Source organism: Ceratotherium simum, chromosome 5 (genome assembly GCF_057802395.1).
Source record: "Ceratotherium simum simum isolate JZ-2026a chromosome 5, ASM5780239v1, whole genome shotgun sequence".
In the NCBI taxonomy this organism is placed as follows: Eukaryota; Metazoa; Chordata; class Mammalia; order Perissodactyla; family Rhinocerotidae; genus Ceratotherium; species Ceratotherium simum.
Genome location: NC_141904.1, coordinates 18,490,888 through 18,602,293, shown reverse-complemented (window position 1 = coordinate 18,602,293; position 111,406 = coordinate 18,490,888). Strand labels below are relative to the sequence as shown.

At 49.4% G+C, this 111,406-nt stretch overlaps 1 protein-coding gene across 1 annotated transcript; it reads right to left on the bottom strand.

Annotated features, from left to right (window-relative positions):
• Nucleotides 1–21,205: 21,205 nt before the first annotated feature.
• SLCO2A1 (solute carrier organic anion transporter family member 2A1) lies at nucleotides 21,206–103,415 on the bottom strand. Its single transcript, XM_014789481.2, has 14 exons — nucleotides 103,320–103,415; nucleotides 67,104–67,241; nucleotides 60,090–60,252; nucleotides 41,650–41,877; nucleotides 40,669–40,767; nucleotides 38,960–39,090; nucleotides 37,086–37,164; nucleotides 36,378–36,542; nucleotides 35,103–35,292; nucleotides 33,124–33,277; nucleotides 30,594–30,763; nucleotides 27,043–27,107; nucleotides 24,396–24,519; nucleotides 21,206–23,224 (listed from the first exon to the last, which is right to left on the bottom strand). Exons 1-14 carry the CDS (start codon nucleotides 103,413–103,415, stop codon nucleotides 23,104–23,106), a joined length of 1,923 nt encoding a protein of 640 aa, XP_014644967.1. The 3' UTR covers nucleotides 21,206–23,103.
• Nucleotides 103,416–111,406: the final 7,991 nt, after the last annotated feature.

The following is a 111,406-nucleotide window of genomic DNA, read 5'->3' as shown; positions in this document are numbered from 1 at the left end:
GTCAGGGGACGTTTGTTTCTGGTCTTTGAAAACCTAGATGCCATCCCTTCCTCCACCTCCCGCGACACCGATGAGCCTAGCCGTCTGAGAAGACGGAAAGGAAGAGAAGTGGGGGAGAGCCAGGGTGTGGTGGACCATGTGGGCACAGACGGGTTCGACTGTCACTCCGTGTGGCCTCTAGCCTGCCCTCCCCTCTCTAGGCCCAGATCCCTCTTCTGGGCACCTCTGTAGGTTCGTAGGTGTCCCTGCAGACCTGGCCCAGCAAGACAGGAGGACCAGTATAGGGCGCGCCTAGCTGAAGCCAACCGCTCCTACGGGTTATTTTATGCTAAATCAGCTGCCCCATGGGAGGGAAGGAGCAATGAAGCCCCGAATATCAGCGCCGCCAGCTCCTGGACAGTGCCCTGGGTTCTTTGACCCTGGGGCTGCCAGGCTGACATCGGCACTGCTTGCCCTGGCAATTAGGTGTATCCAGATAATGAGCTCGCAGAGGACAGGACGGCGACCTCCCTTTCGCCTCCATATTCACCTGACCGATTGCGGCCCACAGAATAAATGGGTGAGTGGGTGAGAGCAAGGAGCAGATGCCAAGTGTTAGAAGCGCTCCCAGGACAGCCCCATCTAAGACATTCTGGTTAATCGAGGTTTTACAGAGCTGCCTCTTACTGTCCTACCACAACATAATCTCCTTCTTTTAGGGCTGTTCAATGAATATTTATTTGGGATTATAACCCAAATGTTTGGGAACAAGCCATGTGTGTGTGTGTGTGTGTTTATACAGAGAGAGACAGGAAACTTCACTACCACAGTTTTTCCAGGGGACATTTGTTCCCCTCTTTCTCACTTCCAGGACTTGCTTGCACTGTCTCCTTATCTGTCTCCCTGGGTTGTTTACCTAGAGTCTCTCTTTCTCTCATTGCTTGTTAAAAGCCAGAGAGTGAGTTCCATGAAAGCAGCAATTGAGGCTCCACTATGGGATCCCAAGGACCTGGCTGAGAGCTTAGTCAATAGTTGTTGAATGTTTCAATGAATGTCTAGAACCCAAATCAGAGCAACCGTTCTATTTCTCAGAGTCACTTTTGGTTTGGAGCCCCAGGGACTGTAGGTCATCCCTCTGGAATGTCTACCGCACCATGCCTGGCAGCAGGCTCAGGGTCACCCTCCAAACTCCCACTCTGGTCTCGCAGGAGACCGCATTCAGCACGGGGCTGAAGGAAGCCCTGGGAGAGGAGACTCCTAAGCTGCAGCCCTTCCCACCTCTGTGAGTGGTCCCTTTTCAGAAGGGCCAGGGGAGTTACAGTGAAGGCACCCAACCAGGCGACACTCCTCCAACCTGCACGTTCTCTAATACCTGGGGCTGTCTTCCTGCACCCTCTCATCCTGTCCTGAGGACATCATCGGTGACAAGACAAAGCAGTTGAGGCGTGACAGAAAGAGTACCATCTTTTAGGTAAGCCTGGGCAAGTCCTGAACCTTCCCTGATCGTCTGGTCCTCCACACATAAGGTGGTCTGGCAGTAGAGGAGGGAGCGATGGGACATGGGCCCCTCTGGGCACCACCTAGCCTCTAAGTCATCCTGTATGCTTAGCACAGCCGGTGGGCTGACTCTGGGCCAGGATACCTTGTGGGACTCTGCCAGGATTCTTCCAGTTCAAATGACAAAAACCCAATGCCACCTACTTTAATCCCAGCAACATGGACTGGCTCATGCAGCTGGAGCAGATACTGGCGTTGCTCGCAGAATGTGGTCATCGTGCTGTGGAAATCAGGGTCTGCTCTGCTCCGTGTCCCTCTCCTTCTCCACCTTCTGTCATTGCTTGTCTCCCCTTAGTTTGGGTCTTGTCCTTGACCCGTCCTGGAGCAGACAGGCTTTCTCCAGGTGGCAAAAAATGTGAAACGTGGCCACTGTGACACTAATTATGGCAACCCCACTGGAACGAGTTTCTTCCACATGGCATCTCTGTGTCCAATTCTTTAAAATTGTGTAAAGCTTCCTGTTGAGTATGTACGATGTATATGTAAGTTGTAAAGAAACCTATCGTAATGAATGCCCTTTTACCCTCCACCCAGCTGGAGAAATCAACCTTACAATATAAGGCCTCCAGTTATTTGCCTCCCACTCCCCTCCCTTCTTCCCTCCCCAATACAGAAATCCAGAACCCTGGCTTCTCTTTGAATTTTATCACATTTGGACGTGTCCTTCAACAATACTTTGTTTTGTTTGCGTTTGTTAAACTTTACATAAGGTATCAAACTGTATATTCTCCCCTATGACTTGCATTTTTCTTAACCTTGTGTTCCTAATATTCCTCTGTTGATGCATATAGCAGCAGTTCTTCATTTTCACTGCTGTTTAGTATTCCACTGTATGCTCCAATTTTTAAATCATTTTCAGTAAAATGTATCTAGTTAAAAAATTTTTTAACTTGAAATAATTGTGAATTCACAGCAATAACATCTTACATAGCCAGAGTACGTTAATAAAACCAGGAAATTAATATTGGAAAATGCACCCAGTTTTCTTTCTGCTATTACAAACAATCTTGCTATAAACATTCTTTATGTTCCTCCTGATGCACCTGAAGAAGTTTTTCCAAGATATGTATGGAGCAGATTAATTGTGGTATAGAACAAAATAAATGTTTGATTTTATGCGAAACTGTTTTCCAAAGATAGTCCTCAAGTCGTATAGTTCTATACCTTCACCTATGTTTTTTGTTTTCTTCAAGAAAGTCTTGGCTATTCTCAGCCCTTTGCTATGATATACGCTTTTCTAAATCAAACTTTTTGTTTTGAGATCATTGCAGATTCACAAGCAGTTATAAGGAATAAGACAGATCCTGTGTCATCTAAGATTTTCCCAATGGTAACATCTTGCAAAACTGTAGTGCAGTATCACAACTAGGATATTGTCATTGATACAGTCAAGGTACAGAACAGTTCCATCACCAGGAGGATCCCTCATGTTGTCCTTTTATAGCCACACCAACTTTCCTCCTGCCCCAGCCCCTTCCTAACCTCAGGGAACTGCTACACTGTTCTTTGTTTTAATAATCTTGTCATTTCAAGAATGTTGTATAAGTGGAATTATACAGTATGTAACCTTTTGGGATTGACTTTTTCCACGCAGCATAATTCTATGGAGATTCCCCCCGGGGTCCGTGTATCAGTAGGGGTCCGTGTATCAGTAGTTGGCTCCCTTTTCAGGGCTGAGTGCTATTCCATGGCTTGGATTAGCACAGTTTGTTTAACCATTCACCCATTGAAGGGCATCTGGGTTATCTCTGGTTTTTGACCATTACAAACAGAGCTTCTATGAACAATTATGAACAGGTTTTTGTGAACATGAGTTTTTGTTTCTCTGGGATACATGCCCAGGAGTGCAATTGCTAGGTCATATGGTAGTTGCATGTTTAGTTTTTTTAAGGGAACTGCCAAACTATTTTCCAGAGTGGCCATATCAGTTTGCATTCCTACCAGCAATGGATGAGGGATTCCATCTCTCCACACCCTCACCAGCATTTGGTTTTGTCACTATTTATTTTTTAAGCCATTCTGAGAGATATGTAGTGATATCTCATGGTGTTTTTAATCTGCATTTCCCTAATGGCTATGATGCTGAACATCTTTTCATGCATTTATTTGCCATCTGTATATCCTCTTTGGTGAAGTATCTGTTCATGTCTTTTGCCAATTTTTAAATTGGATTGTTTGTTTTTTACTGTTGAGTTTTGAGAGTTCTCTATATATTCTAGATACTAGTCCTTTTTCAGGTATGCAGTGTGCAAATATTTTCTCCCTCTCTGCAACTTGTCTTTTTGTCCTCTTAACAGGGTTTTTTGCAGAGTAAAAGTTTTTAGTTTTGATGAAGCCCACTTTATTGATTTTTCCTTTTTCAAATTGTGCTTTTAGTATCATGTCTAAGAACTCTTCACTAAGCCCTAAGTCCCAAAGATTTTCTCCTATGTTTTTTCTAAAAGTTTTAAAATAGGTTTAGGTTTTACATTTCAGTCCATGATCCCGTTTGAGTTAAATTATCGTGAGGTATAAGACTTAGGTTGGAGGGTTTTTTTTCCTGTTTTTTTTTTTTTTGCCTGTGGATGTCCAGTTGCTCCAGCACCGTTTTTTGGAAAGGCAGTCTTTTCTCTATTGAATTGCTTTTGCATCTTTGTCAAAGATCAGTTTGGCCTTGTCACTGTGGGGGAGGGGGTGGGTGTCCAGACCCCCGACCTGGTCCCCACTGACACTATATATGGGGGGCCTCGGGACTGCCCAGCGGGGATGGAAGACCTGGCTCCCATCTTGGTGTTCTCTGACACTCCCATCCCAGCTGGAGCTTTGGGGCACCCTGATATAGCTTGGCAATGGTGGAAGTCTACACCCACCGCTTATACTTTGCTGGGGTAGGTGGGGGGTGGGGGACCTCACAGTTTTCTCTGTGGTGTTTGGCTGGAGTAGAGCAGTTATTGTCTAAAAGTTTTCTGTCTTGCTAGGCTGCCCCTTTCCCAGTCCTTTGACAAGAGAAAGCAAGCTTTAGCTGGGGCCTTTTGTTGAGTGCTCAGTGGCATTTCTGAGTTGCCATCTTCTTCAGCTCCAAGTCCTGGATACATGAGGTAAAAAGAAAATCCCAGGGAACGCATTGCTGTGTCATTTCCTTGGGCCCCAAGGTCCAAAGCAGGTCTGCCGTCTTCTCTCCACCTTTCAGAGTTTTCTAATGTTCGTTTCATACCTAATATCTAGAATGTTCAGTTGTATTTAGCAAGAGGAACAGGGAAAAGTGTGTCCACCCCACCTTTCTACCTACACATTTTAATATAAACTTTTATGGAAACATAGCATACTTGCATAAAAGGCAACAAATCACAAGTGGATAGCCTAATGAATTTTTGCAGCGTGAACATGTCCGTGCAACCACCACTAAGATCAAGAAAAGGACTGTTACCAGTACCCCAGAAGTCTCCATCATGCCGCCTCCTGGTCATTACACTGCTCCCACAGGGAAATAACTATTTAGATATGTCAGCATACATTGGTTTTGCCCATCTTTGAGCTTTATATAACTCGGGTCAAACAACATGTACTCTTTTGCCTCTAGCTTCTTTCTTTAAATATTGGGTCTTTGAGAGCCACCCATGGTGTTGCATGTAGTAGTAGCTGACTCATTTTCACTGCTGTGTTGTGTTCCATTGTGTGACTATATCAGTTTATTTATCCACCTATTGTAGAGGGACATTTTGGTTGTGTCCAGTGTTTGGTTATTACAAATATTACTGTTATGATATTCTCGTACATGTTTTTTTGTGTGTGTGAATATATATACCAAATACATTTGTATACTTCTGCTGGGTATATACCTAAGTGTGGAAATGCTAAATCATAGAGTATGTATATTTTCAGATTTAGCAAATATTTTCAGCTTTCCAAGCACCAGTGGTATAAGGGAGTTCCAGTGTTTCACCTCCTTGACCACACTTAATATTGTCAGTCTTTTAACTTGAGATATTCTGGTGGATTTGTAGTGATTTCTCACAGTAGTTTTAATTTGCATTTCCCTGATGCCTAGGAAGGTGTTATCTTTCCCAGGCCTAGGAAGATGTGATCTTTCTCTAAGGAGGATTTGCATTTGTTTATGCCAGGCACCAGGGAATCCTAGCAAACTGATGTTTCCTTAATCCTGTTTCAGAGCCTGAGATGCTGGCCTGGAATTTCTGAGAGAGCAGGTCTACTTGCAGGCCAGGTTTATAACCAGGCTGAAGTTCTTCAAGTTCTCATCCCAACATGAGGCTGTCTCCTTGGGTGAGTCCTAGACTCCAACTGTTTACCGCATTCCTTTGAGACTGACTAAAACACCACTCAGGCTCTCAGCTGACTTGTCCAGAATTAATGAATGCTCCCAGGGCAGAAGTGGTCCAAATGTTGGGCACATCTTTCTGGATTCCCGTTTTCTCCAAGGTCTAGGTCCACTACTTCTTTACTATTTTGTTCTCTCTCCAACATCTTCAAGTATATTTTTTAAAACTGTGCGTAGTTTTTCTTGGTGTCTTGAATGAGTTACCTATTCTTCTGTCAGAAGAGCACAGGGTTCTTTTTTATTGCTTCTTCATTTTACCAATATTCTCCCTTATATCTTTGAATATAGTTGCTACGGTAATTATACTCCTCTTACACTGTTGGCCTGTCTGTGGTGTGCATTGTGTTCAGTTTGTTGTGCACCTTTTATGGTGGTTGCACTCCTCAGCTCTCTACTGATTTTGGCTTGTGAGCTCCCATTTCCCTTGTGGCTACCAGCTGCCCCATCTGATAATGGGTCAGGGATCTGGTGAAGGTCTGTTTCTGCCCCTCTGGTGAGTATGAGAGGAGGAGTGGGGTGAGCCCTAACAGGGGGACCCCCTGGGACTCCAGAATTGCCACTCAACATCCCTTTTGCTTTTGTTTCACAGAGAAATTTCTATAGTCAAGGATTCCTCTTTAAATTCTTTGAAAAAAGCAGCACTGAAGGAAGACAAAATCTTTAGAATGGTCAGCCACCATCCACCCACTGTCCTTGCAATGGTCATCTGCATCCACGAGGGTTTGGAGGAGAGTGGGATGGAAGAGTAAATGCCTGGGCATCTGGTCAGCCTGCATTTGTGTTTATCAGAATCTCAGCTCAGCATGGCTCTGATGTTACCTTGGCGGTTCTGAACAGCCAAGCTATTGTCACTGATTTCTTTCTTCCAGTGGCAGAGGCCACCAGTCATCTTCCCTGGGAATATGGGAGAGGGGAAAGAACAGAACTTAGAATCTCTCCTCCACTCTTTCTTCCCACTTCTGTACCTGCCACCCCCACCTCACACTGCCACTAACTGTTAACATCAGCTCACTCCAGCTTTAGTCTCCCAGGGGTTAGTCACAATTTTTATATTAGTTCCTCCAACTCATTTCTGTAATTTCCCTATCATTGATTTTTTTTTAGAGGCAACCAGAAGACAGGGCTAGTTCATTATCTTGTCGGGCACTAGTATCTCTCTCTCTCCTCCTCCTGGAACTTATCATTATTATTAATGTCCTCTTCTTCCTCCTCTTTCTCTTTCTCTTTTTCAACTCTAGGTTTGATTATAGTTGCCTTATCTTTACTTTGCAAATTACTCTACAAGAGAGTTTTTAAAATTTATTTTTATTTCTATACTCTTTCCTCTTGATTTGTTTTGACTTGTATTTTTCTTGAATAGCCTTGATCCAATCATTCTAGCTGTGAATCACTCATCTGAGTGAGAAACTGAGCTTCTCTCATGTCAAGTTCTTACTGAGGTCCATTCAAGTGGTGCTTCCAGGCTGCTTAACCTACAAGGGGGTGGGAAAAGTAGATGTTAAACTATGTGTAAATTGGCAAGTCGTGTTCGGTGCTGGCTAGATGGCCAGAGAGCTAAGCAGTGGGTGGACTGATGGAAATAAAATGTTAGGCCAATGATGGAGAAGGTCTGAATGAGTCCAAATATGGGCAAAATTTCTCCCCCATGGTCTGAGGTTGTAATCTTTGCTGATGACTCTTTAATAAAGAGGAGATTGGTTACTGTAAGAAGATTAGAAGCTTCAATTATTGGGGAGATTTTTAACAGAGAGCTCCATGTTTGATAGGATACCATAAGACCCACAGCCTCTGTTGCAAGAATTTTCCTTTGGGTGAGAGACAATTAGGGTGTGAGCTCACAGACCTCCTTATTGTGTTCATGGAATGCTGTGGTCTTCTCTTGATGGCTGGGAAATGGAATGAGATCAGAAGAGAATCTTAGAAGGAGACCACTCCCTATTCTGTGGAAGGTCTGGGTTTGAGTTATCAGTGACTGGATAAATTGATAAACTGGTTGGATAAGTAGATGAATCAAAGAAGGGATAAAAGGATCCATGGGAGATATAATGGACTGACTTGTGAATGGGTGGCTTTGTGGGTGAGTAGATGGTTAGATGAATGTCTAGATGAGTGGATGTATCTATGTATGTATCCATGTGTGGGTAGATGGATGAATGTTGGAGCGAATAAATGCAGATAAATGGATGGATGGGTGAATGGAAGGATGATGGTGGATTGATAGCTGGAATAGGTGGAATGTCTAGATAGATGAATGGCTACATATATATGTATGTAAGTTGGCATTACGTGTGTGTGAATGGAGTAATGAAGATGTAGTTAGATGGATGTTTAATAGATGGATGGTTGTAACAGATGCATAGATATAAAGCTGCATAGGTGAGGAGTAATGGATAATGAGCAAGTATATAAGTGAACAAGGGCAGTGGATAACAGATAGATAACAACAGGGTGAGCTTTGAAATTAGGCCTGTATTTGTATCCTGACTTTGCGTGCCAGCTGGGTGACATTGGGTAAAATCTTTTAATTTCTCTCTAAGCCTTGGGAAAAATTTAAATATTCAAGAAAAAATAAGCCACAAGTTAGAATTAAAAATTGAAGGAGAAATATTGTTGAAAATAAGTTCTTTTGAGAACAAAAACATTCAAGAAATAAATATCATTAGCTGAGAGAGGTAAAAGTCTTATCTGAGGTTAAATTTCTATGAATCAAAATGAAGATTTCAGGAGTGGAAAAGCTTTGGTAAAATTTGGAAACATTTAACTGTGAAATGATATTCATAGAAAACATTTAACAAATTATGGTTAGAAACTAAAATATAAATACTATTTATGTAAAACTATTACTATCACGATATGTGAAGATGTGAGGCAGGGGAAAGGAAGGCTCTCAACTTAATGTCCTCATCTTTCATATCAGGGCGTCAAATGATAATGCCTAAATTGAAGTATGGAATGTAAAAATGGTTAATCTCAATGTATTTTTTTCCTCCAAACTCTCTTTTTATAATTATAGAAGGATCTTTAAAAAAAAAAATCTCTTGAGGTGAATAAACATTTATTTGAAATTTTATAATTCTTTCAGATTCCTTTTGATTTATTTTTCAAGTTTTAAATACAAATGAAATTAAATGCAATAACATTACAAATAGCATATATAAAATAATCACATATTTGTCAAGATATTTCTATGTATCTATTTAGCCTTTTTGGAACACATGCATGAAAAGATATCTAGAATGATACCCTCCTAATGTAAATGCTAATTATTTATGAGCAGTGGCGTTTGAATTTTTTAACCCCTATGAAATGCTTGAATAATTTATAATAAGTATGCATTCTTTTTACAAAACTCATACTGGTTTTCCTTCCTATAAAAGAGAAAAATATTTAAAAGTTAATTCTCTGCTTGTTCTAATCTTGTCATCATTACCGTAAGTCGTTTATTTGCAGGAGTGCTCTGGAACCTTCTACAGTTTAACTCTAGGCTTACTGTTAATTCTCTTTGGAATGTAACCCTTAATCTCGAGGCCATGAAAACTGCAATGCTTGTTTTATTTTGTACGTTTGTTAGAGAAAAGCGTAGTTATTAAGATGCTTGTTATAAAAATTATGAATGTTCACCTGAGTTGCAAACTATATTTGTGGTAGGAAATTGAATTTGCTCACAACCACTTGACAAGTAATCCTTGACTATGCCCCCTCTGACCTTGTTGTAATTAATCTCTGAGTATATAAACTAAGTAGAGTCTCTGAGGAATAAGAAATTTAATGGCAAGCTTTCTTCCTTAAAATATTTATGCAAGATTTTTTAGCATAGTCATTTTAAAATAACAAGTAGAATCTCTTTTGTGACAATTATGGAGTCGTGGGGAGTGGAGGGACAGGATGCCCAGCTCCCCCAGCATGGAGCTTTATTTGGTGGGATGCTGGGAGCACAGCAAACTCCCTGCCAGCTCACAGCTAAGAGGGGGCTGGTTTTTCTTTATAATCACTAAATTATATATAGAAAGGAAATGCCTACTGGCTGGCCAACTGGGTTGAGAACCAAAATTTTAGAAACCCTGTCTTGAAGAAGTTTTCTTTAAGAATTTAGGGTTCTGGCTGAAAGGTGGTGTACTAGCTTTCTACGGCTGCTGTCACAAATGACCACAAATTTGGTCAGAATTTGTTCTGACCAACAGAGAATAACAGAAATGTATGCTTATAGTTGTGGAGGCCAGAAGTCCGAAATGAGGATCACTGGGCTGAAATTAAGACTTCAGGAGGGCTGCACTCCCTCTGGAGGCTCTCGGGGAGAAGCCATTCCGTGCCTCTTGCAGCTTCTGGTGGCTGTGGGCATTCCTTGTCTTGTGGCCACTTCAGTCCAGCCTCTGCCTCTGTGGTCCCATTGCCTTCTCCTCTTCCGTGTGTGGTCTTCCTTTGCCTCCATCTCAGAAGGACTCTTGTGATGGTATTTAGGGTCCACCTAGATAATCCAGGACCATCTCCCCATTTTAAGATCCTTAACTTAATTATACCTGCAAAGTCTTTGCCATATAACATAACATTCACAGGTTCCAGGGATTAGAGTGTGGACATATCATTGTAGGCCATCGTTTAGCCTATCACAGGTTGTAAAATAAATGAAGAGCTAGAAAAGTTTCTCTCTCCTCACACTGTATACATGAAGGTTTCTATCTGAAAGCTGTGAGTTGTGAGTCTACTCTGATCTGAATTGTGAAGCCCTCACCTGGGAGGTTCCCATTACTGCCCCAGACCAACGCAGAGGCCCCCACTTTCCTCAGGGCTCCCCTGGCACCCATGGCCTCCTGTCCTGAGGCCTCTCTGCAGCTAGAGGAGAAAGCCTCAGTAGAGAAGACGCCTACACTGGCTGGTCTGAGTGTTTGCTCTTTTGGATCTGGGCAAGGACGGGAAGGCAGAAGAGGGGGTGTATTGATCCGTGAGTGGCCGGTCTAGGGCCACTACTTGTTTCAACAGGAGTCAGTTCTGACCACAAGTGTTTCTTTCCTTTTCCTACCTGTACACGGGGCATTGGTATGGAGCATCATTCACATTTAAACAATGGGGCCCACGATTTATGAGCCAGAACAAAAAGGGGGCACTTGCTGTGTGTGTGTCGGGATGTGTAGGCCCTTCTCTGGATGTGTGCCTTCTGCTTTGCACCCCAGAAAACCCCCATAGTTGACTCCACTGAGGCCTGGCAGCATGGTGTGGGTTGAGAGGGCCTCCTGGCGCTCTCCAGCTGCACCGCAGCTGAGTAACTCTGTCCCACTGTGGAAGTGTGAACGATGTTCCCCACGAACAACGCCCCAGCACAGTGAGGTGGGAGGAGAGCGGAGCTGTGTCTCCAGGGATCCTCACTCAGCACATATGAATCATGGCCATGTGAGCTTGTCTATCCAAAGATGTGGAGTAATATTCTGGGGTATTCAGATAGACAGCACAGTGGTTTGTAGATTCCTGACTCATTGCCCTAACAACCAGAGGCTTGGTGAGCATTGTGTCCCTTTCCCCTGCCCTCCAGGTGCCCTACAGCCTGAGGGGGGCCATTTTTGCAATCTTGTAGAAAGCCGAGTGAAAGAGTGTGATGTTTAAACTGTAAGATGTGTGTAAGCATATTAAACTAGTTTAAAAAATTCATGGATAAAGGACTGGGCTTTAAAAAAACAAAAACTTTGCCCTTGAAATAGGTAGCTTGTGAGTATGAAATTAAACTATATATTAATGATTAAGCTTCCATTTAACAAGTAAATATTGTGCTCTGACAAGAAAGAACAAATATATGCAGATATTTTGGGGTAAAAAGCTATTAATTATAACATTTTAAGTTCCAGATGAATTTTGAACAATAAAGATTAAAATGTTATTATAATTTATACTGAATGTTAAAACTGATAATCCTATTTTTTCCTCACATAATTTGTTTCTCCCGTATCAGACAGTGCAGACTGAGGAAGTGGGGAATAAAAAACTCACTTGTTTTCTTCATTTTATTAAGTTTAAAAATAAAAAATCAGACTTTTGGCTTGAAGCCATCTCTGTCTAAAATAAGTTACAGGGCAGGTGGTGCCTTGCAACATGGTAATATTGGCCCTCACTTAAAAAAATCATAAATATAAAGGTAAATTGGGGCCGGCCCCATGGCCTAGTGGCTGAGTTCAGTGCGCTTCACTTCAGCAGCCCGGTTTGGTTCCCAGGCGCGGACCTACACCACTTGGCAGTGGCCATGTTGGGGCCATGACCCTCATACAAAATAGAGGAAGATTGGCACAAATGTTGGCTCAGGGTGAATCTTCCTCAAGCAAAGAGAAAAGGGGTAAGATCGGCAACAGGTGTTAGCTCAGGGTGAATATTCCTCAACAACAACCACAAAAAATGTAAAGATAAATTGGTAAAGTTTTACAGTCGGAAATGCTTTCCATTTGAGGGCATTTCGGTACAAAGACCATTTATTTAAAAAGATAACAACATGTTTTTGTATAATAAAACCATGAATGTTGATTTTAATCTAAAATTTACTCAAAACCCCTAATTAAATAAACCTTTGGAAAATCAAATCTCAGGTGTGAGTTTTACTCTAAGGACAATTCTGTGTTTTATCCCTGGGGTGATGGTGCAGTTATAACAGTGCCCAACTGAGATATGTGCGTGACATTTTGATGCTTTATACTGTGAACTATAATACTCAGAAGTCCATAAAGCCTAACTATACAGTTCAATGAATTATCACAAAACAATGTACCCACCATGAGTTCGAGAAGTAGAACATTGCTACAGTCACAGAAGTCTCCCTCATGCCCCTCTGAGCTACTAAGCCTTCCTTCCTTCCCAAATGTAACGACTTTTCTGACTTCTAACAGGGCAGTTTAGTTTGCCTGGTTTGGAATCCCTGGGTGTGTATTTTTTGGTGTTTCAGTTTTTTACTCAACAGAATGTTTGTAAGATTCATCCATGAAGCTGTGGTTACTGTAGTTCATTTATATTCATTGCTGTATGTATGGTATATGTATGTGTGTGCTTGTGTATGTGTGTGGTGCTGTTTCCAGGTTGCGGCTATCACGAATTACATTGTTGTGAAACATCTTGTACATGTCTCTTCACATGCTCAACGTATTTATGTCTGTTGGGTATATACCTAGGAGTGGAATTTCTGGGTCAGATGATATGTACGTGTTCAGCTTTAGTAGAAAATGCCAAAATGTTTTCAGAATGATCACTGCAATTTATTCTCCCACCAGCAGTGTAGGAGAGTTCCTATTGCTCCATAGTCTTGCTAATACGTAGTATCATCAGTTTTTTTAACTTTGCCATTCTGGTGGAGATGGAAAAGAATCATGTTGTAGTTTTAATTTACATTTCATTAAATGTAATTGTAAATTTACAATTTAATTTACATTAAATTACATTGATGACTAATGATAAGTACATTTTAATATATTTGTTGGCCATTTGAATATACTCTTTTGTGAAGTATCTGTTCAAGTCTTTTACCCATTTCTCTATTGGGTGTATCTTTTTCCTGTTTATGGGTAAAGGAGTTTTATGTAGAGATTCTGGATGCAAGTTGGATATAAGTTGGAAATCTCTTTTTCTTCTCTGTGACTTGCTGTTTCACTCTTTTAATGGTGTTTTTGATGAAAAGAAGTAGTTACTTTTAATATAGTTCAATTTACCAATCTTTCTTATGGTTAGTGTACATAAAAGATCATTACTGGGGTCATCCGTTTCCCCAAGAGAAATGAAAACACGGATCCACAAAAAGACTTGTGCACAAATGTTCACAGCAATTTTGTTCATAATAGTAAACAAATTGTAAACAACCTAAATGCCCACATGAATGGATAAACAAATTATAGTATATTCATTCAATGGAATACTAACCAGCAAAAAAAGGAATGAACTATTACTTATACATACTACTACCAGAATGAATCTCAAAAACATTATGCTAAGCAAAAGAAGCCTGACACATAAGAGTACGTATTGTGGGATCTCATTTATGTGAAATTCTAGAACAAGTAAAGTTGTTTGTAGTGAAATAAAGCATATCAGTGATTGTTTGCATGGAGAGGGAGTATTGACTGAGAAGGGGTATTAAATTTTCTAGGGGTCATGGAAAGGTTCTATATCTGGATTAAAATGGTGGTTGCATGGTTGTATACATTTGTCAAAACTCACTGAGCAGTAAGTAGGCTTAAAATTAGTGCTTTTTGTTGTATGCAAATTATGTGTCAAGAAAGCTAATTTTTTAAAAAGCTTATTTTCTATTGTTTCCAAGTTTTGGGTCTAATCAACTAGAAGGCTGGAGTGCCATTAAGTGAGACAGAGAATTCAGTGAAAGGACGTTTGGGGAGAAAGATGCGGGTTCAGTTTGGGCTTCATTCTCTTGTAGGCCCAGATCAGTCACTGGGCAGTCACTGCTGATTCCTCACATCTTCTACCCGGCAGTCATCTACAAGGGTGTTATTTCTCAAACACAGCCTTTCTCTCCTTCTCCAGACCCCAGTCCTGGACTGGTCCTTTCCAACATTCACTTGGATTTCCAGTGGCTTAGCTTGACTCTTAAAGGGTTTGTGTATGTGTGAAAATTTAAATACCCACAGGGGCTAAGCAGGTGATATGGGGACCACAGCATCCCTAAGAGGACAGGGACCACCCGAAGGGGTGCTCTCCACTCAGCTTGCGTCCCTTGTCATTGAGCTGGAGTCCTGGCCTAGGGTTTTTTTTCAAGAAAAAATCTGAGATTCAAACTCGCCCAATGTTTGCAACTATTTTAAAAACATAAATGTCATGTGGGCCAATTAGAACCCATGTGCTGGGCCCAGAGACAGCCAGTTCCCAGCAAATGCTTTATAACCGGGCGCATTCTGGCCCAGAGAGCAGCTCTAGCACCGTCTCATGCTAACCCCAGCACTCGGCAGCACGCAGCCTGGCTGCTGGGAGCCTGTGGGCACCGGGGATGCTCTTGTTGTCACTGGTCCTGCCCTCAGCTCTGGACCCCCTGGAGCACCCCAGCTCTGATTTTCTCCAGTGCCAGTGTCCCCAGTAGCCATAATGACAAGATGGAATCCTCCTTGCTAGGAATCTACCTTTGCCGGCCAGGCTCCTTTTCCCAAGTACACATGTAGCCCCTAAGGCCTTTTAAACTGAGAAATCTGGTTGCATCTTGCCTCTGTTAAAAACCTGTCAGCAACTGCCCATTGCCCACTGACAGCACCCAGTTACTAAAGGAGGTGTACTCAGTACACCCTCCCTCCAGAGCCCACCTCCCACTACACTCTGCCTTGCAACTTGTAACCCTGCGCTACCTACCCCCGCCCTCCAAGCAGACATACCTCAAGCTTTCCCACCTCAGAGTCTTCACTCCTGCAGTCTCCTCTGCTCAGAACCCCTACATTCTAAGGCCTCTGCTCAACAAACTTGCCCTATCTTTCCATGTTTAACTGGGGTTTGCCTCCTCTACTCCTGATCCCCAATCTTTTAGGGATCATTTCTGTGAGGCCACCACATACCCCCTGTCTGCACTTCTCCTTCACAGCACCATTGCACCTGTAATTGATTATTAGCCAATTGCAGCCACACAATTTGTGTGTCTTCTTGGTTGTGTCTGTCTTTCTTCCCAAATTGTAAATTCCAAGGGGGAAGGGGTTCTGTTTGTCTTGTTCACTCCCACAGGCCCAGTGCCCAGCACTTGCTTGCTGCCCGAGTCTGCACAGGAAGGGAATTGGACACTCCCCCAGGTGGACAGTGCCCGGGGTAGGGACACGGGTTTCTCTCTGACGCCTGCTCCTATCTCAGGGCCAGGCCTCAGGAGGTGCTCTGGGAACTGGAGGAAGGAGAGACTGAGGCTATCTGAGCCCCCTGCAGCCCGGAATGGTGGTTCTAAGACCGCAGAGGGCGACGCTGTGGGGAGGCTGTGACTGCATAGGTGTGAGAATGACCCCACCCTGCGGGCTGGGTGACCCCCCCTGCCCACGACAGGTCGGAGAGCGTGGGGGAAGCCTTGTGTGCCCGAGGGCCCTCTTGGTACTTCCTGGCATCTTTTTCTCTCCTTTCCTTGTTCTTTAATGTGTTTATTACACTTTCGTACTGAAAATGGTGATAGACTAGACGGTGCTTTGTCGTGGGGGCAGGAGAGAGGAAAATCTTCTAAAAGCAATGTCCGGTGGGCTCAGACCCCGGCCCCTCTGGGGCGGCCAGACTAGGCGGATGCATGAGTGGGGTGGGGGTGGGAGACCCGCAGGACCGAGGGCACCGGGGGCCGGGAGCCCGCAGCAGAGCGCCTGATCCGGACGCAGAGACTCTTCCTCCGCGTGCCTTTGGCTCGCGGGGCGTGGCGGCTCCGCTGTCTCACCGCGGGGCCTGGCGGAGGGGGGCGGCGCCCCCTGGTGGCCCACTGCCACTCCGCCTGGCTCACGCCCGGCGACGCGCCGCTCTCTGCAGACCCCAGCACCCGGCTTCCCGGCGTGCGCCGCCTCTGTGGAAATGAGAGGAAAGCAGACGGATCCACAGTCCGCTGTGCCGCAGGTTCCTCGTCTGTGAAATGGCATGATAATTGCATCTCATAGGGCTGTGGTGACGATTAAAGGTGCAAACTTATGTAAAGAACTTAGGGCAGTGTCTGAGCGCTCAGCACACCTGAGCTATGGAAACTCGGCTTCAGGAGCCCTTCTGGAGTCTCGGTGTCTCTGCAAAGGCGCCCGGGTCAAGGAGCCAGACAGGAACAGTGTGAAACCTGCCTCTGTCCCTTCCCAGTGTGGACCCAAGGGAGAGCTGCTGCCTCAGCCGATCCCCCGGTTCCTCTTCTGTAAGCTGGTGGTCGTGAGGTGTAAGGAGAACCAATGTTTAAATAGATGTTGGTCCCCACATGGGACCTCTGCGGTCACTTTTATGGATTTGGTGTCCATAGAAGGGGACGCCTGGTATATATGGTATATGATGGACCACAGAGCAAAGAGAAGAGGGTTAGCAACACATTGGGGGTCTCAATGGGCGCCCCTTTAAATTAGTTGTCCCGTTCTGCCCTGAGACTGTGCCTTTCTGACTCCTAGCTCCAAGCCTCCAGCTCCCAGTACCCAGGTGGGGAGAGAGAGGAGGTGAGAGAGGAAAGGAGGGGATAGGGCAGCTCCCACCCCACCCTGGGCTGGGGCTGCCCTGGAGCACTGGCCAAGATGAAGGCTGGACATGGGTGGTCCTCCAAGCGTGCGAGGCAGGGGCTCCCTATGAGTATGCTGGGCAGGGCTGGTGTGTGCTCCGAGGGTATGGTATGGCCCACTCAGGGGCCCCTTCCCAGTGTGGACTCCAGGAGGGACCCTGAGCTAGGAGTACCTTCCTGGGACTGCTTGGCTGGGGCTCTGAGGCCCTTCCCCCAGGCCCTCAGTGGGAAGAGGTGGGCATGGGCATTGACCCAAGGGCCTGGACTAGGCTGGCCCCACTACTCATGGCCTGGTGTAAGCCAGTCCTCCAGACCCTCCAGGAACCTCAGCCTGGACCTGACTGGCTCTGCAGACCTTCCCTCTGCTCTCCTTCACCGGCCCTGTGTCCAGTGAGGTCTCACAACTTGCACAGGTGTTCCTGCTTCCCTACCTTTCCCTGGAACTTCTGCACCTTGGAGTCTCTTGAAAGGCAGTCCACCCCGCAAGACCAGGATCCAGCCCCTTCTCTGATCCCTCAAGGAAATGAGCTTGTAGCACTTGTACTTTGCCCTCTGATAAGGTCTTATTCTTGCTCCTAATTATATGCCCTTGAAGGGCAGGGACCATGTGTTTGTCATCTTTTGTCCTCATCTACATCAGGTACTAAAGGAATAAAAGAAGGCAGGAGTGACAGCTGGAAGGGGCCTCATTTTCTCCATTCTTAGGGTAGGACTAGTTGTGCTGGCCTTCCGGGGCTGGCTTCCACTGCGGATCATCTCGTCCCCTCCTCCTCGGGGAGCTCGCTTGGCAGCTGTCCTTCTCTCTACCTCCTCAGCCTCCCTGATCCTTTGGCCCTCTGCCCCAGCAAATCTCTCTCATCTCAAGAGAACTTTCCCTGACCCTGCATCTCTCTTAGCTGCCACCCCATCTCTGCATCCTCTGAGCCACCCTTCTTTTCCACCTCCTCATCCCTCTGCAAACTGCCTACAGGCTCAGCCTTGCCTGGAAAGCATCTGCTCACCTTTTGGGACCCAGCATTGATGCTTCCTCCTTTGGAAAACTTTTCCTGACTGTACCCCTCCTCCCCCAACAGCCACCCAGGTTGCCCCCAGTGGTAGAGGATTCTAGTGCTTGTCCATATCTGCTTCTTGTCTCTTCCGAGCTCACAGGAGGACTGTCCTTCCCCGCCCCCATGGCAGTCAGGCAGGGACTTGCGACGAGTTCTGGCCAGTGGGCTGGGAGCAGAGGTGAAGCATGTTACTTCTGGGCCAAAACGTTTACTTACCAGTGCAAGACCTTCAAGGACTTTCTACCCCTGCCTCATGGATCTGGCAGCATGTTATCAAATGGAGGCACCTCAGGGTCCAAGCAGACTGGATACTGAGCCGCCATTTGGAGGCCACTGTCCTGGAGAGTCACCCAGACCGGCAGTGGACTTTAGGTGAGCTGGACTTTAGGTGAGCAAGATATGCACTCCTGCTGTGTCATGTGACAGATTGGTGAGGTTTGTTACCACATCATAGCCAAGCCTATCCTGACCGAGGTAGCAAATAAAGGAATTCGTTAAATGAATGGAGGGCTTTGTAAACTCTCAAGTGCACATTTTAGGTACTGTTATTGTCATCAAGGTGTAGCAGGCGCCTGGAGACCAGGGACTTCAGCAAGCTGGGGTGACCCCTGTGTAGGGTGGCAACAATGCAGGGGTGGGGATGGGGGATGGAGGGTGGGTGAACGGGCAGGGTGTGTCTTGGGAGAAAAACTTTCCCTCCCTTATGATTTGCCAAGGGCTTGTCCAGGCCCTGTTTCCATATTTAATCTCTGATGAAAGGTTATAATGAATTGGGTGCTATTGGCAGGAAATGGACATTTCTCCCAGGGGTTTAGTTCTTGTGGTTGTAAAAGAGAGGATTTTGCTCTTGGATTTGTAGTTTCTCTCTGTCTCTGTCTCTGTCTCTTTCTCACACACACACACAGCCCCTGCTAATCTTTCTGGGAATCTGTAATATATTTTAATATCAATTTGATACTGTCTAGATTCAGCCCCAGCTTAACTGCCTCTCTCCATCTTTGAGAGTAGATGGAGAAAATCACCATGTGGCTTTGTTTCCTAGGCAGGAATCTGCCAACCCGTCACCAGGTGGGGGTGTTGCCTTGAAGGTCTGTCTGTGTGCAGATCTCTCGGCCTTTTCTCCTGAAACCTTTTCCTCTTTGTCCCTTTTCTCTGCGACACTCCTTTAGCTCATGGTGCTATAGGGCTAAATCGGCCGCAGTTAATGAACTGCACTGACCTTGCTGCTTGACCAGAAGGTGGGAAATGGAATATCCCCTGGGTCTCCCACCTCCATTACCCACCTTACCGGCCTCCATAGATTTCCCCACCACCCTCCCATGGGCCAGTGAACTTCAGTGGGAACAGAGGGGCCTCCCCCCATTTCCAGAATGACTCAGGAGGGGAGCTGGAGCTGGAGCAGACAGAGGCTGCACAGCCTGGTTCGAGTCCAGGTCTGTCCAGGTATTATTTGCATGAAGTTGGCCACAATGGTTACTTCCTTGATTTCAGATTCCTTATCTTCAAATGGGACCTTAATACCAGTCTGGCCTCCAACAAGGGGCCAATGGGAGGATCACTCCAGAGGGCTCTGGGCCAAAGGATAACTTATGGAGACATGGTGTTTGATTCTCACTGCATTCTCCCTCTCCTATGCCAAAAATGTTCAAAGAAGGATGGAGTAAAAAGGTTCCTGCAGACCTTTCCTTTCGTGGCTTTTTCATTCAGCCCTTGAGGGACTGGGAGGGGGAGTGGAGCAGAAGGGTGGGCTTCTTAGGACTGAAAAGGTGAGGAGGGCATAGTTGGGGATGCACAGGGAGGTGGCCCTTACCCTGGGATCTGGCCTCTGCAGGGTTTCCAGGCTCAGGGGGGAAGCAGGACACTAGGGGCCCTCAAACTGGGAAGGGACAAAGACCCGCAGTGGCAGGACCCAAGGACCTGTGGATGGCTCCAGGAGCCTGACCCAAGGATGGTTGATGTTGAATTTTCAGCCAGCCAGCCAGCCGGATGAGGGCTTGAAGTCAGACATGACTGATTTAAAGAAATACCTGTGACACATTTTGCACTCTCAGGCTTGTAGAGTGAGAATTCCACTCTTAGCACTGGTAAGAACCTAGTATAAATGTGAGCTCTTGGATGGTTTTCCATGCCCACTATCTCCTGATTGAAGCTGCCCAGGAAATCAGATTTGTAGGCACCCTTCCCCTTGTCACCCTTCACTCACATTGAAGCTTACCCAAGGCCTGTCGAGTCTGTACATTTCTCACTGGCCTAAGCCCAGGTGGGCATCCCTGGGGCTCTGCTGCACGGATGACCCACCACACAGGGTTGGACGACCACCTGCATTGGTCTCACACGAGAGGCCAGTTAAAAGTGCCACTCCTGGGCCCCTCAAACCCACAGAAATAGACTCTGGGGCTGGTGGAGGGGGCTGGGAATCTGCATTTTAACACCATCCTCTATAGGAGTCTAACAATCAAGGCAGTTTGTTAAGCTTTGCTCTAGAAGTAGAATGAAGGTGACATTATATTCCCTGCCTGCAGCTGGGAGGAAAGATTTACTGTGGGAGTGGTTGTATTGGCTGTGGCCAAGGGAACAATGATGATTATGGTTTTGTTTTTTTTTTATGAGGAAGATCAGCCCTGAGCTAACATCTGCCAATCCTCCTCTTTTTGCTGAGGAAGACTGGCCCTGGGCTAACATCTGTGCCCATCTTCCTCACCTTTATATGGGACACCGCCACAGCATGGCTTGACAAGCGGTGTGTCGGTGTGCGCCCGGGATCCAAAGCGGCGAACCCCAGGCCACTGCAGTGGAGCACGCGCACTTAACCGTTTGTGCCACCGGGCCGGCCCGATGATTATGGTCTTAATTCTGTTTTGTATCATGGACTTAGCTGTTTGTGTCCAACCCCACTTCTGGATATAAACTCAAGGGCGGGGATCAGGCCTCCTGAGGACCTGGCATCATGGGCCTTTGACAGTTACCTGCACAACTTCACTGAAGGAACAAGAAGCACCTGCTGCCTGCTCCATACCAGGCTGACGGGTTGAGAGTGGCATGACCTCCCATCCCCATGGCCCCTGAGGGCTGTGGCATGGCTAGAAGGTGCAGGTTCTGCCTGCTTTCTGACAGATATACATGACAGTACAAATTCATGACCAAGTTACATCAGTAGCAAAATTATAATATATTAATAGCAATATTACAATAGAATAAAGGCTTAGGAGGGCAACCAATCTTCCAGAATCTGAAGGTTGGCATTCACTGTTTGTGAGCTCCGCTGAAGGCAGTGCCTTCAGAATTTGGTTAAATTGCAGCAAGAAGGACCAGGGTTAGTTGCGGAGAATCATCTTCCAAGCAGAACCACTTTAAATGCTGAAACTGGTCCTGAGGTTGCATGGAGCCTCGCTTCCTGAGTGAGATCTTTGGAAATAAGGCTGTCTGTAACAGTGGCTTTCACAAAGACTTCAGTCTCATGGCAGTTCGGCCGTTGACATAAATTTTTTGGCTTACCACCATGAGAGGCCTTTCCAGAGGTGGCTTCTGGTATGCTTCTGGAGGGGTCTTCCATGGGAGTGGTATTCAAGAGATCCACATGTGGCAATGACCAATGCCCAGCTGCCCCAGAGGACCTGGTGAGTCAACTCCCTGTCTGGCAAAGGGCCAGGTGTGGGGTCAGTCTGCTGGGGCATGGATGGTCAAGATCCTGTTGACAATCTTCTTACTATGCCTCCCCCCCCCACTGCCCACCGAGCATACTCTGGGAGGAGGCCCTAGTGTCGATCGAGGGAGGGGAGGGGAGATCTCAGGGAAGCTCGGTGGAGAACCATGTACTAGCACTGCCTTGTAAAAAGATGGTCTCCAATAAATATAATATTTGTTAATGAAAGGCCTCCTTTGTTGGCTTCTAACTCTGAACCTCTACCACACAGCAGCAGTGTCCCTCAACCCACTCCCACGGAGAGTGCCCACCTCTCTGGAGGCAGTGAGCGGAGGTTGAGAAAATGTTGATGAATACAAGCAGGTTTGAAGTCAGTCTCGCCGGCCTCTCCTTTGCAGGCTGCAGCTTGCCGTCCAGCACGGCATTGACAGTCCCTTCGCTTTGTCACTGGTTTTGCTGTCATCCTCGACTGCCTCTCTCTGCTCCGCGGCTTACAGGCTGACGGCCAGGCAGGGAAGTCCCGGTGAAGCCGCCGCATCTGCTCCCGGGGAAACTCAGGGAGGGTCTTCCCGTCACTCTGAGGAGTCTTGTCCCTCATTGTGGGTGTGGGAGGTTGGGCATCATGACCGTTTCATAGCTTTCCTCAGGTCTTCATCATGCTGTGGCTTTCTCAGTTTGAAACGTACCCCCGGAAAGACAGATAAACGTGCGCAGACCCATGTACAGAAGGGTCTAGAGTTAATGTGAACAGCATTTGGATGACCCACCCTCGGGGTGTCTTAGTCCTTGCTCTGGTGCCTGAGTGTGGGTAACTGAGAGGGGACCAGCTGGTCATACTCCCCAACATGGCAGCTTCCGAAATGGCCTCTCGGGCAGGAAGTGAGGATCTGAGGGAGAGGGAGCCAGCTCCTCTTCGGTTCTGTGCTGATGCTGAACCCAGATGCAAAGGGGGCTACAGTCAGGCTCCCCTTCCCCTAGCCTGGCTCTGGCCACTAATAACCCAGCTCACTCCCTTCTTCCTCTGGGCAGATGCCCCCTTTTCTCTCTCCACTGAGGAAACCACCCCCCACAGGACTGGTGAGGGGCAGGCGCTGCCTCAGTGGGCATCCTTGCTGGAAGACCCAGCACTGAGGAGAGCCTGTGCATGTGGGGCCCTCTCAAGGAGCCAGGTAAGCCCCGGCCCTCCGGCTCTGTGCCCACCCAGCCCAGGTGCACAGTGGCCCTAAGGATCTTGGGGGGGCCTTTGGGAGGAGGAGGCAGGGAAGGCAAATGGTGGCTGAGGTTTTCTTTCTTATTTAAAAAAACAAAAAGGAAATGACGAGTTAACATTAGTAAATACAGGCAGGAGTGGAGGGACAGGGTCCACTCTCTGGAGCAGGCCTGCAGTCTGGCCGAGGGTCAAGGGTCAGATGAGGCTTGCAGCCTTCTCCTGCACATTGTACTCCTTGTTCTTCTTCACCCGCCAGCTGATGAAGAAGAGCAGCAGCGTGCCCAGCGCCTTGTAGCCCACCTGCAGGCCCAGGTACCTGTGGGGCAGGAGGAGACAGGACCAGTGAGGGGGTGTGGAGGCTCTCTGTGGCCTGCAGCCCAGGGCTAGGGCCACCAGGAAGAGCACATTGTTCCCAGAGTGGCCCAGGGAATGTCTTGACACCACTCAGGTAAGGATGCGTTGCCACCCAGGGGGGGACCACTTTCCTCATGCTTTGGACCCAAAAGGGTACAAGCTTCACAGGGAGTAGGTATGGGCTCCTAATCCAGTGGTCCTCATTCCTGCACAGGCGCCCCCTAGAGGGCCAGAGGCAACACTGCAGTGCCAGCCTGCCTGGAGGGTCCAGTCCTCCCAGCACAGCCAGGAGGGGGCACCTTCTCACTGCCCTCTTGGTTGGCTCCTCTCCCGGCCTTCTGTGCCACTCCCACACCATTTCCAGACCCCTTCCAGGCCCCCTCAAGCCCACTCTCCTCACTCTTTCTGATCTGTGTGATGATGGCAGCAGGTGACGTGGCTGGAAGGGATGCAGAACTCAGTGGGGCTGCAGCTGGGCTCAGACATGCTGGGGCAGGTGGGGTCCCCTTGCCCTTGACCTCTGCCAGGAGCAGTGATCAGCCACCTCTTTCTGAGCAGTGGGAGGCTGGCCTGGCATCAGCATTCCACGGCCACGGCCTCTCCCTCAAACTCCAGCCATCCCCTTCCCTTTTTTTTTTTTTTTTTTAAAGATTTTATTTATTTATTTTTCCCCCAAAGCCCCAGTACATAGTTGTCTGTCATAGCTGCACATCCTTCTAGTTGCTGTATGTGGGACGCGGCCTCAGCATGGCTGGAGGAGTGGTGCCTCGGTGCGCACCCGGGATCCGAACCCGGGCCGCCGGCAGCGGAGAGCACGCACCTAACCGCTAAGCCACGGGGCCGGCCCCTATCCCCTTCCCTTTGACTAACTTCTTTCTACTGCCGTCCCTCCAGAGGGCCTGTGGGGACCGCAGATTGGGGGCCACCCCAGAGCAGCCCCAGGGTCTTGTTACTTGGACAGCTCTCTGTGAGCCCTGAAATGCCATCACTGGTGACTCCCTGTCCATGGTAGCACCCTCCGTCCTCTCCCTTGGAAGCCTGACAGCCCCTACCATAGCCACCTGAGCAGATGACTGCCCTTTGCTCAGGCTTGGGGTCTGGCCTCCTTGACACAGGCCATGCAAGGCCCTCACCTGTCTCTGAGAGCATCGTTGTCGTAGTAGGCGCAGGCCCCTCGCCTGCCTGAGCACTGCAGGCTCCACCGGATGCACGAGGAGTCGATGGCGAGGCCGTAGAGGGCTGGAGACGGCAGCCAGGCTGGCATCAGTGGGAAGAGAGTTCAGAGAGCCCAGGTCACGCGGAGCTGCTGGCAGAGACGCCCGGCAGCGCGGGGAGCGCGCCCCCCAGCGCCCCCGCACGGTTCACATGTTTGAGAACAGCTCTGCCACGCCCCTCGGAACCACAGCGACTTGGGAAAGCAGCATAGCTTTCCGTGAAGCCTGAATTACTCTTTCTGTAGAGGCTTAGAAGAGAAAAGGGACCTGAGCCATCCTTTCAGGGCAGAGTGAGTCACAGAGGTCACCTTGGTGCTGGCTCAGACAGACAACATAGTTCCCACACTTGGGATTGGCCCCAAGTGGAGATGTGCTAACCTCCACTATGTGGCAGGAGGCTGTCGAGGGCATCGACTCCTCAAGTCCTCACAGCAGCCTGGAGGTGGGTGGGTGCCCTCATTTTAACAAGGCTTGGCTAGCTCACCGTCGCATAGCCAAGAGGGGTCAGGGCTGGACTTTGAACCCTAGTTTACGGAGGTTGGAATCTCATGTTCTTCCTCTAGGCCAAGCTGCCCTGCTGACTTAGATGGCACCCCCAGAATCCCCCAACACCCTGGCTGCCCAGAGCCTCTGCCCCAGGCCCCCTGAACTCCCCGCAGCTGAGTGGTAAGATCTGGTCCAGCAGGGGCTATACCTTACTGCTGTTAAACATTCAGAACAGCCCCTCTGTCGTTAGCTACAGTTCTAGGCAGTCACTGGACTGGGGAGGGGTTTGTCTAGGATCCACACCCAGGCCAGGCCATCCCATTCTCAGAACCACTGTGCTGAGAACAGCCTCCCAGACTGTTTAGGGCCCTGTGAGAAGCTGCCTCCAGAGGAAAGAAAGAGGCAATCTTCTTCTTGTGGCTCCGCCCATAAGTGGGAACCTTTGAGAACCAGCCTCTACTCAGACCCTGCTCACCCCCAAGTCTCCAGGTGACAGGGGATGAAAACTGGCCACAAGGATTGACCTCCAATGATGCTTCCCTAAATAGAAACGAAGTCCAGAAAAAATTTCAACCAAGTCCCAGCAGGTAATTTTAAATTTGCTGGGATTATAGATACAAAGCCATTTTTTCTGTCCCAGAGTGGAATTGCATTTTTGGGTGATGAACAGAATCCCTCCAGGCTTGAGTTTTCTGACTGTGGTCCTACACGGAGTTATCTGAACTCAAATGAAAAAACAAAGGCAGCAGGTGCTTTGAGCAGTGGGCGAGTTGTTCTCCTGGTGGCTGGAGGAAGCAGGGCAGGGCCCCTCAGAGCCCATCCTAACTGCTGGTCGGACCGGGCAGAGTGCAAGGTTTGCTTCCCAGTGGAGGTTCCAGAGCAAGTTATAAATGAAAACAAGGAGCTGTGATGATGACTGTGCCTCTGCCACCAGGACAGGGTAGATCCCTCTGCCCTACGTCCTCTGTGCTTGTAATACAGGCCAGGGGAGCAGGGTCTGAAGGGGCTCTACCGGGACGAGAGGAGCAAGTGGCCCAAGACCAAGAAATCTCATTGAAAAGGTTCATTCCTCATCATCCAAACACTTCACCCAACCTGGGTCGGAGATGCCCTGCAAAGGCTCCCACTCAGCAGGCCCCAGGAGGGACATCGCCAACACACCCCAGAATAATGGAAGCCACTGCAGGGCGAAGTGCAGACCTGGCACTTATATAATAATAATGCACAGTGGCTCTGTAGGACTTCAGTGTTGAAGGTCAGAACGTACACCTTGATAGTAACTCAAGTCCTTCTGCTTCAATCGCCATATTCCCCACAGCAGTATGCGCCCGCTAGGTCCTAATAATACGTCCTCAGTTGAATTCAGTCCCTTTACTTCATTTACTTGTCACTGCAAGGGTCTCCATCTTAGTGCCTCATGTCTAATCTAGTGCCTGGATGTGTCAAGAGGGGACAGTCCAGCACACGCAGTCTGGGAAAGGGCCCGCAGTGTGCCCCTCCCCACAGTCCACCCAGGGAGGGCTGGGGGTTTCCTGCTCCCTGCAGGCAGTTCGCCCTCCCCGGGGCGCACTGCTGATCACTTGTGCACAGTTCTGTTCCTCTTGGGCTCTGGGCTGCTTGAGGGCAGGTAGGGTTTGCCGCAGAGGGCCCCGCATTGAGAGACATTTGCCGAATAGAGGCAGGAGGAGTGAGTCTTGTAAAATGGGAGGGACGCCAGGGCTGGGCTCAGCGGCTGTCTGGCTGGGACAGGAATGCAAGGTTTTGTTCCTACAGTGAGTTCTTGGAGAGCAATTAAAACACACCTGCCTTCAATTCTCTTAGGTATTCTCAGCTGTGTCCACTTTTCATTTGTCTTAGATAATTTAATTTGGAATTGATGCTATAGATGGAATCTTTTCCTAACCTAAAGCAACTGGGAAACTGCCCATATAGGGTTTTGGTATTTGCTGATGTGTTGACTATGCACAGCTTCTCTTTACAACACAGATGAGAGAGGGCTTTCCCCATCCCCGCCCTGCAGGCCATAGCCCTCAGATGCCCTGGGCCCACTCCTCAGGAAAGGGGCGTCTCATACGCTTACCCAACAGGCGCATCAGCAAGAACTGTACCCCGATGGCAAACGACTTTTCATCCTGGTTCACCACACTGAAAAGGAAGACAGGGAATCAGCAGCGAAGGACTCAGGGCTGTGCCTTCCCTCAGGCAGGGGCAGCCAGCCTCAGAGCACGTCAGAACCTGCCCTCACGCGGCCTGATGAGCCACCTGGCTGACTGGATTCTCCTCTGCCAAGTGATCCTGTTGTTTATGTCAGTGGTTCTCAAAGCACGATTGCTGGACCAACAACATCAGCATCTCATGGGAAGTTGTTAGAAATGCAGATTCTCAGGCCCCACCTCAGCCCTAAGAATCAGATACTCCAGGGGTGGGGCCTAGCGAGCTTTTTTGAGAAGCCCTCCAGGGAATTCCGTAACACACTCAAGTTTGAGAACCACTGTGGTCTCTGTGATTTTTCAAGGCTGCCCAGAGCCCCCTTCAAGAGGAGAGGGCAGAAGAGGCTGGAAGTGGAGAGAAGGGTGCTGGAGGGTGTGCTTACAGCAGCAGGTCTGAACAACTCCCAGTGTTTTATAGCAATGAGAGACAGCCCTGATGCCAAGGGTAGTTAGGGCCCCTGGGCTGTAGGCTCCTGTGTGCAGCTGAAAGAATCCTCTACCTGGGGCCAGCTTTGTGGGCATGGGACCTGTGCAGCCTCACAGGGCCCTTCCCTCAGAAAGGCCCTGCGTTTGTTTTAATTCTTAATTAAAATTCTTGAAATTCTTCATAATTTTGGAACCAGGAGCCTCACATTTTCATTTTGCACTGAGTCCTGCAAATTCCACAGCCAGTCCTGCCCCTCCGCTTCTTCCCTCAAGATGGGAAATGTTTTTGGCTGAGCAGGGAGATTCAGAAACAGGGGAGGGAGGCTATCTGGGGGAGGTACTGCCAGGCCTTGCCACCCCAGCTGGGCGGGGAGCAGAGAGGGAGGACACCTCCCTCACACAAGGTGGGGAGCCAGGATGTGGCCAGCAGAGACCAGGCTGCTCTGTGCTCTGAGCACACACACTGCTGGGCGGATGCTTGTTGCGGAAAAGCATTTGGCTTGAGGGGACAGCAAGGGGGGAACTCAGAAGTGATCCCCAGATCTCTGCACACATTTTGTTTTACCCCCATAGTTCTCCTAGTAAACTGGAAAGGGACCTTCCTCCAGCTCCTCTGAGGGATGGCCCCATGAGGGCAGTACTCACTGGGGTGTAGCAGGGTAAAGAGGCACCCACTGGGATCCCCCCAGTGGAAAGTGCCTCAAATCTTAATCTAATGGATGCTCCCTTTATGTCTACAGATCCTCCAGTGGCCCAATCCATAATAGATACCCCCTTGTCCTGGTCCTTATCCCCAGGCAGACTCCCCTAGACTCTCAACTAAATGGGACTTGGGCACCCCATTCTGGCTTCTGATGGAGGTCTTCAGCCCCTTCTGGTCTCTGCCCCCTTTGGCCCTGAATTAATGCTAGCTTTCTGACCACTCTCTCTCCTTCCACATTTTTGGTGAACCTTCATCCCCAGCCTGCTTTCCCATACTTAGTGGAGGGCCAGGACTGATGCAAATGATGCTTGGGTCACCTACAAAGTCATCTTTAAGCCTCACTTCTTCACACTAAATAGCATCCATTCTCTTATCCTGCCCAGTGGGATTTATCCTTAAATCATTTGGAGATCCTGGGCCTCTTCTCCAGTTCCACTCCAGCCCCTGACTAGACTTGTAAGGGAGAGATTTCCTAGAAAAGCCCATCCTGTGGTCGAAATGCTGCTCCTCCTCCACTACTTCCCATCCCCGGGGCTGGCAGAAGTCCTCTGGGAGGTGATCTGGCAGGGATGGGCTGCCCCCCTGCTCAGGGACTTCCCTAGGAAATGTCCTTGTCCTATTCCCTCTTCTCGTCATGGCTGCGCACAGATCTTTCTCAGAGTAGAGAGTCTACCATGGTCCATCTGAACTGAGGTGCAAGAAGGGAACCCCACTCAAGGGCCTTAGGTGAAAGCGTCGGTCCTTGGAATGCACAGGACCGGGAGTGATAGAGAAGAGGGTGACGATGTTGTTGGAAGAGGCAATATGCGGTGGGCTCTCAGCATCCCTATCCCTTCTTGTGGAGTATGCTAGGAATCCAAGGTCCTGACTGCTCTGTTCCTGGGCCATTTCTTGGGACTGTGGTTGCAACAAGCAACTTGAGGCGTGAGGTAAAATCTTCCCCTAGACCGAGAGCAGGTTTGGTCTATATAAGCATGGCTCTCTCAAGCTCAGTGCTCCTCAGCTGTGACATAAATCCACTGCGTGTGAAACATACACCTGGGCCCCTCGGGGTCACCCCATAGGACTTGGGGGACAAAGATAAACGAAGCAACATAAGGTTCATGCTGCTTGCTGTGCTGTGAGCAACAGAGTCATTTGTTTTGACCCAGGAGTCTCCTGTCTTCTGCCAGCATCCTTGAGACAGTAACAGAAACAGGAGCTTGGTAGTTTGCAAGCTAACTTGTAAATACGGTAAAACCCAGAGCCTGACGAGTGGCTGCTTCTACTCCTTCCTCATCTCCTAGCCTTCCAGGGAAAAGAGGTCATTGGCACCTAGCTGGCTGGTAACAATAATAATTATTGTAATTTGGTTAACAGTGATAATTAACTGATATGTAGAGCACCTTGTATTTACAAAGCAATTGACCGTATAATCCAGACACCAATCCTCTGAGGTCAACCTCATCAACCCCCTTTCGTAAATAATGAAACTGAGACTCAGTGAGGCTGGCAACACCCAAGGACACTCAGGCAGTGGACCGCAGGGCTGGGCCTTTGGCCCTGGCATTGGGCATCCAAATCCTGTGTTCTTCCCTCTCTGCTTGCGAGGTAGGCGAGGACAGGAGAGAGGCGGGCAGTGGGTGGGTTAGGGGAACTTGGCTGAAACGCTGTTTTCTCCCTTGCAGAGGTGAGGTGAAGGGAGGGTCATTCCCTGTCAAGACCTCAGAGGCCCTTCATGTCACCGTAATGGGACACTGCTGCCCTCCCGCCCTCCTTGGCCAGCCTCTCCCTCTGACCTGAGAGTGCAGTCCTGGCTCCTAACACACTGGGCTTTTCTCGTTTTCATTCTTTCCCTTCATTCTGTTTCTGGAACTTTCCTCATTTTCCTTCCTCGATTTTGTGCATCCAACTGAATTCTCCTCCCTCCTCTCAGTTCTTTTGCGATATAAAGATAAGTGAATCTACAGGCATTTCCACAACGTGGAGCCAGGCAGCCTGGCTTCACTAGGCTGCTCAGCCATTGGCTGGCTCTGCCCTCCTGGGCTGGTGGTCGCCCATGTGAGGAATGGAGACGCCAAGGGGGCTGCGGCACACGGATGATGCTGGGAATTGCTGAGGCGATGCACAGAGCCCAGCGCAGGTGGGCCCCGGCACTGTTGCATTGGTGTTATCTCCCTGACCACCCAAGGAATGCTGTACATTCACGTTCAAAGAGGGTGAGCCCCCTCTGCGGGCCAGCAAAGAGAGGAGAGACGAGAAGTGGGCAGCAGGGCCAAAGGAGAGGGAAACGGGGAAGGAGGGCGCCCTCACCGCAGGACCATCATGTAGAGGGGATTGTGGGAGATGCAGGCTATGAGGGCCACGAAGGAGATGAGGAAGATGGCTGGGAGCAGGTAGTGGGCACAGGGGATGGGGCACGATCCCGTCTTTGCTGAAGCGGATCTCCCGGTCACGATTACGCAGCTGCAGTTGAAATAGGTCTGGAAAAGGAGAGGGAGGAGAAGGGGGAATCTGCCATTATTACTTCGCCTCCACACACTTCAAACGCCTGCCCCAGCTCTTGCCAGAGAGTCCCTCAGGTTTCAACCCCTCTGCCCGCTGAGTCCCCTGGGTGAGGCTGGATGAGGAGGCTGGAGAGGAGACCAGGTGAGGTTTTCAAGGTGCCCCATGGAGTCCAACTCTGACCACTGGGCGATAGAAATCGTCTTCACCACAACCAGCTGTCCAGCATGGGCTGGGTTCCTTCAGCATTACACCTGCATCAGGGTATGCAGCATGCCACTGCCAGGCAAGGCTCACCCGGCTTGGGACCGGGGGCTGGGAGGGCTTTCGTCTGGGCCACCAGCAGCAGTGGTTTTGTGGGTGGTTGGTTGTGCTCTTCATGTGTTTATTGCCGGGAGGGTAAGGGAGGTATAAATAGGAGGAGACAGCAGTGGGAATAATGGAAACCACCGAGCTCTTCATCTGTCAGGACTTTCTTTGCCAGAGCTTCCTGCCTGGGAGGAATTCCCTCTGTCTGTAAAGGACTCGAGAGAAGGGGTCTGTCTCAAGTCTGCAAGTCCATATGGCTCAACACTTGTACAGCTTGCCTTGGTGGCCACTCCTGTGTCAGATGGTCTTCACCTTCCCTCTCTCAGTGTCTGGGGGACCAGCCTATGACCACTTAAGTGTCAAGCAATTATAAGGCCAGGCTTGGAACTAATGAGCTAGTATGCTTCCTTCTGCCAGATAGCAGGAACTATGCACGCTCTTTATTTGGCTGCTAGGAAGCTCAGACATAAGTCATATACAATACAGTTGCTACTTCCTTTAGTCTGGATTTTTTCAACGTAGATATTTTCCTTATGATTTACTACTTTTTTCTTGATATTACACTAATGGATATGTTTGTGCTGTTGTTGGAAACTTGTCAAGATTATTTCTGGAAGTAGATGAGTCAGAGGTAAGTAAACAAAGATAAGAAAACCACAGAAGCCACCACAGACTCCTCCGACTAGAAGGCAATCGAGAGAGCATCTTGTCCAAGCTCCTTGTCCTCCCTCTGCCTGAGAACCACGCTCCTCTGCCCACAGAGGGGGCTGTGGAAGCAGCCTTGCCCTGTCGTCTCAGAGGAGGATGGTAAGTGGGGGCTGGCCTCGCCCAGGCCCTCCACACAGGCTTAAGGGATTATGGTGCATTCCTCTCCTTAGGGCATCCTTAGGGGAACTGCACAGACTTCCCGTTGCACTTAGGAGAAAGAACACCCAACTCCTAGGCCTGGCCTGCCTGGCTCTGGTCCCTGCCTGCTCCCTGGTTTGACTGGGTGAGACAGTCCTCCTCTCTCAGCGCCAACCCTGGCCTTCTCTTTTTCCTCCTACGTCCAGCTCACTCGTGCCCCGGAGCCTTGCACTTGCTGTTCCTTTACACAAAGTGCTTCACTCCCACGTCTTCATATGGTTTTCTTCTTCTGGTTGTTCAGTTCTAATGTCACCTCCTCAGGGAGGCCCCCCAGGCACTCTCTGTCCGTTAAGTCTCTTTATGGCACGAGTTACTTTCTAAAACTATCTTGTGCATTTATTTGATAGAATGCAAACTCCATGAGAGCAGGGACTTTGTCTGATGAGGTCACCACTGAATCCTTGGCACCCATGGCTGTGCCGGGTGTTCACTAAGTATTTGTTGAAAAACTGGTCAAACGACTCGAGTTGGTTTACTGCTGGCTGATCCCAGAAGGCCAGGAGCAATAGCACTCAGAGGGCTGTTAGGACCTCACCGAGTGGGCATAGTGAATGTGGGCTGCACGAGTGACAGGCTGGTGGCCAGGAGATATGTGACCTTGAGCAGATGAGACCCCAGACTGAGGCAGGGCCCTGGTTCTAGTCCCAGGTCTGCCCCTAAAGAGCTGCATGACTTCAGGCCAGTTGTGTGGCCACTCCTGGGAGCTGAGGGGTTGAACCAAATGAACTAATCGACCATCTGCCCTCGATTTATCTGGGCCTGTCCATGCGGCTTTCCCATACTGCCGGGACGCAGGACCCAGAGATGCCCATCAGGATCCATCAAGATGAGACTCGAAGGCCTCAGCTGAAGCAGTGCTTTGGCTCATTTCTGCTCTGAGCATTGTTGGGCCTCAGGAATGTGAGTTTGTTGAACACCGGCCAATCTTTAATTGACTTTGGGCTGTAGGCATCTGGTCATAATCTTAGGGAAGGGGAGGTGGAGAGAGGGTGGGTGTGGCCCAGAGGCCAGGATGCTGGGAAGGAGGGTGGTGTGGGTGGCCCGCTGCCCGTCCTGGAGCCTCAGTGCCGTCTGCGAGGGCACCCATGGCGCGGAGACCTCTGGGGGCTCCAACTGCCCTTACCAGTTGCTTGGAGCTGGTGTTGATGTTGCTGCAGCCGGCATGGCACGGGGAGAGGTACTCCACTCCATTGTCCCCACAGACTGGGTTGAAGATGGAGTCTGGGCACAAGCAGTCCCTGCGGCAGGGGGGCTGCGGATGTATAGAACTTGATGTGCTGCCAGCAAAACAGGAAACGGGGAATCAGACAGAGCAAGACCAAAGACTAATCCCTGCCCTCCAGCACGGTGTGTGCTCCTGCCTGGTTGGTGTGCCTGTGCTCCTCTGTTTGTCTTGGGCCAGCGCCACCCTGGGATCGGAATGACGCCATCAGAGCCAACGGGGGATTGGCTGCTGTCTGGTGCTCACGGCACCTCTCTGTTTCTTCTGCCACTAGGAAACCAAACCAAGCACTGCTGGTTGCAAAGGCTTGGTGGGCAAACCCCCCACTGCAGAAGGGGTCAAGACAACCAACCACCCGGACTCTGATGAGATGGCAGATGCTATGTAAAGTCACAGGCAATATTCCCCTTCCCTCTCCTCCCCTGGCTTCAGGCTGAGGGACACGCTGAGAACAAGCCGGGGTTGAGATGGCTCCTGCCTCTGGGCCTGTGTAGACATTGCCCTGGTCACTCCATCCCCCAAGCTTCAACCCCCCCGTATCTGATATTCATGATCTTCTTTGGGGAGAGTTGGGGTAGGGCTGACAAACCACAGTCCAGAGCTTTGCTAAAATCAATATACTAATGATAGTTAACATAATGGGGTGTCTCTTATGTGCCAGGCACTGTGCCCACGGGCTTTCCGGGCACAGTGATCACAATAAGCCTACAATTAATTATGCTCCTTTTGTGGATGAGAGAACTGCAGATTAGATAAGTAACTTATTTTTTTTAATAATTTTCTTTATTTTTTTCCCCCAAAGCCCCAGTAGATAGTTGTATGTCATAGCTGCACATCCTTCTAGCTGCTGTATGTGGGACGCGACCTCAGCATGGCCGGAGAAGCGGTGCGTCGGTGCGCGCCCGGGATCCAAACCCAGGCCGCCAGCAGCCGAACGCGTGCACCTAACCGCTAAGCCACGGGGCTGGCTCTAGATAAGTGACTTTTCCCAGCTAATCAAGAGCAGTGCCAGAACTAGAGCCCAGTCTGATGACAAAGCCCTGTACTAAACTCCCAGTAAAGGCCACCAAAAGCCCGAAGCCTTCTCAGCTTCTCTCAGCCCACAGTCAGCCTGCAGAGACCAATACAAACTGGGCGGGTAGGGGGAATACCATCCTGAGCACCAAAGACAGAAGAGGTTATTTCAAAGAGAAAGACAGAGAAAACACCAAGGCTGAAAGGTACAGCATCTCCAGATGTTGCAACCTCATTAGGCAAAATCTAAAAGAAGAGCTGCTTGAAAGTGGCACCTAGAAAAAAATCAAATGCCCCTCACTCAGTACCCCCCCTCACAGGCCTCTAAAGCTCTTCCTGCATACGAAGCCAGACTTAAAACTTAGGGCCATGTTGCTTTATGCAAACCGACAGGTATACTTTACCTGCCCCATTCCTCACCCGCCCTGCTTTTTCAAGTCTGCCATCACTTTCATTGTTCTTTTCCAGATCTTTTCAAGTCTCCTTCTCTCATCTTTCTTCAGCAGCTCAATGAGACTCTGTAATTCTAGCTGGTACAGAGCTGATGCTAAACATAGCTTATTTCCTGGTTCCTGAGGTTCACAGCCCTACAGATTCATCCTGAAACAAAACTAATTTGTTTTGGGGGCTTCTTAAAAAACACAACCCTAACCCTGATTAATGGTGGCCCACAGGGACCCTCTGATTTCTTCTCATAATTGAGCATACTATTCAAGACCTAATTTTCTAAGTTACCACATAAGAGACTAGATCAAAAAGTGAAAAGGAGAGAAGAGAGTTGAGGAAGCAGACAGGAAGACGTATGGCGGGCAGATCCAGGCTCTGACCTTAGCAAAGGGTATATTCTCATCCCTAATTCCCATTACCTGGTGGGGTAGACCTCTGCTACATCCGGGGTGGAGCATCCCATGAAGAAGAGAGGGGCACAGAGGATCATGGAGATGGTGATGATGGTGGCAGCCACACGGGGAATGGTTTGCAGAGAGAAAACGAAACGCTTCATGAGGATTCCTCCAAACAGCATCCCCAGGGCTGCAGCTGGAAGATTCACGGCACCTATAGAGAGAGAAGCTGGTCTGGGTACAGAGGCCTTGGGAGTGCGTGTGGGCCCAGATGCCGAGCTGGACCATGGAGAAGGGGCCATGGCTTCCTCAGGGAACATTTGATGTGTTCAATTGCAATAGCAGTAACTGACATTAATTGAGCATTTACTGTTTGCCAGGCATATCTACAGAGTTATCTCTACATAAGGGATTGCCCTGCCTGTGCAAAGAATAAAGAAAGAAGTGGGGCCCTTGCAGCCACAGGGATGTGGGTTGAATGTGGATTTATTAAGCGCCTTTCATTACCTGGCCCCTCATTGCACCCTCGCTGTGACCACATGGGTTAGCAAGGCACTGGTGGTGCCCTCTGCCTGATGTGCTAGTCAGAGGCTGAAGGCTAGAGGGGTGAGGTCCCAGCCAAAGGCCACAAAGGACATTGGGAGTCATGCCCTGACCACCTTGCCACATCCATATGGTCAAGCTCACCTGTGGATTGGGCCCAATAATTCACCTGAGTCCTTGGTGGGACCACATCAGTGCTTCTCAACCTCAGCTGCAAAAATCACCGATGCTGGGTCCCACCCAGAGATTCTTCTTTCATTGATTGAGGGTGGGGCCTGGGCATCTGTATTCTTTTAAAGCTCTCCAGGGGAGCCTAAGGTGTAGCCAGGGTTAAGAGTCACTGGGCCACATACTCCTTACCCAAGCAAATGTATTCAAGTCCTTGGAGAAGAAGGGAAAAAACCAGAAGGCATTTACCCAACCCCAAACTTGATCCTCTCTTTTTCCTCTGGTGCCCCTGATGATGTCAGGGCCTTTGGGAGGCTGTATGGCTTCTAGCCCCTCTGACGGGGAGGAAGGCAGCCCCCAGCCTCTACCCACTCCTGCCTGGAATGATAGCATTCCCAGAAATCTGCCAAGAATATTCTAGATTGCCAACCAGGAAAAATGTCCTTAAAATTCTTTCTCTTGGGCAAGTCCTCCTCTGGCTCCTGTCTGTGTCTGGTCTGGCCTTGCACGTCCTGGATGGGTGGCAGGACGGCCCAGCCCCTCCCTCAGGCAGAGCCGCCCAGCCCCTGCAGCACCCTCGGGACTCACCGATGAGGAAGTTGGCATAGGCCGCGGAGGCGCCATACTGCTTCTCCAGGAACTTGTTGAGGAAGGTGGAGAGGCCGGCGATGACGGAGGAGAAGGTGCACTGGGCCAGGACCGTGAGCATGAAGAGTGGGTTCATCAGGAGCTTCAGGAAGATGCGGGGAAACCCTGCAAACAGATGGCTGTCAGGGGCCAGGCCTGCACGCACTGGTCACAAGGGCACTGTGAGACTGGCCGCTGCCCTTCCTCCTCCTTCCAGGCAGCTCTCCTCTCTTCCTCAGGGCAAAATCCAAGGCACCAAGATGTTCAGGGGCCAGTCCAGGGCACACAGCCACTCAGACTTCCACTCAACATGCCATGGGCTAAATAAAATGAGGACGTGCTTGGAAGACATCAGGGGGAGGGTGGATAGAAATAGGACCAACACTGGGAACTTCTCCTCACATGACAGCCACATCCACAGGAGGGGAGGAGAGAGAAGAACATGGGGGCGGACTATGGGGGGAGCTGACTCGGCTTGAATGTGGGTCTCCTGGAACCCACAAAGAAGCAGTCACAGGAACCCCTGACAAAACCCCCCTGGGAGATGGGTCAATTATAGACCACCTGCTCTTATGGCCCCTTACCACACACAAGACCACATGGGCTGGGGTATCCCCAACCCCACCCTCAAGCCAGCCCACCCAGGGCTTTGCCGGGTCAGTCAGTTACGTTTAATGAAATCCATCAGGGAGGCTCTTGGCTGGACCTCTTCCATCTTCCTTGCCCCATCCACTACAGCAGGAGACCTCTGAAGGCAGCAAAGGGGGTGAATGTTAATGGCCCAGCCTCCCTGCAGCCACCCTTCCCTGGGCCCTTGACCCTTCTGGTCTCGGTGGCTCCGGGCTGGGCAGCAGTGGGCTGCCCCAGGTATGTGTTGGGGAGAGGGCGTCCAGAGAATGCTCTTTTGAAGCAAATACCACCTGCATGTCAGTAAGCCTGGTGCTTTGGCTGCCGACCAGAAAGCTTCCACGCCAATGCCTCCCAAGCTACCTCCGGGCACATGAGATCATATCTAACCTTCCCATGACTGATGCCAAAAGGTGTCCGACTGGATCTTACCCCTTGTCTGTCTGTCATAGCTACACTTCTTCCCTGTCCTCAGACGCCAGGGGCCGCTGGCTTCTGGGACACTCTAGAATGACCTCTGTTTCCAGCTTTCTCTTTCTATCTCCACTGTGGGGTCCCTGCTTCCTTCTGGGCCCATAGTTGAGTCCTGTTCGAGGCTCTCCTGGCCCTCCACCTGCACTTTCTGTGCATCCCACGTCAATGAACTCGCCTCCCTCTCTGCACCCGTCAGCAGCAGCTCTGGACCACCACACATATGCCAGGCCCCTGGGCTCTGACACTGTTAGGATCCTCAGGGGAACTCATCACCAGGCATAGGAGCTCCATTCACCGTGCTTACTCCGTGTTGGGCACTGTGTCTAGCGTTCCACAGGCATTGTTCCATTCCTCACAACCTCCTTCTGAGAGAGGTACTCTGTCTTAAAGGAGAGGAAGGAAACTTGCCCAAGATCACTCAGCTAGTTTATAGGTAGCAGAGCTGGATTCAAACTCAGATCCACCATGATGTGCTGCCAACTTCTGAAATTCTCCCTCAAGACAAGCTGAGGCTCTCCTCGCCTGGCCCCTCTTCCCATGGCCGGGCCTGGACCTCACACACCTCACTGCTGGACGTCGAGCTCAGGCTCTGCCTCAAAACCTTGATGTGAACTTCAGTCCCGCTCCTCCTCCAACCCAGCTCACTGCTGGGTCCTTCTCCCACCCCTCTAAGAACATCCACCCCCGCCCTTGCCTCAGATGCCCAGCAGCCATTGCCCTGGGCCTCAGCTGCATCCCCCACCTCCACACTGGCCTCTTCAGATCTCCAGCCTTCATTTCTTCCTGACTCCCCAACCTCAACCTTGCTGCTATGTTGCTGCCTGAGTGGTCCCCCAGTCACTGCAGTGCCCCAGAACTTCATGAGATCAGACCAAGTTTTAGAGCCTTCAGCCTAACATCAAAGCCCCTACCCAGACTTCTTTGCCCCATCTTCCATGCTCATCTTTCCTCGATTTCTTTCCCCAACAGATACAACTGGAAAATGCATGGAAGGTCAGTGCTCAAAACATGCTTCTCTCAGCCCACCCTTACACTCTTCAGCCCTAGGAATCTCCTTCTTACTCTGTCCTTCTGGTTCAGACATGATGGGCCCTATTCAGTGCAAAAGTCGAGGGCGCCAGGTCACGTATTCAGCCTCCATTGGCTCTTAACTCTTTATCCCAATTTAGATGAACTCTGTGTTTCCCAAACTACATTCCCTGGAGCCTCCTGATCCTTGAGATGCTCACATGGTAAGGGAACACGGATAAGATACCATTGTTTGGAAATTCACCAGCACTCTCACCTCTCAAAGCCTCTGAGAAGTCCTGCATCATGAGACATGTTTAGATTTCACCCAGAATTTGCTGAACTTGCTGCAGCTTCTCAGTTCTGTTTACTTTCTCCCCCACCTCCCTTTCTTAGACTCCTAGGGGTAGAGTTACAGGCTCTTAGAACCTTACCTTCACTCCTCTGGGCATTGATCGAGGAAAGAAAAAAAAAGGGAAAGACATGAGAACCAAGAAGCCTGAGGAAATGAGCAGGCCCAGCCACCAGGCTCCAATCCATCGGGGGTCTCCGGGGCTCAAGTTAACTGCAGTGAGGAGAAAGCAAGGACACAAGTGTTTGTTGGATGAATGCATGATCTCACCTTACTGGAAAGAGACCCACTGATCAGGGGACTTTCTTCCCATGATGCAGAAGAGGTAAGCCATGAGCTAGAACCTTGATCAAGACAACATTCCCTCTCTAGGCCATTCCAGTCTTCTCAGAGAACAGAAGCCACTGCACATGAAGCAGAGCATCAAGAGCCCGCAGGCTGAAGGCATCAGAACCTTTGCCTCACCTTATTTTATTCCCAACCTTTGGCAGGAATAATGATGAAGGCAGCTGACTCTCTCAAGGCTTACCACGAACCAGACACTAGACCACGTGTTTATATCTATTATCCCGCTGGGTTCTCCAAGCAACCCAAGCAAGTCTACAAGGTAGGAACTTCCACAGCACTTCGCCTGTCCCTCTGTTACAGGGCTGGCCCTCCCCGCCTGGTGGGAGGCTGGGTGGTGTAGGACAAACTTACAGAGGCCATAGCCCTTGCAGGATTCGTCCTGGGGCTGGCTCCCTGAATGGTCACCGCAATACTGTGCCCTCGTCAATGGACTGTATTTTCTCATTCTAAGATACACAGTGATTTTAGTCCATACCATTCTTTGAAGAATAAGAGCTAGGCCTGTTAACCTCTTAATATACATCAGGCATGTTCTAATCTTTGCAACAACTCTTTTTTACTATCATTAGACCCATTTTACAGATGAGGAAACTGAGGCACAGAAAGGTGAAGATACTTGCCCAAGATCACTCAGCTAGTAGAGGTGGAGCCAGGATTAGACACAGGTTGTCCACTACCAGTGCCCACACAGTTAAACCCCATGTTATACTCCTTCAGATGTGAGTCATAATCCATGTGTCTATTTTATATAATGCTTCTCTTTTTCCTCAAAAGGGCCCTTATTAAATCTTTTTTTTTTAAACAATCAAAACCATTGTAGAAGCAAAGAACCATAGAACTATTTTATTCTATTTTTTTGGTGAGGAAGAGTTGCCCTGAGCTAACACCTGTTGCCAATCTTCCTCTTTTTGCTTGAGGAACAGTGGCCTTGAGCTAACATCTGTGCCCATCTTCCTCTATTTTGTATGTGGGACGCCTCAACAGCATGGCTTGATGAGTGGTGTAGGTCTGTGCCTGGGATCTGAACCTGTGAACCCAGGCTGCCAAAGCGAAGTGCACTGAACTTGCCACCAGTGCACTACGCCACCGGGCTGGCCCCACCATAGAACTATTTTTAATATCACCACCAAGATGGACAGCTGTGGTGGCAACACCTGAGGCCCTTCCCTAGAACTCAAGGTTTCCTGCTACAAACTTTTTAAGGGCAGAAAGTGTGTTTTCTTCAGCAAGACATCCCCCACAGCACCCAGCACAGGCCCTGGTAGGAGGAGGCGCAGGCTGTCTGCTCCTGGCTATCTGAGGGACCGCAGAAGTGAGTGAGTGAGCGAGTGAATGAGGTGGCAGTGAGCGGTTGAAGCTTCATTCTCTGCCGTGATTGGCTGGGTGTGGGGGAAGCTGCTTTGTAGAACTAGCGATGGGATGGGCGTCCTCACACATGCTCACCTGTGTCCACCCTGCCATAGTCCACAAAGATCCGCAGCATGACAGAGCCCAGCAGGTACCCGAAAGCCGGTCCAAACACAGAGATGGCAAATAAGATGGCTGGAAAGGGGAGCAGAGAAAGGAGGCTGAGGGGCATTGAGAGGGTGCAGCAGCCCCGGGCTCTTTCCCTAGCTGAGGGGTTCCTGAGATGTCACCCCACCTGCCCCCTGGCCCTGACAAGTCCACACCTATGGCATTTCCCACAGACGAGGCCAGAACCACTCAAGATCCTGAGACGTGCAGAACCAAAGCTGTTTCTCCTCCAGCCAGCTGCCAGAGAGGTCCACTTGCCAGGAGGGAAATGGCCTCCCCAGCAGTTAAAGATGCCGGCCCAGGAGCGTGCTGGAGGGCGAAGCTCCCTGCAGGTATCATGCTGGTGGCCCTGGCAAGAGCCTGTGGGACACAGAGCGAGTGGGTGTGGTCTGTGTGGTCTGGGGCGTGGGCCCTGAGGCTGCTCACTGTGGCTTGTTCTAAGGGGAGGATTTGGGCAGTCAGACGGTCATCTGCTTCTGCTTTGCATGTGCTTCTTTGAGGCCAACCTGTCCCTAAGTGGATGGCTCGGGAAGACGTGTGTGCCCCGGCCTGTGCCTGGAGGACTGGACAGCAGCAGTGGCTGGTTAAGGAGCTGCCCCGTGCTCGGCTCGGGGCTAAGATACATACGTTACCTCAGGTAATCCCACTGCGCCCAGCACACAGATATTATCAGCCCCATTCTGCAGATGATCCTGGGGCCCTGGGCCTCAGCCACTTGCCCAGGATCACACAGCTGATAGGTAACAGACCTGGCATTCCAACCAGGTCCGTCTGATCCCCAAACCTCTGCACTCATTTGCTGTGTCGTGGGGCAGAGGGGGTTAGACCTTGATCCAGCCCCTCGGGGCCTGAGCAAGTGCCACGCCAGGACCTGCCCCCTCCCTGCAGCCCTCTTCAGCCGTGACTCACAGATGTACAGGGGCGAGTTGTTGGGCTCTGAGAAGTCATCCACATAGGAGATCCCGAACGGCTGAATGGGCACTGTCCCGATGCCTGCCAGCAGCTGGGCGACCACCATGAGCCCCCACATGCTGCTGGTCTCCTTCCGGGGGTCCTGGGTGGTGCTGAGGCACTTACTGGTGGACAGGTCCTGCCGGTGCTTCTGACAGAGCTCAGCTTGGAAGTGGCTGCTGTTCCCTGCAATGAGAGTGCATGCCAGTCACATCACCTGGTCTCCTGGGTCCACCGGCTGGCCTCCAAACCCGGCCTTTCTCCCAGGCCTTTTGGGAGGGACTCTAGAGAGAAAAGTGAGAGAAGTGAGAGTGTGGGCTCTCTGCTCCAGGGGCTGCCTTTCTCGGGTGGGAGAGGAATCTTTTTCTCCTAGTTCTCCCTTCTTTCTCCTCTGTGGGTACAGGCAGAGAGCTGAGCATGGAGGGAACAATACCTTCAACTCTGGAGGAAAGGGTCACTCAGCTGCAGAAAGGGATCCAGGATCAAAACCCAGGCTTGTGGGCCTTCAGCACCCCTGTGCTCAGCCTCAGGCTTGGGCCCCAGGGTGTGGTTCTCTTTAGCAGGACAGAGGTCATTCTGTCCCACAGGAGACGGTGTCACCCTTGGCTTGGGATGCGTCCCTCCTGGGTCAAGACTCCCAAAGCACTCACTCTTAGATGAGCCCAGCCTTGCATCACACTGGAGAGCCTGATGCCAAAGGCATTTAGTGTCCTTACCAAGTCTGAACAGCTCCCAAGAATCATAGAACTCGGGAAGCTGGAAATGACTTTGAGAACCTCTAGTTCACCCCCTCCTATTACAGATGTCGGGAGCTGAGGCTGCACATTGATACCTTTCTGTGAGGGTCCCAGACACCCCCAGGGTGGCTGGTGGGCACCATGCTGCCTGTGGATGTGGTGACCTGGCCAGGCCGGACTGTCACTTCCACGCCGCTGTTTTTAATTTGGCCCACACTACACGATCAGCATTGTCAACCTTCCAAGGCCTGAGGGCTTATGAGGGCTCCATTCCGTGAGATCTCTTCTTTCCTGCCTAGCCCTGGCCAATGGAAACCACTGACATCACTGATCTTGTTCTGTGGGTTTGTTCACTTCACCTAATAGGATTTGGTTAAATTCTCATTTGTGATGCTCCCAGAGAGGGAAGAGCCCTGAGCTAGCCGGGCCTCAAAGTCCTACGGAGAGGAAAAGTAAGGGCTGTGGACTAGATCCACCGCTCACCTTGGACTCTGCCCACAGCTGTGGAGCTCAGGGTTGCCCTGGACAGTGGGGCTGGGGGGGTCTACCTCCTCATCGTCCTCTCCCCTCCCCCAGACACACATGCTGCGTCCAGCCTGGCCCCCCATCGCCTGTCCTCTACACTGGTGTTTGTATAGGACACGTTGGAAAACTGCTGGCCTAGGGGGCTCTCCCATCAACTGGGGAGTCCTGTCCAGGGAAATCAAAGGGGCCAACACGTCTGTCTGGTCCAGGTCAGCCAGACGTGACACCAGCTTTGTGCAGGGTACAGAGCACCCAGGCAAGCAGCCAGCCCCTGGACTTTGGCTAGTGTCCCTCTGTCCCTTCCTTCTCCCCTCTCACACCCATTATCCCACCTATCAATGCAGAATTTGAATAGAGAGTGGTCCAACCTCACCATGAGACAGGAGGCAGCCTCTTAGAATGGGGATGTGGCCTTATGACATGGAAAGACAACTATAGCATCCTGTAGATTCAAAAAATAACTAGTAGTTTGGAGAAGAGTATGATCCCTAATTTATAAAACTTACGTGGACTAATTGAATATGCAGAGAGAACCTCTGGAAACTACGGCTCTCTCCCTGGGTGATGGGATTGGCTGAGCTTTGTGCATGTGTTTGCTGTTATTTTGCAATAAAGCAATAGTAAAAGCTTTTAAATTAAAAATTTTTTTCATAAATAAATATAGCCATAATTTAACCATGTCTTTCCTATTTCTTGTGTCTTTGTTCCATAACCATTGCCCTTCTTTCTGGCCTAGTCCCTCGGCCTGCAAAGGTCTGCATGACACTAGCACTGCGTTTCTCTGCTCCCCCCCACCTCCTTTCCCCTGTGGGGTGTTGAGCCTTTCTCCAACTTACAGGCTTTACTGTAGAGACCCAAGTTCCAGTGCCAGAAATTTTAATCTCCCGTTTATTGCACAGGCAGACACTGCCGAGGCTGTGACGCACGTTGCCTCCTGCTCACAGAGGTTACTGGCCTACCTAAGTGGCTGGTTTGGGACAGAGCTGGCATTCGAACCTGTGTGTGTCTGACTCAAAGTCCATACTGAAGTCAAGTCTGAAATGGCAGCTTTGAAAAGACATAAGACACATTTTGCAGGGCTGGAGGAGCCAGGTCCCTAGCCACAGTCAAACACACGAGCTCTCTGACCTCTGTGTGTGGCTGGGACCTTATACCGATTTCCTCCCTGGTAGAGGTGTCCTGGCAAGGGGCTGGCTGCTGGGAGTTTTGCTGAAATCTGAGACAATGAGATGAAACAAACATATAGTATAGGGAGTCAAGAAATTGGTTTTTGTGAAATAAGCCAGACACAGAAAGACAAATACAGTATGATCTCATACGTGAAATATAAAACAGTCAAACACATAGAGGCAGAGAGTAGAATGGTAGTTGAGCCACGGGCTATGGGGAGGGGTAATAGGGGGGTGATGGTCAAAGGATACACAGTTTCAGGTATGCAAGATAAGTAATAAGTAGGTCTGGAGACCTACTCTACAGCATAGTGCCTACAGCTAACAATACTGCATTGCATACTCACAATTTGCTAAGAGGGTAGATCTTATGTTAAGTGATCTTAACACACACACACACACACACACACACACACACAGAGTAATAAAGCGGGCAGGAGGAAATGTTGGGAGGTGATGGATAAGTCTATGGCCTCGATGGTGGTGATGGTTTCAAGGGTGTATATTTATCCCCAAACTCATTGAACTGTATGAATTAAATATGTACAGCTGTTTACATGTCAATCATACCTCAGTAAAGTGGTTTAAAAAGGAAAAGAAAGAAGGAAACTGGTTTTAGTCCCAGGTAGCTGTGTGAACTTGAGCAAGTTTCTAAATCTTTCTGAGCCCTGGTTTCCCTTGAGGTAGAGACCACAAGGTAGCTGGATAGGGAGATTCCTATGAGCCTTTAAAGAGCCAGAAGGCTGTGGATCCAGAAAGGGGTGCAGGCAAGAAAAGCTGGACCCCGCCAGTCAGCCAGCAGGTCTGACGGCCGTGCCTGCCCTCTAGAAGGAAGGCTGGTGGGGCTCAGTAATGCTGTGAGGATCTGGTTCTCAGGACAGTCACTGTAGCCTGGAAGCACAGAACCATAAAAGGTTCCTACTGAGAAAGAGACCGTGGGGACTGTGTAGCCCACTCCCCACCCCACTAAGGAATCCTTCCACCAACACTGTCTCGTGTCCAACACCCAGAAACAGGAGTGTAGTGCTGGCAGACTCACACAGATCCCCACGGGGAGGCCCAGGCAGCCGTGGGTAGGCAAGGCCAACAGATGTTGGAAGGGCTGGACTTCGAGCCTGGGACCCGAGTTCTAGTCCTGAATCCGTGACTCCTTATGTCAGTGACCTTGACTTTGAAAGACCTTAGAGGATTCTAGGGAGAGGCCAAGCACTGCAGAGGGTGGAGGCGGCTGGAGGGCCAGGCGGGCAGACGCTTGGGCTCATGCTCACTCCATGCCCTCGGTGCGGCAGCCACGCAGGACACCCCAGGATGAGCGTTCACTCACGTGGGCTGTGCTGGTCTTCAGAAAAAGTGATAGACAAGTACCAAGATTCCTATGCCCTTCTCAAGACCAAATGGGCATGCTCAGGAATGAGGGCAGAGCAGGCTGCCCGGCCTGGGAAACCCTCCTGGCCTGCACTGCCGACTGACCAAACGCAGCTGTGTAGTCACTCAAATAGCCACGCACCCTTCTCTGTTCACTGCCCTGTGCCAACTTGGACTGAGTTGATGCATTTCTAAAGGCCCATAAATAAAAGGGCTGCTGACAAGTTTTCAAATAGGCTTCTCTTTTCAGAGGATTCAAACAAATTTCGAGTGTATTTTGTACAAGGAAATAAGCAAAGTTTGAAGTTCTCTAAAACCACTTGTTGTCACTTGCAAATATGCTTGGTTAAGCTACCTATGTCATCTGTCCAGGTGTGATAGAGCTCCCTGTCCCATGCTGTCTTGTAGGCTATTGGGGGGGAGGGCAAGGCCAGGTCTACACTGTGTGCAGCAGTAGTTTAAAGATCACGTGAAGGCACATGCTCATACTGGGAAAGAGGTGCAAAGAATAGGCCCCACTCCCAGTTCAGCCAATGAAGGACCACACCCAAGCCCATGTTCTGCAGTGTGGACGATGCCTGCTTTACAGGGGGAAAGCTTGGATGCTGAGTCCTGAAAAGACAGCAGAACCAAATTTCATTCATTCTCAGTTGTTTAGGTATTTGGCCAATAGCGACTATGGTACACAGATCATCGAAGAAGCAACCACAATATTGCGTGGTCAAATAAAAACCACAGTGAGATATCACTTCACATCCATCAGGATGGTTACATTATCAAAAAACAGAAAACAACAAGTGTTGGGTAAGATGCAGAGAAATTAGAACCCTGTGCATTGCTGGTAGGAAGGTAAAATAGTGCAGCCACTGTGGAAAACAGTATGGCAGTTCCTCAAAAAATTAAAAAATAGACTTACCATATGATCCAGCATTTACACTTCTGGGTATATATCCCAAAGAATTGAAAGCAGTGACTTAAATAGTTATTTGTACCCCAGTGTTCATAGCAGGATTATCCACAATAGCCAAAAGGTGGAAACAACCCAAATGTCCATCAACGGATGAATGGATAAACAAAATGTGATATATACATACAATGGAATATTACTGAGCCTTAAAAAGGAAGGGAATTCTGACACTCGCTACATACAGAATGGATGAACCTTGAAGACTATGCTAACTGAAAAAGCCAGCCACAAAAGGACAAACGTTGCATGCTTCCACTTACATAAGGAACCTAGAATGGACAAACGCATAGAGACAGAAAGTAGAATGGTGGTTGGGGGCTGGTGGAAGGAGGAATGGGGAGTTAATGTTTAATGGGAACAGTTTTAGTTGGAAAAGATGAAAAATTTTTGGAGATGGATGGTGATGATGGTTGTCCAATAGCAAGAATGTACTCAATGCCACTGAACTGTACACTTAAAAATGGTTAACACGCAGGGGCCAGCCCAGTGGCATAGTGGTTAAGTTCGTGTGCTCCACTTTGGCAGCCTGGGGTTTGCGGGTTTGGATCCTGGGTGCAGACCTATGCATTGCTCATCAAGCCATGCTGTGGCAGGTATCCCACATATAAAGTAGAGGAAGATGCGTACGGATGTTAGCCCAGGGCCAATCTTCCTCAGCAAAAAGAGGAAGATTGGCAACAGACGTTAGCTCAGGGCTAATCTTCCTCACCAAAAAAAAAAAAAAGTTAAAATGCTTAACTTTTATATTATACATATTTTACCACAATAAAAAAAAAAACAGCTTGATACATACTGAGTTGGGAGAGTACAGGGTGCCAGGGAGCACATGGGAAAGGCACCAAACCCAGAGTTGTTGGAGAGAGGATTTGGAAAAGATTCCTGGAGAAAGTGGCCTCTGAGCTGAGAAGAATCAACAGGAGTAGACAGAAGATCAGGGGGAGGAGGAGAGACAAACAGCATGTGGAGGGGCACAGAGGTGTGGGTGGCACACCCATAACAGGAAATGAAGTTTAGTGTGGTTGGCATGCACATACAACCAGGGTGAGGCATGGCTGCTCCTGGAGGACTTGTGTGTCCTGGGAAGGGCCTGGATTGTATCCTAAGGAAAATCCCAGAAGGGTGAAGATCATGAGGGGAGCAGTACAATGAACACACTGGAGGGCTTAAGACCAGTTTTCAAGGCCCGTGTGTAAGAAGTGGAATTAACCCAGACATTTGGGTGGTAAAACAGGTGACGCTGAGCATTGCCTGACGGGCAGAGAGTGCTGGCCGGGTCCTCAGCTTTGCAGGTGGTGCTGCAGAGCCCAGAGGGCGGGTGTGTAAGACACACAAGGCCAGGCTTGTTGCAGGAGAGCAGGCGCTTGAGAAACAAAGGACCAGAGAATAAGTGTTTCTTTTAAGAGTTCTAGTTCTTGATTTTGCTGATTCTTATAATTTTACTAAATTCACAAGTATTAGAACATTGTTGCTGGCTTGGCTGGCAAAATTATTTTTTGTGGGACATTTAATGGTCATCGAAGATCATAAAAATGTTGACTGCTTATAAGTCTTTATGTGGCATGTTGCATGGTATGGCAACGCCACAAAAATCCTCACGAAATTTCACCTAATGAAGAGTCCAGGAGGCAAAACTCTTTGGGGATCATTGAACTGTTATCATTAACTTATAAAATGTGAGATTACATGTCATAAACTGCCTTTATTAATTTAAAATGCATATTTTCAAAAATAATCAATTGGCCCCAATTAAATCCAAGTCTACTGAGTTGCTCTTTGGCTATCCTGCATTTCAAAATGATTCAAGATCTCCCAACCAACTCTCTTTTTCTTAGGCCAGCCTGAATGGAGCCAAATTCATCCTGGACCAGGTCTGACACAAGAGAAGGGGAAAGAGCAGTTAAATCCACCCGAAGAGGACAAGGCTTCCTGCAAGAGCTTCCCTGGGAGCTCTGCCCTCAGGGAAGCAACAGCTGGCTGTCCTGGACGCAGGGAGCCCGGAGCCAGGAAGAGCAGGGCACGGCAGTGGGTAGGACCCACTGTTCCCCAGCTTGACGTCAGAACAGGTGTTTGTGTTGAACGACGGAGACAGACATAGTTGGCTTCCTAAGAACTCATGCCTGGGACTCCTTGCAGTGGGTGGCTGTGGCCAGTTCACTCTGGTGAACGCAGAGTGTTCCAGAATTTAGACCATTAGGCTCTTCTCTTAAAAATAAGAGGAGAGGGATAGGTGAGTCCAAGGGCTGAAAGAAGGGGGAGGAAAAGACCTTGCATCAGGAGCCTTGGGCAGAATTGGGGGCCTCAGCTTTCTTCGCCCTACTCCACCCCTCTTCTCCCTGGAGCAGATTCCCCAGCTTTCTTCAGGAGCTCAGGTCCACGTGAAGGAAGAAAGAGCAACCGCTCCCCATTTCTCAGGCATTTGAACAAAGGCCCCGTACCCAATTACTCTCCACTGACTTATGGAAGCACATCGCCCTCCTCCTCAGAGGTTGCTAGCTGCGACCTCCCCACTGCGTCAAGTCCTGTGGTAAGGTCAGAGAAATGCCTGCCTATTCCAGCCACCACAGACTCCGCAGGCTGCCTGCCTCCATCTTGGAGGGGCCTGAGAAAGGGAGGGAGGGGAATCTATTCATTAGCTGGATGTCAGTCTGTTTCTCATCTTCCCCATGGCAGACTTCTGGAAGGCTCAAGTTCATCAGAGCACATTCTTTTTCCCACAAGACACCAGAGGTCCAGCTGTGCCAGTTTTCACAGGGCTGTGAAATGCTAACTGGAAACAGGCTGGGACCTCTCCCCTCCTCTAGCTATCCCAGTACCACCCGATCTGCACGTGAGTCAACCCTCTGACTCATCCCACAATTTAAATATGCAGAATTTCAGCTCTAATTTCTGGACCCCTCAGTGGATTTGGAAAGATAGGGGATTCTGTGGCAGGAAGGTCTACTTCCCTAGAATGACACCCATGGAGACGGGGTAGATCTGGGCAGACCAAGGTCTGGCCATTCCACTGTTCAAGGACACATCTTTCAGGTATGGCCAGGCTGAGGCTGGCTGGAAAGCTGTCAAGGGAATAATAAGAGGTCTCTGTACAAAGATCCGGAACTTGGGCCGAGAGAGGACCCTAGAAGGGTCAACCAACATAGGAAGGCCAAGGAGAGTGGGGCTTTCCTTTGACTAGTCATTCTTGTCATTGTGTTAGAGGAAAGAGAATTCTGCCAGGAGACAGGGGGGCGGCAGCAAGTTCTCTTTCAAGTCATAGTTCTTGAGAGCCACCCATTACCTCCTCAATCAGAAGGGGGCATGGCTTGTGGGTGAGTAGGGTTAAATGAGGAGGAAGTTAGCAAGACCCCAACCTCAGAAGCAATTAATAAGAGAACAATAGGAAAAGGCAGGGGTGCTTCCGGAGAGTTTTCTGGAAGCATGGCCAAGGTGCCAAGCTCTTGGGCTATCAGCAAACTCCTGGAACCTCATTCAGAATGCTGCACTCTGAAGGACCTATTTCCTCATCCTCCTAAATTCAGCTACTCAACATTTCTTCCCGAAACTCTGGCAACACCCACCGGCAGGCCTGGAACAGGCTGTCCCGAACTCACTTATGGTTTGAGATCTCAAAGTCATTTGTAAAGTGGGTTGTTTGCACATCAGAAGTGATTGGGTTCCAAGTGGAGTTCGCAAAGCCTTGTTAATGCATAATGTCCCTGTAAAAATATGTATTTTAATAATATGTAGACTAAGCCTCCACTTATAAAATGATTTTTATGGGCATATGCATTCTGAGTTTCATTTTGGGAAACTAGGAGAACATATTCTTCCGCACCAGCAGAAACCAACAGAGTGGAGGTTGACAGCCTGGGTCACATCATGAGACAATGGAAGGAATTCACATCTTGAAGCCAGACAGACCAGGTTCAAATCTTGGTTCTACTGCTCACTGGTCCGGGGCCTCTCAGAACCTCAGTGTCTTCATCTCCAAAACAGATATAATAATGCCTACCTTGCAATATTCTTATTGGGATTAAAAATAATGAATATATTATAGCCTGAGACATAGTGATCATATAATAAGATCAATTTTCATCCAAAGAGGCCAGAAACTTTGAAAAATTTGAATGGATGAGGGAGATGGCAGAACCCTGGAGACAGGGAAGATTGCCCAGGTTTTTAAGAACCTGGGGACTGGGTCCAGAAACTAGAGACAAGTAAGATCAATGCTGGTCACCAGCAATAGACGGATTGTAGTAAAGGGGTCGTGGGGCTAGTGGGCTGCTTGGAAGGGTTTACGTCTGTGCAGGAAAAGAGTGAACCTCGGGGGAGTGGAAGGAGAGAATCGCTCTGCTGTGCTTTCAAGACTGAGTTTCCAAGACTGGCTCTGTGGCTGAGGCTGGACCTCCCTTCTCACACCCGCACCCTGGCCCTAGAGGGGGGCCATGGGGAAAATACCTACTTGTATTGAGGAGGCCATGTGACCCACGAGCCGGGCGTGAAAGGGCAAGTCCACTGTTCATGGCACAACGAGGCCGGGCATTACACTGCTGCCAGGGGGCTTTCCCCATCCACAGCCTCACTCTTGCACACGTGTCTACACCCTGAGGAATCGCCAGCAGGCCAAGGACGGAGGCATCGCCTGCTCAACTCATCATCAAAACTGTTTCTTAGTGGAGAGGAGGGAAGGAAGACAAACCTGAGCGAGCAGGATGGAGGCTCAGAGCCATTTATTTTTCTTTCTTTCTTTCTGTCTTTTTTTGCTGAGGAAGATTCAGTCTGAGCTAACATCCTCTGCCAATCTTCCTCTATTTTGTATGTGAGCCACCACCACAGCATGGCCACTGATAGACAAGCGGTGTAGGTCTACGCCTGGGAACCAAACCTGAGCTGCCGAAGTGGAAAATGCCAAACTTAACCACGAGGCCACTGGGGCTGGCCCACAGCCATTTAATCTTAATGTTCGAAGAGATGTGCACTTACTTTGCAGTTCCCAGTTGGGAGTGAAGCAGAAATTATTGCTCACAGATTTATTCAGTAGGCTGATGAGGCACTCTTTGAAGGAAAAAAAGTGATTAGCTGAGCCAAGGTGAGTTCAAGAGCCAGTCATGCTAAACCAACCTCAGTTCCTTTGTTAATGGGGCTCCCAGACAAGCAGGAAGCTGTAACTTGGTGTTACTTGACTGGAGGAAGGCTTTTGACAAAGCCTGTCATGATATCCTGGTAGAGAAGACATGGACACATGGCTGGAGAGTCCTCTGGGAAGACCCAGCTCAAAGCGTGCCCAGTGCAGGCGTTGACGGGTCGGTGTGACCTGGAAGGTGGTGGCCTGAACTGTGTGTACCACTCAACACCATTGTCATGGGCTTGAGTGAAAGCAGGGAACAGCTGACAAATTTGTGAATGACATGAAGCTGGGAGGAATGGCTAATAAGACAGTCCAAAAGCTGAAAACTCAAAATTAGACCTGAGGCTATAAGGAGAGGCTCCAACCAACGAGAAGGAAGCTAATGGAGTCAGTTTGGGCTGCTACCCCAAAGTATCATAGCCTGGGTGGCTTATAAACAGCAGAAATGTACTTCTTACAGTTCTGGAGGCTGGAACTCCCAGGTCAGTGTGCCAGCATGGTTGGGTTCTGGCGAGAGCCGCTTTTGGGTGGCAGACTGACGATTTCTTGTGGTGTCCTCACATGGCCAGAGATAGTGAGCTAGTTCTCTGACCTGTTCTTGTAAGGGCACTAATCCCATTCAGGAGGGCTCCACTCTCATGACCTAATCCCTTCCCAAAGGCCCCACCACCAAATGCCATCACGTTTGTTCTGACTTCTCTTGGTGTTTCTCCTTTTTAGATCTCTGAGCAATCCAAGCTCTGAATCCTGAAAAGTCCTTTTGTTCCTGAGAGAGAGAAACCACACTTGCTGGTTTCCTGCCTCCTGGGGGGCAGCACACTGCCCAAATGTGCCTGGTGGTTCCCATTTCCAGCCTTGAGCCACAGGAGGCGTCTGGGCACAGCCAGCAGCCTCGGCTCTACCAAGTGTGGCAGGAAGAGCAGAAAATTCCTCCTGTGTCCTCTGGGGGTCCTCGGGGAGCCCAAGGCCTCTTGCGGGAGGGTTCAATGGTTTCTTCGAACCACACTCCCCAGTAGGACACGGGCCCGTACCCTATTTCCGTGGGGGCTGTCCCCTACTCCCTAACAGTTTTCTTGGGGTGCCCAAAGCCACTGGAATAGTAATCAGCCTTTCTTTTTCACCCTGGATCTGACTCTCCTCAGGAGACACTGCCCCCTGCCATAGGTGGGCCCAAGACACACAGTCTGCCAGGGGTCCTGGAGAAGTGACTCTCCCCAGGGGAGCAGGACGCAGGAAACAGCTTGCAGGATGCAGCTTGCCGCCTAGGCACCTCCTCTCCCCAGACAGAAGCAGGCCTGCCTCCCCAGCCTCATTCCTCAGCAAGAGAAATGACTAAACAAGCCTGGAGGGGCCGGATGGGGATGAGGAGCCATGCTCAGGCTCAGGTCTCCACTCAGGCCTCAGCTGGAGACCCAGGAGAACAAGAGGTCATGTTTCCAGGCCGGCCAAGGTTGTAGGGGTGGGGGTCGCGGGGGCGGCGGGTGGTGGTGGTGTGGTTGTGACTTGCCCACAAAACAGATGTTAAGAGAGCCTGACAGCGAATCAACTACCCTCTCATCAACCACTGGACCTTTAGAGAGGCCTCCCGCCATTGCCATGGAGACAACCAGCTCTCCTGGAGCCCCAGCCCCTTTCCTGGTCTTCCCCTGACATCCAACACAGCAGCCTAGTGTTTTCTATCATTTCTCCACATTGGTTTCTATTCTTTCCTACACTGTGCATTAAAAAAATATTCCAATTCAAAGCTCACTAGGTTTTGTTGTGCTCATCTGTTTGGGACTATTTTTCTCTCAGTTGACTTAATAACACCCATGTGTTTTGTGATTTCTTTTCCCTCTTGTTGTTTTCTCTTCCTTTTCAAGTTAAATAGATCCAACTGGCCAGCAAGTGCAACTCCTACCCCCCACTGCCCACCCACTCACCCCCTCAACACACACACACTTTCCCCTTCCCCCCACGCACACTCCACCCCCACACACCCACCCCAACCCTTACCACACACACTTTTCCCTCTCACATACACCCCCATCTCCCCACACACTCCCACCCCCACTTCTTCCCTCACATACCTCCCCATCCCTGCCCTCCCCAACTCCACACACATCCACCTCCCCCCACACCCGTACACCTGCTCACCACTCAACGTCCTACACAAACACCCCACACACTATACACAATTACCCCACAGATACATTCAGAATTCTCTGCACATGGTGTGCTGTTCCCTCCCTCCACAGCCTCCACATGTATCCATCCCGTACACAGCTGGGTGCAAACCACTGAACAGCCCCGAGCTTGTTTTCGAGGAGCAGTTCTCTCAGTGGAAGGATCCTACATGGCTCCCACGGTTCCGTGGAGGGGGTTCTGCTGTGGGGGTTGGGGAGTTGATCCCAGGCCCTGCGTGTCCTTCACAGAGAAAGGGACGCAGTCACTCAGGAGCCTGAGATTTCCCCTCCTTATGCTTTCCTACCACCCTCCTTCCCAGGGACACCCTTGGGATGAATGAGCATGGGTGAGGGGCTGGAAACTTCACAAAGAAAGGACTAGAAAGTGACTCTTCCCTTTCTTTTCTTGACTGCTCCAAAAATACAATCCGCCCCCGGCCCCCATCCTGCAGGAAGCTCCCTGCCCGTGTGCATCCATTGTGTGCGTGGGGGCAGACTTCCCTCTGTGCTTGGTTTACAAGCTTTCACAGGTTACACCTAATCCTACCAGACAATCGCTTCTGAAGACCCTCCTCTTATCTCCTGGGAGGACTGGTCTCACGTTGGCCTCTTTCCCGTCTACCAAGACCTCTCTGCCCCTTCCAGAAGTGGTCTCAGAGGCTTTGGCTGGGTAGCCAGTCTTTTCTCTAAAGGCGCCAGGGCACATTTCCGGACCCCACTGACATTTAGAAAATCTAAACATTCATAAATGTCTTCATGGCCTTTTTAAAATTAGCAATTAGCTGTTAAAGGTCTCTATGATTCCCACAATGTTCAGCTGCTCTTTACTTTTTTCCTAAGACGTATAGTTACTCTTCATTTCCCGTGTTCATTTCTGGAGCAGCTTTGCTCCAAGAGGAAGAAATCAGCAGTCAACACACAATAACAGGTCTGGGGTCATTGTTTACAAGTAAAAGATTTCAAATACCACCACCAGGGCAGACCAAGAGAAATGTGCTGAACTGCTAACACGGGCCAGGCACCTTACCTATACTATTTCCTTGTAATTTTACTCTCAGAACACCCTGAAAGCGAAGGTATTATTGCTCCCAATTTATAGACACAGAAACTGAGGTTCAGAAAGGTGAAGTAGCAGCTCGCCTAAGGAGACTTGGCAAGTAAATGGCTGAGCTGGGATTTGAATGTTGAAGTCCATGCTCTACCCCTCCTACCAGGCTGCTCCAGCTTGAGGATCCAGGAATAAAGCAGAACAGCAGCTCAAGCTTCGATGGAGAGAAATCCTCTAGACACACATGTGAAGATGCAGCAGGGACCATGCTGAGGGAGGGGCCCTGCTCTGGACCAGAGCAGAGGACCCATGGTGAGGACCAGGGAGAAGCCGCCTTCAGATGCCCCAGGGCGTCCAGCCTGTCAGCCATGAGCTGTCAGACTCCGCTCTCCACAGGAAGCAGCATGCTTCCTCATGTGGGACCCAGCATAATACATGTATTGTCTCCACCACGGCCAGATACAAGAGCCACCACTTAATGGTTACTGCACGTGCCAGCCACTGAGCTAAATTCTGAGCACGCATCCTCTTAGCCCTTGCGGCCTTGTGAGGGGGAGGAAGTGACCCAAGGCTGTGCCGTTAGGGAGTCTCAAAGCCCGGATTCAGCCAGGAGACCGCCTGACTCCAGAAGACCGTTTAGATTCACGACACCATTCAGGGTGGTGCACTTAATGAAATTCGTTTGCTCCTAATGACCTTGCATAATTCAAAACTAAAGTTCCCATAGGAATACATTTGAAGTAGGAGTCGCATTTCAAACTTTTCCCATGAAGGGAGACTTTATGAATATTTTTATTTGCACATCTTAGCATAGTACACGCTCATGCTGCATTGGCACCCAGGGCATGGCCCCAGCTAGATCCCACGGATGTGGCTCCCGGGCCAACGTCCTCCTTCCTCATCCCACCCACTGGCACTGGGAAGATGGCGTGAAGGTAGCTCAGCTCTGAGCACTTCCAGCTGCTGCTCTGATCCCAGCCAGAGCAACAGACTGCTGTGTCCTATTGTTGCAAAGAGAATTTACACAAACAAAATGAGCAACAACAATGAAAAAGTTCACTCTCCTGGCCAGCTATTCCTCTCTGCAGGCCTGAGAGGCAAGCCGTGGTCCTTTACAGTCCCCTTCAGTCCTCTCTCAGTGGAGTTTGGCTAAGAACACCGAGGTCAAGGCAGAACGGCAGTCTTCCCCTCTAAGCAGGGAGGATTGTGGTGGGCTGAATGAACCCAAGCTGACAAACCATCCCTAACAAGAAGCAGAGTGATTGCTTTCAGAGGCCCACCCGTCTCTAACCACCCTCTGTGGTGGCTGCTCTCTGTGAACCAAATGTCACTGGTGTGTGGCCCAGGCCGTGGGTAGCCAACCCACCAGGCTAAGCAGGTCACGGTGTGTGGCACCTGGCAGGATGCCCTCCTCTCAGCCTGGCCCCAGTGCTCCAGGCTCCCTTGCTGATTTCATTAGCCCAGTCTTCATGCTGACAGGGAAGGGCAGGGACCATGGGTGGGCTTGGCCAATGGCTCTCTGAGAGGGTGGCCGGCTCTCTGACTCTCCTTCAGAGCTGGCCTCAAACCCCTTGTCTAGACTGAGGGGGAGAAAGAGCATGGCAGGACCTCCAGGCTTGGGTCTGTGTTCCTCCCAGGTATACTTGAAGCAGCACTTGGTCCTTAAATAGTCCAAATAGATCCAAGGCCACAACGCACTTATGAGAAATAATTAGTTCCCTGGTGATTTATACAGAAGTGGGAAAAGATTCTCATGAGCAGAGCCCAACAGATATTTCACGTTTAGGCCTTGCTGTTCCGGCTCCATTCTTTTTCCATTCCAGCCGCTACCTCTCCCCACTGTAGGTCTCAAAACCTATAAAGGAATCCTTTCTATCATTCTAAGTGATTAATCTCTTGAACCTGATCTCACATATGACTGAAAAAAAACCTCTGATATTTAAGCAAACAGGAATCAATTATTCCCTGAGCACATCCCTGGGTGGCTCATTTATCCTCAGACGTCTTCAACTCTAATACAGTGGATTAAGGATAAGCATTTATGGATTGGGCCTCTCACTGCTGCTCATCACAAAACCACTTCGACTTCCTACATCCCTTAAAACAAGTGTGAATTTATCCCAAGCCAATAAATTATCATAAAATTAGCTCCAAAGCAGTGATGTTCCTGGGGTGCCAAGTAACTGCAAATGCAAAACCACTGTGTAGGGCTACTTCCCAACCCAGATCACACAAAATTTCTACAGGGGGAAAAAAAATCCCACTGCAAATGACACCACAGTCAAACATTACAGAACATACAAGGAAATAATCCACTGTGAACAAGAGCAAGCAGACACAAAAGATGGGAGGATTAGCATTCTCAAAACTTGAGCTAATAGAACAATCTGAAAAAGACTATAAAATAAATACATTTAAAATAATTGAAGAGACCAAAAGAAAAATAGAAATGGTAAGGAAATACCAAGAAACCATGAAAATAGGGCAGAGAGATTTGAAAAAGTATCATAAACTTTTAGAAATTAGCCAAATATATTGGAACCATTAAAATTTACAATGTAGATTGTGGGTTAGACATCAGATTAACAGAGCTGGAGAGAGACTAAGTGAACAGAGAGACATGGCTGAGGAAATCATCCAGCATGCAGCGCAGACAAATAAAGTGCTGGAAACTACAAAAGAGAAGACTCTAGAGGGAAGAATGGAGAAAATAGGAGTATGCAACAATGGGAACATTTTTGCCTGAGAATTTTTCAGAATTAAAAAGAAACTTTAATCTTCAAAAGAAATAGCACACTGAATTTCCAAGCAGAAACGCAAAAATTAACCCCTACTCAGACACTTTTTGGTGGACATGAAGAAAAACAAAGAAGGGAGAAAATCTTAAAGACAACTAGAGAGAAAAAACAGAATACGTCAAAAGGGATGACAATTAGGCTGATGGAGAAGTCCCAATACCATGAGAGAGACGCCAGAAGACAGAGGCATGGTGCCTTCAGAGTGCGGAGAGGAAACAACTGGGAATTTAAAATCCTGTTTGTAGCTAAACTATAATTCAAGAGCAAGGGTAAAATTAAGACATTTTCAGACACAGACTTAAAGAGTTTCTCACTCGTGGGCCCACCTGAAAGTAATACTAACGGCTGTACTTCAGGAAAACAAGGAAATTAAATCAACAAGCATGGGTGAAATACAAGAAGCAATGTGAGCAAAGAAACCAGTAAACTTGTGGGTAAATATAAATAAGCACTGACTTATTCATAAATAACAACAACTACAATAATAATGACCACTGGGGGGAGATTAAAGACAGGCGGAACTAAAACACCAGTCAACAATAACATGGAAGATGGGAGAGGACGGTGGGCATTAAAACACCCTAGGATCCTTGTTTTGCTCTGTTGGAGAACAGAGACATTCATCAGCTTGAGAGTTTGTTAAATCACAGGTCAAGGTTAAAATCTAAGGGTAGTGTTGAGGCATACCGTGCTCATGGATTGGCAGACTCAACTTAATAAACAAGTCAATTATCCCCAAATTGATCTATAAATTTAATGCATTTCTAATCAAAATTCCAGAGGATTTTTTTTAAGATATAGACAAGCTGAATATAAAATTTATACGGAAAGGCAAAAGAAAAAGAGTAGATAAAACAATTTTGAAAAAGAAGAATGAATTTGAAAGATTCACACTACCCAATTTTAATACTTAACTATAAATCTGCAGTAATCAAGAGAGTGTGACAGTGGCAAAGGAACAGACACATAGACTAATGGAACAGAATAGACAGTCTAGAGATAGACCCAAATAAATATAGCCAATTGATTTTTTATAACGGTGCAAAAAAAATTTAATGGAAAAAAGATAGTCTTTTTGACAAATGATGCTAAAACCATTTAACATCCATATATAAGAAAAGGAAAAAGAACCTTTCTTTTTAAAAAAGAGGTGTCTGACAACCCAAGTGTCCATCAACAGATGAATGGATAAATAGAATGTGGTGTATCCATACAATGGCATATTATTTAGCTACAAAGGAATGAAGTTCTGATACAAGCTACGTGGGTGAACTTTGAAAACATGATGCTAAGTGCAATAAGCCAGGTATAAAATAACAAATATTGTATGGTTCCATTTGTATGAAATATCTAGAACGGGCAAATTCATAAAGACAGAAAGTAGATTAGAGGTAACCAGGGACTGAGGGGAGGGAGAAATGGAGAGTTAATGAGTACCGAGTTTCCACTTGGGGTTGATGAAACAATTATAGAAATAGTGGTGACAGTTGCACAACATCGTGAATATAATTAATGCCACTGATTGTATACTTAAATTGATTAAAATGACAAATTTCGTGTTATATATATTTTAAAGCAATGTATTAAAACCATTGAATTGTACACTTTAAATGAGTGAACTGTATGGTATGTGAATTATCTCTCAATAAAGCTGTTAAAAGCAAAAAAGAAAGAAGAAAAGAGGTATCTGAAGGAAAACTGGTAAATCTTAATCGTCAGTATATAGGTGTCTGTTAAATTATTTTCTTTGCTATATTTTGAATTTTTCATATTAAAAATAAAATAATTTTTAGAGAAAAGGGAACTCTGATCAGGTAGTTCAGTGTTAATTCTGCGTTTATGAATTATGTAAAATCCTCACGCATCTCTCCCTGCCACAGGGCACATCGCTAAGAATCAGAGGCTCCCCGTCACAGAAGGGCCACTTGTCTAAGAATCGGGAGGCCCAAGTCTTTTCTCCCCAACTGACTGGTGTCCTTGGGAAAGCTACTGGACATCTTTGAGTGTCAAGTTCTCATCTTAGACTTTTCTCTCCCCTTCACAGGTGTCCAGGGGATCAAGTGAGATCATAGTGTAAGTGCATTGTAACCTCAAGGATGAGGGACAAAGGCACAAACGTCAGGAAGTGTTACATGTATGATTAAACGTGGAGAAAGTCCACAGAGCTCGTCATGGTCAACGCTGTGACCACCTCCCGCTAAGCCTGTCACAGGCACTGCTCACAAACATCCCCACTTGTGTGCAGTGGATCATTCCTGGCATGAAGCACAGGGAATCACAAAGAATCACACAAGCCGGAGCTGGTATAGCTGCTCCATAGCTCCACATAGTTCTGTATGTTCTGACTTCCAGATGTGCTTTGGGGAGAAACAAAACAATAAAAGCCAAGGGAACTCTCCGGTGGGAGAGGACAGCATGGCCCAGAGTGGTGTCCATTGCCCCAGAAGCATCCCCACCAACTTTGTGAGATGCCCGATCATTCCTTTTCCCCTCGGGGCAGGGGTCAAGGCCACTTACCAACGCTGGCCAAGGTGTATTGGTAGGGCTCTGAGAGGAAGTGTGGGAGGGTGAGGACGAAGGCACCTGAGGCTAGGAGGAGACCCCCAATGCCAATCAGCCGCGGACGGTGCACCCGGCTGCCAAAGTAGCTGACGAAGATGATAAGGATGGCGTTGCTGATCTGTAGAGAGAGTAGAGGGGCCGAGTGAGACCAGAGACTCCGTCCTCACCCACCCACAGAGGAGAGCTGACTGTACCTTGTCCAGGAAAAGCAGAGAGGCAAGAGGATGCCCAGCGTCAGCTGGGGCCTAGCATAGCTGCAGTGTCAGCCCTGACCAGAGAGCCTCGCAGGGGGCAGAGCATGAACAGTTTTAGCTCTCGCATTGTCAGAAACCGTGCCCAGCCTCAGCCTTCTAGACCAGACCAAGGGAAGTAATTGAAGACCATGAACAGCTCATAGCCTAAATTTCAACTATCTTAGGACCAAAACTTTTGGGGCAAAATCCAAGGAAGCATGCAGTTCTGGCTGGCTCCTGGGCACAGCACATGTTCCCTAGTTAAACTCCCCAAGAAGCCCGCTTGGTATTCAGAGTAACCATTCAGCAACACGCACTATCTCGTTTCATCAGGCGACAACTCTCATTTTACAGACAATAAAATCGGGGCTCAGAATATTAAGTGACTTGCCCATGTCCCTGGGGTTAGGAGGTGGCTTGAACAGGGAAAGTTATAGCCTTAACCAGACTGGTCTACTGCTTCTTGGAGAAGTGAGTTTCTGCCCCAGCAGCTCTGCCCCTAACCTGCCCCTGGCCCTCCCCGGGGCTGGCTCCCACTTCTGTCGATGAGGGATGAGGACTAAAGCACCCCGAGGCCCTTCCCAGCTAGAAACATCAGTGACTCCATGTTCCTGGTGCTCCCTGGAAGGTGTGCTCTCTGAGCCCCACCCAGAGCCAGGGAAGGGAACTGAGATCCTAGCTTGAGAAACAGGGTCTTAAATGGTAAAAGGGGGTGCTGGCAGATCTTCTGACCACGACTCCGTCCAAAGAGATGATCTTCTGCCCCAGAAGAGGGAGTAAATTCACTTGGACTGGAGGAGCCCTGAATGTCAGCACCCACAGCCCCCGCCCTGGCCACACCACAGTCTCCTTCTGGCTGGAAAAGCAGCTGCCGCTGTCTCAGGACATAGGGGTCAGAGTCTTGCTGTGTGAGTCTTGCCAAGATTACCGACGACCTCCTCATCGCCAAATCCACTGGTCAGTTCTCCATTCTCTTCTTACTTGATCTCTCAGCACCATTGAGTCAGTTGACCATTTCTTTCTTCCTGAAACACTTCCTTCGCTGAGTTTCCATGATACCACCTTCTCCTAGTTCCTTCCCCTGGCTGCTCTTTCTCAGTCTCCCTGGCTGGTTGAACTCTCAACTCTCAGAGCTCAGTCCCTGCACCTCTGCTCTTGTCTTGGTGAGCTCATCCAGTACCATGGCTTTATATGTTCTGTATGTGCTTCTAATTCCCACAGGCTTAGCGTAACCCAAATCTCACTCCTCATCTTCCCCCCAAAAACCTGGTTCCCCCTCCCCAGTCCTCCTCATCTCAGTAAATGGCACTTCCATCCTACCAGTGGCTCAAGCAGAACATCTGAGCATCATCCTTGACTGCTTTTTCATACCCACATCCAACCATCTGCAAATCCCATTGGCTGGACCTTCGATAGCCACCCAGAAGCTGACCACTTCTCACCACCTCCACCACTGCCACCTGGTCTAAGCCACCATCATATCCTGTATGAATTACTGTAGTAGCCTCCTACTTGGCTCCCTGCCTCCACTCTTGCATCGCTGCGGTCTCTTCTCTAGCCAGCAGCCAGACAGGTACTGATGAAATGTCAGACCATGTTCCCTCTGCTCAAACCCACAACAATAAAAGGCCAAGTCTGTCTCCAAGCCTCCAGAGCCCCCGGAGCCTACCCCCCTTCTCTGTTCCAGCTCAGATCTGCTCTCCTACCTCTCCCCGCTCCCTCCCTCCACTCCAGCCGCTCTGCCTCTGCCTATTCTTTGAACACAGCAAGTGCATGCCCTCCTCAGGGCCTGTGTGCTCGCTGGGGCCCCCTTCTCATCGAACCTACTTGAGATCTCTGCTCAGATTGAACCTTCTCATTAAGGCCTTCTCCGAAAATGAAGGGGGATGGGAGTGGATGACATGGGTGGCAAACGGTACAAACTTCCAGTTATAAGATAAATAAGTCCTGGGGATGTAATGTATAGCATGGTGACTATAGTTAATGATACTGATTGTATATTTGAAAGTTGCTAAGAAAGTAGATCTTAAAAGTTCTGATCATGAGAAAAAAATTTTTAACTATGTATGGTGATGATTGTTAACTAGACTTATCATGGTGATCATTTCACAATATATACAAATATTGAATCACTACGTTGTACACTTGAAATGAATATAACATTAAATTTCAATTACATCTCAATAAAAAAGGAGTTATTTAAATATATTTACAATAATTAATAATAATGTTATAGTATATTTAAACATATCTTAAAATTTAAATCATATTTAAATATATTTTATAATTTAAATTATATTATTTAAATATAATTTAATAATTTTATTTATTTATGCTTTTTCCCCCAAAGCCCCAGTAGATAGTTGTATGTCATAGCTGCACATCCCTCTAGTTGCTGTACGTGGGACGCGGCCTCAGCATGGCCGGAGAAGCGGTGCGTCGGTGTGCGCCCGGGATCCGAACCCGGGCCGCCAGCAGCGGAGCACGCGCATTTAACCGCTAAGCCACGGGGCCGGCCCTTTAAATATAATTTAAAGAATAAAAAGTTATTTAAAATATAACCACCCCTCCCCTCCACAACTTTATTTTTCTTCATATCACTTATGTAATCTGATCTCCCATATTTTATTTCTAAAAATAAATGTCATTCTATCATTAGAATGATATATGAGAAGAGATTTTGCCTGTCTGTTCATTCCTGTCTCCCCAGCACCTAGAATGATATCTGATACATAGCCGGTGCTCATTAAATATTTGTTGAATAAATGAATGAATGAAGGAGTAAATGGTTGGCTTTTTCAAGAAGAAGACACAATTACCCAGGAGATCCCGCCGGTGTGGCCAAGAGTAAGATGGTTTATGGTACACAGAGAAAGGGGATGTGAAGATGTGTGAGGAGGCAGCCTCGCCTGATCCAGGGAGCTGCTCCAGCCCCTGGATAGACGTGGTTCTAGGACATTCTGAAACCTGTACCTGGAAATAAAGCTTTATTTATGCTTCTTTGATTTTATTTCCCTATCATTTTTCATGAAATGGTTGTAAATGTCGGACCGTATCCGCTGAGCTAACAGAGGCTGACTTTAAAAGGTCTGGGGGAGGCATGGGGGAGGGCCCCAAACGGGGGCTCAGGGAAGAAGGACTGGGGTGCCTGCGGCCTGTTCATCTGGAGAGGCCCTTCCAGCTCTCGCTGTCCCAGGACCTGGGCTTGTTTCTCGGAGGGAGGCTGGACCGCCACAGCTGTTATGGCTGATGCTGGCCTAAAACCTTGGTTCCCAAACTTTTCTTCAGCAGTGGAGTCTCTTTGAAAAAACAATTTTTCTCTAATATAAAAATGTATAAAAATGAAGCTGTTCTAGCTGAGGAGAAGACAGCCTCTGCATCCAGGCCTCAGCCCCTCAGCCCTGAAGTGGCCCCTAAAACAGCTCTGTGGACCTCCTGTTAGACCACCTGCAAGTTGTTACAACGTACCCCTGCCCATCAATGTCTCAAACCAAAGGGGCCTCCCGGCAAACTGGTAGGAGGCATTCAGGTTGAGGGGGACCTCTAGGGCTCCCACGGGCTTTGTCTGCTCGGCCCTGGCCTTTAGTAGTGGGCAAGAGAAGCTGCTGCTTCACAGGGAAGATGTCCAACGTCTTCTCCTGTGAGCCAAACTCCTCCTCTTGCCTTTTACACCCAGCCCTGGTCCCCCCTTCCCCTTCCCCGCTGGGCCCCCAGAAGGCTTTGAGACTGGGCTGCAGCCCGGAGGCTCACGCCCCCTGGAGGCTGGCCGCACACTCACACCTCCAGGTGGCCTCACCTTCCCCCTCCACCAGGCGTGGTTCTCCTCTCACATCCCTCAGGCTTCTGACAGGCAGCCTCCCCATGGTCTGTGGTGCCTTCAATCCTGCCCTCGAGCAGCTGGAATCCTGCCTTTTCTTCTTTTTCAGTATCCCTGGGGTCCTCTTCTCCTGTAGCTTCTCAAGCCTGACTAAGTGGCAACAGCTTGCCAGCCAGTCGACTTCTGGATGCACTGTCCTCCATGCCCGTTCCTTACTGCCTACCACAAAAGCTGGGAGCCTCGAGCTTGACCATGAAGGTCCCCTCTGATTTGGCTGCTTTCTGCTTTCCTGGTAAAACCCCTACTTTGCTACTTGGTCTGTTTCTAAATGCCTGGGTCAGAATCAACGGGAGTGTTGAAAGCCCTTTGGCTGAGTTCCTGTCCTATCTTCTCCACATACTCACCCATCCACCCTTTCCCCCGACACACAGACAGACACACACACACACAAATATGCACACAGACACACAGATGGATACACACAGACACATACACAGAGACACACACACAGTCTCACACACGCAGATCACAGATATACACATATAGTCATACACACAGACACACACAAATACTCAGATACACACAGACACAGATACACACACAGACAGACACACACACAATCCCACACAGGCACATAGGATATTAGGTCCGAGGAATGAACTTTCTTATGGTATTTGTCTAAAACCATGCCCATAGAGATGGTCTAAAACCAGATTGTTGAAAAGATCATCTGAGTTTGGGAAAGAAAAGATTTAAGGAGTGAATTATCTTCATTTTTTATTGAACTATAAAAAAATAAACCTCATGTCATGGACTCTGCCACATGTCCCAGCTGGCTACTCCTTGCCCCTTTGCCCACATTTTTGTTCTAAGCATAGGAAAAACAGGAATGAAAATTTAACCATGGAAGACCATTGATTCAGCTACCATCTAGGCTGTGGTGGAGAGAGGATTACCCTACATGCTGGCTCTGATATTGATTAGTAGCAGTGCTAGAACACTGTGTTGAGAGGGATTCAGAGTCTGGACTCAGCAGGGAAGAGGACTGTGGTCGGTTAGTGATGCCTGACAGCGTCAGGATAGGACTGTGTTGACATGAATGTTAGAGACTTGTCTTCCCTGTGTCCTTCATGAGTGAGGACAATATATGCCAGGGCATTGTCAATGTCACAGGCCAACATTTATGAGGGTACATTCTGTATGAGGGGTGCCCAGTCCCTGTTCTGTAGGAGAGCACAACCTACATGGAAAGGCAGACTAAGGGCATCACCAGGAAGCTCAAGACACAGATGCACAATCAGACAGACAGAGATACACGTGTGTACACACACACACAGATACACAGACATTAAAACACACAGACACAGACACACACAGAGAAAGCAGTGGAGGCATGTACATGGCCAGGGAGTTCAGAGGACAGGGTCTGAGGCCCATTGGGCCAGCAGGGACGACTGATGGGCTACAGGCTGCATATGTGCAAGTATGTGCATGTCCCAGGTGTGAGGGAACAGCCCGCGTAGGGGGAGTGCATGCAGAGAGGGCACCAACAGAGATTCCAGCGATGTTGGGAGGACAAGGTTTTGGGCAGAGCAGGGCTTGTGGACAAGGGACTGGGGAGGGGCGGTAGAAGAGGTGGTTGGGGACTAAGAGGGAGGCCTTAGCATGGCAGCCATCAGACAGGCCTGGGCTCAGATCCTGGCTGCACTGTGTACACACGTGTGGCCAACCTGGGATGGGGGACTTGGGCTTTCCTATGCGAGTTTCGTAGCTGGAAATAGGGCTATGAAGAGAGCCCTCCTCCTAGAACGGCAGGGGGATCAGGCACAGGGAGGGCATCCTGGGGGCACTGCTGTGCGGGCCATCGGGTGGAGAAGGAGTGATGGGCAAAGGGGCCTTTCCAGCCAGGAGCAGGTTGGGGGATGGGGAGACTGAAAGGTGATAGTGGTTGGGGGTGTTAGGAGACACCCCACTTCTTTTAGCGCTCCATCTCAGCAGCTGCCCTCAGGGAGCCCCAGTCTCTAAATTACTACATCACCCAGAATTGCACTAAGTGGAGGGAAGACCTAATTATGCTCCAGAGAAGCAGGGGCTCCCAGGAGGGCGAGGCCGCTGCCTCCACTGCAGAACAGTGGCCCTGGTGGAAAGACGAGAGAGAAGCCAGGCCTGGGAGCCCCATCTCCTCACCTGGAGCCGCCGAGGTTGCAGCCACGATGGAGGGAGGGGCACTGCTGCCTCCCCTGCCTCCTTCTCCCTGGCTTCCAGTGACTCCTAGCTGACCCTGCCCTCTGACCTCCTACCCCTGACCTCCTGGCCTACCCTATATTCCACTAACTTTGATGTGCAGTCACTGAGGGATCACATGAAATCCATGTTGTTGGGAGGTCACAGAGATCTGACCTTGTCTGGGAGTCAAGGCCATTGGGCAGCTCTGGCTCCTGTGACCCTCTTAAGATAGAAGCTGCCAGGCCTGGGGCTGTTTCCCCACCTGCATGCCAGGGGCTCATCTCCCCCTGGACTGGGGACAGGCAGAGGCCACATAAACACACGGGTGGTCACACAACTCGATTAGAGGCAGAGTTTGGAGGCAGACAGCCCTGCACACATGGGACAAGCCGCTGCCCTTGCTGAGCCCCAGTGCCCTCATCTGTTGGAGGGAGGAGTGGAGCACCTGCTCGCAGAGCTGCTGTGAGTGGCCCCGAGGTCAGGCGCCACCAGAGGCTCTCAGCTCAGTGCCTGGTGCAGGGAAGTTGCAGGAAATGTAGCTGCTCCCACCATGCCTGTTGCATCTGGCTGTCTCCATTCCCCATGTGTACATCCCAGCTTCCTGTTCCTCTCCTCCTCCTGGAGCCCCCTCCCGGACCCCATGATCAGGGTGGTGCACGAGCGGGGTCCGATGGTCCAGAACCTCCTGCTTACCTCATTCAAGCTGGAAATGAGACCCGAAGAAGAACTGGAGAGGCCAAAGCGCTTCTCGATGGTGGTGAGGCTGCTCTTGAAGTAGGCGCTGTACAGGAGCTGGCAGAGCTGCAGGAGGCCGTGGCAGAGCACGAACACCTGGCGGAAGAGACCTTGGCCCGTGAGGCCTGTGGACAGGGAGCCCTGGCCGCCCACCTTGGCCTTCCATTCTGGGGCCTCTGGGGCATGGAGGCCCAGCAGCCTAGCCTGTTTCCTCCCCTGTTACTTGGAAAGTACTTCACTGGGTGGTCCTGAGAGTGAAATGCTGTCATGGTTATACCCGTGTTTCACCTGCAGACCTACTCAAAGTGGTTAGCCATTCCCACCATTCCACCGTTATCATAAATGGCCCAGTAAAATCACAGGGTTGGGTAAGCACCTGTCCTCCCCACCACTACCAGGGAAGGGCCTGACTTATCAGCCATAGCCCAGGGAATTCGGCACCTTGAATTCTTCTCTGACAGCACCATTGAGGGCTGCTGCTCTGCCCTCCCTCCTGTGTCCTGTGAGGGCTGAAGGCCACTCTCTGGCCAATTCAGGTCACTTCCAGGGGCACAAACAAGCCCTAGGTCACATTGTCCCACTCCTCTTGACATATCCTCCCTTTCCCTCTCCCCCATCAACATCCATCCTCCAAGGCCCACCTCTGATACCCCAATGAGGCACTGCGATGGGTTCTCAAACCACTTGGTTTGAATGACTGTCCCCAGGCCTGTTATCACCTCTTATCAGGGTGTGTGTGATTGTGCCTGCTCCTTTCTAGGAGGATGACAAGGACCCTGGGAAGGCCAGGCCATGGTCTCTGCATCCCATCCTGCCCCATATGCCTTGTCCTGTGGTACGAGGAAATGTGAGTTCAGTTCCGTGGGGGACAGGGACAGATACATGGCAGGGAGGGTGGAGAGGGGTTTGTGGCATCTGGAGTTGGCTCCAGGCTGAGTGCTGGGCCTCCTGGGCTCTCGGCTATTGGGCCCGACCAGAGCAGGCTTAAAGCCAGGAGTCCCACAACCCCGAGCCCCCCTGGAAGGTGCCCCTTCTGGAGATCGCACTTTTCCTCCAGGGAAGGGTGGGGTGCCATTATGTTTCATAGTCAGCCAAAGCTCTTCCCTTAATTGAAGGGCTGGCATCTCAGGGGAGCTGCTGGGGCTCCACCTTCATTTCCGCTTCCTTGCAGAGCCCAGCCTACCCCCACTGCAGGGCCCCATGCCAGGCTGTGGGATCAGAGCTGACCCCTCTCCTACCTGCCAGGGCAGAGCCTTTGCGAGGCCAGCCTGGCGCTTCCAACAGGGCCAGCACTGTCTGTCTGTGCCCATGCAGCCATGTTGGCAGCCTCCAGATCCGAGAAGGTCATCACACCCACGAAATCAGACACCTTTCCAAACTGCCGTCTGCCCTGAGCCCACGCAGCCACCTCACCCCTCACCGGTGGCAGAAGGACGCCGTCCACCCGGATACAGAGGGAGCACTCCATCCCTGCCTCCCGAAGGAGGCTCCGCTCTGCTTCATTTCATATTCACGGGAATTCTTAATAGTTTGTGATAAAGGTATTTTTGAAAATAATGTAGTTGCACTCTCTTCTACAACTGGGGAAACTGAGGTCCAGAGAGGGGGAACCCGAGGGCCTCGCACAGCACCTTGCATGTAGTAGGCACTCTGGCTTAAGTGCCAGGCACTTGAGCTGTCTGGAGTGGACCAGTTCTGGCCCCGCCTCACACACGATGGAGCAACCATAGACAACACCCCCTCTTGGGCCTTTGGTTTCCCCACCTATGAGGTAAGTGGGCTACTTGGTGGTTCTTAACTCAGCTTTGGTTCATAATCAGCTGGTGGTGGGGCAGTGTCTTTGAAATAGAGAGGCCAGGCCCAAGCCCAGGCCTACCGAATCAAAACTGGTAGAAGCGCAGCCCCAAACGCGTTATTTGGAAAAGCTCCTCCAGCAGAATCTGATGGGCAATGGGCGTTATGATGAGACTAGAGGACATGTTCTGGCTCCGACCATTTGTGTGCGGAGAGTAAGATGTGAAGATTAGGAAGAGAAAAACAAACCAAATGGAGACATCCCCTAATCTATAGGAGTTTCCACTATAAAGTAGAAAGGAAGCCAGGAGCTGTGGAACAGGCTGACAGGAAAGCAACACAAGACGGTGAGGGTGATGGTGACGGTGAGGGGGAGAGTGTGAGGATTTGTCCAGGTCAGATTATTTTCCATGGACACAGGGCATCAGTGCATGCTTGAGCCCTGAGGCCCTGGTCCAGGCCAGAGACAGGAAGGAGGCAATTCCATCCTGGATGCCTTGCCAGATCCTCTTCTGACCATCCCCTAAGGCTAATGCCCCCAGACTACTGCCCATAGTCCCCTTGTCTGGACATGGCACCCTTCCTGCACACATTCATTGGAAATCTCATTTGTGGGGCCCACATCTCAGTCCCTCATCCAGAACTTTCCCCAGAGCTTTACACTCAAGCCCATCCCACTGTCTACTGGACGTGTCCACCTGGACACTATCAGACCCCTCGGACTAATCACTTCCCAAATATGGCTTATTGTCCTCCCCCACAAACCCCTCCTGTTTTTCCTTCATCCCCCATCACCTTCACTCAGTTCCCCAACTCAGAAACTGCGAATCTTCCTAGATGCCCCCGTTCCTCACCCCTGGCATCTGGCGCCATTGCTAAGCCTTGTGATTTCTTTTGTGTGCCTCTCGTACTTGACCTGCCCTTCACCTCCAGGTCATGCCTTGCCTCAGGCCCTTTCCTCTCTCCCCTAGATTACTGCAACAGCCTCTCACAGGTCTCCTGTCTGCCCTCTTCAAACCTTCCACCCCACCACCCCAGAAAGAGCTTTCTCAAACACAAATGTGAGTAGGTTACACCCAAATTAACACCTCTCACTGGCTCCCCACGTCCTACAAGATAAAAACCACCGCCCTTGGCATGGTGTCCCAGACACTACCATCCTAGACCCTGCCTGCCTCTTTGGCTCCATATCCTGCTGTGGCTGATTGTATTTTACAAAGATGCTGACATCAGTATCTCCCACCCCACATACACCTCTTTCAATGTGACAATGACATTCCTTCATCAAGTGATGGGGTCTGTGCTCCCTCCCCTTCAGTATGGGTCAGTCTTAGCTACTTGTTTCTAATGAAGAGAACGAAGCAGAATCGATGCTATGTGACCTCTGAGGCTAAGTCCTGAGTCGATAGAGAATCCACCCGGCTCTTTCTCTCTGGGGACCCTTGGAACCCAGACGTCACATTGTAAGGAAGCCCAGTCTTCCCAGCTCATGGAGAGGCCACGTGTTGGTGTAACAGCCGACAGCTCCAGCTAAAGTTTCAGCCTGCTGCCAGCATCAACTGCCAGACATGTTACTGAGTGAGCCTTCAGAGGATTCTAGCTCCAGCCTTCAATGCCACGTGGAACAGAAATGAGCTATCCTCATCACATCTTATACAGATGGCAGATTCATGAGCAAACCAAATGCTGTCATTGTTTTAAGCACTATGTTCTGGGTTGCTTGTTATGCAGCACTAGATAACTGCAACATCTTTCCTTTCAAAATTCATCGAGGTCATACTACTCAAGTTCCCCACAGGACACTTTCATTGTCTGTCTTTGCTCACAATCTGCATAGAATCATCTTCCCCTTCTTAACTCTTCCTCGCCCCTCAGTGGTCCTCTTGTCCAGCATGGGGCTCAGTTATGTGTTTAGTTTAAGGTTTTCTGAAAATGGCAGCACCCTGTTGCTGACTTCTGTGCAGAGGCATCTTGATGGCTTGGCACATGGCTGATATTAAGGGCAGCATCCAGCAGAGGAGGGAGGGCTGTCATAACAGCCTAGGGGAGAGAGAATGAGGGCTGGACCAAAGGCTGGGGCAGTGGGGATGTGGGGAGGGACCTGATCCAGGGCTCCTGCAGGTGGAGGAAAAGGTACAGCATTTCCAGCCTGAGGGCCAGGAAGTGGGCAAGGCCACGTGTGGAGACAGGGGGCCTGGGAGGAGGAGTGTACATGGAGAGGAGGACGGTGAATTCAGTTTTGGAACACCTGAGTTTCTGAGCATAAAGCTCAGAAAAGACCCGTCTCCATCTAACCAAATGAGTAATGAATTAACAGGAGTGACTAATCTTTTCGAAGTTCCCCAGCAGGCTCACGAGAGGAAGGTGAGGTCAGCGGGAGAGAAAATCGGTCTCAGAACTTTTCCTGAAAGATATGCCTTTGCTCTTTCCAGTAAATACAGAAATTCCCCAATTTCTCCCCCCAGATGCTGGGTGGAAGGCTCTGCCTAGAGTCAGCTGGCATCTTTCCACAGCCCACGTCCTCTCACAGAGCCAACCTCACCGCCAGCTGTTGGCCACTGCAGCCCTGTCTGGTCTGGTGCCTTCGGCGTGCCCTGGCAGAAGTGCAGGCATGCATCTGGGCCCCCGGGTTCCAGTGGGTTCAGCAGATGGGGACGAATGAGATACATGGCTGCAGGGGAGGGAAGGGCAGGGAGAAAATGCCAGGAAAAGAGAAAGGAGAGGATGGATGGTTCCAGCAGAGCTTTCTGGCCAGAGCCACTCAGGGTCACAGCCATCTGGCCCCACCTACTGAGCTTATGTGGATGGGACCCTGGGACCATGACCCAGCAGCTTCAACTTCCCAAGTACCTGCTCCCTGGCCAGAATGAGATGGGGCAACACTCGACACAATGCAGGCGAAACAGAAATCCATCCCTCGAGGAGAACATGAGGTTTAAGAGTATATGTAGATGGATTGGAGGGAGAAGGAAAAGGGTTGCTGGTTGGGTTGCAACCCACCCTCCACCATCATTTAGACAAGATAGAGTTATGGGTTTTGACGGTTTGGGTTTTGGAGTCCAACAAGCCTAAGTTTAAATCCTGACTCTGTACGGAACGTGTGACCTTCGACTGTGTATTTGACCTCTCTGACAGCAGTTGCCCCACAGGTAAATGGGAGCTAGGATAATACCTGTTAACGTTGCTATTGTAAGGCTTGCACAAGAGAATGTATTTAAAGCACCTGGCACCCTGCCTGGCCCACAGCAAATGCTCCACATGCCAGAGGATAGTTAATGAGCTGAGGCTTCCTCCACTCCCGCCTCTTGCCCAAGTCTTTGAACCTCTGCTGCTTTCAGTTCTCCTGTGGCATGAGAACTCCAGAACAGAATTTCCCACATGTTACGCGGAACACCACTTGCTTGGGAGGCTCCAGTTGAAAGGATTCCCAGGAGAAAAAAGTTTGGAAAACTTCGCATACTCTAATCCTCCCTCATGAATATTTACAATTCATATTAGCATATTAAAGCCTCTGAGAAAACCTTCGGTAAAGACCTGCTTAACTTTGTTTTACCCAGCTTTCTCAATGCTTCTTTAACCAATGGACCACCCCCACCCCATGTACGCTTTTTAAAAAAATTTATTATAACAGATACTAGCATTCTGCAAAATATGCTTTAGGGAAAGATACCATGTCCCTTTTGGAAAGCAGCTTATGGTAAAATCTGTATCTTGTGATTTCTTCACGAAAGGAAAAGAAAGTAAAGATATATTACACAGACTGTATTATCTTCTTTAAAACAGCACAGCATCATTTTCTATCTCCTCACTCTTTCTTTCTTTTTCATAGCACTTACTCCTTCCTAAAATTACATCACGCATCCCACTCCTCACTGATGGACATCTCCCCCAACCAGAACGTAGACTTCACGGAGGAAGGATGATGTGTGTTTTTTAGAGTACCTCATCCCTGTTGCCTAGAATGATGGCTGGTCCAGAATCGGGGCTCAGTCATTGTCGAGTGAACAAATGTGTCTTTAAATACTCTAACTGATGAACTTTGCTCCAGAATATGCATCCATCAGAGTTGCTGTGTGGGAGGCTGCAGATTTGTTCCAATGATCTGTCCTCAGTCATTTCTGAGTTCTCCCTTCAATCAATCTACAAGCTACAGAATTTACAAGTCACAAACCAGCATTTGTCAGCTTAACTGCCTCACTTATGTACTTGGCTCAACTCTAAATCATTTTCGGATATTTCTAAACCCACACTAAAAAGTTAAAGATTTGCATTTATGTACGAAGGTACTTTCTGGGGCGATAGAAATATTTTCTATTTTGATTGTGGTGGTATTTACACAGATGTATGCATTTGTCAAAACTCATCAATCATTTAAAATCTGTGCATTTTATTATATGTAAACCCTACCGCAATAAAGTTGGAAATTAAGGAAAAATTAATTTTAAAAAGATTTGCAACTATGGAGGTATTCAAAATAATGTTCTGAGGCTTTGAAGGGAATTCCACAGTTTTTTTGTTTTAAATATTATGAGCATTGGCAATGTCATTGGAATAAATTTGTTTATTCAAGGGGCCCACTTTGAAAGGGTCGAAACCCATGTAAATATCTAAGTTTGCGTGTGTGTGCTAATGTCAACATCTAGGTTTTTGTGTGTGTGTTAAAACTACACACGTCTTTAGGCACATCTTGTAGAAGGAAGCTCGAAGAGAAAGCTAATGCAGGGGAACAACATTCTTTCTGGGCGTGGTGGGAAGGAAGCTCTAAGATTTCTAAATGCTCATTCTCACAGCTCCATTCTTTCTCCAATCCTAGCAAACACGAAAAGGAAGCTCAGAGAGGAAGGAAGCAAGGAAATCTGAGTGATCATGAAGATCTTTTTTCCAATAAAGAGCAATCTTTTTACCACTTGTGCCAAAGAGCTAAGAAAGGCTGAACAGATGCTGAGATGCCAAGGGAAGGTTCAGGGTGGAGCCCCAGGCCCCAGCCAAACTTCAGAGATGTAAGTAATAGGACCATGAAGGTAAACCATAAGGACAAGGAGGGACCCCCTCACAGCTCGGGATGAATGAGAAAGGCTCAAAGTGCAGCCCTGACGTTGTTTCCTTTGCTGTTCACGTTCATGAGACTCTTTTCCAAACTAAGCATTAGAACTATGATGTGAGGCATCTCATCAGGGTTCCAGGGTCACGGGGCAGAAGTTCTGAAATGTGATCCCCATAGGGTTATCACCTGTTTAACCACTGACTCTGCTCCCAGCCAACTCTGATTTTGTCCACACACATCCTGGGGAAGGCAACACTCCAGAAAATTCCCCCCATGCCTTATGTCCACAAGGATATGATGTCTCTGAGATAATTTACTGTACTGAAGAAGCCCAGGATTGGGAAGAAAACCATTCATGAGCAGGACAAGGGGCTGGACTGCGACACAGGCTGTGACCTCCCAGTTTGGAACAACTGCTTCTATCCACAAATGGAAGCTGTCAGAATCTAAATGGACCTGTTCTCCAGAAGGAAGGAAGGAAGCGAGGGAGGGAGAAGAAGAAGGGAGGGAAGGAGGCGGGGAGATTGAAGAAAGCAAAGAAGAGCACAGTGAAACCGTATTCTCACCCTCCCCAGCAATGCAGGGAGTTCAGGAGTGTGCTGAGGGCCACTCTGCAGTCCTCTGAGTGAGGGAGGAGACTCTGAGGTGCTGCTTGCTTGAGTTCCTCCAACCTCCGGGAGTCAAAATCTGGCCCCAGAGTCCCTTCTGTTCCTCCTCTCTCTAGGCTGGAGCTGACTGCACCCCAGACAGGCAGGAATACCTCTGAGGCTCACACATCTCTTGGGAAGCACCAGAACTGCGCAGCCATGCTGACAACCTCTGTCTTTAGTTTTTCTGTTGATTACATCCACGCATTTCAAAATAATATGCTTGTTCTGCAATTTCTTGATTTATCACTTTAGGTTGCATGCCATTCTAGAAGAGGACTGAGCTCACTTATTCTCGCATCTCCCACCTCTCTCCCCCGTCCTGCCAACTTCTAATAGTTCTGTCCATATTCGTATCATTATTGGATCACTTCACTTTGTGGCAAGCGAGCTGGGAGCCCCAAGAAGCAGGGCTTCCCCCCTGGGTGCACACACCCAACTAGCTGATGGGTCCTCCATTCACGGGGAGAAGGTTGGATGTGTTTCCCTGGGGCAAAGGGCTGCTCTGTGTTAACCCCTCGCGGTTCAGCTTCACTTCCCATTTCTGCCTTCTGCCACACCCGCCCACTTTAAATCTGTTGCTCTCCAGGGCTGTGCCAAGTCCAAGGGCTCCCCGCAGTGTAGGCCCCATGCATGCACTTGAGGACCTGCCTTCCTCCACTCTACTTCATCCATTGACACTTTCCAACCGCCTTCCATCTTGCTGAAATTATTGAAATTTTTCATCCAATCATAATCTCTCTCCCTTTTTTTTTTTTTCTGTTATTGGTTTTCACCACTTTTTTATTCATTACTTTCATTATAATGAGGGTGTTGCAGATGAGGGGACACAAACATGCTGAGTCTGCCACCTTGAATTATAAACCCAATCTATTTCCTGATACTAAGCCTAGCAAATAAATTAATAATTCTGTCCCCTCTTTTTCAATGGGGAAAAAAAGTAGGGTACTCTCGTCAGGGGACTAAGTAGTCAAACTGAAAAGTGTACCGGGTCCTTCTCCACCACTCTCCCTTCCTTTACACTCATACATCCTGATACCTCGTTTACTTGACTAGAATCTTCCAAAGTGCTTGGTGTGTCTCCAATAGACGGCACGTGGCCAGAGAGTGGTGCTGGCTCTGGATGTCTGCCCGTCTCCCCTTATATTTCTGTTTTTCCGTGTCTCTACCTCCCTAGCCCATTCTTAGTCCTGGTTGGCAGCTCACCAAATGGGTCAGACCTGGGAGGTGAGGCTCCAGAGGCCCTAATGTGATGGGGACAAAGAAGTGAACTCAGAAGGGGTGACCCCTGGCTATTTCTTAATGACCTCAGAGATGCAGGCATCTGAAAGCGGAGGAGGGTCTCTGAGTTGGCTCCTCTGAGGCCCACCTGAGAGGCCCCTAAGAGCCGGAGAGGAGAGAGGGGTCCTTTTCCCTGCCCTGCCAAAAGAAGAAGAAGGAAGCAAAGCAAAGACACAAATGTGTCCTGGAATGAAGGCCGCCTTCAACCAGTTGGCCTGCTTACCCCTCCTGTACCTTCTGTAGGGTGTGACTTTGGATCCAAACCACGGCCTGGTAGTCCCAAAGGAGGATGTCTCTTTTAAGAAGTGATTCAGGAAATCAAATATGTTCCTATGCAGGAAGAATGCTTGAACAAGATAAAGTTCAGAGATTCAAAATAGCCAGCCTAGGGTCAAAGTTGATGGTATTCATAGTAGCAATAATAAAAGCTATCTTGAGTTTTATTAGTATTATGAACTAGAAATGCCTTTGATAAGACAGGGTTCTGGGGGCCCTTGGAAGTATAAAAATCAGAACAGTCTAAATAGAAAAACATAAATTTCCATCACAGCTTCCTTGTTCCTTAAGAGGGAAGCAGTCAGGCTGGAGAGTTGGAACTGGGATCCTGCTGAGGGGGAGGCCAGGGGAGCCAGGCCCCTGGCAGTTCTCTCACTGTCTAGTGTAATTTTTCTCTCCAGCGCCCCCTCGTCGGCATCTACTGTCCACAGAGTGACCTTACTGTCTGGCAGGGTTCTCCTAACATGACAGAGACAGGCCACTCTCTGAGGCCTGTGGGAGCTGCTGCAGGGAGGACGGGAGCCTCAGAGGAGGCCAGGAGGCCACAGGAAACCACAACAGGCACAGAGGAGCATCGTGCTGAGGTGGACTCTCTCCCACCTTTCACACCGCCTGGGGTCCTGGCCGATGCACCCCTCGGAGCCAGGTCCCGAATGAATTGGATTAGACGAGGATCTTTCAGCCATTTTTCAGCTTAGTCCACCCAGCTTAGACAGAATCTCACCTGAAGGCCTCTGTGTAAGATTAAATTAAAATGGACACTAGAAGTCCCAATCTGCACAATTCTCTAGGTTATGTTGTTATTTTCTGTGGTTGCATTTTGTATTATTATGAGCTGGAAAGGCCTTTGATAAGACAGTGTCCTGGGGGCCCTTGGAAGTATAAAGATCAGAACCATCTGTAAAGAAACACGTGGATTTCCATTACAGCATCTTGTTGTGTACAGCACATAAAAGGGAGGTCGACGAGCTTTCTAGGTCCTAATACTGGTAACCCTCAAACACTTTTGGCTGTGGTTGTTTTGTTTTGTTTTTTTCCTAGTGGTGCTTGTCTGAAGCTCAGACCTAGAGATGGAGAAGGCAGATGGCTGAATTGATCTGGTGGCATTTGTGACAGAAGATGAAATGAAAGAGCAAAGGGCGAGACTGCCCGAGGTGACCAGGACCTGCAGTCTGGGCTTTAGAAATCATAGATTAAAAAAAAAAAATTCTAGAAGAGATGAAACATGAGCACATGAGACTAGATGAATTTATCAGATTAGTCAGAAGCATAGTGCTCAAGGTTTCCCAGAAAAATAAAAACTTTGAAACAAAATTATCATTGACATTTATATAAATATGTTTCTAAATTCCTCTACAGAAATTCCCAAAGTCATTTCTTTTTTTAAGTCAGAAAAGCTTTCCTTTATGGAGAATAAGTGCCATTTGTCTTTTTTTGGAAGTTGGCACAAAAGTAATTTGTTCAGTTGAAATAAGGCACCATTAGGAAACCTGCTTTGAATCCATTTATGGCGGGAAAAGAACATCCAGACAGTATTAATATGGAAACTTCACCTATTTGATATTCTTCCTGTTCTTTGCAGTAACAAGAGGATGTTAATATTTTCCCTCCCCTCCCTGAAGGGTTTGAAGATTAACCCCTCCCTTCCTGCCCTCAAGGAAAGGAAGCTGGTTTTTCAGAGAGAGAGAAAGTGAGGAATGGGGATGTGTTACCAGAGGAGCCCAGGACCCTGGGAGCTGATCCCCAGGAAGCCAGCCAGGAAGGAGGGACCCCACTGCCCAAGAAGGCTGGCTCATGCCACAGGGAGGCACTGAGGGGCTGTCTTCACATCATCTCATTTGTTTGTTTACTTATTAATTTCTGTCTCCTCGTTTGTCAGTCTTGGTCATCCTGTATCTTCTGCATCTGGCTGACTATCTGGCACGTGAAAAATGTTCTATAAATATTTGCTGCATAAAGTCAATCTTCCTACCACCCTGAGAGGTACGTATGATTCTTTTAGTTTATGGATGAAGAAACTAAGGCTCAGGGAAGCTTACAAATTTGTCTCGTATCACACAGTTGGTAAATCCACCATCATTCTGCTCCACCGAGCTGCCCAATCTGATGAGAGTTTGAGGGAAGGAGGCATCGCGGACGTTGCTTTCACCAAGATTGACAGTTACCTAACTGCCAAATGCAGTGGGCTCTCTGGGGATCGCTTTACCTGAGTTCTGAGCATTTGACACTCTTGGTCCCCCTCACTCTGTGTGATGGCACCTGCCTCCCTGGTGCTCTTGCTCTCACTCCGACTGTTCCTTCTTAGAAATCCTTGTGGGAGCCCTTTTCTGGCTCCCAGCCTGATGTGGATGGTATCTGGCTTTGTTCTAATGTTCTAACCCCTTTTGCCCGTCTCTCCACACGTGCTAGCCCTGGCGTCCTAGTCACCCACCCGCGGGGTCATCCTCAGCGGCATCCTGAAGCCTCCAGTCCACAGCTAGAGTGCAGACCTCCCTCCTCAACCCAGGCTTTGCAGTAAACTGCCTCCCATACATTTCAACTTTGGCTCTGGATCAGTATCTGAAATTCAAGTCCCAAGTTATTGTCATTACTGTCCCTCCTCTCAATTCCAGTTCTTGCCCTGGTGCTTCAAGCTCCAAACCAAGACTCAAATCTACCCCACACTCTCCATCTCCACTGCCGCCCTCCAGTCCAGGTCCCCGTCAGATTCCAACTGGCCACCCTCACACGTTCCTACCCCTTCCCTAAGCCCACTCCTTCCTCCTTCCAATCCATTCTTTAACCAGCAGCCAGAGTTATTTTTTAAGAAACTTTAAGTATTCTTTAAGAGACTTTATTTAAGTATAACATTCACACAAAAAAGTCACAAGTCATAAGGGTACAGCTTGATAAAATTTCACAGACCGAGGACACCTGAGGGACCAGTACCCACATCGAGAAACAGAACGTTTCCAGCTTCCCAGGAGCCCCCTAGCGCCGTTCTCAGTCAGCACCCACCACCAGGGTAACGACTTTCCTGACTTTTGGCAGCGCAGGTTACTTCGCCTATTTTATACTTGACAGAAATACAGTCATATAGTATGTTAGCGTGATCTTCTGAGATCAGAGCCTGTCATGACCCTGTGAAGAACCCTCCAATGGACTCGCACCACCTCAGATTAAAATCAAGCAAAGTAGGGGCCACCCCGGTGGCGTAGTGGTTAAGTTCGCGTGCTCAGCTGTGAACCCCGTGCGGCGGCTCGGGGTTCATAGGTTTGGATCCCGGGTGGGGACATATGCACCACTTATCAAGCCATGCTGTGGCAGGCGTCCCACGTATAAAGTAGAGGAAGATGGGCACGGATGTTAGCCCAGGGCCAGTCTTCCTCAGCAAAAAGAGGAGCATTGGCAACAGATATTAGCTCAGGGCTGATCTTCCTCACACACACACAAAAAAAAAATCGAGCAAAGCCCCCAGCTACAGGGCCCTCCCTGCTTCAGTCCTCATCTGCCCGCTCTCACTGTGCTTCCCACAGTGGCCTCCTCTCGGGTCCCAAGCTACCTACAGTCAGTCTGTGCTAATAAGCAGTTGAAATTTGTAGCTGAGTGGAAAGGTCATGGCCCTTGTGAGATGGTGTGTTGCCTCAGAGCCTTTGGGGGTGGGGGCCTTCTCTACCTGGGGGTTCTTTACTCCCACCCCCTCCCTTGGTTAACTTCTACTCACCTATCTTTCTCGGGGCAAAGAATGTCACTCCTGTTACACATTCTCCATTGTTCCTTCAGGGCACTGAGCCCAGATTGCAATTACAACCACCTCGAGTGTTTCAGGCCCTGCGGCAGTGCTGGCACCCAGCACATACCTGTCACCAGCCAGGAGGGTGGAGGAGGGAAATGACCACAGATCACTCCTGCTACTTTATGAGAAAGAGGTGATCTGCTCGGCAAATATTTGATGATGAACAAATCAATGGGAAAGAAATTTCAGTGAATGATACCACCAGTTACCTAGGTACCCATAAGTCATAAGAAAGCGGATGTAAAATTATCAAAATAGACTGTAAATTCTTTGTAAAAATAGGTATTGTTTTCCTTTTACGGTATCCGTTTATCTCCCCACAGACCTCTGGAGGCTAGTAAGTTACTTAGCAAACCCTTGTAAATTCTTTCACTTTCATCAGAGTTATGCCCAGGGCCAGCTCCATATTAGAGCTCCCAAATATTTCCATTTGGAGAGATGAAACCCTGGACCCATTTTCAACTCTTTGCCCTGCCAGGTGTTTTAGCAGAGAAGGGGCTGGCAAGCAGCTCTGAGCAGTGAGGAGGGGGTGTCTAGGTATTGTGAGGGGCCTGAGGAGGTTTCATCAGGACAGGAGGACAAAGAAGGAGCCCTTGCCCAGGGAAATCCCTGCTCCGGGCAGCCTGCGCCCACCCACTACCAGCTCGGCCTCAGCAGCAGCAGCTCTGGGAAGACCATCCCACAACCCCCCACAGAGTCTGCCGAGTTCCTGATAAACCACAGCACGCCCAGCCCAATCAACGCCACAGTGGAGGTCTGAGAACAAAGCTCCAAGAACCAGTAATAGAGTCAACAACAGCAGACACTTGACAGAAGGTGAGCACATGGCTCACCGTGAGAGGCCAAGGCATGGACGTGCGTGGACACCTGTCAGCCCTGACCCCAGGCACGATGCTGGGCTCTGCTCATTGTTAGCATTGTCCCCTCTCGTTGCTCCGATGTCAGAGTTCCTCCTGAGGCTACGGCATTCCGGAGTTGCACACCCATGCAACAGATAGGTGTGCTCAGCCCGCCACCCCCACCCCCACAGGCGCACAGAGGCAGGGACTCCCCTGCCACAGCCCTGTCACTGTTTTCCTCCACGGGAACATTCTCACACCCGTCCTGATTACCCTGGCATTCCCCTGCCTGCCGAGGGACATAGGATTCACAACCACGGGCTGTTCTCATGGGTGGCCACTCCCTTCCAAGACCCCATCACTCCAAAAGTGATGGCAGCTCCCTAAAAACTCGGTCTCGTGTGGAGCAGGCCCTTGACAGCCAGGATAAGATGTTCAGGGGAAAGAAAAGGAAAGCCCAACCAGCAACAGAACAGATTGTTCGACAGAGGGAAATCGCCACACTCCTGTGGTCATTCCCTCCCTCTGCTGTTCTGGCGGCAGGTGGAAGGATGGTGGAGGAAAGGCTCTTTGTCTAACATTCAAGTCTCTCTGTCCTATCAGACACCTCAAGAGAATGAAATGTCCTCCCTAAGAACTAAGCTGTGAGCACAATTCCAGATTCCACCACTTGACCTCCTGTAGATCATAGGAGGGCACGTAACCTGGCAGGCTCTGTTTCCCGCTGATTAATGACAGTCCAAATACTAAAGATATGGACCCAAAGGACTACACCACCTGCAGTGACTCTGGGCAGGGAAGCCGAGATGTCTGTCCTCGTGGGCCTGCCCTTCAGCTCCCCACAACCCCCTCTCCCCTCCAGCCCCGCACGTGGTCCCCCAGCACTCTTTGTTACCATCCTCACAACTGATCTCATGTCTCTCTCCATCCTACTCCCTCTGCCTCTGGACTCACAGCAGAAACCTGAGTGCATTCTCTACCACCTACACTGCCCCCAGCCTCCTTGCTGGGTATTATGGGTTGAATTGTGTCCTCCAAAAAGATATGTCGAAGCCCTAATCCCTGATACCTGTGAATGTGACATTATTTGGAAATAGGGTCTTTGCAGATGTAATCAAGTTAAGGTGAGGTCACACTGGAATAGGGGGGTCCTAATCCCATGACTTTTGTCCTTATATGAAAAGGAAGTTCGGATAAGAAACACACAGGACAATGGAGGCAGAGAATGGAGTGATGTGTCTACAAGCCAAGGAACACCAAGGATTTCTGGCAATCACTAGAAGTGCAGGAGACATGCCCTGTGACCCCCTTGGTCCTCATTCCCTCAGTTCAATGACAGAATCCTGTCCGTCTGGCCCAAACATCCTCAGCTGACCCTACCAGAAACCTGTCCACCTTTCCTGGCCCCATCACATTTCCTCCTCCAGCTCCAGGGAGAGTCTGCTCTCACCTGCTCTCCAGGTGACTGAGGAAGCAGATTGCTTTATTTTTTAATTGTTCAAGTTCCTCTGAATTCACCCAGCTATTTCCTTAATTCCTCTATTACTCATTTATTGTCCACTGTGGACAAACACCATGACAGCCAAGGCCTCCTGTGCTGGTTGTCCATTTCCTGCCTCACCTCTGCTCCCATCCTTGATTTGTCATGTCTTTGGGCTCCACTCCCTGCTCTGGGCATCCCCTTTCTCATTGCCAGGCTCTTCTGCCTTCCATCCACAGCTGGAGGGTCCTGACTGCTCATGTTCCATGAGAATTTTCCCCAAATGCACAGACCTTTCTTCTGTGGGAGCCAAATAGCTACAAGAAGCCCATGTGAAATGGAGCGGGCCTTCCTTCTCTCTACAAACTGAAACTGTTTCCCCTCTTCCTTTTGAAGCTGTCACGTAGAGTGCCCTGCCTTCTTGGCTGATGATAAATTCTCACAAGTAGCAGAGAGTCAGTCTGTAGGCATTTCTCCACCAGCCAAAGAATGTCAACTCACCAATTTTTCTAGACTTTATAAAGGACAGAGATCCAGACTGATCTGCTTTTGCAGACTTTTCCTTTTCCAGACTCATTCTAAACCTGTGCTTGCCAGCAGGCATACCTGTAGGAGGCCTCCTTACCTTGCATGGCTGGCTCAGGAAGGCAGCAGCAGCCCTGTCACACTGAAATTGTGTCTATTCCTTGAGCCCATCCCTCTTCATCTGGGTTCTGACTCCTTGTGCGTGCTGCCCTCTGCCTGGAACACTCTCCTGCCCCCTCCCTTGCCTCCTTGCTGGCCTAACTCTGACATCCCTGTCAAGCTCTGTTTAAACTTCACTTCCCCAGGAACCCTTCCTGGTCCCTTATCTAGGCTACTCCCCTGCTGACACGCTCCTATAGGGACCTGCATGCCTCTCTCTCTAATGCCACCACACTTGTGATTCCAGGGCAATTGTGGTTGTATGGGGGATCCACTCCTGAAGACCTCGCTTAGTTCAAAACACAAAGTCAAGACTTACTCCTTCACTGGATGCCGTGTCTCCCTATGATGGCAGAAATGGCACCTCACTCTGGCAAAGGTGCAGACACAGTTTACAATTCCCTTGGCCTGCCAGCTTTGACAGATCTTATTGGGGACTGTGTGTGTGTCTGGTGGTGGTGGGAGGGGGGGTGGTGCATTATTGCTAATTTTGCCCAGAAGGAACATTTGAAATAATGTGATAAGCAAATATTTGTTGAATATCATTATAGGCCAAGCACATCCCAGGGGAGACAAATAGCCAAGCAGGGCTAGACCACCCTGGGGGCAGTTTGTTAATAAGATGAGGTATATGTACCCAATACAAGTGATACAAGTAATGGTGCCAGAGGCATTCAGAACACCAGAAGGTGAGAGAGAGGTCCCTGGAGAAAGCAAGGTTGGGGCTAGGTTTTTGAGGATGAGGAGAATGTCAGAAAGTGGAGAGGGAAAAAGGGGGTCTTCCTAAGCCCAAGAGACAAGATGAGGAATGGAAAAACACAAACATGATTAGGGGTCAGGAAATGATCTGGTTAGTCCAAGAAAGTTCTGGCTAGGTGAGAGGAGAAAACCAAGTCAAGAAAGAGGATTGATGACTGAGAGGGGCCACAGAATTTTATTTCTCTCTGGCCATCACTGAAGACTTTTGAGCAGGGATGACGCACGTCGAACATTTTAGAAAGGTTAATCTGTAACAAGGTGAAGGATAGAGGAGAGAAGATAGACTAGAGGCAGGGAGGCCATTGCAAGGTCTTGGAACAAGGTAGAAGAAACCTCCAGTCATTGGTGGCTGTGGGCCAGGGGGCATCAACTTAGGGGAAGGCAATGCCTTGATGACTAAGCAGAGATGGGGGATGGTGAGTGAGTGTCTGAAGACCAAGGAAAGGGGAGGATGATGTTAGGGAAGCAAGAAATTCAAAAACCATGGGGAGCAGGGTGAGTGGTGGGAGGCAGAGTTAGACTATGGTCCTGGGAAAGACACGAGAGGACATCCAGGGAGCCATCCTCGGTTTGACGCTAGCCAGCAGGTGCCTCTAAGGAAAGAGAGCCTCACTTCTGACAACTCTTCAACCCCAAGCCCGGGAAGAAAGGATAAGGCCCCTTCCAGACCATACAGAATCCAAGGACCAATCCCCAAATTAAAATGGTGACCCAGTAGCTACATTCGGGGTCTTGAAATAAATCCCCCTTGGGCTTTCTGCAATGTTGGAGCTCCTTGAGCAATACTGCAGCTGTGGGAAGATGTCTCGTCCCATTATCTCTGTCACCTTTTGCCCCTTGTCCCTGAGGCCAGAGCCTTGTGCCTTGTTAGACTGCACACAGCTGCAAGATGCTATCTGTAAGATGGAGGGTTTGCCTGAAACACAGCCCCAGGGATACCTCCTCATAGAACCTCACTCATTAAATTTGCAGAAGAATTAGGAGGACAGACAGGCCTTTGACGAGGCTCTCTGGGACATCTGAATTCTGACTTGAATGATGAAGGATCTGGAGCCTGACAGAGGCTGTTTGATTTCCAACAACATATATGATTTGGTCCAAGTCGAGTCTTGTCTAGTCTTTAGATGGGTGGAAGTCTACTCATCTGGTCCCCACTCTGCCCATTTTCCAGGCGTGGGCAGCCCTGTCATTGAAGGCTGCATCAGGATGCAGGTGGTCAGGCCATCTGCTTGGTCTTCTGTGTTCATCACTAGCCAGCACTTGACCTGGGGCACCTTTGCCCCAAAGAGCCTCCATTCCAGCTCTACTCTCTCCATCACTTCAACAACTTATTTCTGGACTTCTCCGGACAGAGGGCTGCTCCTTCTGTGGCCTCCTCTCTTTGACTTTCCTATCTTTCCCTCCCCTCTGTCTGCCTTCCTCCCCTCTCTAATTCTCAGATCAGCAAGGAGCGGGGTAGAGGGAGAAGCACTTGCAGGGCCCAGATCAGGAAAGGCAGAAGAAACTGAGTGCGTTCCAGTCTTCAGGCAGACAGAAGAGAGAAGGCTTCAGTCAGCACCGCAGAAAATGCCCAATGCCTTTCTTGGAAAAGTTTCCTCAGGTCCCAGGCTAGCATGAGAGAGGAAAGGAAACTGTAACATGAAAGGTCACGGCAGGAGGTCAGGCAAGCATGCTAGTCTCTTTCCCGTCAGAACGCCATGTTTAGAGGAAATCAATTGGAACATCCTTCCCTGGTACCCACACCCTCTGGCACTCTCTCCCACCCCCACCACCCAGGGCCCCAGGGAGTGATGAGGGGAGTGGGCCCCAGTGATCTCCACCGTTGCTGGGAGGGGTCATTCAGGGTGTCAAGGTCTTCTCTGAGCTATAAAATGTCCAGTCTACACACAGGAAATGAGGGCAGGAGAGGGAGTAAGGGGGAAAACAAGCCAATTTCTCAAATTCCCTGTTTACCCACAGTCTTTATTTATTTATTTATTTTTTTTTTAAAGATTTTATTTTATTTTATTTTTTTATTTTTCCCCCCAAAGCCCCAGTGGATAGTTGTATGTCGTAGCTGCACATCCTTCTAGTTGCTGTATGTGGGACTCGGCCTCAGGATGAACGGAGAAGCGGTGCCTCGATGCACACCCGGGATCCGAACTCGGGCCACCAGCATCGCAGCGCGCGCACTTAACCACCAAGCCACAGGGCCGGCCCTTACCCACAGTCTTTAGATTTAAGCTATGGATATCATTAGTTAGAGCACCAGACCTCAGCCTCTGAGAACATTTACCATCACCAAACTACCTGAGAAAACAGAGGGATTGAAATGGAACTCAGCCTAGCACAGCGAGCCTGCGTGCCCAGAGCACCCCTGGAGATTCTCCGAATCCCAGCAAGTGGCCAGCCATGCTCCTCCAGGCTGAGAAGACTCTGCCCCCCACATCCTCTCCACCCTCCCTACCCTCCTTCCTCCTGGCCCAGAGGCAGGTCTTGGGGCCTGAGGTTCACAGCCCTTGGCTTTGCCCCAGGCCACACACCACAGAAAGCTCTAGGAGGCCTTCACTGGCCAATCTAGGATGCTACCCAAAGTTTCTCCCTTCAATTACGGCTCCACATTAGAGTCTCGTGTTCCCTAGGAACCATTTCAGTTGTCTATGATTACTTCCATCAGTCACTTTAATGAATACCTTGGGGACAAGGATATCACAGCCACTTCAGTGACCTCTGCATGTGAATCAATGCCCAATATGCACCTCGCCTCAGAGCCAAGGTTCTTGAACTTCAGTATGCATCAGAATTACCTAGACGGCTATTGAAACAGCTTGCTGGGCCACACCTCCAGTTTTGGATTCAGTAGATCTGGGGTGGGGCCCAAGAATTTGCATTTCTAACAAGTTCCCATGTGATGCCGATGCTGCTGGTACAGGGACTACACTTCAGGAAACACAGCCTCAGACTCAAGTAGGTCCTCCTGAGCTCTAACCTAAAAGCGTCCTTCCAGACATCTCTTTCTTGGAGACAAGGCCCAATCTCTGTGTGCAAAACCATTACAAAGGAATGGGGTAAACTGAGGCAATCCCTTGATTTCTCTGCACTCCCCTTGGCCATCTGCCCATCTGGGCACGGGGTCTCCTCACCTGGTGAGAGTCTGGCCGAACTGTCAGTGTGGGCCAGGAGCACCCCACAACTAGCTCTGGCTGTGCACTCTTTCCACCTCCCAACTCCTTTGAGCCCTCCATGCTGCCTCACCTAGAGCTCCTGAAGGCAGTGCAAGGGAATGTGGTTTCATCACTGCACCTGGTTTGTCTTGGCTGGGGTTTCTTCCTGCAGGTTTCAAGCCTCCTGGATGAAATCATCAATAAGTATCTTTAGATGAGGAAAGATTAGCTGAGCAAATACTTGACGCCTACCAGCTGCAGTCCTAGGGGCAGCAGACATGAGCTCACCTACCTTTTCAACACCGCTGTCAATTCATGTCTGCAGCCCAGGGGCCTATGACCTCACAGCAAGTCACAGAACAAATACAGGTAAGCAACACCAGGCAGGGGCATCTAGACACTGGTGATAGGCTGCTCTGTGGAAAGGAGGGAAGCAGACCCTGATAAGGGGATTTTCAAACTGAGGAGTGGATGGAATGTCCCATTCCAGACATCCTTGTGGAAGCTCGCCTCTAAGCACACCTTCCTCCCATCAGTGACTTCAGTAAAGCCCCTCTGGCCTCCGCACCCCTCCTTTTGGGGCTGCCTGTTGCCCAGTGGTGCTCACCTCTCCTGGCGCCCTCTGCCTGCAGCTGCTATGTTCTGTCCTGTACATGTCCTGAATGTCACTGCCCTTTGACCCTGTGACAGTGTTTTGATGTGTCAATTTGGCTAGGCTATGGTTCCCAATTATTCAATCAAAGACTAATCTAGGTGTTGCCATGAAGGGGGTTTGCAGATGTAATTAAAATATATAATGAGTTGACTTTAAGTAAGGAAGATTATTCTAGATAATCTGAGTGGGCCAGATTCAATCAATCAGAAGGCCTTAATAGCAGGAGGGAGAGAGAGAGAGAGAGATCCCTTCTCTGAACAGAAGCTTCGGCCTAATATCTGTGATCACCCTTCCCTGAGTGCCTGCCCTATGAATTTGGGGGTTGCTTATCTAGCCCCCACAATTGTATAAACCAATTCCTTGAAATAAATCTCTTAATACATATACATACACATACGTGTGTGTGTGTGTGTGTATTTTCTATTAGCTCTGGTTTGATTGAACCCTGAAGTAGACAAAATAATGGCCTCCCCAACATCCGTGTCTTAATACTCAGAACCTGTGAATATTTTGCCTTACATGGCAAAAAGGACTGTGCAGATGTGATTAAATTAAGGTTCTCAGAATAGGGAGATTATTCTGGATTATGTGAGTGGGCCCGGTGTAATCACTAAAGTCCTTATAAGAGGGAGGCCGGAGGGTCAGAGTCAGAAAAAAAGGTGAGAGGACAGAGATTTCAAGATGCTAAGCTGCTGACTTTTAGGATGGAGGAAGGGGCCACGAGCCAAGGAATGTAGGTGGCCTCTAGAAACTAGGGAAGGCAAGGAAACAGATTCTCCACTTCTCAGCACTGTAAGATGGTAGATTCGTGTTCTTTTAAGCCACTAAGTTTACGGTGATTTGTTACAGCAGCAACAGGAATTTAATACAAACCCTGATTCATACTGCCCTTCCCTTCTCCCCACTACCAATAATGCCCTCATTCAGGCCACCTCTTTTCCCTCAGCAGGACCACACTTCCTCCTTTTCCATGTCCCAGGAAAATCAGTTGTCTTGCCTGCTCAGCTCTCCCTCTGAGAACAGCGCTCCCCCTTGTTTTAGAGAGGGGCCCCTATTCACCACATGGTTCCAGGAGAAGCCCCCAGTTAGAGGACCCTGCCCTGCCTCGGGGAGGGGCACATGACCCAGCTGAACCAATCAGAGTCCTGCCCCAGGAATTTTTCAAGTTGTAACTAAATGAAGGGCAGCAGGTATGCTGGTTGCTGACCATGACTCAGCCATGAAGAAGACAGGTTTACAATGGAAGATAACAACAGTGATGTTCAGAGAGAAATAGAGAGGATAGACAGAGCCCAGCTGGCACTCCAGTCCACCTGCCCAAAGCCTTCACACATTTTTCTATTGTGTTTCTTGTTGATTATCAGGAGATCCTTGTATATTTCAGACATTAGTGCCTAGTCAGTTTTAGATGTTGCAAACATATCCCAATCTGTCATTCTTTTTGCCTTAAACACTCTTCTATTATAAAAGTAGATGTCTTCTTTCTTTAGTTGGCATTCTCCTGATAGATCTTCTTTTGTCCTTTGATTGTCAACCTTTTCTTTTAAAGAGCACGTAACTACATTTTCTCTCTCTCTCGCTTTTTTATCCAATCCGAGATTCTCTAGCTTTGAAATGATGGTAAGAATAGTCTATTTTCATGTGATGTAATTTGCTGATAAATTTAGATTTATATCTGCCTCATTTTATTGTGCTCCTATTTACCATGACTTTTTTTGTTGTTATTATTATTATTTTTCCTTTCCTAGTCTTTGTTTGATTAGGTTTCTACTTTTTACCCTCTTCTGCTTTGGAAGGTATTCATTCAATGTCTTTTCTCTTAATGATTAGCCATACATTTTAACATACCTAACTGACCTAACAAAGACTAAAGTTAATTAATTCTTCCACTCTCCTCCCAAACAAGCCAAGGACTTAAGATTTTAACTTCAATTTTCCCTTCCAATTATTGGTGTGTATTATTCTACTTCCATCTTTTCTGCCCTCCATAAATCATTATTATTTTTATCTAGCTACAATCTATAATTACTACCACTTTTTGCATCCTACTCTTTTCTTCTGTGTTTGATTTCCTGCTTTATGAATTTTATCCTTTAGTAGTTTATTTTAGTGAGGACTCATGATTAGTAAATTCTCTGCCTTTGTGTGAAAATCTCTATTTTGTCCTCTCAAATTATCATTTAGCTGTAAGATTTGCCTTTGGTGGTAATTTTCTCTTAGCATTTTGAAAATTATTCCATTATTTTCTAGTACCTTTTATTTATTTTGAGAAGCTTGTTGTTGGTCTAATTATTGATTCTTACAAGTAATCTGTAATTTCATGCTAGTAACTCTTAAAATTGTTCTGTCTTTACTGTTCTGCAGTTTCAGTATGCTGTGTATAGGTAGGTGTCCTTTTTTTGTAAATTCCTCTCAGAACTTACTGTGCTTTCTTTATATTGAGGTCCATATGTTTTATTAATTATGGGAATTCTTTGTCATTTTTTCAATATTGTCTATCATCTATTCATTCTATTCTCTTCTTCGGTACTCATTTCTGGCTTACAGTGGACTTCATCCTTCCTGTCTCCATCTCTCACAATCTGTCTTTCAGTTTCCACTTCTTTATTCCTCTGTTGCATTCAGGGTGACTTCTTCAACCCTATCTTCCACTTACTAATTTTCATTTAGTGCAGATGTGATTAAATTAAGGATTTTAAATTGGGAAATTATCTACTCTTTTCTTGAACCATTCATTGCATCTAATCTGCTATTAACCATTCATTGAATTTTTACTTTCTATATCTGTATTTTTCAGTTCTAGAATTCCCATGTGTTTCTCAAATCTGTCTGCTCCTTTTTCACAGCATTGGTTCTTTCCTGATTTTTCTATTCCTTCTTACACCTCTTTAAACATTTTAATATATTTTTAGGGTCTCTTTCAGAATGTTCCATTATCTCAAAATCTTGGGGTGCTATACTTGCTGCCTGTTGCTCATGGTGGATTGTTTCCTTGTGTGACTTATTATTATTATTTTATTGTTATATAACTCTTCCACAGACATCGTCTTCTCTTGAGGATTCTGGTTGGTCTGGATTGTGAAGTATCCCTCCAGAGTGGTTTTACTCTTGTGTCTACCGGATGGCAAAGACTTATCACCAGCCCAGAACCAATTTTTTATGCTAATTTATTTGCTTTGAGATTCCCATACTATGTGGATAGTATAAATTCTGTTTCCAATTCCATGTGGCACAGACTTGGGGTTTTGATTTCCCAGAGGAATTATTTCACCCAGAGGTCCAGTTAGAGATAAGCCTCTTTGCTGTCCCTAGGGTGGTGGGTTCCCCTCTCACCAAGGGGCCCAGCTTTATGCATGAGTCTGAGTGCGGACTCCCCATGTCATCTTTGGTACCCATGTGATTACTAATACCCAGTCTCCATTAGGTGTTTCTTCAGGGTTTCTTTACCAGTCCAATCACACCACACACATTTTCCCCCTCAACCCTTGCTGCAGGGTCAGCTGGTACACTCATCGTTTGGGTGTTCAACTCATTCTTCATTTCTTGCACCTAAAGATTTCACTTTCTTTCTTGCAAGCTTAGCTATGTATTTAAATATTTGGTGGTGTTCTATTTTATGCAGCATCTCTAGGTATTTACAGCAGAAGGGTCCCAGGTTATATGAACCTTTCATGTTGATAGAAACTATAATTCACTATAGTTCTTTGTGATCCATCTTATCCCAACTAACCAGAGCCTTTGGAAGATAGGGACCTTGTCTGATTCATTGTTGTGTTCCCCATGCAGAGGTTACATATCAGATGCATGAAGGTGACTTGTTAGAATTCAGAGTCCATGGCCACATATGTATTAAGCAAAATCCAGTTCTGTCTCAACCTTCTTCTCCCTCATAAAACCCAGTCCTTTTCCCTTTTATTTGACACATGTAGTAATTTTGCATTATTTGTGCATCTGCCCACTGTTTATATCCCTCGTGAGGGCATAGCCCACTCTGTTTTGTTCATCATTGGATCTCCAATGGTTGATGGTAGGTGATCAATAATTACATGTTGTCTGAATGAATGAATGAATGAATGCATCTCAGGCAGCCATCCTGACACCATTCCTGGCCTCAGAGTTCTGAAACCCCTGCTGTTTACAACACCAGCAGAGTGCTGCCTTGTAAACAGTGGGTGGTCAATGAAGGCTCAACAAATGACTGGGTGAAAGCCCACCCAGGGATGTCCCCATATCCTCCCAGGCGTAAACCTCCAGGCTCAGGACCAGACCCCAGGCAGCACTTAGCAGATCCTGTCCCAGCCTCTGTCCTCACTGCCTCCCCCTCAGGCCCACTCTTCCTACATGGCACAGAGCCCATCAGATACATTCACTTCCCCAAGATGTTTGGCCAGCCCTTAGGGCTGGATTCCCAAGCTCTGAGCCAGCCCCTGAGAGTGGGCACCAGAAGAACTGAGACGGCTTCCTGGGTAGAAACGCCTCTCAGTCTTCCCAGAAAAGAAAATGTTCCATAGTTTTATCTCTCTTTAAGAGTTACCGTATTGTTTTCTGACTTCACCTCCATCACTGGGGAGCGATAAAACTCAAATGCGGTAACAGACATAAAAACGCAGTGGCAACAGTGAGGGGCACTGCAGGAATGGTCCTTCCAGACAACCCCATACCCCAGTTGCCGCCCCGGCCGCATCTTTGGCCCATCCTCAGGTACCTGGAGACCAGTCACCTCCCACCTTACATGGCATTTCATATACCACAACGAGATAGCTCACTGCACCCAGCAGAGGAGAGTGGGGGTGTCACCACAGACTTTAGGGCTTTTTAATTGGTAGTTTTTCTAATTATAAATACAGGACATGTTTATTGTAGCAAAATGGAAAACATAGAAAGTCATAAAGAAGAAAAACAAAACCATTTATAGGCTTCCCACACAGAGAACTATCTCTGCTTAGGTACACCCTCTTCAAGTCTTCTTGTGACTTAAAAATTTGGATCAGCTTTACATACGGTTGTTCATCCTGCCACGTCTTATAGAATGAACTCTTCCTCCAATTTTAAACTATTCTCAATAAAACTTTAAAAAATGATTTGTAAATGCTCCATAGATGGATGTTCCGTGATTTACTTATTGCCTCCCCGGTTGCTAGACACACAAGTCGTTTGCTCGTTATTAGTTTCTGAGCAGATGAGTTACATGATAAAATGTTGTTCAGCAGACAGGTTTCCATTTATTCTTTCACGAAGTGTTTCTAAGTCACTTGATTGCCGCCCCCACCCCACGCCGGGTCCCTGGTCTAAATGCTCGTGTGCTGTACAGCTGGAGTATCGGTCTAGCCTTATAACCATGGGTGAGGGAATGTGCAGCAAGAAAGGAAAGCTGAGGAACAAAGACAGTGGAGGCCACCATTGTCACATATGGCTTGGGACAATGAAACAATAAATATAAATAGACAGCCTTGCTTGTGTCTGTAGGTATGAAGGACGGAAGCAGCAAAGCTCTGGCTCAGCTGGTCTGGTGGGTCTGTGGTGGGATGCAGGGAGCAGCTGTAGAGGAAAGAGCCTTAAGACAGAGTCCCCAAATCCCAGCTCTGTCACTGTGTAATGTGGCAAATGCCACGAGCTGCTTCCCAATTTCCTCCACTATAAAATGTGGACAATTCACACCTCGTAGCGCGAGAGGTAGTGTTTAGTCAGATGGCGTTTCTGAAAGGACTTGTCTACTTATTATTTCACTAAATTTGGCACATCATGGGTGCCCCCCAATGCATTTGCACTCACAACTAAATATCCCTGTGCCGCATATATTTTACCACACGTACGAGTCCTAATAAAATGTATCCATCTTTGTGATGATAGCTCAGAAAATCACGATGGCTGCTAAAAATGTGTTGGGGCTGAGGGTGAGAATTCTGAATATTTGTGACTTTAAGGCAACCAAAACAGGCAGCAAGGGCACTTTACTCAGAAAGTGGACAACCACAAGGCCCTGTAGGCTCGCTTTCCAAATCAGTGACAAGGTCCAGGGGTGGAGATGGCCCAATAGACAAGGCTGGTTCTACATTAATTTGGCCCTGCCAGTCTGGGGTGGGTAGGATGTGAGGGGTGCAGTCCTGGGGTGCAGGCTGGGATCCACAGGTATGTCCCCACTAGCATTAGGCCAGATGTCCTCTGCAAAGGTCTCTATTGGGCCCTGTGGCAATGAAGCCAAGGGAGGTGGTCCCCAGTGAGCCCCTTCTCTAGAGAGATGTCGTCCAGCTGGAGGCTGGAGGGTGGACTCAATGACCTGTCCAAGGCTCTTCCAGGCTTGGCATGGACACTCCATGAAAGCTCCCAAAGTCAGTGAGGAGTGGGATCTGGGGGTTGAGAACAGAGGAACATGGAGGTGAGAAGGAGGAGTGGGAGAGATGGATGGGTACAGGCCTTGGAGCTCATGAGAGCATAAGAAACTTGCAGGGCCTGATGGGATGGGAAGGCCTCTGCTGGCTTTGGGGAACCCTGGGCCTACCAGCCTCCACAAAGCCTGAGGCCCCCTGTGAGTGACGATCAAGCAAGGAAACCTTTGTGATCTGGGACAACAGGAGTCAGGGGCCACTCATGCCCCTCAGCAGTGCCCACCATGAGAGCCTGGTTCGGCTTTTAGAGGAGGGCACCCAGACCACCTGGCTTTCTATTGAGACCTTGCCAAGAAGTTCCCCAGTTAGAGGGACTTATGGGAGAGGGGAGACTGCTTTCTCCTAGAAACAGTGAGGAGAGTGACCAGGAGGAGAAGGTCTGCAGCACCCCTCTGGGGGACATGCCTGGAAGGATAGGCGCAGATTTCAGCTCAATACAGGAGAAACCTGCTAAAAGCCTGTGGTACTCCCGGTAGCTGGGCCTGCCTTGAGACGTGGTCAGTTCCCCATCGCTGGGACTATGCGAGCAGAGGCAAGGACATCATCAAGAGGACTCCTGCCTCTTGAAGCAGGTGAGCTTTCTCATCACTTTCAATTCTGAAATTCAATAATTCTATACACCAGGCACCATCTTTCCAAAGCTCAGTTTTATCATTATTTGTATAAATTCTTTACAATGAGAAGTTAGACATGCCATAAAAATCACGACGAGTGATGCCAGCAGGACTGGGCACGAGGACTTCCACGTACAAACAAGAGGGAGAGACGGGCCTTGCTGTTCTGCGAGAACCCAGCCTTGGGCGTCTCGGTTCTCGCTCATCTTCTCTCCGGAAGCCTCCAGTCTCTTCCTGCCATGGATCCTTGAAGTTTATTTCCAGTCCTGGGCACCATCCCCGACCCTCCATCGGTGCCTCCCCTGCCCCACAGGCAGAGGGTGGAAGTCCATTCTGTGAAAGGCCACAGCAAGGGAGGCAGTAGGGTGAACACCTTGTCCCAATCTGCCCAGAACTTTTCCAGTTTTAAAACGAAAGTCCTGTGTCCCAGGAAACCCTTCAGCCCTGGGCAAATGGAGACAGTTGGCCATGCCGGGAAACAGGGAACTTACAGGCAACTGTTTCTTGAAAACGTGGGAGCCTCTTAGGGAGCTGAGCACAGACAGCGATGCCTGGTAAAGAGCCGCCCCCCGGGAGACACTCAATCAAGGCTTAAGAATGAGCAAGGCCCAGGCTCCTGCCCCGACGCTCAGCTCCCAGACACTTCCCTCAAATCCCTGCAAAGCAGAAGCAAAGCGGGCAGTTTTCAAAGGGCCCTGAGGCACAAAGCAGAATGCCTTGTAAAACCGACTGAGAAAGTGGTCAGCTTAATCCCATCCTGCAGTCTCTTTGGCAGCCAATTGGGCAGGAGAAGTGTGACCCTGGAAGCCTGCTGTCCTCCCTCCCCCTCCTTTCTGCCACTGTCCCTTTTCCCCAGGCCCACAGGGGCCTCACTGCGGTCTCTAGCTGGAACCTCTCCCGGGGTGTCCCACAGGGCTCAGCCCGGGAGTTGTGACATCCACGCCCCACACCTGTCCCACTTAAACTTTCTAGGTACCGTTCCCTCTGCGCCCAGCAAGCTGGCTGGTGAACTAACCGGCTAAACTCGTTCTGACCTGAGGTCTGCCTGTGCTGTTTCCCAGGTACGCTCCACCTGGAGCCACATCTGGGACACCAGAGCTAGACACATCATGGCCTCCTGGAGCATCAATGTGACTTCAAGATTGGGGGAAAGTACAACATATTATTTGGAAACACATAGATATTGTGGAGGAAAATATAAAATTCACTTGATTCTAAGATAAAACATAAAATATCACAGAAATGTAACACTCAAGTTAGTTAAACCACATCTCCAGACACCCCCCTTCATTCTCTTGTCCTACCCCTGTGTGGAAACCCGTTCACTCCCTTCTAGAATTCAGGGCATCTTGGTGGGGCAGTGTGACAAACACTAGAGTACTGGAGCCCTCCCTGATGACATCTGCATTCCAACTGAGGCCTTCTGTGCTCTAGGCCACCACCTCCCAAGGGTGTTGGATGGAGCGTTCTTCAGAACCTAAATAGGTATTACTGATGTTTGGGTAAACAAAATGAAACTTGTCATCAGGACTCCCGGGGCCCTACGGGACTCAGGAGCACACTGAATCTCTAAGAAAGGGTGAGTTTGCCCATATTTCTGGAGACAGGGGAGCAGCCCTGTGGGGTGGGTGCCCATGCTGACCAGACTGAGTGTCCCAAAGGCCCCAAGTCCTGGGCTTACTGCCCTGGCTGGTGCCCCCAGCCGTGCCAGAGCCCCCAGTGGTTTCCCCTGAGCCTCCTTAGCAGGTCCATCCAACAGGGCAAGAGGCCAGGAAGAGGCCCGCTCACCGGGTAGTGTCATCCCATCCTTCAACCCCGCACTGTAGCCTGAGACTCCCTGCCTCAGTTTCACTCCCCACCCCTGATCTAATTTAATCCATCTCAAACAGTAGGACACACCCAGAGAATCAAACTTCTCTAAACCGAGAGAGCTGGGGATTGATCAAAGAAACACGGCCAGCCCGCACCCTCCACTTTCGCCAGGTTTCATAACAGCCCTCCCAGCAAAGTCAGACCCAACTGGCCCTGCTCCTAGTCTCATCTCAATCAGCAGGAGATGAGAATCTGAGAACTTGAAAGGAACTCAGAGATCACTGAGCTCAGGCCCAAATGTTCACAGACCAGAGACTCCAGAGGGGCATTCTGAGGGGCATTCTGTGGCCGTGGGAAGAAGGCAGCTGGGGAGTGAGGTGACCTGGGTAGGAATTCCTGCTTTGCCATTTACTGGATGTGCGGTCTTGCATGAGCCTCGAGTTCCTCAAGTGTGAAATGGAGATGTTGACAGCTCTCTTGCGGGGCTGTCACTGAGAATAGAAAAAGTTTAGGAACATAGATTAAAAAATCAAGTTGAAGGGAAAAGAGATAACCTTCAGCCATGGCCAGAAGACAAGGTGGAGCACACAAATACATAGGATCCCACCCAGCTACTAAGTGAGCTTTAAATCTGTCCTTCCATCTTCCTAAAAGGCAAAGTAGAAGGGAAACTGAATGGGTTATAAAATTTGGTATCCAGAAGATAAACATATACCAGTGGAGAATAAAAATCAAGCTTTTACCTGATTTCAAGACTTGCTGTATAGCTACAGTAATCAAGACAGTGTGGTACCGGCAGAGAGATGTACACACACATCAATGAAATCTAATAGAAACCAAGGATAACACACACAAGTACGGTCAACTGATTTTCAGTTAAGTGTCAAAGGCAATTCAACAGAGAAAGGATAGTCTTCACAACAAATGGTGCAAGACCAATTGGATGACCATAGGTAAAAAAATGAAACTTAATCTAAATCTCACACCTGTACAAAAATGAACTCAAAATGGATCATAGATTTAAATGCAAAATTATAAAACTTTTAGGAGAAAACCATCAGGAACTAGGGTTTGGTGAAGAGTTCTTAGACATGACACCAAAAGCAAGATCCAGAGAATAAAAAATTGATAAATTAGACTTCATCAGAATCAAAACCTTTTTCTCAATGAAAGACCCTGTTAAGAGGATGAAAACCTATAGACTGGGAGAAAATATTTGTAAACCACATGCCCAACAACTTGTACCTTGTATAGACAAAGAGCTCTCAAAACAATAGTAAAAAAAATCCGATTAGAAAATGGACAAAATATATGACCAGACCTTTCAATGAAGAGGATATACACGTGGTAAATACACACATGAAAAGATGTTCAACATCACCAATCATTAGGGAAATGCAAATTAAGACCATGATGAGATGTCGCTACACTTATTAGAATAGCTAAAGTAAAAAGTAGTGACAACACCTGGCCAGTGACAACTGGCAAGGATGAGGAGAAACTAGATCTCTCATACATTGCTGGTGCAAATGTAAAATGGTACGGCCACTTTGGAAAATAGTTTGGCAGTTTCTTAAAAAAAAAAAAATCAACATGCAACTACCATATGACCCAGCAAATGCACTCCTGGGCATTTAATTCAGAGAAATAAAAATTTATGTCCACACAAAAACCTATACACAAATTGTCCACAGCAGCTTTATTTGTAATAGCCCCAAACTGGAAATAACCCAAATGTCCTTCAATAGCTGAATGGTTAGACAAATCATGGTACATCCATATCACGGAATACTACTCAGCAATAAAAAGGAACAAAATATTGATAAATACAACAATCTGGATGGATCTCAAGGCCATTATGCTGAATGAAAAAAGCCAATCCCACAGGGTCATATTGCATGATTCCATTTATATAACATTCTCAAAATGACAAAATTAATAGCAATGGAGAACAGATTAGTGGTTGGGAGGGGTTAGGGATGGTAGTCGGAAGGGGGTGGTGTGACTGTCAAGGAGCACAACAGGGATCTTTGTGGGGATGGAACAGTTCTGTGTCTTGAAGTGGTGGGGTGGTGGTTCCACGAATTTATACATGTGATACAATGGCATGGACTGTATACACACATGATAGCAATGCCAGTTTCCTGCTTTTGGTATCATATTTTAGTTACCTAAGATGGAACCATTGGGGAAAACAGGGTGAAGGGTATACAGGACCTCTCAGTACTATTTTTCTTATGAATCTATAATTGTTTCAAAATAAAAAGTTGTTTAAAAGCTCAAAATAAATCACGCTTTGTCTGGTACTAAGAACTCAGCTGACTTTCTCCCATAGCCCCTCCCTTGTAAGGGAGCCCCCAAGTACCGTAGTGACAACCCATCAGTGCTGGTCCTGTGGGGTATACACAAGTATAAATTCACACAGCTATTTCCTCATGTCCTTCCTCAACAGACACTGAGGGTGCAATGCCCAAGTACATGTCAGTGAACCTACGATGCAGAATGGGGGCCAAACCAGCCCAGCCCCACACAAGGTCCTCTGATGGCTCATTTGCCCACAGGCACCCCTGGCTTCTCAGCTCCACCATTGCTGGCTCTCCAGCTTTGTCATGTAACTGGGGCTCTCTACAGGCCAGTGCCTCCACAGGCAGAAACTGGGTGAAGTAACGAACAGCTGGAGATGGTTAAAACCACGGGACAGGATAAAACCAAGCAGGGGTGGGAAGCGGGAGACCAAGGAGTGGTAAGGTCTGGACTGGGGGGCCATCCACATTCCTCTGCATGGACCATGACCTATTCCACAAGCAGAGCAAAAGAAGGTGAGGGGAAGCCACGCCACCATCCCAACATCCCAATACCATGTCTGGGTCTCCCAGAAGGGGAAAAAAGTAGTCACTGTCACAGACAAAAGAGAACAGATCAGAAAGAGATGAAATGAGCTATCTATATTGTGAGACATAAACTGCTCTTCCGTTGGTTCTGTGGCTGCATAGATCACAAATTGATCACCAGGAGAGAAAACAAAAGCCAAGAAGGGCTTTAGCGTCATCACATGAGGAGAGGGTCTGAGTGACCTGTGACCCCCACCCCACCCCACTTGTTCCCATTGTCCCCCTACCCCCACCCCAACAAGCAGGGCAAGGCTGGCCTTTTGGGACAGATGCCCCAAGAACAGAATAAATGCTGTCCACAATGTCAGAGAAACAGCACCCCAGGGGAGGAGTGGGCATGTCTTCATTCACGGGGTCAGATTCACGAATTCTTTGGCCCAGGGACGTGGATCGAGTGTTTTCCGGAGCAGGAATTGCAGGTTGCTGGGATTTAGCCCTTTCCCCTGGGAACTGAGATGTTAACCCAAGGCGCCCCGCCACGGCCGGCGGTCAGAGGCCTCAGGGAGTTGTGGACACAGGCCAGGACAAAGTACCTCTCCCTCATTTTTGGGCCTCCCTCCCAGGTCAAAGGTCACCGGGTCACTCAGGCTAAGCTGTGAGGTTTGTCTATCCCTTTCTTCCCACTGTTTTTCCCCAGCCGTCCACCCCACTGGAATGTTCCCCCACTGACAGGATATACATGAGTTCACTACACTGGGGCCCTGGGTGTGCTGAAATTTGGGCAGCAGTTACCAATCGACCCTTCCTTCTATGAGATAACCTCAGTTTGACCCCGAAAGTTTCATTTTAGGAAAAACAGATGTCTTTTGAAGCTGGCAGGAAAAGTTAGCCACAAAGGCTCCCTCCTACCTCCCCCAACCCAGCCCCTGTAATCGTTGAATGAACCTGGTTTTAATTTAGAGTCTTAGAGTTCTGGATGACAAACTGCTCCCTCTCACAAGGATGGGTGAGCAGATCCTCTAATTCTTAAGAATCCTGTAAACCAGAGGCAGCAGAGACTGTCTCTAGACTAAATACGGTTGTATTTACTCCTGCCAGAGGATACAAAAAACTCAGCGAGAGTGAGACCTGCCAGGCTCTTCAGATGCGAGTTATGAGGAATGAGAAGGTGTGAGCCTGTTGGCCATCCAGAGCATCCACGCTGCAGCCACGGCAGCCCCCCGATCACGGCTGGGGATGTGTGTGTCACCAGGGCCTGGAGAAAGCCCTGACCACTTGGAAAAAGCACACCCATGGTATCCCCACGTGCTGAACCAGAGCTGAACAGCACCTTGTGATGGTGAGGGCCGGGTTGCACAGCGGTTAGGGTCTCCGACTCTGGAGTCTCACATACCCAGTTCCTCTACCCTCCACTCCTTTCTGGTTATGTGTCCACGCACAAGGGACCAGCTTCACGAAGCCTTGTTTCCTCATCGTTAATGAGGCCAGTAATAGTACCCACTTGGTAGAGCTGTAATGACGATTAAACATGGGTAAAATATTTCCATAGTTCTTGGTACATTCAGACAGCTCCATGACTGTTAGCTACTATTACTATTATTTTGGACTTTATTATTATTAACTGTGGTTTCTCTTAACTATTAACTATGTCTCATGGAATGGGGCATAATTGGTGGAACAATAGATCCTAAATGATGTTTGAACGTGCAGTCCTGTTTGTTGAGGCAAGCACTGACCTCACATGGATGCCAATCCCAGAGAGCCCAGCATGGTTTACAAAGCCCTTTTCCTCTGCCTCATCCCACATAATTCTCATGGAGCCCCACGAGGTGGGAATTGTTCATATTGCCCTGTTTTTTCACAAAAGGACTCTGAGGCCCAGGAAAGCTGAGGAGTGCTTCCCCATGTCACGTAGTTAGTAAGAAGCTAGAATCGGACTTGGATCTGAGTCTCCTTCCATCATCCCCTTCCCCTAAACCATATGGTATGGGGAGTTTTGCAGGAATGTCATAAAGCCAATTGGTTAATCTGTCTCAGCAACAAGAAACCTAGAAAAATGATGGGTCCTCAGGTTGGGTGTCCCCTGTTCCCCTGCATGTCACACATGACACAGGACATCTGCAGTCTATCTTCCACTGAGAGGGTACAGGGCAGTCACTCAGCCTCTCATTGAGAGAAAGAAATCTCCCATCAAACAGCAAAGCCCCCAGACAGCCAGTACCACCTTCTGGAAGCAAAGGCTTAAGTGAGTTTAGCTAACGGAATTCCAGGCTCTCATTTGCCTTGAGATATACAACCTTGTACCTGGTTTCAGGCTGATAAGTGAAACTCAGTGGAAATCTCCCCAAACTCTGGTCTTAGAATTACTGTGGATCAACAGAGGCAATGATTAAGCAAATTTGATTTTTATAATTAAGGAAAACTCTTAACTACTAGGAGCCTTTACGAGGCCAATTGGCCTGGGCCCAGGCCTCAGGCACATGTGGCTAAATCATTAGCATGTGATAAATTATCTTATTTTTATAGATCTTTAAAGAAACTGCTATCATAAACTCATTTATTTTAGGGACTCAGAGTGGGTCTAAATGGATCAATCTCATTGGGGGTTACCCTCACCATCAGAACTCCATGCTGGGACAGGCCTCCCTCCTGCCCTTCGTGGTGAAAACAGGGGGAGCTGCCTCACTCTGGCTCCCTCCCGAGCCTCTCTCTTCTCAGACCACCCAACCATTGACCCCACCCTTCCTTCCCAATTCCTAAGTTATAAACACCAAATTTTCCACAGTTCTCTGCAGAAACTTCTCCAACACTCTTCTAAATGTTGAGAACAAAACTGCACCTGGTGTCCTCATCCAGGTCTGGCCACAGGTGAGGAAATTGGAGGATTATCTTAAACTATCTAAAAATTTCTGTGTCATATATATCCAACCGTGAAATCAATTCAGCCTTTCTTTACTGTGGTGTGGGGAGAGAGTAGAAGCAGGGGTGGGGATCCCAGCTCCACCGCTAACAACATGGTAAGTATATACAGTAGGATCCACTGTGACCTCCAGATCCCTTTCTGTTGGACACTCACATAACCAGCCCACAGAGACCCCCACCCTCCTTTTGTGTGATCTGGGTTCCCTTTAATTGCACCAGTTGGAGGCTTTACCTAGCCCCATCTGATGGTATGCTTGTCACAAACAACCTCTCTGAACCAACAATCCCCACCCTTACCCCAAGGAACCCTGATGTGGGCTCGGCAATCCTCACCACAGCAGTTTTGCCCCGCCAGGAGGTGCATTCCTCAGTTGCTTCTGCCTTGCCAGAATGGGCAAAAGAGCCTGCGTGTAGATTCAGCCATTCCAGGTCCTCCTAGAGCTGTGAGGCAGTGGAAAGCTTTCCTGACCGTCTGGGGAAGAAAGTCCTCACCATACAGCTGCCTACACCCCATCTTCTCTTCACTCACTCCCCATAACTTGCCAGGCGAGAGGCACCTGCATAGATGTTACCGAACAGACTGTGAGGGCCCCTGCTTTCCTGGGGCCAGTTCCAGACCAGGAAACTGGTCCAAGCTTGCAAGGTCGGTCGCCAGCCTCGGGGGAATTCTGAACATTGCGGGCGGCAGCAGCGAGGTAGCAGAGTCCCCGCTGCTGCTCTCGGGGAAGATGAAAGCCTGGGGAAGGAGAATTCTCTTCCACCACCCACCCCAGGATGAGCCGGGCTCTCATCTCCATCTCAGAGGGACAACAGCCTGTCCCCGACAAGGCATCAGACCCGGGCACCTCCAAGCCCACCCCCTTAACGAAGTAACTGCCCGCCAGAGACGGAAAACTTGCCCCGAGAGATGTTCTTTTTCAAAGAACCGGACAATCTCCTCGGCTAGCCCCAGGACTGTCTGAGTAGAGGGGGCCCAGTAAGCAGGTACTTTCATTGTCCTGTTTCTTCCCCTGACGAGGGCGTGTGAGCGCGCGCGACACACACGCGCGCACACACACACACGCGCGCCCTGCACGCGCTCGCCTGTGCAGGCGTCCCCTCGCCCGCCGTGCCAGGCCCGGGGATGCGTTCGGAGCGCGGCCCCGACGGCGCAGGAGGGAGCCCCCGGCGCCTCCTGGGCTCCCGCAGGACCGACGCCGGGCCCCGCAGACGGTCCCGGGTTCTCCGCTCACCTTAATGTTGCTGAAAATTGAGCGGGGACAGCGGCGGGCTCGGCCCGAGGAGGCGTCGCTGCCCTGGCGCGCGCCGGGCTTGGGCAAGAGCCCCATGGTGGCGGGCGACGGCGGGCCGGGCGGCGGCAGCGGCGCGGGGGCGCGTCCCCTCCGGCCGGGTCCGGGCGGCGGCTGCCGGGCGAGCCGGGGCCGGGGCGCCTGGGGCGGGTGCGGCCGGGCTGGTGGGTGGCGAGCGCGGCGGCGGTGGCCGCAGGAGGCGCGCAGCGGCGACTGAGCGAGAGAGTGCGCGCCCAGAAGTTTTATAAGTGGCCGCCGCCGCCGCCGATGATGAAACGCGCCCTCCCTCCTCCCTCTTTTCCTCGGGTGTCCAAGGCGCTGTGAGCCCCCGCCCCCGCCGCTGCCGCCCCCCCAGACAGGTGTGACGCGGCGGCCCGTCGCGCTTGACCTCGTTCCCGGCCCCGGGGTGTCTCTCTGCTCCGGGAGCTCGGCTTGGACCCGCGAGGCTCGACCGCCCCTGGAGAAGGTCCTGCCTGCCGGGAGGGTGGGGGTGGGGAAGTGGCAGGCCCGGGGAGGGGAGGTAGAGGCTAGAGGGGGCAGGAGGCTGCAGGAGGGTGGGGGCGCCCGAGAGACTGGCGGGACCAGGGTGGGTGCAGTGGGGACAGGCGGGTGGGAGCCTAGAGGGGACCGGAGAAGGGGTCGGCAGGGGTACGGGGGCAGGAGGAGGCAAGAGAAGGACCGAGGGGTACCGGAGGGGTCAGAGGGAGCCAGAGGAGGGGTGGAAGGGAGCCGGGGTTTCTGGAGGAGAGGGGAGCCCGCGCACCCCTCCCGACGCACTCGCGGAGATTTACGGAGCCGGTCTCTGCTTGTTTGCACTCGCCGAAAACCTGGGCTCTCTGTTCCGGTGATGGCTCGAGACTTGCTGAGGCTCTGTTTGTGTCGAGGACTGATTTATATTTAAACTGCTCTTTGCACTGGAGAGGGGGCCGGTAACAAGGTGGAGAAGTGGGGGCCGCCCCGGACTGGGCCCGAACTCTCTGGACCCGAGCCAAGGTAAACTGCAGGCGCTGTCAAGTGTCAGCACGGCTGGGTCTGGCCCGGAGTACTGTTGGGGAGAGGGGGCCCCTGTGCACACACGGGACGTACCCCATTGACCTCCTTCTCGGGGCTGGAATAGAACAGTGGCTTTTTTTTTCCCCAAGATTTTTTTCCACCACTATTCCGCGTGCAGAGAGGAGACAAAAGGTGAGGCTTTTCAAGAGAAGGATAAGAAAGTTCTGCCAAAAGCAGCTGCAGTAAGGAATCCAGATCTGGAAGTGTTTTTCCAGCTCCTTAATTTCTGTAGTTCCCTGCAGAGCCAACCTTGGCAAGCCCATCCTACTCCCAGGAGAAGCAGGAGCCCACCCTGAACACCCAGGAAGATTCGGCTATGACACAGGCCACAGGACAGATGGACCACACAGGTTTCTTATTTCTACCCAAGGTCTGATGCCTTTCTGAGCCTGGTCTGGGCTCTCCTGTGTCTGGGGACTTCTCTCCACCATGGTCCAAGGACCCTGGACACAACAGCATGCAGTGTGGAGGAAAAGCTGTCAGACAGTGGGTGGCCTCTGGCCACTTTACTCACCCACAGAGTGAAAGGCATCAGAGAGGCTTTCCAGAGCCTTGCAGCAGCCCCAGGCCCAGAGCAGGCATGAAACTCTGGGTCACCAGTCTGCCCTCTTAGAGAATTTGGAATACAAGGATGGCTGCCACCACGGAGCACTCAGCACATGTGGGGCTCTGGGCTGTAACACCCACAGTGGATTGTGCCGGGCATTCTGCTGGGCACCCACATGCCTGACTCCACAGAACCCCAGCGTTAGCCCAACAGTTATAGGTACTATTACAATCTGGATTTTACAGACGATAGTGCTAGAGAGGTCGACCACAACAGTGACAGGAAGATACACAGCTAGTAAATGATGGAGCTGGAGCCTGAACCCAGCTTTGCCGGATTCCAAAGCCCAGACCTGAGGCACTACATCCTTTGAAAAGTTATCTGTTCCAGGAGCCTCATTTCACAAGTGAAACCAAGCAGAGCCAAGAGAAGGCCAAGGTCACAGGCACATCAGGCCCACTATGGCTGGAGCCTCTTCCTCAAACCCTGAGTGAGGCCTTGCCGTAGTCCTCTGATAGAATTGCGCAGAAGTCAGCCTCTCCAACCCTCACCTTGTCCTACGCCCTAACCTTGCCCTCTGCCTGCTGTCAGGACCAGCATCACCTCCAAAGGGAAAAGGCCTATTGAGAAGTGCTCACAGATGGTTATCTGCCTTCATCTGCCTTTACTAGGTGGAGTTCAGCTAGATGTAATGGAGACCCAACCAAAGTGGCTTCAATGAGATTTATTTGTCTCTCGGAATAAGAGGTAGTCCAGGGGTCATGACCTAGGCCCCTTCAGCATTCCTTAGTGTGTGGCTCTCATCCTCGTGGCTGGCTCATTGTCACAAGATGGCTACCCCACCTCCAGACTCCTCTCCTAATTCCAGGAAGGAAGTGGAAGACAGGAAACGAGAAGGGGCCGTGCTCACATCAGGGAAACAGATCTCTCCCGTGCACACTTAGTTACTTTTCCTTAAGTCCTGTTGACTCAAGCTGGGTCTCATGGCTGCCCTCTGTGAGAGAGGCCAAGAAATGCACTTAATGCTATTGTCTCCTGAACAAAATTGGGGTTCCTTTAGGGGAAAGGGGAGAAAGGATACTGCATATTCAACTTTCAGTGTCTGCACACAGGGTAACCCATTTCCCAAAAGCACTCCCAGAGTCTACGTCTAAGACCCTTCCCAGATCCTTTGATTTCAGTAAATATCTCTTAGCTCCGTAGAAAAACAAAGCACAAGGGCAGTCCCTGACTTCAAGCCTCCATGGTCTCAGCTGGGCAGCGAGAAGAGAGAGCATCAGTGTGATGAAGGAAGAGAGCTGTTGTGCAGAGCTGCAATGGGAGCACAGAAGAGGAGCCCTAACTCTTCCTAGGGCAGTGGGAAGGCTTCCTGGAGGAGGTGACTCTCAAGCTGAGCCCTAAGGCCTAGAGGGATTGGGAGGATTCAGGTGAAGGCAGGTAAATCTGCTCCATGGTTGCAATCTGGCTGGAGCCTGAGACCCAGGGACAGTGAGAATGTGGGCGGTGAAGAGGCTGGCACATTGAGTTGTGTGCCATGAAGTATAGGCCTTACCCCCAACACAATGGGAAGCCATTAAAGGCTTCTGAACAGGGAGTGACAGAGACCTCTCTGCAAGCTGTGGAAGAGTGTGGTGTGGCAGTCCATGGAGGAATCCCAGGAGCTATGGTGAAGGCCTGTTCTGCAGCAGTGGGGGTGGTGGTGGGGAGGAGAGAAAGGCACAGGAGATGTTGAGAGGAGACAGCATCCAGGTGTTAGTGAGGGAGACATTAGGGATGACTCCGAGGATCTGACTTGGCCAACCCCTGGCAGAGGGAACCCAGAAAGAGCAGCAGCTATGGGGGAATGCAGTGAGTCCCCTGGGCTCATTTTGAGTTCAGACTGCCTAGAGTAGATGCAGGTCCCAGACGGGTATATGGGTCCAGTGCTCAGAGTGGACGCTGGGCTAGAGGTAGAGGCTTGGACATCCCACATAGAGGTGGTGAGTAAGCCTTGTGAATTTGTAAGTCTCCCAGTGAGAATGTGTTGACGAGAAGTAGGTCCAGGACCCGCCATGGCAACATGCAGGCGTGGCATAGGGGATGGAGCCGGCAAAGGAGACAGAGGGGAGCGCCCAGCGTGGAGGGAAGTAAACCAGCCAGCGAGGGGCAGTGTTTCAAAGAGAAGGAGGTCAGGACGTGTCTAGGTTGCTGAGGAGGGAAGAGAAGACCTGACTATGACCATTGGGCGGGCAACAGGCTGGCACTGAGGACCTTGGCAAGAGTGTTTCCAGCGGGTGATGTGTGCAAAGGTCAGATTATGTGGGTTGAGGAGGAACTGGAAAGGAGAAAGTGCAAACAGAAGCCAAGAGGAACTTTCCAGGGGCTGCAGAGTGAAGGAGAAGGAGAGGGGGAGGAGCTGAGCAGCTTGGGGTCTCCTCTCTGCCTGATTGTCCCCAACTTTCTCACGCCTCATGCTGGAGCAGTTACACATTCACACCTCCGGGCTTTTGCTCATGCTGTTCCAGCTCATAGTGCTTGGCTTCTACCCTCCAAGAGCAGCTCCTGCTATTACCTGTTCTGAGCCCCCATAACAAGGGTAAGAACATGTCTTGCAGTGGTACAGACCTGTTGCTTGTCACTCAGGTAACTAGAAGTCATTATTCCCATTTTACAGATGAATAAACTGAGGCTCAGGGCCCTTCCCTAGCACACTCAGTGTGTTCCTGCTTTTATTCTCACAGGTCACAGGTCACAGGGGAGACAATATGCGTGGTGGCTGAGGGCACAGACCTTACAGTCAGACTTAGATGCTGACCACCCTTCATACCAGCTGTGTTACCTTAGATGGCTTGCTTAACCTCTCGGATCCTCAGTGCCTTCTCTTTAAGATGAAGATATCAGTGTCCACCTCCTGGCACTGTTATAAAGTGTATAGTGAAGTCTCTGCTGCTGTGGTGGCTGGTGGAATTGATGGTAGTAAGTGTACCCATGTCTCTTCCTCCAACTCAATGTGAGCTCTTCGGGACAAACATTCTGTGTTAATTCTCTTTGTGTACCTCATTTGGTCCAGCATACCCTGTTGCTTAAAAATATTTATTAAATGGAATTGAGCTGAAATGAATCCCAAAAAGACCCAGTGACTGGGGAAGGCCTCATTCTCCTGAGGCCTCCAAGCCGGTGCTGCCTCTGTCAAACCCCACGGCCTGCATTCCTGGACCCAGCCCTTCTGGCCCTTGGAGGCCTCTTGTCATCAGCCTTGTCCTTACTGTTGGCTGGCCAGGGGCCCCTGGGGTTCATCAGTCCACGGGGCCGCACGCCCCACTCCTGCAGCAGCTGATGCTGATGTTGGCAATTTGGGTACTTGGACGTGATCATGGATTAACTCTGGCCACCTGCCTCCTTGTGGGCCAATTGGTATGGGAGGGGGTTCCCCAACGACTGCCCCCCTGCCTATGCCAGGTAGAGGGCACCTCTGCACCCAAGTGCTCCACCACTTTGTCACTGTCACTGGTGGGGCAGCCGGCTCCCCTTGTGGGTCGCCCCAGCCACTAGTTTATGTTTTTATTTAACAAACACAGTGTTGACAGTCCATGCCTGGCACGGGTATAGTGTCGATTCATTCGATCCTCAAAACAACCCAGTGAGAGGGGTTACTTTTATTAGTGCTCTTTTGTATTTGGAGAAGCTAGGGCACAGAGAGGTAAAACAACTTGCACAAGGCCACATAGCTGCTAAGTGGCAGAGGCAGATGCAAATCTGGGCAGCCCAGCGCAGAGTCTTAGCTCCTCAGCCTTGTTTCCAGAGACTGAGCCACTGTGAGTGGGCAGCCAAGTCCCCCGGCGCCGCCCACCACAGAATGATCCACCTTGTTGCCTCGCCCATCCCTGCCCCTTGGAACCTCTGCTACCAGCACCCTACCCGGCCGGGAGGGCTCTCCCTAAGTGAGGGTCTAGCACAGTCTGGGGCGGCTAGGGCCCTCCTGCCTCAACTCCAAGTGCCCCTCCATTCTCCTCTTCTCTACTCTCACATTCCATTCCTGGGGCACCACTGCAGGCCATTCTCTCTTCAACTGTGACACGACCCCCCCACTGTCCCCCACTGCTCCCTCTCAGGACCTGAGGCTGTCCTGTTCCAGCCCCCGGTCTCACCCAGTGGGGGTCCCTCACTGCTTTGGCACAAGGTGCAGCAGGGGCAGGAAAAGGAGAGACCCTAACTAACAGGCCTGGCCCCACACCCCTCCGACATCCGCTCCCCAGGGGTCAGGAGCCCCAGCCTGGCCCATCCTCCACACTCCACCGCTGGTTCGGGCCACCGAGGGCGCTTCTCATGGCCTGTCCTCCTGTGGGCCCATCGCCGCTCCTGCGATAATCAGCCACTCCTGCAGAGCTTGGACTCCACTCTCAGCTCTGATCCTGCTGGGGTCCTGCACACACTCTGCGGAGCACCTGCGTCCTCCTGGGCCCTGGGTGGGCCGGGAACCGGGGGATCATGTCATCTGCATGTTACCGAGTAAACAGAAAACCAGTGCTTTGTCTCTTTGCCACGATGCTTGTTTGTAAACTGCTAATCTTTATATTATACTCTTTCAATAATAATTTAACTGTTTAACTCTACTGGGAGAGAGAAAATGTTTGTTTAATTCACCCATCATTCCATTCTACTGTTTCTATTTTTTCTAATTCTTTCCCATAAGCATATTTTTACTTAGAAAAATCATGCATTTGTCTCCTACGTTTTACAGCAAACATTGTTCCGTGTTGAAAGGGGCTTGTCACCATCTCTTTAAACAGTTACATGAACAACCAGGAGTTATTTAAACCCTCTGTTGGTGTTGAATGTGGGGAGGTCTCTAACTTTGTCACTATCAAGTTGCTTGATAGAGTTCTTTTTGCAAAAATTTCTTTGCCTCAGGACCGATTGCCAGCAGTGTGATCTGAACACCTTGAGATACTTTGCTCTATGATATTCAAAATCTGTATTTCCAGCAGTTAGGTCGCTACTTCCTCACCAGTGACACTCCTTCTGGCCCCTGGAGAGGAAGGCCAGCACCCCAGACTGTACCAACAGTAGAGCCCCCCTGGGGCCCTGGGAACTCCCTGGGTCTTCCTTGTCCCTAGCAACCAGACAAGGCCCTGAAGCTTAGAGTCAACTCTAAGGATGTCATGGGGTATGGCTGCCTTGATCCAAACCCCAGTCCTCCACCCCAGTTCTGGAGAAGGAACTCAGCACCCAGGACTATAGGTTGGAGGCCTTCTGTGAGTGTCTTCAGGAAGAGAGCTGGATTCCTCGCCTGTGTAATCAGGCATTGGACTCCCGGCCCAAAGGGGGGTTATCCTCTTGTTCTCTCCCTGCTCCGTTAACTTAGTTGCTGTGCCACCTAGGGCAACTCACTCAACCTCTCTGTGCAGCACTTGCCTCATGGAGCCCCGTGAGGAGTGAACTGGACTCACAAGCCTCAGTAATGGTCTCCATTATTGCTGTTGTCTTCTCCTGAATTCAACAGCGCCTCCCTCATGGGTCGCTGTTCCCTCCTCAGCTCTTCCGCACTTTTCTCCTCAGGAGGCCCTGCTTTCTCCATAAGAATGTCTCCACAAAGGCTTCTGCTCAGTGGGGCCTGGGAGACCCTTAATCCAGCCCCCTGAGTAAGCTTAGCGGGAGCCCTTCCTCTCCTGGTGTTGGGGGTGGAGCTGGGGGTCCAGGAGGAGGACTGAGGATTAGGCCTCCCCCAGCCCGGCTCCCTTCTATCCTCCCTGAGACTTCCCCTCTGTGTGCTCGTGGGAGAGGCTAGGGGTCCCAGTCCCAGCCCTGGAATCCACGACCCTTCCCTGGGAGCCCATGCCCCCAGCCCTGTCGTGGCTGCGGCATGGACACACACACACACACACACACGCACACACACACATGAGGACAGGCTTCCTTAAAGCCCTCATGGCATTTCCTGCTCAGAGGAGCCTCCCCCTTCCTCTCCTCTCCCTCACCTTGTCCATCACAGGGTGAGCCCCTGGAAGGCCTAACGAGGGAGGTGCCCTGAGCATCTTTCCATGTTCTAAGTTCCCGTATGGCCTGTATTACTTTGCTAATCGCTCTGGGGCACCTGTATCCTGCCCTGTGCCCTGTGCCCTGCCTCCTGGGTCTGAATCCACATCTGGCTCATGCTCCCACCCGACCCACCCTGGCTTCTGGAAGGAATCTCCTCTTTCCTCAGTCTTGCTTCTTGGCCCGCTTTCCTCCCCCTTTATTTGTGCGGGTCTGTGGCCTCCTCACGTGCAGGACAGGCCTCCGGCTCCCTGTCTTCCACCCTCCGCACCCTCGGCGTCCCTCCGCGGCTCCCCGGGTTATGCCGAGGACTGTTTCCCTCTCACTGGGGGAAAGGGAACGGCGTCCTGCCTGGCGGTGCACACACCCTCCCTGCGCTGTTTGGCCTTACCCCATATCAGGTGGATTGTGAGCC

Coding starts and splice junctions, on each gene's coding strand:
- SLCO2A1 (XM_014789481.2), bottom strand. CDS start 103,415: ATGGGGCTCTTGCCCAAGCCCGGCGCGCGCCAGGGCAGCGACGCCTCC. Junction 39,091..40,668: donor CTATGGCAGGGTGGACACAG/GTGAGCATGTGT, acceptor TCCTCACTGCAG/TTAACTTGAGCCCCGGAGAC. Junction 37,165..38,959: donor CAATGCCCAGAGGAGTGAAG/GTAAGGTTCTAA, acceptor TGCTGCCTTCAG/AGGTCTCCTGCTGTAGTGGA.